Raw genomic sequence first — 144,179 nt, 5'->3', positions numbered from 1 at the left:
CACATCTCTGCCCTCTGCTCTCACATCCCTGCCCTCTGCTCCCCCCCCCACATCCCTGCCCTCTGCTCCCCCCCCCCACATCCCTGCCCTCTGCTCCCCCCCACATCCCTGCCCTCTGCTCTCACCCCCACATCTCTGCCCTCTGCTCTCACATCCCTGCCCTCTGCTCTCACATCCCTGCCCTCTGCTCTCACATCCCTGCCCTCTGCTCCCCCCCCACATCCCTGCCCTCTGCTCCCCCCCAAATCCCTGCCCTCTGCTCCCCCCCACATCCCTACCCTCTGCTCTCACCCCCACATCCCTGCCCTCTGCTCCCCCCCCACATCCCTGCCCTCTGCTCCCCCCCACATCCCTGCCCTCTGCTCTCACCCCCACATCCCTGCCCTCTGCCCCCACATCCCTGCCCTCTGCCCCCACATCCCTGCCCTCTGCTCCCAAATCCCTGCTCTCTACTCCCTGCCCCCACATCACTGCCCTTTTCTCCCTGACCCTGATAATCTTTTAACTCTTTTTCACTTTTGGCTTCAGCGTCCACCAATGGTGAGGCCCGAGCAACACTGTTGTTCTGTTGGTGAGGCCCGAACTGAAAAAGTTTGAGAAGCACTGCTCTATACTACACCACACAGGACACATCCTCTATACTACACCACACAGGACACATCCTCTATACTACACCACACAGGACACCTCCTCCTCTACACTACACCACACAGGACACATCCTCTATATACTACACCACACAGGACACATCCTCTATACTACACCACACAGGACACCTCCTCTATACTACACCACACAGGACACATCCTCTATACTACACCACACAGGACACCTCCTCCTCTACACTACACCACACAGGACACCTCCTCTATACTACACCACACAGGACACATCCTCCTCTATACTACACCACACAGGACACATCCTCTATACTACACCACACAGGACACATCCTCCTCTACACTACACCACACAGGACACATCCTCTATATACTACACCACACAGGACACAACCTCTATACTACACCACACAGGACACATCCTCTATACTACACCACACAGGACACCTCCTCTATATACTACACCACACAGGACACCTCCTCTATACTACACCACACAGGACACCTCCTCCTCTACACTACACCACACAGGAAACCTCCTCTATACTACACCACACAGGACACATCCTCCTCTATACTACACCACACAGGACACATCCTCTATATACTACACCACACAGGACACATCCTCTATATACTACACCACACAGGACACATCCTCTATATTCTACACCACACAGGACACCTCTATACTACACCCCAAAGGACAGCTGACAGATCCTTTATACTATACCACACCACACTGAATACTAATTTTAGTTACAATATATATAAGCAGTATGGGGGTAGGAACAGAGGTATTGGGGCAGGGGTTTTTGTAGGGTTAAAAAGAGAGGTTGCAGGGATGGAGTGATGCAGGATTATTCACTCTGTAGGGATAGGGTACTCCAAAACAGTAAAATTCCACCTGCATCTGACAATAGAACGGGTTATCATGAATCCTGGATCCCTTCAAGAATCCAGTTCTTGCTGAAGTAATGTATCAGAATACACTGAGCTATACTTGTGATGTGCCAGTCACCACCCGGGAAAGCACATAATAATCACACCATGTGCAAGGAAAGGGTTGGATATCTACAATATGTTCTATGTAGTTCGATATACTTTTTATAGAATGTGACACAGCTAACAATCTCAGCACATGGTTGTTTGTGCCTGTACGGGATGACCTTTGTCTTGCAGGTTATAGTGCCTTCAGAAGACATTACTACTACCTCTACTATACCTGATTCTTACACAAGGTATGTGCTTTGATGATTCGCTTATTCATAGCCGTAACAGCTGGTACGTAAATAACCTCCCATATAACTTATTCTAATACACTAACATAGACTAACACAGAGTAACTACTATTACTAATAGCAATCATACTACTATCATTATTACTGCTAATTACCATTACATTTCTAATGTTGCTACTAATACTCTGATCTGACTACGACTACATTACCTCCACCACACACAGTCACTATTCCTATGCTACCACTCCTGCACTACCTCTGCTAGTTCTTTACTTCCTGTGTTAGTACTGCTATTACTATATCATGTCACTATTGTTATCATCACTATCCTTTCTGTAATCTACTGCTAATTATTTTTTTTAGTTTTATGTCACTATCATTGCTATTTTGTCTCCCATGTTAGGGTCCAAACACACACACCGTATACGCAGCGTCTTAGCTGCTGCGATACGCAGCAGATACTCAGCAGATTAGATCTAAATAACTGAACACAGCATCAAATCTGCTGCAGATCTGCTGCGTATACGGTGTGTGTGTGTTTGTACCCTTAATATAACAATATAGCAGTATTTAATAGTGAGATGCATAGGTTTGTTATTTCGTGGTACTGTCCCTTTAATATGAGTCGATGCTGCGGACTGTGTGAGAGCTGTGGATTGGATCTGGTTTCTCCACTCCCTCTGTAGAACTCCCACTTCCTTACGTGAGCTCTAATAGTCCGTCCCTTTTCCTGTAACAACATTAGCTGGAGTGACATGCAGTTTCCCTGAGAAATGTAAGAGATCCATAAACAGATCCATAGATCCCGCAGGAATGTTTTATCCGGATTGAGAATACTCCAAGGTCAGACACAGATGTACATTTACAGATGTTTGTAGTATAGTATCTCAGAATATTTAGTATCCAGAGCTATGATCCTTTGAATTTCCTATAGGCATCAAAATGTCCAGGAGTGCGCAGATCCCCATATAACCACAACAGCAGCAGCACAGAGGATAGATCTACTCAGTCACAACCATAGTATTTTGTGTATTCAACTGTACATCATACAGAATTTCAGGAGATACTGTACACCCTCTTACCAATTGCTGCAGGGAGTTTCAATGCAACAATCGCTGAGCTCAAGGAAATCAGCAAAAAAATTAAAATAAAAAATCCAATGGAGTACTCAATCAAGAGTCTCTATTGATACATTGCCCCCAGAAAATTTTCAATACGCAAAAACTGGGTCCATGGAGCCTCAGTTACGAGTCTCAAAACACAGGAATAGCCAGATACCCCTCCTAGGAAAGAAAACCTGTTGCCAAGGGGTGCCTCTTACTGAGGAGATCACCAAACCACCCTGATACGAAGCCCCTTAAGTCCCACTCATTTACAAGTATTAGGACACAAATAGGGAAATACCAGGGTGTTTTGAGGTTGCTTTTGAAGGTCTTGATGGTGGACGAGAGTTGGATGTGTCTGGGTAGTGAGTTAGAGCATGGGGGAGGCTCAAAATCTTGGAGGCGGTTGTGTGAGGTACGGACAAGGGAAGAGGGCAAAAAATTATATGAGGATCGGACAGGTGAATGGCCTTGTATGTCATAGTCAACAGTTTCAAATTAATTTTTGGGGTGGAGTGAGGTGGGGGAAAGATGGCTAGTTCTGTTTTTTCCATGTTGAGTTTTAGAAAACGGGAGGAGAAGGAAGATATGGCCGATAGACACTCTGGGATCCTGGAAAACAGAGAGTTGACTTTCGGGCCAGAGTGGAAGATTTAAGTGTCATCGGCATAGAGATGGTACTTACAGCTGTAGGATTCTATTATGTGTCCCAGGCCAAGTATAGATGGAGAATAGAAGAGGTCCGATGACAGAGCCTTGGGCACCAACAGTGAGGGGATGAGGAGGGGGAGCGGGAGAGGCCAAAAGTACTATTGGAGAGGTAAGAAGAGATCCAGGAGAGGGCCAAGCTGGTGACTCCAAGGGATGAAAGAGTTTGTAGGAAGAGTATACATATATAAATATGTATACTAAAGCTATATCTATATCAGCATATCAAGAGAAGGACCTTGCCATGGCCTAAAGTATAGAAAGTGTACTAGTTTTTTGCCTTCCTCTGGATCAACACAGTAGGGCTATAGGTTGAAGTTGATGGATTCTTTTTTTAACCTTATTAACTATGTAACCAGTGTCGGACTGGGGTATCCTGGGGCCCCACCAATTAAGAACCAGTGAGAAACAACATGTCAGTCAGTGTTTAAGCAGGTTCTAAAGCTGGGAGACCACTGGAGAATCTCCGGTTCTCTGGTGGGCCAGTCCGACACTGTATGTAATTATAATAGTTGAGAAGGTAATACTCCTGTAAGGGACTGTTCTGTAGTACATGGTGCCACAAGGTTCTTGCCCATCATCAATACAGAACAGGATTCTAGAAGACTGTATAAGATGTTGGGTACATTGTGACAATGAATACATGTCTTGAGACATTTATTTTATTGGCATTAATCGAGTCTTCTTGGCTCTTGTCTCACATTTAGGACTCCTTGATCTTCAGATATGGTTGGTCTATCGGTTTATCCTGAAATCTCCTTGGTGGATGAACCAGTGAAGATCCAAGCTTGGGGCCTCCCCCCTGAGCAGGTCATCACTCTACGGGCATGGCTGAAGGATGAGAAGGGGCAGATATTTTACTCCAGAGCTTTCTACAAGGCAGATATGGATGGGAAGGTGGATCTGGAGAAATCTCCGGCCACTGGTGGGGACTTCCATGGAGTCTGTCCTATGGGCCTATTCTGGGCTCTGAAGCCAGCTGTTCCATTTCTAAGGCTGATGAAACGTGATGTAATGGGAAGTCCCTTCTCTGTACAACTGGAGGTATATCACTCATTGGTGTTAGATGCACTCCCTGAAGAGTCTCCTGCTGCCACCAAAGTCATTGAAAGATGGTATGTGGCTCCCGGAGTCCAGAGAATACTAATAAGAGATGGACGAGTGCGAGGAGCACTTTTCCTCCCGCCAGGTAAGCAACTAACTTCTCTATTGTCTGTCACATGTATATAGAAAGACTGTATGTAGATGAGCTGGGATAATTAAGGCCAGGACTAGCCTCACTTGATAGGTGATGTATTTGACAGTATCTGCTGGTATACTGCCATACAGTGTACAAAGTACCATACCATGTATTGCATAATTATAACGGCCATGCAGTATGGGGCCCAATGAATATTCCATATGGCTGGCTAAATAATGTAATTACTGCCACCACTTTATGCGCCAAAAAACCATTCACTATGCAATACCTATGTAAAGGTGTCATACACGGCCTATGCAAACACCTCAATAGACTGCTCAACTTAAAGGGAACTGATCCCCTCCCAAAGGGAGTGTGACTTGGCTATAGTACATTATAGCTGCCGGGCACAGCTCTCCGACGCACAGCAGCAATTTCAAAATATTGATTAGAAAGCAGCAGCTGAGAACTGGGGGAAAGAGAAGCTGGCGATATATAAATAAAAATTAATATTATTATTCCCAGCGCTCAGCTTGCCACTCAAGACTACATGCCGCAGCAGCTCCACCCTCATGCGTACTTACCAGGCACCAGGTGGATTAAAGATTGATATTCTGAAACCTCTGCCCCGCTGTAGTCTGCTGGGCACAACGTCAGAGAGCTGTGCCCAGTCGGTGTAAGGTACTGGGGCCATGTCACACTCCCTTAGTGTTTGTTCACAGTGAGTAAAAGCGGCGGAATCCCGCCTGCCTCAGTGTATCAATGGGATGCCACGTGCGTCTCCTCTATATGCTCAAAGAATTGACTTGTCAATTCTTTGAGAAGGGAGCTGCAGACAGCGGAGGTGCCCTATACCTTACATTGAGGCGCTGATGCAGGCGAAATTCTGAGCAGAGTCTGCGACAGGGATTCCGCTCAGAATTTCGGCACCAATTTCTCAGTGTGAACTGACCCTTAAAATAAAATTTAAAATGGCCTTAAGTATTATGTATATGAATCATTAGAATAAGGTTATGTAACAGTGGAACTCCCTTTTAAAGGGGTTATCCAGCGCTACAAAAACACTCGTCTTCAGTTCAGGTGTGGTTTGCAATTAATCTCCATTTACTTCAATGGAACTGAGTTTTAAACTCCACCCAATGTGGAGACAAGAGAGGAGAAAAGTGGCCATGTTTTTGTAGCCCTGGATAACCCCTTTAAGGCCATTGTCAGTTTTGTGGTTGTAGTCCATTTTTTTCATCCTGTGTTCTCTCTAGGTGAAGGACCCTTTCCAGGAGTGATTGACATGTTTGGCGGTGTCGGTGGTCTAATAGAATTTCGTAGTAGCCTCCTGGCCAGCCATGGTTTTGCCGCTCTTGCTTTGGCTTATTTTGCATATGATGATTTGCCTAGTTACCTCAGTGAAGTGGATTTAAAATATTTTGAAGAAGCCGCTCAATTTCTGTGTGGTCATCCAAAAGTAAGTTATAATTTTTTTTTAGAAACATGTCAAAATGCAGTGTTAAAGGGAATGTGTCACCTAAATTTTCATTTATAAATTAGAGTCAAATATTACAGTATGCCCCTATTCACATCAATGAGTTGTCTGTGCAGAGCATGACAGGACAGGTCTTCCAGAGTCACTTTCCACTCTAGCCAAGACATGAGGATCCTGTACAGAGTGTGACCCTTTACCAACTCAAGAGTTCCCTAATAGTGCTTATGGAAACCTCTATAAAATGTTCAGAAGTCTAGTGGTTTGACCCTTACCGACCAGCTTGTTACCCTGTGGATATGGGATATACTTTAGAGATGAGAATACTCCTTTAAAGGGGTTCTCTGGCCAGAAGTCCTTTAAGAGCTTTCTTCAGGAAGGGGGTGAGTGAAAAAATAACATTCGCTTACCTCCCTGCCTCCTGCACTGCTGCAACCTCTGCATTCAGGAAGTGACGTAGCAAGCCCACGTAATCATTCAGCGGGTGTGGCAGTATCTGAGGTTAAACATAATCATGCACATATGGATCCATGTCTCAATCCAATGTCTCAATATTCTACCTTTTAGGTGTCAAGTGATGGAGTTGGAGTGGTCGCCATAAGTAAAGGAGCCGAGATGGCTTTGGCCATGGCGTCTTACCTGCCTCAGGTTGCGGCTACAGTATGCATCAATGGAACCAATGCTGTCAATGGCAATAGCCTTATTTATGGGGATGTCCTTCTCAATGGCATGCCCTACCAAGCAGAAAAACTTCTGATCACAGAATATGGGTCTCTCTATTTTACCAATACAATGGATGACCCAAGAAAACCTGAACACCAGGGCTCTGTAATCCCCCTGGAGAAAGCAAGAGGTCCCATCCTCTTTTTGGTGGGAGATAAAGACCAGAATTACAACAGCCTGTTCTTTGCTCGGGAAGCAATGGCCAGGGCAGTAAAGTATGGGAAGAAGGATGTGTACCTGCAATGTTATCCAGGAGCGGGGCATCTTCTAGAGCCTCCAGGTTCACCTTTCTGTCCAGTTTCACAGTCACCGTTCTTCCCACTTCCATTGACTTGGGGTGGGGAGCTCATCCCTCACTGCAGAGCTCAGGACACGAGTTGGAAGGAGCTTCAGGAATTTCTCAGCAGACATATTAGATGCTCTCGACGGAATAAATTATGATCATTACAAGACACTTGGGGATCTCCAAACTTGCATCCTATGGACAGATGTTAAAAATGATGAATAGATTGACCCAAAGGTGAATGTTTGTATATTTGACATATAGTAATTATAAAATTACATGTTGTTATTTTTAAAGAGGGTTCTTAAAAGCGCCTCTATGAGCCAGAGTAGAGACTACTACCAAACAGCAACTCTCACTCTGGTGGACTCGGGCCATCTGACACAGATCAAATATTTGGCCATTCGGCAGCCAAGTACCAGAAAGCCCAGTGCAACATCCTTAACATGTCCCCCAGCTACCATGTGCAATTTATAATACTAATGTCCTCTGTGGCATTAAGTCATATTGGTGCTGGTAAGACTGCCTTTAAATAAGCACTGTTGTTTTAACCTACTCTGCTCAGTTTAATAAAATAAGCGCATATAAGAAACTTTGTAATAAACCTTATCAGACAAAAATGCTTTCTTCTCCTAATATTAAGCATGTTCCACTCCCCCAAACCCCTGCTAAACTGTCATCCACTCTTAGGGTCCTATTACTACGGCCTGATGATTTTAGTAAGCGAACGCCAATCTGCTAGATTGCGCTCATTTGCTGGACCTATTAGACGGCCCGATAATCGAGCAGTAAGGGCTGCATGGACATCGTTAGCGATGTAAATGCAGCCCTTGCCCAAACACCTGATACCTTACCTCTCCCTGCTCCCAGTCTTCTCTTCTGTGCTCCTGTGTCCTGGCATCTGCAGCGTCTGAGTGGCCTGTCAGCTGACTGGCCGTTCAGCCAATCACAGGACGGGACCGGGAAGCTGCGGAGCACAGGAAAGAAGAGCGGGAGTGGGGGGAAGTAGGGTATAAGGTGTTTGGGCAATCATTAGCCATTGGGTGCCCATTGCGATTACACATAGCGATACGCGGTCAGTGTCCAACAATTTAAAGTCCAATCCTAAACCATTGATCAGCTGATGATCAGTGTCTCTATTACACGGAGCGATGATCGGCCCGATTTGGGCGATTATCGCTCGGTGTAATAGGTCCCTAAAAAAGAGCAGATTACAAGTTATACCTGTAATAGCCGGTTCTCAAACAGCCTTCCAGAACTGATTGTTTTCAAGAACAGAAGTATTACTGTATTTTATCTAGATGCATTTAAAGGTGTGAACTCTAACCCCAAATAGAGGTTCTGGGACTCACTGTCCCTAGAAATCACCTGACTGATAAGTATGGCTTAAATATTAATCCAGTCCTGGCTTAGTCCTACAATATTTTGAAACATATTAACTGGATAAATCAGAGTAATAAGGCTATCATATCCTAGCACTTGGGTCTTTATGTATCAGGTATTTCCAGAAGGAAGACAGGTAAGTTTTAATTTATAAGTAGATATATAGTATCATCTAGGGCTGGGCGATCAACGGGCATTATATATATATACAGTATATATATATATATATAATTTTTTTTTAATTATTCTCGATATAAAACTGCATCAAAGGCTTTGCTGATGTTCAGACAGGCGATATCCACGGCACTACCTTCATCCAGTACTTTTGTGACATAACCACAGGACCTCTAGAGCTGCTATCACTGTTCTGCTGTTATATCATGTATTCATAGTCAGGAGCCAGAAACATCCACACAATCTGTGCTCACTATAGAAGATATATGGTAACTGAGCTCCAGGATGTGGGGGGCCTATATACAGTATATCCTCTCTATGATGATGACAGGCTGGTGTATACTGTATACTGTTATCCAGGGCTGGCTCCAGCTTTTTGTGGGCCCTCGGGCGACAGAGCCTCGGCGGGCCCCTTTGAGGAGCAAATCATGGAGAGACAGGCGAGGAAAGATTTGCAGCAGAAGAAACATGCGGCTGCTGCATATCTTTCTCCTCCTGTATCTCCTGATCTCTCCTGCATGCAGCTCCTGCTGTGTGTGTGTGTGTGTATGTGTATATATACAAGCGCACACACACAGAGCAGGAGCTGTATACAGGAGAACTAGCAGCACCAGCATGATATTATATATATATATATATATATATATATAAACATGGTGAGACCCCTAGTTCTCCTATATACAGGTCCTGCAGTGATATACAGTGTATATATATATATATATATATATATATATATATATATACACACACTGAACATCACTGCAGGACCTGAATATAGGAGAACTAGGGGTCTCACCATGTTTATATGATAGAGACAGAGAGACAGAGAGAGGTAGAAGATAGATAGATAGGAGATAGGAGATAGATAGATAGATAGGAGATAGATAGATAGGAGATAGATAGATAGATAGATAGAAGATAGATAGATAAGAGATAGATAGATAGGAGATAGATAGATAGATAGATAGGAGATAGATAGATAAGATAGATAGATACAGATATCTAGTTGTTTTGTGTATAGAGGTCCTGCTGTAACATATATATATCCTGCTATAATAGATATATATATATATTACAGCAGGACCTCTATACACAAAACAACTAGAAACCAGCACATACAGAACACTTAGGGCCACATGTATCATCCGGCGAATGGATGATTTTCGGCGGAAAGTGCCGATTTGCGTCTTTTTTTAAGCAAAAATGGCGGATTTGCGAATAAAATATTCGCAAATCGGCACTTTCCGCCGAGTACGCCAGGGGGCGGAAAAGGGGCGGAGAGTGGGCGCCATTTATCATCCGTTCCGCCAAAATGTACGCCGAAAACCTATTCCAGTCCTCAGCTGGCGTAGGTTTTCGGCGGTGCGCAACGGCGCACACGGGATTTATGTAGAGGCAGTCCGCCTCTACATAAATCTCCGTAGCGCCGGAGCTGCGGGGGCATTTTTACGTCCGGTGTAAAAAACGCCGGACTTAATAAATGCCTCCCTTAGTTTGCAGAGCCTACCGTGCTGCCCTCTATCAGGTCAGGTGTCCGATCACATGACCCTTGACATCATCAAAGGTCCTACACACTCAAAGGTCCTTTCCTACTCGGCTGTAGGGAAGATTTGTGAAGGAAGACAGGTGCCCGGGGGCCCCAGTATGTATCGGCGTGGCCCCTAACTGTCACATGCGGCCTCTAGGGGCCCAGTCCCCTTTGTTACTACACTTTTTTTTCTTTTTTACTAACAAAAAAATGTAGTAACAAACGGGAGTGGGCCCCTAGAGGAGCTGTGGGCCCCGGCATTTGCCCTAGTTAGCCGGGTGCTGACGCCGGCCCTGCACTGTTATGCTTTATATACTGTATACACCATCCTGTCGTCATCATCATATAGCAGATATACTGTATACTGCTATTTTATTTATACTGTATACTGCTATTTTATATATACAGTATATATAGGATAGAAGTATACCGTACATTCTCTATGTGATGCCAGGAAACAGGTATATAGGAAGATATTTATAGTTGAAACACCGTTTTTCCCTTTAAAGGGAACCTGTCACCCCCCCCGTGCTGGGGTGACAGGCTCCCGACCCCCGTTAGAGCCCCATATACTTACCTAATCCCGCCGGGTCCCGCTTCTGGAGGTGGTCGAGTGACGGAGATCTCAGCCGCTGCAGATGATGAGTCCAACACCCATAGAGAATGACAGGAGAGTCCAGCGCTCCGTCATTCTCTATGAGCGTTGGACTCATCTCTCAGCGCGCGCGCCGGGCTGCAGCGGCTGAGATCTTCATCACCCGACCACCTCCAGAAGCGGGACCCGGCGGGATTAGGTGAGTATATGGGGCTCTAACGGGGGTCGGGAGCCTGTCACCCCGACACGGGGGGGTGACAGGTTCCCTTTAAAGTGAATGTACCATCAGTAGCTTTGCTTCAAGTTTTTCACATGAATAGAACAGTGCTGGTTTCCACGCACGGCGCTGGTCTATTGCCGAGTACCGGCCTAGGCTGAAGCACTGGAGGAGGGCTGGCTTGCCCCCAGTGGGAGCAAACCCCTCGTCCCTCTATGATGCGGCTCTATTGATACCAACTAATCGGTAATAGAGCGGCACTTAACGCGGGAATCGGGCCGCAGTTAATAAAAATGGGACTGTTGCACCGGCTTCCCCACTCCAGTGTCATTCTATTCATGTGCAAGACTAAAAGTAAATGTACCTGATGGTACATCCACTTTAACTGAATAATTTCAAATGAAGAGCCCATGGAGACTCATCAAAGAGTCTCAAAACACAGCACTAGCTAGATATCCCTCCGGGAAGGACCCGGCCAAGGGGTGGCTCCTGTAAGGAAACCACCATAACCACCATATTAAGTCAATGTAATCACAAGGGAAAAACCAAGGCTAGGTATCCATCCAAAGACAGCTGTTTCAGGGTGTTGCCCCTCATCAGTGTGGAGCAGGATTCTGGCTAGGTGGGAGCAATGCCTAGTAGAGCCATAAGAGAAACAGATCGCTGATCTCAGGGAGACCAGCCAAACGATAACACTGCCGGCTGCTCCAGTTGTCTTTTGAGTGTATAGGTAACAATTAGAGATGAGCGAACCGGGTTCGGGTTTGAGTCGATCCGAACCCGAACGTTCGGCATTCGATTAGCAGTGGCTGCTGAACTTGGATAAAGCTCTAAGATTGTCTGGAAAACGTGGATACAGCCAATGACTATATTCATGTTTTCCACATAGCCTTAGGGCTTTATCCAAGTTCAGCAGCCACCGCTAATCAAATGCCGAAAGTTCGGGTTCGGATCGACTCGAGCATGCGCGAGGTTCGCTCATCTCTAGTAACAATCTTAATAAAAGGTATTTCTGATTGAAATCCAGTCTCACTTTATTTTCATTTGAACACTCTTCTGGCTATTTAGATATGATCAACCTAAAAGTTTCCCCAGAGATCTCTCTGGTAGATGAACCAGTGAAAATCCAAGTTTCCGGTCTTCAGCCATGTCAAAAAATTACCTTAAGAGCTTGGTTAAAAGATGAGAGAGGGAAGATTTTTCATTCCCAAGCCTTCTATGTCAGCGACATGGAGGGAAATGTTGATCTGGAGAATTCGCCTGCCACCGGTGGAGACTATGATGGCGTTTGTCCAATGGGACTCTTTTGGGCTTTAAAGCCATCAGTACCCTTCCTAAGACTCATAAAAAGAGATGTGATTGGAAGTCCTTTCCACATTCACCTGGAACTCTACAGTCACTTGGAATTTAATCCCTTTCCCAAGAATCCTCCTGCTACCACTGTATGTATCGAAAGATGGTACGCGTCTCCTGGGGTTCAGAGGCTGCCGATCAGACACGGCCGAATCCGAGGAGCTTTATTCATTCCTCCAGGTAAATGACACAGCTAATAAGATGATAATGGGTTTATATAGGATTCTATTAAACTACAGCAAAATGTCCAATGTCATGGTGTAGTCATCTCTTCACACAACCACATGCAGGTTTACACAGATTCTCTTATGTTATATATTTATTTTTATAAAATACTTTTTTTTTTCCAATTAATTATTAATAAAATGGCCCTATTGTGACGCTTATAACGGTTTTAGTTTTTCACCTACGGGGCTGTATGGGGTGTCAATTTTTGCGCCATGATCTCTAATTTTTATTAACACCATATTTGTGTAGCTCAAACATTTTGATCACTTTTCATAAATTTTTTTATATATACATTTTAACATTTTACATTTTAATAGATCGGACAATTACGCGTGCCACGGTATATATGTTCATTTATTTATAAAATGGGATAGGGGTTGATTTTAATTTTTATTGGGGGATGGGGCTTTGGGGTATTTTTTAAAAACATTTTACTTTTTTTTTTTTTTTTTTTTAACACATTTTAAGTCCACCTGGGGGACTTTTAGATGCAATCATTAGATTGCATAGGCATAGCATTGATCAGTGTAATAGGCGTTCTGCTAATTGAGCCTGCCTGTGGCAGACTCAATGAGCAGAGTGCTGATTGGACCACATGGAGACTTCCGGGGGTCCGTGAAAGCGATCGTGACCCCCGCAATCACACTCGGGGGTCCCGATCGGTAAGTGACATGAGCTGCTCCTGTTACTTACACTTACCAACGCTGCAGTCGCGCCGTTTAAGGGTTTAATGACACTCTGCTGCGTGATCGTGCAGCCTGTCATTAACGGTGAGGGCCAGGCTGCTCACTGCAGCCGTCCCCCTCCTTCTATGAAGCGCACTCCGGATCGGGCTTTATAGCACCTTAGAGACCCAGTACGTACAGTTACGTCCAAGGTCGTCTGCTGACAGGCAGCCAGGGCATAACTGTACGTCCAGGGTTGCCTAGGTGTTAAAAAGGCAAATGTGAGGCAAAAAACTATATCTGTTTTGATTATCACAATAATGTGTTCTCTTCTTCTATAGGTAAAGGCCCTTTCCCGGGTGTAATAGACCTATTTGGTGGTGTCGGAGGTCTTATAGAGTTCCGCAGCAGTCTCTTGGCCAGTCATGGATTTGCTTCTCTTGCTTTGGCATACTTTGGTTATGATGATCTCCCAAAAACTCTGGACCATGTTGATCTTAAATATTTCGAAGAAGCTGTTCACTTTCTTACTAACCATCCAAAGGTAAACGTTCCTTTATGCAGCCCATGAATGAACACTGGCCATATACATAGGACAGGTTAATCCACGTGTAATCTATACTCTTCACTTTTGAGTTTATTTTCTTTCAGGTGTCCGGAGCTGGAGTCGGAGTTATCGGGGTCAGTAAAGGGGCTGAGATTGCTCTGGCCATGGCATGTTTTGTGCCCCAAGTTATGGCTACTATCTGTATCAATGGGGCTATTTCGGTAACTGGCCAAAATCTGAGCTATGGTAACCTTAAAGTAAGAGGAATTCCTTATCAATCAGAAAAGGCCATTATAACCTACTCTGGGGCTTTTGAATGTGCCCGCATCTATGGAGATCCAACAGACCCAGAAAACCAGGAGTCTAGGCTTCCAATTGAAAAAGCTGGAAGTCCCATTATGTTTTTAGTGGGGGAAAATGACCAGATTTATGACAGTGTTTTATATGGTAAACTAGGTAAAGCCCGAGCAGAGAAGTATGGTAAGAAGGACGTGTACTTACGGTGTTACCCAGGAGCCGGACACCTTCTGGAACCTCCAGGTTCCCCTTTATGCCCTGTTTCACTAAATGTCCTATCTGGTATGCCTCTAATGTGGGGCGGGGAGCTGGTGGGGCATTGCAAAGCACAGGAAGTCAGCTGGAGGGAAACACTCAACTTTTTCCGCACCAACATACCATGTTCTCAACAGAATAAATTATAAACCCCTCTTCTTACACTGATAACATGGGGGTAATTCTGAATACCGAGTAAAATGTACAAGAAAAAATAAAAGCTGATATGTTGTTATAGACAACACGTTTCTCTTGACATTACTTTTCTTGAACGTGTCTCTTATGTAATCTCTGAAGAAAGATGCAGAAACCTGGGGCTCCCTGTTAAATAGTTGAAAACCTGTACATCATAAAAGTTGCAGAACACTATTAGGCTATGTTCACACAACATTTTTTTTGGAACCAGTTGATTTAAAAGAAAAACATTTTCGCCAGAGTACCCCTTAAGGGTGTGTTCACGCGTACAGGATCTGCAGCGGATCCGTAGCAGATCTGCTGCAGATCCTGTACGTGTGAACGGACCCTAAAAAATATTAATACCCACCACCTTTTTTAAAAAATATTTTGTACTAGGCTGGATTAACACTATGGGGGAGATTTATCAAACATGGTGTATAGTGAAACTGGCTCAGTTGCCTCTAGCAACCAATCAGATTCCACCTTTCATTTTCCAAAGAGTCTGTGAGGAATGAAAGGTGGAATCTGATTGGTTGCTAGGGGCAACTGAGCCAGTTTCGCTTTACACCATGTTTGATGAATCTCCCCCTATGTTTTTGCAAAAAATAGGTAGAAAAACGAATGCAATTGTGTGCAATCCGTTATGATTGACTTCCATTATAAAAACAAAAAAGAAGGATCAAAAGAGATGTGTTTTTTAGCGTACACAAAAACGTGGTCGACTACATTTGGTGTATGCTTAAAAAAATCATCTATTTTGATAATGGAAGCCAATGGAAAAAAAAAAACGGATCAAAACAGATTTCACACAATTGCATTCATTTTTGCAAAAAACGTGCGGGACACCCTTACTGGCTGAGCAGGCAATCACTGAGCCAGGTACATGACGTTGCAGCTGGGAGCCGGGTATGTGATGTACCCGGTTTTCAGCAGAAGCGGCCATCAACAGGACCCAAAAGTGGCGCAACAGAGGCACGAGGACAGGTAAGTTTACTCTGTATTAGTATTATCCCGCACCCCCTGCCTGACTTTTTTCATTTTTGTGGTTCTTTCTCTTCAACATGTCAGTTTCACATTAAGCACTGCAAACTTCACTCTAAAAATGGCGACTGGGCATATAAGACGACACATGACTTTCAAGAAGATTGTCAGGGGTTTGTCTTATACGTCGGAAAATGTTAACCCGGGCAGGGGTTAAGTGCAGTTAAAGGGAAAAAAAAAAAAAAAAATCACCTGTGACCTGTTCCCGGCAGCCACGTGTCTCCCATCCCGTTCCCGGGGACTTCCGGAGCCTCTGTCATTCTCCCAAAGCTCTCCCGACAGCCGAGCATCTCCAAACTTCTCTAAAGAGGTACTCAGCTGCCCGAGAGAGCTTTGGGGACCTCTAGCACAGGAGACGCGTGGCTTCCGGGAATGGGTCACATGTAAGTTAACGGCTAGTTTTTTATAGTGGTCGCAGCATATGGTGGGGATGCGGCCATTTGTGAGCTCCCCCACCGTATGTGGCGACCATATAAGACAACCCCGACTTTTGATAAGATTTTTCGGGGTTAAAAAGTTGTCTTATACGCTGGAAAATACAGTGTGTAGTGTATTTTTTCCCCTCCAATACAGTATATAGTAAATGAAGGGTGCCATTAAAACTTACATGTGGCACAAACATAGACCTCATACGCTCTGATGGTTCAAAGCTACAACGGTTATGGCTCTTAAAAGAAAAAAAAGCTAAAGCGTCATTGTCATAAACCTCTGCAGACATGAAGAGATATCAGTAGATGTGAGTAGGTAATATGGTGAATCTTGACATGTACTGAAGAAAATGTAAAGCCTAAGAGAAACTAAAAAAAAAAAAAAAAAGGCCACGCATTTTACGACATGCTGCAATATTGCTGCAGACGAAGACAACATGGACGCTATAATAAATTGATAAAGGCTAAATTCAGAGAACAGCTACCTCATGGTCTTCAACAATATGGCCGACGGCACTCAGTCCCGAGTAGTTACTGAAACATTTATAGGCGTGCTCTTTGAGCTCTAGTGTTTAAGCGCTGTTGATTGGATGATGGGTGTGACGTCACAGCGCACTGTGTGTTTGGCGGTTGTATTTGAACCGGCCCCGGGAGCGGCTGTCAGGTCAGTGACTGCTGGTTGTTTTGTGTGTGTGGGGAAGAGGGATACATAATCTACATGGCGTGCAGTATCGCAGCGGTTCTTTCTGGTTCGGCCGAAGCAAAGGCTGCTCTCCGACTGGGCTCCGTATCTGTGCTGTCTCCCCATCCCCCAGCCTACCTATGAGCCGCCACAACCGCCGTAATAACACGCAGTACTGGCACAGCTCCTGCCAGTACTGTCTCTGTTTTCTATTGGCCGGCAGCCCATGATGTCATAAGCATCCAGCCAATGGCAGACGAGCAGGAAGGTAATGGGGATAAGGTGCTAATTGTGTCAGATTTGAGGTGAAGAATCAAGCACGAGGCTGAAGTTGGTTTCTTATTCGGCAGTTTCTTATTCGGGGCTGAAGTTGGTTTCTTATTCAGAGGATTTTTCTTTTTCCTGTTTTAGCTATTATTCTTACAGAAAATGTATAATATTCATACCCTACCGTAAGTGAGGGGCCCTGAGAGGACTGGTGATAAAAATGGCAAAAAAGACCCCACGGTTGGCATAAAAATGGGCATGAAAGTAAAACCACAAAATTATTATTTAAGAATAAAATTGACTTTGGGCCACTGATCTCACACTGATAATACACAGATAGGGATGCCCCGCATCACATCCAACAGAGTCCAGCCTGGCCCAAAGTGGTTCTGGGTATAAAAACTGGCATCAAAGTGGGCACATAGCCATTTTTCATGATTTGAATAAGTAACAGGTGTTTTCAAAGGGTTAAATGAGTTTGGGCCACTGATCTCACACTACGTACACACAGATAGGCATGCCCCGCATCAGATCCAAGAGAGTCCAGCCTGGCCCAAAGTGGTTCTGGGTATAAAAACTGGCATCAAAGTGGGCACATAGCCATTTTTTTCCTAATTTGAATAAGTAACAGGTGTTTTCAAAGGGTTAAATGAGTTTGGGCCACTGATCTCACACTGATAATACACAGAGAGGGATGCCCCGCATCACATCCAAGAGAGTCCAGCCTGGCCCAAAGTGGTTCTGGGTATAAAAACTGGCATCAAAGTGGGCAGATTGGCATTTTTTTCCTAATTTGAATAAGTAACAGGTGTTTTCAAAGGGTTAAATGAGTTTGGGCCACTGATCTCACACTACGTACACACAGAGAGGGATCCCCCGCATCACATCCAACAGAGTCCAGCCTGGCCCAAAGTGGTTCTGGGTATAAAAACTGGCATCAAAGTGGGCACATAGGCATTTTTCATGATTTGAATAAGTAACAGCTGTTTTCAAAGGGTTAAATGAGTTTGGGCCACTGATCTCACACTACGTACACACAGATAGGCATGCCCTGCATTACATCCAAGAGAGTCCAGCCTGGCCCAAAGTGGTTCTGGGTATAAAAACTGGCATCAAAGTGGGCAGATGGGCATTTTTGTCCTATTTTGAATAAGTAACAGGTGTTTTCAAAGGGTTAAATGAGTTTGGGCCACTGATCTCACACTGATAATACACACAGAGGGATGCCCCGCATCACATCCAACAGAGTCCAGCCTGGCCCAAAGTGGTTCTGGCTATAAAAACTGGCATCAAAGTGGGCACATAGCCATTTTTCATAATTCGAATAAGTAACAGCTGTTTTCAAAGGGTTTAATGAGTTTGGGCCACTGATCTCACACTACATACACACAGATAGGCATGCCCCGCATCACATCCAAGAGAGTCCAGCCTGGCCCAAAGTGGTTCTGGGTATAAAAACTGGCATCAAAGTGGGCAGATGGGCATTTTTGTCCTATTTTGAATAAGTAACAGGTGTTTTCAAAGGGTTAAATGAGTTTGGGCCACTGATCTCACACTGATAATACACAGAGAGGGATGCCCCGCATCACACTGATAATACACAGAGAGCGATGCCCTGTGGGTCCTTACCAGACTTTGGAGCAAATGCCAAACTTTACTGAAACGGTAATGAGGATTAAGGTAAAACACACCTTTATCCATGGTGTTTTTGGTGCAATAGGGGGCTATCAGCAGTTTAGATTAATCTAACTGGCTGACAGTTCCCCTGTAATAATGGTCATTATTTGCCCTTATTTTTACTTTGTTTAAACATAGCCTAAAGGGGTATTCCTGGAAAAATTGAAAAAAAAAGAACCAAAATTAACCCTTAACTAAAGAACTTATATATTCCTTGTTGGCTTTACTCGGAGATTGCTGGTCCAGTCACATGATGCAACCTTTCTTACAGTGATGTCCCACTTCCTTTCATCTTCTTGGGTATGGTGACGTCAGCACTTGGGGGCAAAGCCATCTCTCGTACCCAGAATGGCCTTCCTACACGTGCGCAGTGCGATCATTAGTATTGCAGCATGCATCTGCTAATCCCACTGGGTACAGGGACATCAATGCTCCCGTAATCAGGTTCTGCTGGCTACAAGGGCGGTCTTACTGGCTACAAAGGGGTCCTATATGGCTATTAGGGGACCCTGACATTGCAGGCAACACATAGGACAAATATATTTCAATGGCCCTGTTCACACATCTGTACAAGTGTTCAGGTCCACGTCCCGCGCTACAAAAAAATAAAGGATAGATTATAGTGCGGACTTGCATTTGCGGCACGAATCATTGTCTTCTACATAGTGCTCCGTAAACTGCGTAGCACTGTTACTGCACATTCATAGTGCGGTCCACCATTACAGGTCCGTATTCACTGGCTGAACTATGGATGTGTGAATGAGGCCTAACATAGCCTAAAGCAGACCTGTCAGCAGAAAACATTGCTGCAGGTATTGTTATTATAGAAATGTATTCAGGGTTAGCCGAGAAATGTTTAATAAGAAGAGATGGGACAGCGAATTCTGGGATCCTGTTATGCTGACAAATGCCTCCTGAGTACTTTAGCCCTGTTTGCTTAAAGGGGTAGTGCGGCGCTAAACATTTATTCACAAAATACCCAGAACCACTTTGGGCCAGGCTGGACTCTCTTGGATGTGATGCGGGGCATGCCTCTCTGTGTATTATCAGTGTGAGATCAGTGGCCCAAACTCATTTAACCCTTTGAAAACAGCTGTTACTTATTCAAATCATGAAAAATGGCTATGTGCCCACTTTGATGCCAGTTTTTATACCTACAACCACTTTGGGCCAGGCTGGACTCTCTTGGTTGTGATGCGGGGGATCCCTCTCTGTGTATTATCAGTGTGAGATCAGTGGCCCGAACTCATTTAACCCTTTGAAAACACCTGTTACTTATTCAAAATAGGACAAAAATGCCCATCTGCCCACTTTGATGCCAGTTTTTATACCCAGAACCACTTTGGGCCAGGCTGGACTCTCTTGGATGTGATGCGGGGCATGCCTATCTGTGTGTATGTAGTGTGAGATCAGTGGCCCAAACTCATTTAACCCTTTGAAAACACCTGTTACTTATTCAAATTAGGAAAAAATGACAACCTGCCCACTTTGATGCCAGTTTTTATACCCAGAACCACTTTGGGCCAGGCTGGACTCTCTTGGATGTTATGCGGGGCATGCCTATCTGTGTATTATCAGTGTGAGATCAGTGGCCCAAACTCATTTAACCCTTTGAAAACACCTGTTACTTATTCAAATTAGGAAAAAATGCCAATCTGCCCACTTTGATGCCAGTTTTTATACCCAGAACCACTTTGGGCCAGGCTGGACTCTCTTGGATGTGATGCGGGGCATGCCTATCTGTGTGTATGTAGTGTGAGATCAGTGGCCCAAACTCATTTAACCCTTTGAAAACACCTGTTACTTATTCAAATTAGGAAAAAATGACAACCTGCCCACTTTGATGCCAGTTTTTATACCCAGAACCACTTTGGGCCAGGCTGGACTCTCTTGGATGTTATGCGGGGCATGCCTATCTGTGTATTATCAGTGTGAGATCAGTGGCCCAAACTCATTTAACCCTTTGAAAACACCTGTTACTTATTCAAATTAGGAAAAAATGCCAATCTGCCCACTTTGATGCCAGTTTTTATACCCAGAACCACTTTGGGCCAGGCTGGACTCTGTTGGATGTGATGCGGGGCATCCCTCTCTGTGTATTATCAGTGTGAGATCAGTGGCCCAAAGTCAATTTTATTCTTAAATAATAATTTTGTGGTTTTACTTTCATGCCCATTTTTATGCCAACCGTGGGGTCTTTTTTGCCATTTTTATCACCAGTCCTCTCAGGGCCCCTCACTTACGGTAGGGTATGAATATTATACATTTTCTGTAAGAATAATAGCTAAAACAGGAAAAAGAAAAATCCTCTGAATAAGAAACTGCCGAATAAGAAACCAACTTCAGCCTCGTGAATCAAGCAGCATGTACCACAATTCTTCCAGTTGGAATGGCGGACGGTATGATAGAATTATTAGGCACCTGTGTTCTGCCTCACCCTTGCATGTTTTAAAAATGCAGTAAAATACCACACGGTGTGCTGAAAACTCATCAGACCCCATCAACATCAATGGGTGCCACATCCCGCTACTTTTCTTTGCAGTGTCCAGCCTTCCATTGAAGTCAATAAGACTTATGCTATGTTTACACGGAGCGATAATTCACCCAATCGATCGTTTAACGATTTTGAAGCAACAATTTGGTTTTTATAATGATCAGCGTTTAGACGAATAAATCGTTAGAAAAATTGTTTGAAAATTTGTAAGAAAAATCGTTATAGCGATCGTTTTTAAGATCACTTAAGGGTGGTATTACACGGGCCGATGGGGGCCTGATAATACCTGTAAACCAGCAGCGATCTGCTAGATCGCCGCTCGTTTACTGGACCTATTACACGGCCCGATAATCGTTAAACAAGGGCTGCAGGGACATCGTTACCGATGTCCTTGCAGCCCTTGCTTAACTGTATACATTACCTATCCACTCCCCAGGGCCGCTGCTGCGGTCTTCTTCTCCCCGAATCCTGCACGCTCTGGCTTCAGAGTGGCCTGTCAGCTCACAGGCCGCTCAGCCAATCACAGGCCGGGACCGCCGCGGCCTGTCAACTGACAGGCCACTCTGAAGCCAGAGCGCGCAGGATCCGGGGAGAAGAAGACAGCAGCAGCCCTTGAACGTGGATAGGTAATGTTTATCGTCAGTCGCCGGCCACGCACCGCCATTACACGTAGCGGTGCGCGGTCGGCGCCCGATGAAAATAGGTCCAAACCTACATCAACGATCAGCCGATGATCGTTGTCATCGGCTAATCGTAGTATTAATTACATGGAGCAATAATCGTCCGAATCTGGCCGATTATCGTTCCGTGTAATGGTACCCTAAGCCCATCTTTTACATGAATCTTGAAAGACTGTTTGAATCTTTGAAAGACTGTTTACACAAAGCGATCTGCGAATTTTTAGCGAACGACTATTTAAGAACATGTTGAAAGATCAAAATAAACGACTTCTCGCTCGTCATTTCGTCATTTGCTGTGTTTACACGGTACGATTATCACTCAAATGCGATCGTTTATGCGAAAATTATAACTATAATCGTTCCGTATAAAACGCAGCATTAGGTTTCCAAAGGTTTTGTGTAATAAAGACCACGATCAGCCGATAACTATGTCCCTGCAGCCCTTGTTATAGTGTGTGCAGAGCTTGGTCCTGGTACTGTATATGTGTGCAGAGCTTGGTCCTTGTACTGTATATGTGTGCAGAGCTTGGTCCTTGTACTGTATATGTGTGCAGAGCTTGGTCCTTGTACTGTATATGTGCGCAGAGCTTGGTCCTGGTACTGTATATGTGCGCAGAGCTTGGTCCTGGTACTGTATATGTGTGCAGAGCTTGGTCCTGGTACTGTATATGTGTGCAGAGCTTGGTCCTGGTACTGTATATGTGTGCAGAGCTTGGTCCTGGTACTGTATATGTGTGCAGAGCTTGGTCCTGGTACTGTATATGTGTGCAGAGCTTGGTCCTGGTACTGTATATGTGTGCAGAGCTTGGTCCTGGTACTGTATATGTGTGCAGAGCTTGGTCCTGGTACTGTATATGTGTGCAGAGCTTGGTCCTGGTACTGTATATGTGTGCAGAGCTTGGTCCTGGTACTGTATATGTGTGCAGAGCTTGGTCCTGGTACTGTATATGTGTGCAGAGCTTGGTCCTGGTACTGTATATGTGTGCAGAGCTTGGTCCTGGTACTGTATATGTGTGCAGAGCTTGGTCCTGGTACTGTATATGTGTGCAGAGCTTGGTCCTGGTACTGTATATGTGTGCAGAGCTTGGTCCTGGTACTGTATATGTGTGCAGAGCTTGGTCCTGGTACTGTATATGTGTGCAGAGCTTGGTCCTGGTACTGTATATGTGTGCAGAGCTTGGTCCTGGTACTGTATATGTGTGCAGAGCTTGGTCCTGGTACTGTATATGTGTGCAGAGCTTGGTCCTGGTACTGTATATGTGTGCAGAGCTTGGTCCTGGTACTGTATATGTGTGCAGAGCTTGGTCCTGGTACTGTATATGTGTGCAGAGCTTGGTCCTGGTACTGTATATGTGTGCAGAGCTTGGTCCTGGTACTGTATATGTGTGCAGAGCTTGGTCCTGGTACTGTATATGTGTGCAGAGCTTGGTCCTGGTACTGTATATGTGTGCAGAGCTTGGTCCTGGTACTGTATATGTGTGCAGAGCTTGGTCCTGGTACTGTAAATGTGTGCAGAGCTTGGTCCTGGTACTGTAAATGTGTGCAGAGCTTGGTCCTGGTACTGTAAATGTGTGCAGAGCTTGGTCCTGGTACTGTAAATGTGTGCAGAGCTTGGTCCTGGTACTGTAAATGTGTGCAGAGCTTGGTCCTGGTACTGTAAATGTGTGCAGAGCTTGGTCCTGGTACTGTAAATGTGCGCAGAGCTTGGTCCTGGTACTGTATCTTTGTCCTTAACTTGGTCCTGGTACCTTTGTCTCCATGAATACATGCTCAGTCACCTTAATTCACTATTCCAAGTCTAAACCTGGACCTGTTGTGACAGCCACATTCTGGTCCTCCTTGAACCTGTTCACACCTTAACCCTCCCTTACTGTCATATTTTCTGCAGTGTTTAGGTAAGAGATGGACTCCCTGGAACTGGATGATTTGTGTTCTCACGTCAATTCCAAGATTTCTATCATCAAAAAGACTTTGCAGCTCCGGCACATTGGTAAGTATTCCCTGATGGGTGTTATGGGGTGGGGATGGGGGCTTATTGGGGAGTTCCCAGTAGAGAAGTCACAGCCGGACATAGGAAGCATAATATTACATGGTGGCAGAGTAGCTCTCGATTCTGAATCGTAGAGGATGAAGGGCATAGAAGATGCTGATTATAAAGCTTGTCCATGTCTCCGCCTATACACAGGTCAGGAGCCCTCCTTGAGGAACGTGCTCAGTAAGGTGGCGTATGAGCTGCATCTGCTGTGTGGACTCCTGAACAGAGCCGAGACCGAGGTTCAGAGGCAGGAAACCATCGCAAAGTCCTTGAAGGTAAAATGAAGAGAGATGCAGCTCCTGTAGCCGGTGCAGGAACGTTCTGCATGTGTCTCTATGGTAGAATAAGTGCTGAATCCGGAGCTGAGTGACATGTTATTTTATAATATATTCTATTCTATATTCCATTTTATAATACGGTAATGGAGGGAGGAGGTTAAATTTGAAAAATACAATATAAGACGTGCATTCAGAGGTCAGGTGATTCATTGTTATCCTTTCAAATCAACTTTAAAGTTATATAGATTTGTAAATTCTATTTAAAAAAATATCCAGTCTTCCAGTACTTATCAGCTGCTGCATGCCCTGCATGAAGTGGTGTATTCTTTCCAGTCTGACACAGTGCTCTCTGCTGCCACCTCTGTCCATGTCAGGAACTGTCCAGAGAAGTAGCAAATCCCCAGAGAAAACCTTTCCTGCTCTGGACAGTTCCTGACATGGACAGAGGTGGCAGCAGAGAGCACTGTGTCAGACTGGAAATAATACACCACTTCATGCAGGGCATGCAGCAGCTGATAAGTACTGGAAGACGTGAAAATTTCAAATGGTGCATGCCTTTACTGGTTGTGTTTGAGCATTGTATCATAACTAGGTGATAACTAGGTGATGTCTCTCCTGGCCAGATACACAATATAATATTCTTTGTTTTTCAGGAGCTGCAGATGACTCTGGAGAGGGATGCCAAGGAAGTGTCCCACATCAGCGACAATATTCCTCCTCATCTCCCCAAGAAATGTCCTAACAGGTATGTTCCTAAGGGAAATGCAGAGATATATAGAGATAAGTGAAGTCCTTGGTCTGTGAGGGCTGTTCTCTTACATGAAATCCAATGTATCATACTAGGTAAAAGACCATTTGGATCACACGTAGTAAAGAGAGCTGACTGCTTTTTCCCTTGCTCCTCGCTGCTAAATACAAGCTCCCTAAAGAGTCTTTGAGCCTGTCTTTAGGTTCCTTAAACACCTTATACTTTTGTCGGCCATGCTCGCTACTCGCAGTGGGTTCATCTGCCAGCAAATAGTGATAGGGGTTAGGCATGATGGAGAATCACTGCCCAGACCCCTTTGCTTTGGGAGAAATAAGCTGCAGTCAGAGCTCTCTGGCTGCGGCTTACCTCTCCCCATAGAGAACACTGCAACGCTTTGCCTTGTATGGGGAGGACGGAATAGATAACTGACGGCTGAGTGATTGTTTGTCTGTCCGTTATTGAACATGTATGGGGAGAGCAAGCATGCAAGGAGATGATGTGGACAATCAGCGCTTGTCTAAACACTCTGCTTGTTCTAGCAATAGGTGTCAGCACCCGGACCCCCACTGTTTAAAGTTGTAGTAAGTAGGTAATTTCTTAAGACTGACATCACAGCGATGGTGTGTAGCCCATAACACGTGGCCTCTGGGTGGTGATATAAACTCCGCTCTGCTGGCTGGGATTGGAATTACTCTAGTATTGGCCGTTTAAAGGGAATTTCTGGGACTTTTTAATGACCGCTTATACTGTAAGACATCAACACTCAGAACTTTTATGTTTGACAAAACCACAACACATTAGATGGGACCAGAAACAGGCAGCTCTGTACATTATATATTGGCCATGCTGGGTTACTGCAAGCATTGATATGAATAGGGGCTGAGCTGCCGTAACCCAGCATATAGCCGTTTATGCAGCTGAGAGGTCACATATTGGACCCCTACCAATCAGATATTGCTGACTATAGGCAATCAACATTCTGATTTCTTTACACAGGTGTAATGGGTAAATTCAGCAGTTTCCATACCATATTTTATATCATACGTCATGCTGCTTGTTCAAGTAAAAAGTGATCTTTTATCAACTGCAGATTCTGCTAAGTGGGCAGGGCTTCATGACAACAGCGTCACTTAGCCCCGCCCACATCACCACCGTTGGTGCAGCCCTCCATGACATCATAGGCCCCGCCCCTCGTCAACCATTGTAACAGGCTGTCCTAAAGGTCTAGGCCCCACCCCCTCTAGGTCTGCTCACACCAATGGGGGGTGGGGCCTATGTGGCGATGACGTCAACTGTGCACGGAGCAAAGTGGCACTATTGCCGTGAAGCCCCACCCACTTAGCGCAATCTGTAGTTGATAGAAGATCACTTTTTACTTGAACAATGAAAACTGCTTACCTTATACACCTGTGTAGAGAAGTCAGAATGCAAAAAAGGGGGTGACAGTGTCACTTTAAAGGGCAACTTCAGCAAATTTTTCTTCCAGATCAACTGATGTCAGAGATTTGTAATTTACTTCTATTAAAAAATCTCTGTACTTATCAAGTGCTGTATGTCCTATATGTTTTTGTCTGACATACAGCAGCTGACAAGTACATTACAAATCTCTGGCATTTTCTGATACTAGTTGTTTAGAAAGAAAGAAATGTTTGGTGGAGTTGCCCTTTATATGAGGGCAGTATAAACTAGTGACAGAATTGCTGAACAGATCGGTGTATTACTTCCATCATTCTGTTCAGACGTTCTCCTAATATGCAGGAGAATAGGATTATTGCCACACTCCTTCCCCCGCCCTCCAGCTGCTGATTGACAGGTTGCTGCCTATATACAGCATGGATAGATAATTACCAATCAGCAGCTGGTGGGCGGAGTTTTCTGGTTCTCATGAATATCTAGGACTACTGGGCTCATGCACATAATGGAGAGGACTACTTATTGTCCATGTTATTCAGGAGGAGATCTCTGGTTAAGCTGCACAGAACAGTGTAAGTGATACATCATTCTGTTCAGCTTCTCTGTCAGTACTTTACGCTACCCTGAGATAGGACACCATAATCCTGCTGACAGTCTCTTTAAGGGGTTAAAGCCTCATATTGGGGACATTAGATCAGTGCGGTCTGTACTCGTATAAACAGCAGTAGGGTTATATTTCTTGTATAGCACATTAGATATCCTAATGAATGGTCATCCATGTCCTCTGCTGTTCACACTGACCTTGCAGCCACCCCCCCCCCCCCAAGCCGCACTTGATCCTGATCCCGCCCATCTCTCTGTGTTAAACATGGGGTTTTGCATTATGTAGATTTAAAGCTTGGTGTTCATATGTGTGCGGCAGAATGAGTAATGTCCTGTTCGCAGCTGTCCCTCCTCCCCGGTGATTACACGCTTCATCCTCTGAATATTAATGCTTTGTGTCATTCGTTTCCTAGTAATACAGTCCCAGGTGAGGAGCCTCCGGTAGAAGTTAAGGTCATCGCTCCAGAGCCGGCTAAGAAGCCTGTCAAAGAGAAACACATCAAAGAAATGGAGCTGATCACCGTGCAAGAATTTGCCAACGTGCCAGCGTAAGTGATCGCTAAGTAGGATTGGGAAATAGCCGGTTGTCATACCACATTAGTTTTATTTTTTTTTTTGTTGTTTCTAGTTGTTGAATATAATAATTTTCAGTAATGTAAAACTTGGGCAGTAGCCAACCCAAGCGAGCAGTGCTGCAGTGGAAAGCAAGGGGAGGGACTGAGCCAGGCAAAGAGATAAAGCAGAGCAACTAACATAACTATTAAAGGGGTATTCCACTCAAACATATCTTGATATGTAACATGGGAGAAGGCAATCAAGGCACTCACCAGTATATGACTTCTTGAAGTGACTTTATTCATCTTGACATCACGGGGGGGGGGGGGGGGAGTTGATGGTGGAGGAGCAGGAGTAACTTTGGCGGACGAACGTTTTGTATCTACAGCATTTATATCTTTTGATATGTTGCTGCCCATGGTGAGACTAAGAATTCCTTCCATACTTATTAACTATTCAGTCTCCCTTTTCCAGTTTTCAGCTGCTGCTTTCTGCTGAAAATACAAAATCTGTGTGAGCTTTTCTCTCTGTCTCCCCCTCCCTCCCTTCCAAGACAGCTGAAGTAAATAAGTCCCTATCTGCAACTTTGTAGCTACTTTTTGATGCTGGGAGGGATAATCACAGTAAATTCATCAGTAGCTTAACTTCAGATTATTCCTCCCGGCATCACAAAGCAGCTACAAAGTTGCAGATAGGGACTTGTTTACATCAGCCGTCTCAGAAGGAAGAGGGGGAGACAGAGACACATATTTTTGTGTCTTCAGCAGAAAGCAGCAGCTCAGAACTGTGGAAAGGAGACTGAATAGATAGTAACAAGTATGGAAGGAATTGTTAGTCTCACCATGGGCAGCAGCATATCAAGTTATGTTTGAGCAGAATACCCTTTTAATGGGATTCGATGTGCACTTATATATACATTGTGATCAGCCACGTCGATTCATTTCCACAATATCAATAGAAATCCTATTGGCATCTAAAGATTGTAGAGTTTTCCATTGATTTGGTAATTAATATTTCAAGTAAACTAGGGCTATTGATCATAGTTGCATTGTTTTATAACAATGGGGTCTGAGTCTTAAGGGTCCATTTACACAGAAAGATTATCTGCCAAAGATTTGAAGTCAAAGCCAGAAATGGATTTGAAAAGAGGTGAAATCTCAGGCTTGCTTTTATGACCTGATCTCTGTTTATAGTCTGTTTCTGGCTTTGGCTTCAAGTCTTTGGCAGATAATCTGTCAGATAATCTTTCGGTGTAAATGGACCCTTACATCAGAACGGGGTGGTCTTTGTGCATGTGAATTATTTCCACCCTTTTGGGAGCTGCTAAAGATAGCAGGGTACAGAGATTGGGTATTTTTGGTGACTTCCCTAGAGAATGAATAGAGCAGCGGTATACAACGGCAGCTGCCACCTCGTTCTCAGGACATGCTTGGGTCCTTGTTCTCAAGATTGCAGGGATCCTGGTAGTTAGACAACCGCTTTAGTGCAGTAGATCCACAGTAGATTCCATACAATTTTTAGGTCCATCAGAATAACAAGAGTTCCCTGACCTCTCTCCATGGCAGAGCTAACTGGCGGCACATTGGGACTCCAAAAGCCTCCTCGCCTACTTAGAGGACCCCTGTTCCAATATATTTGAGTCCCAAAGGTTGATATTGTATACATTTCGACACTTGGAAAACCCATTTTACATTGTATTCACATTTAAACAGGGAAGTGTAGGCCTGCATCCCTCCAGCTGTTGCAAAACTACAATTGCCATTATGCCTTGACAGTGTGATGGCTGTCCAGACGTGATGGAGGGATGCAGGTAATAAAACACAGGTTCACAGGTGTTATATAGCAATTTGTGGCTAAGTTGCAATACCACACACAACCTGTGGGCAAGAATAGCGCTGTTTTGGGGAGAAAGCCACCATTGGTTTTGTAATCCTGGGCAACCTCATTCATTCAGGATTAAGAACAGGTAACCACAACTACCTCATAGGGGTAAATGAAGGTCATATATATCCTGCTACATGTAGGATCCTTTCACTGCTTTAGCTGGTTGCTGTGCTTCCCGCACCTGAGTTGAAGAAGATTCCCTAATGTTCCTTACACAGGTATATGAAGAACCGTCTGACCTATGAGCAGATCAACCACCTCATCGAAGATTTCAACAAGGCCGTGGTGGGGAAGTACAAGATTATGCATCAGCCTCTCAAAAGTCTGAACAACGTAGCCAGGAAGCAGCTGGGACGCTTCAAGGAGGAGGAGACCGCGGACACTAAAGGTACTTTCTACCTGCTGGATGACTTCTGTTGTCCCTGATATCGGCCATCACAAGAGAGTCAGGACAATCCCAAAGACGTAGGTTTGGTCAACACGTATCCAATGGGCATTAAAGAGGATGGTTGAAAGGACTTTCCTTTTGAGCTGAGCCATTAATCAAATTAATTTGATTAATTCACCCCTAATTTAAAAATAAATTTGTTGGTATTCTTTGATAAATTTGATGGAGCAGCAGAGCTCAGGGCCCGGGCGGTGCGGTTACCGGCGCCTTACAGCTAGAACATGGAGTTCGTCCAGAGCTGCGGCTCCTGCCCCGGGAAGTAGAGCTACCTCTGCTGGATCCAGCGCCTGCACACAGAAGGTCCTCCAACAGCAGCTGCAGCCAGGCCCTTGGGGGGGTCTCAATCACAGGGAGATCAATGGGAGGAGCAGGAGAGGGACCCAGACTGGCATCACCCCACCCTGTTACTACTACTCTTGCTACTCCCGCTATTACTACTACTACTCCAACTGCTGCTGCTACTTATATTCCCACTTCTGTTACTACTACTACTCCCACTAATGCTGCTACACCCCTCATCCACTACTACATCGCTCATCTACAATAGTTTTACTGCTGCTACAACTCCCACTGCTGCTTCTGCTACTATTACTCACACTACTGTTACTACTACTACTCCTCCTCCCACTACTCCCACTATTATTCCCACTATTGTTACTACTGCTGCCACTCCCCTCATCTACTACTGCACCGCTCACCTACAAAACTTCTACTGCTACTACTACACCCCTCTACTATACCTTTGCTAATACTACTATTACTACTACACCCCTCATCATTAGCAAAAAAATAAAATTGAGATTCAAATCAAGGATCGTCCCTAAGGTTTTTAAAAAAGAAAGATTTTATTTTTTCGCCGTATGGCCCAGCCCTACATTTCTCATATGTCAGGGAATTTTTTATGGTGTCGGTGCGTCTATAGAGAGAGACGTCTGAATATAAGGGGATATTTAGCATTACTAGTGAATGAAGTTCTGTGATTACAGCAGCCTCAGCACTGATTTAAGGACACTGTCTTTGTGCTTTGAAACCGAAGGTGACCATAGGAGGGGGAGGAATGACAAGGATATTAGAGTTTGAAGACTTGCAGCCCACTCACTGATTGCTGTATCTACAACATGGCAGACAGTGATAATGAACTAGGAAGAGGGAGAAGTCGGTCGCAGAAAGTTCATGGCTCCACTAAGGTCTCCTGACAACTTTTTTTTCTTTTCCCCTCAGGCCTGTTTTTTATTGTCGACCAAGATATCAAAGATTTTACGCAAGTCAAGGTGGATAAGAGATTCCACGGAATGTTGAGCATCCTGCGGCATTGTCACCGGATCCGGGAGCAGCGCGGGAAAGGAATCGTGCGCTATGTTGTTTGCTGATGATTCACATACTCTGTGTATTCCCTCACCCTGCTGTCCCATGACACTACCAGTAACATGCACTAGATGGCGATGAAGGACTCGTCCTTATTAATCGTCCACAGCAGTGATTCCCCAACCTGTAGCTCTCCAGCTGTTTCAGAACTAAAACTCCCAGCATGCCCAGACAGCCTGTGGCTGTCAGCGCATGCTGGGAGTTGTAGTTCTGCAACAACTGAAGAGCCTCATGCTGTTTAACTACATTTGTTTTCTCCTTTAAAGGGACATAGCCACATGAGGACAAGCGCACTCACCCTGCTGCCCATGGTGCACTAGAAAACGTGGCTATGCGATCGTGAGCAGGGCAAGGGCTGTAATATAATAGATGGATAAATAGGATAAGTTACATTAAAGAAGCACATTTAAACTTTAATAAATTTAAGTTCCATTGATACAGTGCAGTACATTGATAGTGCCATTATGATGATTGGTGTGTGCCGTAACAAACAAAAAAATTTGCTAAATTAAAAAAAATTCTAATCGAATTTAGGGTAGCTTCACACACCGTATCGCAGAGGATTTTCTGCTGCGGACCCGCAGCAGATCCACCACTAAATAAGTGAACACAGCATCAAATCTGCTTCAGATTGTGTATGTGTGTGTGTGTGTGCACCCTAACAGTATATGTAGAAAAAAAAAGTATAATAGTTATGTCAAACAAAAAATGACTATTGGAATGTAAGGAAAAGTATAAGAACTATGCTCCTCAAGGCTAAGTTTGCTTAGTACCTAAGCAGTTAAAGTGGTTGTCCAGGGTTAGAAAAACAATAGCAATAGCACCTCTCCTGTCCTCAGATTGGGTGGGGGGTTTTGCAGCTAAGAGCTATTGAAGAGAATGGAGATGAATTGTAATACCACACACAACCTGAGGACAGGGGTGTCGCTGTTTTTGCTAGAAAGTAGCTGTGATTTTTATAATCCTGGATTACCCCTTTAAGTATTGTAGAGTTTTTCTGAGCCCCAGATTCTATTAAAGGCGATAGACCTTCCCACTGAGGTGATGGGTAGCCTCATAGCCGAACACCAGCCTGCTCACTAATTCATCATCTTCCAATAGGCCTTGTAAATCAATGCAAAAATCATGGCTAGAGGTGAGCGTGCCTGAGTCTGATTTTTCTGTATTTGATTACAGGCGGCTGAAGAAGTTTGATGCAGCTTTAGAGAGTCCTGGAATACGTGGATACAACAATAGGCCATATCCATGTTTTCCCAGACTCCCTGGGGCTGCTTCCAACTTCCAACAACTTCAGGCACCGGTTATCAAATGCAGAACAGCGTGAGCTGCAAAAATGCTACAATGTCTACCTCTAGAGTCAAATTTGCAAAAGAACACTATAGAGACACCATCACATGACTTGATGTCAGTGAACTAGCCAGACCTTCCTCTGGGAAGGAACAACCAAGACAAGGAATGTCTCCAATCAAGGAAACCACCTCAGCAAGGTATCCATCCACAGACGGCTGTTTCGGGGTATTTGCCCCTCATCAGTGTGGAGTAGGATTCTGGCTAGTGGGAGCAATGCCTAGTAAGTGCATGCAAAAGGACACTGGTTGACCTCAGGGAGATAAACCAAAACACTGCAGAGACATCCCTGAAACAGCTGTCTTTGTATGGATACCTTGCTTGGGTGGTTTCCTTGATTGGAGACATTCCTTGGCTTGGTTGTTCCTTCCCAGAGGGAAGGTCTGGCTGGTTCACTGACGTTGAGACACGTGATGGTGTCTCTGCAGTGTTCTTTTGCATATTTGATTTTCCAGGGGGCAATGTTCTAGGATACACTGATGTCGAGACACGTGATGGTGTCTCTGCCGTGTTTTGGTTGGTCTCCCTGAGGTCAACCAGCATCCCTCTAGAGTCAAGGCTGCTTAGCCTGTCTAGTGCATTGTCTATACTGGATACAACAGTATGCACTTTTGTTCATACTGGTGGTACCATAAGGTATACAGCACAGGAAGAAAGTGAAGTGCTGCTATCTGATAGAGTGTATGTGCTGTTTATAGTGGTTTTTCTTATTAATAGCACACCATATGGCGACGGGGTATTGCAAGTCCAATTTAATATGCAAATTATATAATATAATGGAAAACCTAATTATGAACAATACAAAGTATTGAATCCCTTTAAGCAATGTTCCCCCAATCTGTGTTTTTGCAATGGCTGTAGGACCATAACTCCCGTCATTGAGGGAATTGCAGTTTTGCTATAGCTGGGGTACACCACTTTACACTATAAGGGTAGGTTCACACTATGTATATTTCAGGCTGTATTTGGTCCTCATGTCAGGTCCTCATAGCAACCAAAACCAGGAGTGGATTGAAAACCCAGAAAGGATCTGTTCACACAATGTTGAAATTGAGTGGATGGCCGCCATATAACGGTAAATAACTTCCATTATTTCAATATAACAGCCGTTGTTTTAAAATAACAGCAAATATTTGCCATTAAATGACGGCCATCCACTCAATTACAACATTATGTGAACAGAGCCTTTCTGTGTTTTCAATCCACTCCTTGTTTTGGTTGCTATACAGCCTCAAACATACAGCCTCAAATATACGTAGTGTGAACCCAGCCTAAGGGTAGGTTCACACTACTTAATCAGAGCGGAGAATTTCCGACAGATTCCATAGCTCGTACTCGTTTGCCTCTAAGCCCATGCCATAGACTCCATTCTATGCATGGGCGGATTCCGTATTCCGCCGAAAGAGTTGACATGTCAATTCTTTAGGCGGAATCGGGCCGCCCATAGAATGGTGTCTATGGAGCTGGCAGAAAGGCGCACGGCGGTGAACAGATACGAGCTATGGAATCCATCAGAAATTCTCCGCTCGGGTTTCGTAGTGTGGACCTACCCTCAATCTGTTTACAAATCTGGTCCTGACCACATGGCTTTTTTTTTTTTTTTTTTTTTTTGACTTGCAGCACCACTACTTATGTAAATTACTGGAGAAATGTCATTCAGATGTGGTCATATAGGTCCTTATGAAGGAATAATGCATCTCTTTCCAGCATACTTGTAAGTCTCCTTGATCATGCATCTTTTTTTATTTATTTTTTTTTAACTACTAAAATACCAAAACTCGCCACATGGTGTGCTGTTAAATGCAATCACATCTAATAGAAACTCATATACTCTTGCTCCTCCTAGTGGAGAAGGACTAACCCCACAATCCTTTTCAGGCCTATGACTCTTCCAAGGTAATTTTATTCCAGCATTGATTTTATCCCCAGCTTCCACTTACATAGATGGATGACTGAATATTTCCATGTCTGCATTTATCTCCTTGTCCATAGCTGTCGCTACCTCTGGAATAATTGCATATTGATGTGTTATACATGTTGCATTATTGAAGAAATGTATTGACTGAAGGCAGAGTATATGGCAAAGGGCAGAGCTTTATTGTTTTGTGTGGACCACACTGTGCACGCTTCGTCTCATCACATACATGGCAATGATTTGAGGTTCAATGCAACCTTTAGGACTTCCCACTGCAATACATATATAGCTATAGAAACTTTAAAGGTGTACTCCCCTCCCCTTTTTTCTATTAAATCAACTGGTTTCAGAAAGGTATAAAAAATTGTAATTTACTTCTATTTAAAAATCTCCAGTCTCCCAGTACTTATCAGCTGCTGTATGTCCTGCAGGAATGTCCTGTCCATGTCAGGAACTGTCCAGAGCAGGAGAGGTTTTCTATGGGGATTTGCTGCTGCTCTGGACAGTTCCTGACATGGACAGAGGTGGCAGCAGAGAGCACTGTGTCAGACTGGAAAGAATACACCACTTTCTGCAGGACATACAGCAGTTGATAAGTATTTAAATAAAAGTAAATTACAAATTTATATAACTTTCTGAAACCAGTTGATTTGAAAGAAAGATTTTTGCTGGAGTACCCCTTTAAGGTGAATGTTCACCCTTCAATGCTGGCCTATTGCTGATATCTTTTTTTTTTTTTTTTTTTTTTTTTTTTTTTAAGTTAAAAGCTACTGATTTGTTTGCCTGCGTCCACCAGTAGGGGGCGCTGGCAGTAAATGTAGTCCATGGTTGACTATTCTAGAGCTTCCTGCTTTTTTAAACTACTATTGTTACTTTCATTGTTTTTATAGAAAAGAAGTTTGCCCTTGGTCCACCGCTGGTACTTGAAGGGTATGGAAACTTTAAGGGGTTATCCAGGCCTAGAAAAACATGTTAACTTTCTTCCAGAAACAGCACCACTCTTATCCTAAGTTTTAGTGTGGATTATGCAGCTCTATTGTAAATGGAGCTGACTTGTAATTCCACACACAACCTAATTCTAATCCTGGATAACCCCTTTAACATTTGATCATCTAAATAAAAATTTTTTAAATAATTGCTATACCATAAATTTTTTTGCAAGAACTTTGCAATAGTGGAAGTATATAGAAGAAACTATGTAATATATCTTATCAGAGAAAAATGCTGTTTCTTCCCTTCTCTGGCTTCTTTCCATATAACGTCCCCTCCATTTGAAACCCATCATTAAGGCTGCATTCAAACGGTCCGATCAAACATGTAAACAGTTTCAAAACCATGGAGAACGTGTTGTGGATGGGATTCACGGACCTCCCGGCATGATGTATTATGCCGGGAGGTTCGTGAATCTCATCCGCAGCACATGTTCCGTGCATGGAGTGTGTTCACAAAACTTGTGAGTGTGGCCTTACTCTAAGAAACTGCTCAAAACTTTCTTAAGAGAGGAGATGGACTGTCAATTTTTGAGGAGGTAAGGAGGAGAAGGAGAGAGCTATGTGAGATACACATAGGCTGCTGAAAGTTTTATCCAGTGCTATATATCACCAGAATGCTGAGTCACAGCTTACACTAAGTAGTGCTGCTCTATAATGTCCTTTGTGCTGCTGTTTCTGAGGGTGTGCTATAAAGATATAGTTAAAGAGGAGCCCTTGGAGCCTCAAAAGGTCTCTAAACACAGGACTAGCTAGATATCCCTCTGGGAAGGACCCAGCCAAGGGGTGGTTCCTGTAAGGAAACCACCATGTTAAGTGGCCCTATTAGTCAATGTAATGACAAGGGAAAAATCAAGGCCAGGTATCCATCCACAGACAGCTGTTTCGGGTGTTGCCCCTCATCAGTGTGGAGCAGGATTCTGGCTAGGTGGAAGCAATGCCTAGTAGAGCCATAAGAGAAACAGATCACTGATCTCAGGGAGACCAACCAAACAACAACACTTCCCGCTGCTAATGAAAGCGCTCAATGCAGTGAAGTCCTAGGTGCATTGCCCCCTGGGAAACATGAATATGCAAAAGAGAAACCCGTGGAGCCTCATCAAAGAGTCTCAAAACAGAGGACTAGCCAGATATCCCTCCAGTAAGGACCCGGCCAAGGTGATAAGGCTCCACTGGCTCCTCTTTTGCATATTCATGTTTCCCAGGGGGCAATGCACCTAGGACTTCACTGCATTGAGCGCTTTCATTAGCGGCCGTCAGTGTTGTCGTTTGGTTGGTCTCCCTGAGATCAGCGATCTGTATAAAGATATAGTGGAGCAAGATCTACTTGTTTATGTGTTCGTAGTGTATGGGAGACGACATAGAGGATAATTAAAAACTTATTAGCTAAAATTAGGGATGAATCCTGCCCAGCAGGAATCTGGTGTAAAATGGCATATTCAAGCTATGTAATGGACAGAAGTATTGCTGCCCTCCATGTATACACAACAGCATATCCTGAAACTTTACCAAGGGGAACCAAGGATTCCCAGAGCGAGACATCACTAACATGGCAAACAATTGCCCAGAAGTGGACGCCTCAATATCCCTTTTATGTTCTTCATGCTGGTGATCTATGTGGATGTACTTCCTGCAGAAATAAATTATACTTGTCCCGCTACAGATAAGCCGCCTGCACCATCTTACAAAGCTGTGACAGTGAATGGGTTCCATTTCTCAGTTTTTAATTAAGTAGGAAAATAATATGGCGAGGGAGAGTCTCAGCGGAGCACACGGCATGGTGCACACTCAGGCCTGACCGCTGCGACGATTGATAATGTAATTAATATAAATGTGCTACATAGCCCTGAGGTGTGAGCAAACAATATAGAAAAATGCTGAAAATAATTCTTGTATATAGTAGGGGTCAGTATTATAGTAGTTATATTCTTGTATATAGGAGCAGTATTATAGTAGTTATATTCCTGTATATAGGAGCAGTATTATAGTAGTTATATTCTTGTATATAGGAGCAGTATTATAGTAGTTATATTCTTGTATACAGGGGCAGTATTATAGTAGTTATATTCCTGTATATAGGAGCAGTATTATAGTAGTTATATTCTTGTACATAGGGGGCAGTATTATAGTAGTTATATTCTTGTATATAGGAGCAGTATTATAGTAGTTATATTCTTGTATATAGGAGCAGTATTATAGTTGTTATATTCTTGTATATAGGAGCAGTATTATAGTAGTTATATTCTTGTACATAGGGGGCAGTATTATAGTAGTTATATTCTTGTATATAGGAGCAGTATTATAGTAGTTATATTGTATATAGGGAGCAGTATTATAGTTGTTATATTTTTATATAGAGGAGCAGTATTATAGTAGTTATATTCTTGTATATAGGAGCAGTATTATAGTAGTTATATTCTTGTATATAGGAGCATTATTATAGCAGATACATTCTTGTACATAGAACTATTATAGTTGTATTCTTGTATAAACAGTAGTTGGCAGTATTATAGTAATTATATTCTTGTATATAGGGAGCAGTATTATAGTAGTTATATTCTTGTATATAGAGAGCAGCATTATAGTAGTTATATTCTTGTACTGTACATAGGGAGCAGTATTATAGTAGAGACATTCTTGTATATATTATAGTTGTATTCTTGTATAAACAGTAGGTGGCAGTATTATAGTAATTATATTATTGCAGAATTCACAGCTTGGCCTCTTTGCTCTTATACATCTGGATGCTGGCCAACATTGTTAGTTTACATCCCCCTCAGACTAAACTGTGCAGATGAGTGACACAATATACAATAATGACATTAGAATATATAATACGGAGCTGTATGGAAATTTCCGATGACGCCATAAAGCTCTGTAGCTATTATTATTAGCTGAGTGCACTGTAACAGTGTTCTTTATTATCACAGTGAATGGAATGAGAGAACTATTTATAGCCATATGAATGGGTACAATACCTTGGCCACCCCTGTAGCTTTTAAGAATATCAACTAAGTCATAAGCATTTCTATATATATCCTATTTATACTGCTTTAATGTCAAAAATTTGTAAAAGAAAATGGGCCCAACTTTGTTGAGAAAGTTTTGGAGTTTTTTTCAGCATTCATCGATATAACACTATATTTTAATAGCTATATTTAAATATATTTTAAAGATTTTTTTTTACATAGTCCAATACAGTACACTGCAATATTTATTGCAGTGTACTGTCATTTAGATGATCTCCCTTTACACCCTACCTCCCACTAGCTATAACAACCAGTTTCAACTGTGTTTGTGTTCTTTGGGGGCTGGAAGAAAACCGCACATGGCATGGTGAAGCATATATGGATAGTCACCATGTTTGAACAATATATATACGGTTAATGGTCATATATGGACTGCTAGATCATTGGATCATCAGATCTCTAGGGAAGACTGTCAGTACAACTCTCCTCCTGAGCTGCCTCCAGAGTGGTAGTACTGCTGACAGCCACCCGACATACAGTGGACTAATCATTGTGTGTTGCCTATCTAGGCCAGGGCTGTCAAACTCAGGCCCTCCAGTTGTTGCAAAACTACAAATCCCATCATGCCTGGGCAGCCAAAGTTTTAGCTTTGGCTGTGCAGGCATGATGGGAATTATAGTTTTGTAACAGCTGGGGGCCTGAGTTTGACATGTCTGATCTAGGCCAATTCAAAGCATCACCATGAAAGTAGCAAGACAATCACAGAACGGGGTCATGCATTAAAAACAGAACATTTCATTATATTTGTTAAAATATATTAAATTCCTACAAACACTTGAAAAATAATAGGGGCCGTTGCATCCCAACAATGCTCCATATTAGTCACACCGCAACAGCTAAAAAAAAAAGAATACTATGACCCATGCGGCTCACTCCAGATCCTGTTGTGTTTCAGACAACCAGGGGTTAATCCATGATACAGCTGCTGACCTTGAGCAGTTGTATCAGGGATTAACCCCTGGTGGTCTGAAGCACAACAGGATCTAGAGTGAGCCAGGTGGGTGAGAGTTTACATTTTTTGGGTCACATTCTTCTTCTTTTTTTTTTTTCTTAGCTGTTGCGGTGTGACTACCTTGGAGCATTGTTGGCATGCGATGGCCCCTATTATTTTTTACGTGTTTGTGGGGATTAAACAAATTAGAAAAAATATCATTTTTAACTTTTGTGATTGTTTTGCTGTTTTCATATTTTTTACACCGTGCCATAAAATTCTTGAAGATTCCAATAATGGATTGTAAAACTATTCAATCAAGTACAGTTTGTCACAGAGGAAAGAAGTGCTGGTTGATTTGTGTTACTTACCTGCTTGTTGTGGATCCCCGGACTGTGTGCTACATCATGGGTGAGATACTGTACTACTTAGGGTCCTTTTATACAAAATGATATTTCGTTTCCACCGATTAACGATAAACGATTGCAAACGACCTTAAATCCTTCACTGTGATACACAGAACGATAGTCCTTAGATATGACTGTTCGTACACTCTAGTATACAAACGATCGTAATTCCAAATGAACAATGGGGGGGGGGGATTTATCAAACATGGTGTAAAGTGAAACTGGCTCAGTTGCCCCTAGCAACCAATCAGATTCCACTTTTCATTCCTCACAGGCTCTTTGGAAAATGGAAGGTGGAATCTGATTGGTTGCTAGGGGCAACTGAGCCAATTTCACTTTACACCATATTTGATAAATCTTCCCCGTGTGTACGATTAGCGATGATTAGGTTAGCTCAATAGATGTGATTAAAGCTGCGTTTACACGGAACGATTATCCTGCGAATTTGCACGATAACGATTGAATTCGAACGATAATCGTTCGTGTAAACGCAGCGAACGATCAAACGACGAGCGAGAAATCCTTCATCTTGACCTTTGAACATGTTCTTAAATCGTCGTTCGCTAAAAATTCGCAGATCATTCTGTGTAAACAGTCGTTCCCCGATTTTACTTATGTGCGAGATAGGCTTAAGCGATCTCAAAACGATTTTTCTGTTCGATATAGCGTTACGTTTAAATACTGATCGTTATATAAAAAAAAAAAAAACTTACTTCGAAAACGTTAATCGTACGATCGGGCGAATTATCGTTACATTACAATGTACAAACACCTTTTTCTTGCCTGCATACACAGAATGATTATCGCTTCAATTCAAACTATAAAATGATTATTCGCACAATCTTCTTTCCGTGTAATAGGGCCCTTACCTATGCTGCGTTTACACGGAATGATTATCGTGCAAATTCGCACGATAACGGTCGAATTCGAACGATATTCGTACGTGTAAACGCAGCAAAAAAATTGCAGATCGTTCCATGTCAACAGTCGTTTGCCGATGTAACCAATGTGTGAGATAGGCTTTAAGCGATCGCAAAACGAATTTCCGTACGATGTACCGTCTAAACGCTGATCGTTATGAAAAAAAAACGTTACTCCGAAATTGTTAATCGTGCGATCAGGCAAATTATCGTTCCGTGTAAACGTAGCATTAGTGAGTCACATAACACCCTCTCCTATCAGTAAATCATTGTATCTATTAGTCAGTGACTAGAAAGCAAAGTCCGGCCTTGAGCATAGGAAGCCCGTCGGCAGCTTTAGAGTTAATCTGTGTTGTGATTACTAATAACGCAATATGGCCGATCTAATAACACGTCTCCCGCAGTGTAATGACATGAATACAACCATCCGCACTCCCGCTCTAATAACACTAATAGTTTCCTGTAATGCTCGGCTGATCTCGTAATTACAATCGGCGCTACAAGTCCAACCGCGATATGGCATGAAGTTCAGCTGGCAGTAATGAATGGTCTCCGCTTTTTTCCCCCGGTACTTAAGTCTTGTCATAGAAATTGATATAGAAAATAGAAGCCTCGTCTTCTCAAGGCTTTTTTTAAATATATATTTATATTATTATACTGGCTAATTACCTGTCACTGGACGTCACTATGGGGGTATATATATAGGATATTTTTAGAGCCGCATACCAGGAGAAGGAAACAAGTTTGCCAATTGAATGTATTTACAAAAATATTTAACTTTTATGAGACCTACAATATTATCTATGTTAGTTTAGATGGGAATACCCCTTTAAGGGATGCATTTACTGTTCCATGTAGTAATACATCCCATGGGAAGGCACCCTAACTGAGCATACTGCAGTCTGTTAAAGGGTTAACTCAAACTTTGTACATTGCAATGTGAATAGATTGTTTCGCTCTGGTTTTTGCACCTGTGATTATAAGAATTTTTTCTTATCGCTGAGTAACCTTGGGATGAGACCTCCTGTGCATTCTTCTGTCTGTCCTAGTTTTTAAACAGGAGGCCTGTGTGATTTACTATACTACAATGCTAACAGAAACAATGGGGTCCCAGGGGGCTGTCACTAGTTTTGCCAATGACTACCTCAAAAGCAACCCATTTTATGCAAAAGTCAGGACTGTCGGTATATATGTAGCTTTAATATCTTTGTGAAAAATAAAAGTTCAGGTAAGGCTGGGTTCACACTACATTTTTGCAATCTGTTTTTTTTTTCATCTGTTTTTTGCAAAAAACTGATGGAAAAAAACAGATGCATGTGTGTGCATCCATTTTTCCATTGAATTCCATTATTTAAAAAAAAGGATGTTAACGGATCCGTTTTTGTTTACGTACACAAAAACATAGTCGACCTAATTTTTTAAACTGATCCATTTCAATCCGTTTTTTATGATAGAATTCAATGGAAAAATGTATCAAAACGGATGCACACACGTGCAACTGTTTTTTCCATCCGTTTTTTTTTTTTTTTTTGCAAAAAAAGGATGAAAAACAACGGATTGCAAAAACGTAGTGTGAACCCAGCCTAAAATATTCAAATGGCACACATGCCCGCATTTCTGTGAAACATACTTTCCTCTAGATCAATAGTGATTTTTCTCGTTCCTTGGATGCGCCACCCCTGTCCTCAGGTTGTGTGTGGTATTAAACCTCAGATCCATTCACTTCAATGGAACTGGGCTGAAATACCGCACCCAAACTGAGGACTAGAGTGCGCTCTTTCAAAATCAAAATAGCTATGTTTTTCTAATCTTGATGCATATGTCTTTTCTTCGACCATAAACCTTTTCAGAACATTTATCTATTAGCCAAAGAAGAGCACAGCTTTGGGGAATGAGCACATCAATGCTTTACATACACAACCTATTGATTTTACTAAGAATTTAGCAATTTCTAATTTCCCCTGTGGTGGCCACCATGTCTTCTACACATTTCAACAAATTGCTACAGGTCCCAGTAGAAGACCTTCTTATTGGGGAATCCTTGTAATATACCAGCTTTGTCCAAAGCAGACAAAACCCCTTAAAGTAGTAGTTCACAAAAAAAAAAATATTTCAAATCAACAGCTTACTTGTCAGTTTTGCTGTATAGACTTGGGCAGCCAGAGCAGAGACATCTCATCATTAGCCTCCTACTAATAATATGCTCAGCAGTTGACTTGTTGGCTTTACCATTTAGACTGGGGCAGTCTGAGCAGAGTCATCTCATCATGAGCTTCCCATTTTATAAATCTATGAAATTTCTTGGTCAATTGACTCCCATTCATAAACGATAGTACAGCAGGTTGTCTGTGTACTAAGGAAGTATATATCTCTAATATGGCCAACCAAAGGATATATATCTATATCTACTGTATATAAAGCTATATAAAAGCTATAGAGAAAAGGAATTTCCAATAATGCAGTGTACAATCCGCTCTCCCCCTGCACAGAACCTGAGACTATTTCGGCTACAAGATTACTCCCAGATAATATACATAATCCTTGCTGTGTGGCTATTTTTGTTAGAGGATCTTGCGGTATACCGGAGCTCACAATGAAGGAGATAGAGAGGTCGGAGCTGAAATCATTACACCGACCTGAGGAGCGAGCCAAAATTCTTATTAAACCAGTTAGTAACACAACCAGGATTATAGGGGAAGAGAACAGGGCAATTGTACTTGAGCTTCACACACACACACACACACACACACACACACACACACACACTATTATATATATAAAATCCGCAATGGAGTGCACTCTGTATAGGTGAATCAGGGTGCCAGCGGCTGAAGACTGGATCCACATTAGAAAATGTACCCGGCGCTGCCCGGGTATAAAGTGTCAGTGTGTTAATTAGATTTGTTCTAAGGTGCCCAGGAGGCCAATCTAAAGGTATTGTTTCATCAGTGGAATTAGTGTATACCTGTAGTGCATAGTTGGAGGGGTTCTGTATACCTACAGTGTATAGCTTTTAGGGGTCCCACATATCTGTAGTGCATAGTTGGGGGTGGTGGTGGGGGCTGTATACCTATAGTGTATAGTTGGGGGGGTCCTGTATACCTGTAGTGTGTAGTGGGGGGGCTGTATACCAGTAGTGTATAGTTTGAGGGTCCTGGATAGCTGTAGTGTATAGTTGGTGGAGGTCTTGTAAACCTGTAGTATATAGTTCGGGGGTCCTGTATACCTGTAGTGTATAGTTTGAGGGTCCTGTATACCTGTAGTATATAATTGGTGGAGGTCCTGTATACCTGTAGTGTTAAGTTTGGGGGTCCGGTACACCTGTAGTATAGAGTTGGTAAAGGTGCTGTATACCTGTAGTGTATAGTTTGGGGTCCTGTATACCTGTAGTATAGAGTTGGTGGGGGTGCTGTATACCTGTATTATAGAGTTGTTGGAGGTCCTGTATACCTGTAGTGTAAAGTTTGGGGGTCCTGTATACCTGTAGTATAGAGTTGGTGGAGGTCCTGTATACCTGTAGTGTATAGTTTGGGGTCCTATATATCTGAAGTATATAGTTGGTGGAGTTCCTGTATACCTGAAGTGTATAGTTTTGGGGTCCTGTTTACCTGTAGTGTATAGTTTGGGGTCCTGTATACCTGTAGTAAAGAGTTGGTGGGGGTGCTGTATACCTGTAGTATAGAGTTGGTGGAGGTCCTGTATACCTGTAGTGTATAGTTTGGGGTCCTGTATACCTGTAGTATATAGTTGGTGGAGGTCCTGTATACTTGTAGTGTATAGTTTGGGTCCTGTATACCTGTAGTATATAGTTGGTCGAGGTCCTGCATACCTGAAGTATATAGTTGTTGGAGGTCCTGTATACCTGTAGTGTATAGTTTTGGGGTCCTGTATACCTGTAGTGTAAAGTTTGCGGTCCTGTATACCTGTAGTATATAGTTGGTGGAGGTCCTGTGCACCTGTAGTGTATAGTTTTGTGGTCCTGTATACCTGTAGTGTCCTGTATACCTGCAGGGTCGTATTTACCATTAGGCACCCATGGTCTGGTGCGTAGGGTAGTACCTTGCAGAGGGGCAGTACCCTCCCGTTCAGACTTGCCAGAAAATCTGGTGTCTTTTCGAGGGGGGGGGGTATGGCGGTATTGGTCAGGTCTGGTATACCGGTGTTATCCAGTCACAGTATGGCAGTATTGGTCAGATCTGGTATGGCAGTGTTATTCAGTCACAGTTGTTGTGATCTAATGTGCACGTGGAATCTCCTTTACCACTGCCAGGTAAAAATCCAGTCCAACCTCGGTTCTTTTCCAGAGATGAAGCCTTTATTTAGATTCCGTCCCTGAGTGATGACCAGTAGGTATAGCTCTGATGTTATAGAGTTATGAATAAATGTACTACATACCCACACAGACAAGATGGAGGAATAAGGAAGAACATAGAGACGGTATGAATGAATGGAGGTAAAGATTCTGGGTATGTAGTACATTCATTCATAACTCTATAACATCAGAGCTATACCTACTGGTCGTCACTCTGGGACGGAATCTAAATAAAGGCTTCATCTCTGGAAAAGAACCGAGGTTGGACTGGATTTTTACCTGGCAGTGGTAAAGGAGATTCCACGTACACATTAGATCACAACAACAGTGTGTCAGTATTGGTAAGGTCTGGTATGACAGTGTTACCCAGTCACAGTATGGCGGTATTGGTCAGGTCTGGTATGGCAGTGTTTTCCAGTCACAGTATGGCGGTATTGGTCAGGTCAGGTCTGGTATGGTGGTGTTATCCAGTCACAGTATGGCGGTATTGGTCAGGTCTGGTATGGCGGTGTTATCCAGTCGCAGTATGGCGGTATTGGTCAGGTCTGGTATGACGGTGTTATCCAGTCACAGTGTGGCGGTATTGGTCAGGTCTGGTATGGCAGTGTTATCCAGTCACAGTGTGGCGGTATTGGTCAGGTCTGGTATGGCAGTGTTATCCAGTCACAGTGTGGCGGTATTGGTCAGGTCTGGTATGGCAGTGTTATCCAGTGACAGTGTGGCAGTATTGGTCAGGTCTGGTATGGCAGTGTTATCCAGTCACAGTGTGGCGGTATTGGTCAGGTCTGATATGGTGGTGTTAAATGTGACGTCTGGAGCTATTATCTACCAATCTATCGTGATGCTAATTGGTGAGTGAAGATGGGGCATCCTCAGGTTTAGTGCTTAGGGCAGCAGCAGCTGGTAATATTGCCCTGTATACATGTACTGTATAGATGGAGTAGGGGGTCTACCAGTTATTACTGTGGATGTTGTGAGGCAGCTTCCCTAGCAACCATAGATCCCTGTGAAAATGAAAGTAGTAATCCTATTGGTTGCTAAGGCTTCCAACTGCCGTTTCTCCTGGGCAGAGCTGCAGCTAATTATATCACCTGTGTGTGCAGTGTGGAGATTTTCCCATTCATCTCTATGGGGCGCTCTTCCCCTCCCCCTCCCCTCCTGTACATCTGGCAAGGACGGGACCTTCGCTCTAACCTTTCCAGGCACCCAATGTATCTGTGTGCCAAATTTGGGGTCATACGGTTCAGGCATTTGGATGTCTATATGGGACAGACAAATTGACAGACATTCATTTTTATGATATAGATATAGGTACTGTATCTAACATATATATGTGGGTACTGTATCTAACATTTTGTGATGGATTGACATGGCCCAGGGCTGATTGGGAGAGGATGAATTGTGCACAGGGTGGAGTTCAGCCCACCATTGGGAAGGTCAATCCACCACACCATTGGGAAGGTCAATCACCACAATGGTAGAATTTGGGGTGCAGAAAAACCATATTACCTTATGGAGCACATGAGAGACTCAGCTGAAGTGTTCTGTGCAGTGAGCAGTGGCAACGTCTATGGTCCCTGGAGGATACAGTCCCTGGTCGCTCCTACCTGGTCATGTCACAGGAACCTGAATTAAACTCTTGGATCGGCCGCAATAATGTTGCGCTGGCCTCCAACTACCAGATCTAAGACCTAGGGGGGAATTATTAAGACCGGCGTACAAGTACGTCGGTCTTATATAAGGCCCCACCCCCTTTTCCCTGGCAGGATTCACTAAGAGGTGCATGCACAGTTTTCAGTAGGTGTATATTTGGATCATGATTTATGCCCTGCTAGCAGATGTGAATTCTGATAAATGAGGCGCGAGAGGAGGCCCCACCTCGTCACGCCCCCCCCCAAAGCTCCCCCAGCCCGCCCATCAGGCGAGCGGGGCGTATGGAAGGGAGAAGGGGCGAATCTGCACCTTCTCCCTGGCGTACACCTTGGGCTGACGCTTCGTAAATGTCCCCCTATGTGATCTAATGTCAAGCACACTCACCGAACTGTTTGGTTTTGCCAATGTTCTCCAAATCTGAGCAGTCAGTATTTGACTTACGGAATCTGGAGAAGTTGGATGCCACCCTAGGGAGTCCTGAAAAATATGTATACAGCTATATGATGTATATAAGCCATGTTTTCTTGGCAGCCCTAGGGGGGCATCCAACTTCTCCAGATGCCGGAAGTCAAATGCTAAGTGTTCGGGTTTGGAGAATGTTGGTAAAACCAAACAGTTCGGCGAGTCTGCTCAATATTACTTGTGACATCAAGGACGATGCGGCAGTACCACGATGTAGTGCCCCAATACAGTAATAAGCACAGATACAGACATATATAATGATACATAGACTGTATGTATTGAGGCACACCTTACATTCGCTCGGCAGGGTGTGAGGGACTCCTGTGATAGAGACTACTCGGATGGTAATGATCTGGGAATCCCCCCACATATTTTTCAATGAAAACAGCAGCCATTCTTTTCAGTCTGGGCAGCATTACATTGAGATCAATGCAATGTTGCCCGTTCCATGCACATGCCGCATAAACAACGGCCGTTGATCGGTGCAGCCGTGCAAAAGAATGTTGTTATACTGTGTGTGAACATAGCCTTAAAAGGGAGTGGATGCAGTTTGCAATCTAAGGGTACAAACCCACTTGACGTATTTGCTGCGTGAATCAGTCTTAAAAATAAGCAGGCAAAACGCAGGTTGGCTTTATACAATTGTTCTGCGTTAAAATACTCAATTGCGTATTTTTGAAGCGTGAAGCTACATGTGTTTTTCCCACAGGTTGTTAACAACTGATGCTTTGCTAACAACAAGCTTCACGCTTCAAAAATACGCAATTGCGTATTTTAACGCAGAACAATTGTATAAAGCCAACCTGCGTTTTGCCTGCTTATTTTTAAGACTGATTCACGCAGCAAATACGTCAAGTGGGTACCCTAAAAGTCAAGATGGTGACATGACCCGGATGCAGTAATGAACTGCATGGATAGATGCAGCAGAGCTGGGATGAAACAGATGGCACAGCAGCATAAGTGGTAGTAAGTGTGCACTGTATGGGCAGGAGTGCTTTTTTTAATAGGTAAAAACCAGAGGCACCCCAGATAATCCAGAGGGCTCACTTCTTCTACATCCAGTCTAGAGCCATGGACAGGAGATACAAGTGTATTATCAGGATTCACCCTATCTGCTTCGGACCACCGCTGTTCATACTGCAGTTATTGGAGGGGAATTGCTCTTTATCATATTTGATGGTATTCATTTATTTCAGTCACATCCATAGAAGCCCAGAGACTGATCTGTTACTATTTAAGTCCACGGCGGCAGAAGAATGCGACTGTGACCCGGACCACCTGCGCAATTTGCAGCGAGACAGTGAAAGAATAGAGGACTTAAAAAAAATCCGTCCTGGTAAAAAGACCTGTAGATGTGACATTTAGAAATGGTAATTTGTCTATGGGAAGGATTTTATACACACGGCTCTAAATACCAGGGTTTCCTGCCATGCTTTATAATGCAGGAATTAATTTGGCTCTATTGACCTTTACGATTGAGGCTTTGTGGATGTTTTCTCTATAGATGCCTGAGCACCGGCAGGAGATGGAAAAGGATCTCATAGTAATAAACTGACCATGAGAAATGTCACCTGTCACTACGTACCTTTTGCTTTATGTTGAAGAAAGGTCCATAAAGTGATGAGACCCCCCCCTTCCAATAAAGGAGTAGTTCACCAAAAAATTTCTTTCAAATCAACTGGTGCTAGAGATTTGTAATTCACTTCTATTAAAATTTTTCCAGTCAGCTGTTGTATGTCCTGTAGGAAGTGGTATATTCTTTTTAGTGTGACACAGTGCTCTCTGCTGCCACCTCTGTCCATATCAGGAACTGTTCAGAGCAGTAGCAAATCCCTATAGAAAACCTCTCCTGCTCTGGACAGTTCCTGACATGGACAGAGGAGGCAGCAGAGAGCACTGTGTCAGACTGGAGAGAATATACCACTTCCTGCAGGACATTTAAATCTGCTATAGGGTTCTTTCAGGTATCATCAAGTGTCACTTATAGTACAATAGAAAAGCCAATGGACTCACTCAGGCACCAGGGTCGGGTGTCACTGGGAACTTTGTTGCCTTTATAAAAATTACATAGAAGACATATATAAGGTACAGCGATGGGGATCATGCACGCCCCATTGTCTTTTAGAATTTGTCAAATAAATCCTTGTACTAAGCATCGGGCTGGGCCCTTTTGAGTTTTACACAGCCCGATATTTAGAAGCAAGCGAGTGCCGGCCTGTCAGGCCAGCGTTTACAGTCTCTGCTATTACATGCACACACATCGAGTGCGCGAGGGGTGTCTGTCCCGATAATCTTTAGATTGTTCGGGTGACCTAAAGTAGATAGCTCTAGATAGAACAGTAGCTACCGGCACTGCCGAACCTAGGCCACCACACTGATGGGTCCCACGGACGGACTGAGACGGATCACTGATCACTGGTTGGTGCTCACTACGAATAAAGACATCTCTTATTCAGCAATACCGTGAGAAGAAAGATGAGGGCACTCACCGCTTATGTGATCTTCTTATTTATTTCATCTCTTTACGTGCAAAACTTACAGGGCAAACTGGGCTTAGCGTGGACGCCAGACACCCACCGAGTGCCCTCATCTTTCTTCTCACGGTATTGCTAAAGTAGATAGCGGTATTCTGCTGCCGCCGCTCCTGTTGCTTGAATCAACGGCCAGCAGACCTTCGTTATTGTCGTTTTTTAAAAACATACTTTAAGACAATGATCAGCCAAGATCGCGCATCTCAGCTGATCGTTGCCTTTTAGCATGACCTATTACGCTAAATGATTATCGGCCGAAACAGTCCGTAATCACTTCTGACAACATAACCCTATATGAATTTTCTGCACGACTGCTGATTGGTTACTTCGTTCTGCCCTACCATAAGTCCTGGGGGCATCTGAGAAGTGCAAGCCATTGTTAGGACCCAGGAAAGGCGACTGAGTTTCAGAAAAGTCTATGTATGTGATATTACTGTTATGCTTTTATTTATGAGCACCGATGAATATGTATAGTGGCTCACCTCTACACAGTCCTTCCTCTCTGCCAGGCAGCCATGCCAAGAAGCCTCAGGTGGCACACTGCCACTTTTCCTAGAGAGTAAATGTTTCAGCCAAGTTAGGCTTTAACATTAGCCTATATGGTTCTCTTCTGATGAGCGCCAGCTCCTAGAAACCACAAATGATGGACGTCCACTGATCAATTGCAGGAGGTTTTATTATGTTTCCTTGCAGTCCATATTCTGCAATAGCCCCTGCAACAACAGCAAGGGTCATGTAAACCCATCACCATTTAAAGGGATATTCTACTCAAATAAAACTATTGATATGTTGCTGCTCATGGTGCAACTAAAAATTCCTTCCATACTTGTTATTATCTAGTCAGTCTCCTTCCCACAGTTCTCAGCTGCTGCTTTCTGCTGAAAACACAAAAAATCTGTATGTGATATTATCTCACTGTCTCTCCCTCCTTCCCCCTCCCTTCTGAGACGGCTGATGTAAATAAGTCCTTGGCAGACTTTTTCTGCAACATTGAGGGTATATTCACACGGGCGGGCTCGCTGCGAGCCCGGCAGGTCCTGGCAGTTCCCATACACTACATACTTGCTGCGGTCTAAACGACCGCAGCGAGTATGTAATTCTGCCGCCCTTAACCCCTTCTGCTCCCGCCCGGCTCCCCCGCTGTAAGCATACATTACCTGGCCTTGCTGCACGGGTTCGGCATCCTGCTCTCCTGTCCGGGCAATTAGTGTGTTGCCCAGCCGCAGCCACTGATTGGCCGGGCGGGAGAGCAGGACGCCGGACACGTGCAGCAAGGACAGGTAAAGTATGCTTACAGCGGGGGAGCAGAAGGGGTTAAGGGCGGTATAATTACATACTCGCTGCGGTCGTTTAGACCGCAGCAAGTATGTAGTGTATGGGAACTGCCAGGACCTGCTGGGCTCGCCAGTGTGAATATACCCTGAAGCTTCTTTGTAACGCTGGGAGGGTTATTCGAGGTCAAGTTGCTGATGAACTCACTGCGATAAAGCCTTCCAGCATTACAAAGAAGCTACAATGTTGCAGATAAAGCCAGTCAGGGATTTGTTTACATCAGCCGTCTCAGAAAGGAGGGGGGGGGGAGACAGAGAGAAAGGCTCACACACAGATTTTTGTCTCTTCAGCAGAAAGCAGCAGCTGAGAACTGAGGAAAGGAGACTGAGTAGATAATAACAAGTATGGAAGGAATTATAAGTCTCTCCATGGGCAGCAACATATCAAAAGTTATGTTTGAGTGGAATACTATTCCTGGTGATAGAGTTTCTTTATGCTTGCTAGATCCATTGGAATAATTTGAAACTTTTGGTAGAAAAGGGGTTAAATACTGCGTATTAATAGAAGGATGAGATCCAGCCGTACCCGGTGCCAGCTCTGGAGAGGAAGACTGCAGCGTCAGAAATAAAAGCATCCAGTAACCACTTAATAACGTAATGAACTCTGACGATGCCCTGAAAAAGCTGGGTAAGGTGATAGTATACGGGGAGCCCTGTATTACACTGACTGTATATACAGAGCTGGGTAAGGTGATAGTATACGGGGAGCCCTGTATTACACTGACTGTATATACAGAGCTGGGTAAGGTGATAGTATACGGGGAGCCCTGTATAACACTGACTGTATATACAGAGCTGGGTAAGGTGATAGTATACGGGGAGCCCTGTATTACACTGACTGTATATACAGAGCTGGGTAAGGTGATAGTAACGGGGAGCCCTGTATAACACTGACTGTATATACAGAGCTGGGTAAGGTGATAGTATACGGGGAACCCTGTATAACACTGACTATATATACAGAGCTGGGTAAGGTGATAGTATACGGGGAGCCCTGTATAACACTGACTGTATATACAGAGCTGGGTAAGGTGATAGTATACGGGGAGCCCTGTATAACACTGACTGTATATACAGAGCTGGGTAAGGTGATAGTATACGGGGAGCCCTGTATAACACTGACTGTATATACAGAGCTGGGTAAGGTGATAGTATACGGGGAGCCCTGTATAACACTGACTGTATATACAGAGCTGGGTAAGGTGATAGTATACGGGGGAACCCTATATAACACTGACTATATATACAGAGCTGGGTAAGGTGATAGTATACGGGGAGCCCTGTATAACACTGACTATATATACAGAGCTGGGTAAGGTGATAGTATACGGGGGAACCCTATATAACACTGACTATATATACAGAGCTGGGTAAGGTGATAGTATACAGCAAACCCCGGTATAACACCACATAGACTATATACAGAACTGGGTAAGGTGATAGTATACGGGGAACCCTGTATAACACCACAAAGACTATATATACAGAGCTGGGTAAGGTGATAGTATACATTGAGCCCTGTATAACACTGACTATATATACAAAGCTGGGTATGGTGAAAGTATACAGTGAGCCCTGTATAACACCACATAGACTATGGGGGAAATTTATCAAACATGGTGTAAAGTGAAACTGGCCCAGTTGCCCCTAGCAACCAATCAGATTCCACCTTTCATTCCTCACAGACTCTTTGGAAAATGAAAGGTGGAATCTGATTGGTTACTAGGGGCAACTGAGCCAGTTTCACTTTACACCATATTTGATAAATCTCTCTCTCTCTCTAGCTGAGATAGAGAATGAATACAGTTCCTGCAGTCTGTTCCTGGCTTTGGCCTCAAAAATCTTTCAGATAAATCTCTCTGTGTAAACGCAGCCTAAGTGTACTGAGAACTGATGCCGTTCTATAGGGACGGTCACAACAATATGGATGTCATTTACATTTCTCTTCTGTTCATTTTGTTAAATGATAAAAATAAACTATTAGAAAATGTGCAGAATTTTTTCATCAGGCAACGATCGAAAAAAATCGTTTGTGTGTCGTTGATTGTCGATTTAGATCCGAACCTAAAATTATCGTTAATCGTTCCTATGTCGCTGATCGTTGATTTAGATCTGAACCTAAAATTATCGTTAATCGTTTGTATGTCACTGATTGTTGATTTAGATCTGAACCTAAAATTATCGTTAAACGATCGTGGTAACGTTCGCAATAACGATCGTAGCTGACGATTTTCGTTCTGTGTAATATGGTGAACGATTTCAGGTTAACGATAGTTTATCGTTAATCGTTAAAAATCACTCCATGTACTGTAATAGGACCCTTTCTCTCCTATTATCTATCTATCTCCTATCTATTAATACCACACGACCTGAGGACAGGGGTGGCGCTGTGTTTGGGAGAAAGCTGATGTGTTTTTCTAATCATGGATAATCTTGTGCACTTATTATTATTATTATTATTACTACTACTATATAAATGCAGTAACAATAATAAAATTATTGAATATAGAAATAATAGTAGTAATACTAGTCATCATCATCATATAATATAACCACTGCTCTTGTCATTACTGATCCAGTCCCACCATAGATACAATGTATCACACCACCTCCATACAGTGACTACATCTAAGCATCCCCCTGCCCTCTCCTCTGTCCTTGCTCTGGGCACCCAGGTGACTGGCACCTTCCCAGCAGGTGGCACAGAGCAGGTACCCGCCCAGTGATTGACAGCCCGCTGTGACGTCACAGCGCAGGAGCTCCCCTAGTGGCCGTCCCAGGAATGATCCAGGCAGGGAGGCTGACACCAGTGTGTGTCCTGGGAGAGCAATGAGCAGCTGATCAGATGCACACACAGGAGCTGGCTGCCGGATCAGAGCTGGGAGAAGGCAGCTAGGATGCATTGTGCAGCTACTGCTACTGCCTGAAGAACAAAGCATGGAAGAAGAGGAGGGAGCAGCCTGGAGCTGGCACTGTCAGCACAATGGTAAGTGCTTTGTGAGGATGCTCTGCAGCCATTCACTCCCCTCCAGTGCAATCATCTGCAGATACACAAAGAAGATTAGACATTCTCTGCACATCATCTGCAATGAATGCTGGGTCTATGGGGAGACTCAGGTGCCTCTCAGTATAATAGGATTATACACCTGCATAGTAACCCTTTCCTAGAGAGGAACACAGACACCTGCCCCATGGAATACACTGACTGTATACAGTATACATATGCTGTATAATAGTGTCAGTGGAAGTTCACACAGTGCAGTATTGTCTATGCTTGGTCATAGGGAACTACAAGTCACAGCAGAGATCTATAGTCATACAGGAGCTGGTGGAACAATGCTGTCCCCATCCCCGCCTCCTATGTCTGATAATAGTCTCCCTGTTCATTCAGAAATTTCTCCCCTTTTTCTATCCAGATATGAGTTGTGGTATATTGTGTGTCGCCATAAGGATCCAGCCTCCCTCTTATTATTGGATGGTGATTACTAGCTGACAATTCATTCATAAGCACATGGGAATATGAAGCTTCAGTGTGGGCACCAGGGCTCTCCAGCTTGTGGCGGAACTCTAAGTCCTTTGAAGCACTGGGAGTTGTAGTCCACAAGCTGTGAGACCTGTATGCAGATACAGATATATATATGCAGTATATATGTTAAGGGGGGGGGGGGGGGGCAGGAGACCTCTTTACTTCCTGATTAAAAGGGATGGATTGTGAAATTCCTTTAAGACGGTAATCCAGAGAGTTTGACAATCCAGCACTTGGTTTACTGGTTTACAGAACTGTAAGGTAATAAGGGACTTTAGGAGGTGGAAAGCAGAACAAAGAGGAACAATCAAGAAATTCTTCTGAGAGAGAGATAGGAGTGGATATTGTTACTTTTTTATTTGGGGATTTCTGCCAAAAAGTTCAGTAACCTGCAGTTTACTTAAGTGTTTTTTTATTATTATTATCTGTGATTAATGATCTAGAATATTTGTAAACTTGGATATAGAGTCAGTCTATTTATCCCTTTATAATATCTATCTATCTATCTCCTATCTATCTATCTATCTATCTATCTATCTATCTATCTATCTATCTCCTATCTATCTATCTATCTATCTATCTATCTATCTATCTCCTATCTATCTATCTCCTATCTATCTATCTATCTATCTATCTATCTATCTCCTATCTATCTATCTATCTATCTATCTATCTATCTATCTATCTATCTATCCCTCTATAATATCAATCTATCTATTATCTATCTATCTATCTATCTATCTATCTATCTATCTATCTATCTATCTATCTATCTATCTCCTATCTATCTCCTTTCTATCTATCTCCTATCTATCTATCTATCTATCTATCTATCTATCTATCTATCTCCTATCTATCTCCTATCTATCTATCTATCTATCTATCTATCTATCTATCTATCTATCTCCTATCTATCTATCTATTTATCTATCTATCTATCTATCTATCTCCTATCTATCTATCTCCTATCTATCTATTATCTATCTATCTATCTATCTATCTATCTATCTATCCCTCTATAATATCTATCTATCTCCTATCTATCTATCTATCTATCTATCTATCTATCTATCTATCTATCTCCTATCTATCTATCTATCTATCTATCTATCTATCTATCTCCTATCTATCTATCTATCTATCTATCTATCTCCTATCTATCTATCTATCTATCTGTCTGTCTGTCTGTCTATCTATCTATCTCTCTATCTCCTATCTATCTCCTATCTATCTATCTCCTATCTATCTATCTATCTATCTATCTATCTATCTATCTATCTATCTATCTCCTATCTATCTATCTATCTATCTATCTATCTATCTATCTATCTCCTATCTATCTATCTCCTATCTATCTATCTATCTATCTATCTCCTATCTATCTATCTATCTATCTATCTCCTATCTATCTATCTATCTATCTATCTATCTATCTATCTATTTATCTATCTCCTATCTATCTATCTATCTATCTATCTATCTATCTATCTCCTATCTATCTATCTATCTATCTATCTATCTATCTATCTCCTATCTCTCTATCTATCTATCTATCTATCTATCTATCTATCTATCTATCTATCATCTATCTATCTCCTATCTATCTATCTATCTATCTATCTATCTATCTATCTATCTATAATATATGAAAATAGCGGCAGTTAGCCGCTGAAACGTCGCGTTTGTATGCTGCACAAGTCTTTTGAATAAACCGCACTTTTTGAAGTCTACTAAGGAGTGCTGTGGATTTTCCTCTATTATATACATCGGTCTCTTGGTCCTGACCAGGATCCGCTGGCACCTGCCGCTTGGGATTGAAGTGCTGCTCCAATTTCCTACTTTTATCCATCTATCTATCTATCTATCTATCTATCTATCTATCTATCTATCTACTACCTAGAAGCCTGATCCATCTAAGCTGCCCTTTTAGTATTTCCTTTTTTATTATCTTAGGATAGATATATGTGTATCCCTGGCAGGTTTATATTCTTTTATTGTTGATTTACCTACCACTTCTCCTGGAAGTTTGTTCCAAGCTTCTACTACTCTTTCAGTAAAGTATTTTAAAAAAAAATTACTTTAAAGGAGATCAGTGTGAAAAGACAACTTATTTTGTCCAATATACATAAATATTTCTGCCTGTTTTCTAATAGAACGGGCTGTGGGACCACCAGGCTTTCTTTCTCCCCCCATTTTTTATAATGTTCCATGAGTGATTGGTCATTTCTGCTCTTTGTAGGTCAGTATATATCCTAGCCCCGCCCATGCGGAGCAGATTTGTTCTTGTAGGAAGCCCATGTACACTAGCAGTGTCTCTATCACACTGATCATCCAGTATGTTGGTAATATGGGACTCCAGATACACTGGGCTCTCCCACCACACTTGATATAATTCATAAGAACGCTATAAACTCTGCTACATCATGAGCGCATGTACTGTATATAAATAGCATGAATGATGTCTCTGACATGCACATTTGTTTTTCACACATCGACTGGGATTTCGTTCAAGTAAATGAATAGAAAAACACTTGTTAATGGATGAAACATGCGGCACGCTGTGCTGGAAAAAGGCCAGTGAGGCTCAGCATGGAGGCTGCCATCAGAGAGGGTTTCATATAATGGGGGATGCAAGGGCCAATGACAAAGGTGACTAAGATTATGGTTCCAGTTTGTAACATGGTTTCAGAGAACCGCACACAGGTACAGAAGAGGTGAAATTGTCCTATGGCTCAGTTCATTGTGATATTGAAAGTGTCCGATAGCAGGAAAATCTATGTATCTCTGAGCAAGTTAGGTGTCAAATACTGTACCAGTAATTGTCTATGAGAGTTCTGAAGATAGCAGAGTACAGTGCTTCTGGCCAGGGTGGAGAGCAGGTTACAAAGAGGGTCTTTTTCTCTGGAGGACCTGTCCAGTCTGGCATTACATTGATTTGAATGGGTTCTGTGTTATACTCAATTCTCCCTGTGGTGGCGCTGTGAGAAATTTGCAAACTTTCAGGTTTTTCAACAGAAGTGATCTTTAAAGTGTCACTGTCGTCTTTATTTATTTTTTTTTTTTGCAGAAATCAATAGTGCAGGTGATTTTAAGAAACTTTGTAATTGGGTTTATTAGGCAAATATGCCATTATCTGCATTCAAAAAGACTTTCCCTAGGTCCCCCCCCCCCCTCCTCTCTCTCGTCCACTGCTCATTATCAGGAAATCTCGACTCTTTTACATCAGTCGGGCCCAGTGTAATCAATGGAGAGGGGAGGGGGGAGGAGGGAGATTAGTCGGCAGCAGAGAGCAGAGAACAAAGGATTACACAGTGGGAGCTGTATGAAAGCTGGTATTCAGAGGTCAGAGAGGTCAGTGCTGACTTCAGAGGAGATAGCCTGGTGATGTAGCTGTAAATTAACTCTTTGTTCTGTTTGGTGCCTCATCTCCCTCAACCCTTCCCCTCTCCATAGATAACCATGAAGACAGGGGGGAGAGATTCAAACTGCTTTTTCATGATAAAAATGCATTTTTCGGCTAATAAACCCAATTACAAAGTTTCCTAAAATCGCCTGTAAATTTAAACGACAGTGACACTTTAAGGTTCCAGCTGGAGCACACTTACTGATCTGCTTATTGTCAAGGAACCATTCTAACTAGTAGAGATTTTCAAAGCTGATAAGCTTCAAGTTCAATTGTTTGAATGCCGTATTACTGTCGTAAGCCGGGGTAGCTATGTGGTGTTGTGGCTGCTGCGTGGGTGTAGGGTCACTTGGGCACTTGTCAGGTTGGCCAGGAGTGGTGTGGGAACCCTCCCCCAGACAAACGGGCACTGACCAGAGTCTAGTGACTTAAGCAGGAGAACTTGTTTTACTAGTAAGAACTTCAGTGCAATACAGGATAAATACACTGCAGGTGCAGGCAGGAGGTAGTAAGTGTTGTGATAACAAGGTAGAGTAGAGGAAAGTCTTGAGGGCCTTGTCCAATGTAGTAGTGTACTCTGCTGGGATAGCGTAGTGGAGAAGAGAAGTGACAAAAGAAGAAGAAGATACTCATACTCAGGTGTATATTTGGTAATCTGACCGCCTTTTGCCCTATAGTGTCGGGATACCTGTCTTGCTAGGGTAGTGCGAGGTCCCAGGTCCCTGTGCTGGGTTGAGCAGACTTTCTAAGATGTTCCAGAATAGCAGTTCGTTACAGTAGGATACGTAGGCTTACACGCTGCTTTGTCCTACTGGGGTCAGTATCCCTGGCATGGACAAGGTTTTCCTCATAGGACGTCACTCCCTCCTGAGATCTCTAGCACTGCCTGCTAGCAGTAGTTACTTGCATAAAAGAAAGAATAATAGTCTCTTGGTCCCTGACAAGGATCCTGGCCTGAGCCAGGCCCTGGCTTTACTGCAGAAGGAACTGCTCTTTGTGTCTGTCTCACTCCACATCTACTGACTAAAGAAGAAGACCCTCCCACCAGGAACTAGCTCCTTTTTATAGGGTTACCTTAGTTAGCCTGTGATTGGTGGGTCTGTGTGTATGCAAGAGAGGATAGACAAGATAAGAGGAAAAGTGAAGGAAACAAGCCTGCACCTGCGATAGGATAAAACATAACTGGTGACACAAAACAGTTAACCCATGAGACCTTCTACTGTGCATAGTACATATAATAAATACAACAGTGACACCTAGTGGGGAAAAATACACAATACAGACTCCTTCATCTCCTTTTGTGAGAATCTGAGTTAGTTACTTCTCCCAGGTGCATAAAGACTTAATGGCACACCTGTGCTGGGACACTACATTAAATTTGGGTATACTATCCTACTATGCTGATGAGTAGGGTACTGACTTCTAGGACCTCTGCTGATCCTGAGAAAATTGGCCCCCGGAATGAATGGAGTGCAATAAACACACGCGGCCAATGATCCAGTTATTCTCAACGAGGCTTCAAGGCATTGTCAACCTCAGAACTTGGCAATATTCCGAAGCCCCATAAACAATAAATGAAGCAATGGCCGCACATGTGTGTGTTGCACTCTTTTCATTTTGTGTATAATTTTCTCTCCGTTTTCAATATCAATTGCAGGGGTCCCACTGGTCGCACCGCAGCAGATCTGCAAATTATTCCCTATTTGCTTGCTCAAATGAGAATACAGACCCACGCACCCTTAAAGGGGTATTCCCTTAAAGGTTTTTTTTTTCAAATCAACTGGTGTCAAAAAGTTATATAGATTTGTAATTTGCTTCTATTTAGAAATCTTCAGTCTTCCAGTACTAATGAGCTGCTGTATGTCCTGCAGGAAGTGGTGTATTCTTTCCACTCCGACACAGTGCTCTTTGCTGCCACCTCTGTCCATGTCAGGAACTGACCAGAGCAGGAGGATTTTCTATGGCCATTTGCTTACTGCTCTGGACAGTTCCTGACATGGACAGAGGTGGCAGCAGAGAGCAGTGTGTCAGACTGGAAAGAATACACCACTTCCTGCAGGACATATAGCAGCTGATAAGTATAGAAAGACTTGAGATTTTTAAATAGAAGCAAATTACAAATCCATATAACTTTCTGACACCAGTCAATCTGAAAGAAAAAACAATTTTGACAGAGTACTCCTTTAAGAAAGAAAAAGTTGAGGCAATTTCCCACTGTCTTTAGAACGCATTGTGCTCTAGCGTCATACATGTCTGGTTTCCTGATATTAAATGATATTTTTGGCTTCTTCATTATTAGATTGTTTTTGCTATACGGTTACTTTTCTCCTCACCTGTGAAAAATCTATCTGTGACCGTCATCCATTCCCGGGCTGCTGCTAATAGAAATGTCAGTCTGTGATATAGCTGTGAACACAGCAATTGATTGTGTGTGTGACCCAGCCAGGCGAGCGCAGCCGCTACACGACCATTATCTCTCCGCTATTCTAGGAAAACGGATGCGACTGGAGGTTAAAAAAGGAAAGAGTGTGGACCCGGAGGACCTCTCCTCTCTAATGGAGGACCGAAAATAGGCTTTACCCTTGGTACCGAGGATCGATATGGTCACCAGTTCACTGAGATGTGTTTTTTATGTTAGTATTAGCAAGGAGGTAGCTGGATGTTTTGTAGTTTTAGAAGGAACCCAAGCAATGGATGTGCCCTCCTCCCAGTTCTATACTTGTTCTTATTCCTATTTGTGTCAATAGGGGGCAGAATTTTACTATTAAAGGGATAGTTCACCAAATGTTTTTTTCTTTCAAATCAACTGGTCCCAGCAAGTACCAGAGATTTCTAATTTACTTCTATTAAAAAAATCTCAAGTCTTCCAGCACTTATCAGCTGCTGTATGTCCTACATGAAGTGGTGTTTTCTTTTCAGTCTGACACATTGCTCTCTGCTGCCACCTCTGTTCATGTCAGGAAACTACTGCCCAGAGCAGGAGAGGTTTTCTATGGGGATTTGCTGCTGCTCTGGACAGTTCCTGACATGGACAGAGGTGGCAGCAGAGAGCACTGTGTCAGACTTGAAAGAATACATCACTTCCTACAGGACATACAGCAGCTGATGAGTACTGGTAGACTGGGAATTTTTTAATAGAAGTAAATTACAAGTCTCTAGGACACTTGCTGGGACCAGTTGATTTAAAAGAATTTTTTTTTCTAAACTATCTCTTTAATTACTAGATTCTGGAACACCAGGGGTGCTACAATTAACATTTCTTCTACCTGAGACCACTAAGGATTGTACCACTAACCTTTCTATTGCCCCTTACCACCAGGGACCATTTATCTGCAGTCCTAGACCACCTGGATATTTAAAATTGATGCTTTCATTGTCCCAGACCACCAGGAACCATTAACACTATGCCTGTTTAGGAACTATATGGTGGTGATATCTGGGCATTGTATTGAAGTATTATTATTTGGCCAGTACGCTTATTTTCCATAAATATAGCCCTGCGGTCGTAGATTTATACATACGCTTACAGAGTGAGATACATTTACTGGGTACAAATATGTATGTGTTAGCCGACTGCATGACTTCCCTCTGCCTCCCAGTACTTATATGCTGGACAAGTGTGCTGGAACAGCCTATGAGTTGTGTAAATAAACCATCACTGCCCTGGACCACCAGGGCCTCTACTATTAACCTGTCTACTGCCCTAGATCACCAGGGGCACTACCATTAACCTATCTACTGCCCTAGATCACCAGGAACTCTATCAATCTCTCTACTGCCCTAGATCACCGGGGCACTACCATTAACCAGTCTTCTGCCCTAGATCACGTGGGACTCTACTATTAACCTCTCTACTGCCCTAGATCACCAGGGGCACTACTATTATCACCAGGGACTCTATTAACCTCACTCTTGCCTTAGATCACCAAGTACAGTACTTTGCCATTAACTTGTCTACCATCCTAGATCACCAGGGACTCTACCAATAACTAGTTTACTGCACTAGATCACAAGGGACTCTACCAATAACTAGTATGCCACCCTAGATCACCAGGGACTCTACCAATAACTAGTATACCACCCTAGATCACCAGGGACTCTACCAATAACTGGTATACTGCCCTAGATCACCAGGGACTCTACCATTAACTAGTATGCCACCCTAGATCACCAGGGACTCTACCAATAACTAGTATACCACCCTAGATCACCAGGGACTCTACCATTAACTAGTATACTACCCTAGATTACCAGGGACTCTACCATTACCTCTCTACTGCCCTAGATTACCAGGGACTCTCTCATTAATCTGTCTTCTTCCCTAGGTCACCAGGGACTCTACCATTGACCTATCTACTGTCCTAGATTACCAAGGCCTTTACTATTAACCTATCTTCTGCCCTAGACTATCGGAGCCTCTACAATAAACCACTTCACTCACCTACCTAACCAGGAACTTTACCCTTACCCCTGTCATTATTTAGGAACATGTATACCGCCACGTATGGCGGTATTATTTGGGCATTGCCCTGTATACCCCTGTTCTATACCCTCAGCCTTGTAGTCATACACTCACCAGCCAGAGGTAAATACACTGTACAAATAGACGCATTAGCCGTCTGTCTGACTTGCCGGGGTCTCCCAGGTATTTGTCTTCATCTAGCCGCTGGATCTGCTGCAGGAATGGCACATCTGTTTTTTGCACTTGACGCACGACTAATTGACAGCGAATCTGACCTTTTTTGTGGAGCGGGAATCAAAGGCTCTTCAGTGTCCCTGCAGTGGTTATCAGAGGACACCGTGTGATTTCCGTGCAGCCTCAACACCATTTAATGAACAGTTTTGAAGACCTAGGAAGATGAGATTTGTTGCTAAGAGATTTAATTACTGTGTGCAAGGATATACAAGGTTGTGGACTCGCCTTCATGTTGATTTATCCAAGTTGTTTACTAGACACGTTTCCATTTCGGCAGTAATAAGGTCGGGCCAGGAGACGTTTCTTCTTCCTATCGAAGGATTTTTATCCTATAAACCTAGAAAACCTCTGCTTGATGCACAAAGCCTGGGGTAGCGCATGATCACAACCTAAAGGGGGCCATATATTGTTAATGACTGGCGGCCGATGACTATACGGCCAGCAGTTATCTCTCCCAGCTTTCCTATAGACATGAGTACGGCAAACATTTATGTGATCTCTATGGTATAGGGTGGGGTGGCTCCGGCACTGGCTTATCACTCCCAAAACAATAGGGTTGGGCATTGAAGATCCATGACACCCAATCCTTCTTGCACATCATCTGTATATAATGAGTGGGGAGGCTGGCAACCGAGGCTCCACGGACTCTTGTTTTGCATATTTAAATTTTTAAGGGCATCAGTGGAGACTCTTGATTGAGTACTTCATTGGAATTTTTTCACTGATCTCCTTGAGTTCAGTGATTACTGTGTTTTGGAGGCTGGCATACCCCTTATAATGTTGGCTTTGGCCAACTTTAGTATCAGCTCTATGGGCGCCTTAAAGGGGTACTCCAGCAATTTTCATTTATTTATTTATTTTCAGATCAACTCTTGACAGAAACTGACCAAGGTGTAAATAATTTGTATTAAAAAAAACAAAAAACCTCAAGTCTTTCAGTATTTATCAGCTGCTGTATGTCCTGCAGGAAGTGGTGTATGCTTTCCAGTATTAGACAGGGCTCTCTGCTGCCACTTCTGTCCATGTCAGTAACTGTCCAGAGCAGTAGCAAATGCCCATAGAAAACCTCTCCTGCTCAGCAGCAGAGAGCACTGTGTCAGACTGGAAAAAATACACTACTTCCTGCAGGACATACAGCAAGTGATAAGTACTGGAAGACTGGAGATCTTTAAAAGTACGATACGAATCTGTGCCACTTTCTGAAAACAGTTCATTTTAAAGAAAAATAAATAGCTGGAGTACCCCTTTAGATTTATACCCTGAAAAGTGTTGAGCGGAGTTGCTGAACTGTTTGGATTTGGCAACATTCTCCAAACTCAGTTTGACAACTCCGCTCAAGACTAACCCTGAAGTATTTTTACTAAAATTCCATTGCTCCCAATTGAGTTTGCTGTGATATAGTCCCAAAGTGATTCTGTGCTAATGATGGCTGATTGGCCATAGACTTAGGGCCCTATTACACCGGACGATTATCGTTCAGATTATCGTTAAATCGTTCGAATGTAAACAATAATCGTTCGGGTGAAATGCAGTTAACGGTTAACGACCAAACGAGAAATCGTTGATCGCTTTATAAGACCTGGACCTATTTTAATCGTTGCTCGTTCCCAAAACAATCGCAAATTGTTTGCATTGAATAAAACATCGTTCGCAGTAGATACGAACGCAGTAGCGAAGAAAAAAACGATCGCAAATACGATCAAAAGTAACGATTATCGTTCCATGGAAATGAGTGAACGTTTTCAGGTCTTTCGCAATAGCGGTCGTTTGAGATCGTTAATCGTTAACAATTATGCTAACAATTATCGTCCGGTGGAATAGGGCCCTTAAAATGTTTAAAGGGGTTCTCTGTGTTGGACAATCCCTACTTGTGAGAAACATCCCTTGACAATATACTGATGACAAAGTGTCCCCCTCTTCAGGGACCTCCAGCGATCAGCTCTGATATGTGGGAAAACATGTCAGTAAGGGTTTCGTTTCCCTGCAGCTCCCCAACAGGAGAAAAGAAGTATTGCAGTGAGAAAACACACATCAATGGGCTGTCTATGTACTATAGGATGGAACAGGTCCTCTTTATATCCCCCTATGGTGGCTCCTCATCTCTTGACTATTGAGGCCCCTAAATAGAGGGCTCCTATCTAACAGGGTTTATAAGATTTTATATATATATATATATATATATATATATATATATATATATATACACTGGAAACCCCTGTAATGCATGGTAAGGGCATGCTTAGTATTGTAGTTTTGCTGGAGAGTGAGAATCCGGAGACCACTGGATCCTCTATGGGAGATATCCCCGAGACATATTCCTCCCTACCGTCATATACAGAATAGGCAGAAGTCATTTGCAATGCAGAACACAAAGTATGGGACTTCTCTGCCGCAGAGACTCACGTAAGCCGCTGCTGTAAGTGACACCTTCCTGGAGACAATAATTAACACTTATAGCATTGCCTGACTCTCTGTTTTTAGAGCTATTTTCCTATTCTAACAATCTGCACAGACTCTGCTGCCAAACGTGTGATGCCTCGCTGGGTTTATGTGATGGTAATAAATCATACAGGAGATGAATTTTATGATGAGATGCCACATGCAAGAGAATTGTTTTTTCTGTATCACCCCTCACATACCATCATAAAACCTGCCAGAGTCCCCCCATACAAGAGTGCCTCCATACAGTGCCAGAAGGGGACCTCCATACAGTGCCAGAAGGGTGCCTCCGTATAATGCTAGTGGGGGGCCTCTATACAACTTCAGCAGGGGGCCTCTATATAATGCTAACAGGGGACCTCCGTACAGTGTCTACAGGGAGCCTTCTTAAAATATCAGCAGGGCGCCTCCATATAATGCCAGCAGAGTGGCTCCATATAATACCTGTAGAGTGCCTCCATATAAAACCAGCAGGAAGTTCCATATAAAACCAGGAGAGTGCCTCCATATAAAACCAGCAGGGGAGTTCCATATAAAACCAGGAGAGTGCCTCCATATAATACCAGCAGGGGGGCTACATACAATGCCAGCAGGGTGCCCCCATATAATACCAGGAGAGTGCCTCCATATAGAACCAGCAGGGGGGCTCCATATAATACCAGGAGAGTGCCTCGATATAATACCAGCTGGGGGGGCTACATACAATGCCAGCAGGGCGCCTCCATATAATGCCAGCAGAGTTTCTCCATACAATGCCAGCAGGGTGCCTTTATATAATACCAGGAGAGTGCATCCATATAATACTAACGCGGGGGATACATACAATGCCAGAAAGGTGCCTCCACATAATACCAGCAAGGTTCCTCCATATAGTACCAGCAGGGTTCTCCATATAATACCAGAAGGGTGCCTCCATACTATGCCAGCAGAGTGTCTCCATATAATACCAGGAGAGTGCCTCCATATAATACCAGGAGAGTGCCTCCACATAATACCAGCAGGGTTCTCTATATAATACCAGCAGGGCTCTCCATATAATACCAGAACACCCTTCTACTATGCCAGCAGAGTGTTTCCATATAATGCCAGCAGGGGCCCTCACATAAACAATACTGTCAGCACAGAAACCCCATACTGTATAAGCAAGCATTGCAGCATAGCCTGTAAACTGTGAACAGAGAAACAGCTCGGGAGCAGCTGCAGCATGTCATTCCCCGTTCCTATATGCATTATTAATCAGATTTTTCTAAATATAAACTTATGGCAGGAATAAGGTGTCAAATTTTCCTTCGTATCCCACTATATAAATGACAGTGACTATATAAAAGCGCAGGAAATACTCAAACTGTCTCCCTGCCTTTCTATATAAGCAGACATATCATTGGTGATATATACCAGGGTGATGTATTATATTCATGGGAGTTGATCTGATTCAGACCAACTTGAAAGTTCCTCGATCGCCCTTAGGAGTAGTATATGACACACTTGGGTCTCCTAGAGCTGTCTGCTTAATGGGCACTGTTGTTTCAACTTCCCTCCATGTAATTTTTCACACATTTTTAAATATGGCGCTGTGCTAGTCTTGGCCACTAGGTGTCTCCCCTTCCTGCCATCTGCTGTCAACTGCCTGTTGTTATAGAAAATTTGTCTCTGGTAACAGCTAAATCAGTACAGAACACAGGGTGAGTAAATGCTTGGGCTAGGTAGGTACCAACTATCAGAACCAGTGTGCCTGTTGAACATGATCCACACTGAGCCTCAAAGGTAATTCAAGACTTCCCTCTCATAACCCATAAAGCTCAGGGCAGCTGTACTTTGACTAAATATCAGTGTACCTACTACTGTGTATATCCACAGTGCTGCAGCCTACCTTTACCTTGTCATCATCAGTCTGGTGCTTAGTGTATCCCCTTCCTTGCTGTGCTGCTCCTGTTTGTTTCATTTCTGCCCACATAACACCTTGCAAAGCCAGTTCCTCAGTAACCCATCTATAATACTGTTCTGTATAGATCATCAGCCCAACACAGTGCCAGCTTGCTCAGTGTAATTTCCCCAGCACCATGTCATGGTATTGCAGAGATGAGTATGTACTATGCTCTGTATGGCCAGAGAAGTAATGGAAAGCAAGCCCTGGGTGAGTACTACTGGCAAACAACTCAGCCCTGATCCCAACCCAATGTAATGGAGAGAATGAGAAATAGCTGTGCTCCATGGAGTTGGCTCAATAGCAGCAGGCTGAAGAATTTGTTAAAATCTGATTCTTTTGGGAAATTCGGAATTAATTCAATTTGTTCTGGATCGATTCCCTATTTCTATTAATAATATCGTTGACTTTCTATACGGCACAGGGACCTTTCTGTGCAGCCTCATGTTGGTGACACATATGGGACTATATGGTAATATATTGTACATCGCTTCTCTCCCGCGGTCTTTGCCGTATAGTGATCAGCAGTTCTGCCTAGCAATAGCCGTCTTCTTTTTACGCTGCTCTACTGGCTTGACTGTGATTGGCTAATGGCTATTGATTTATTGTCTCCAGCTGAGCCGGTCTTGGCGTCTTTTTTTATCCTCCCTCTTTCCAATAATTATTGCTTTTCCCTCAATTCTCTGGTTAGATGCCCCCCCCCCTGTATTCCATCTGTACCCCGCATGCCCCCCCCCCCCCCCGTTCACGTATTCTTATGTCACTGCCAGCAGCTGTCATGTTGTGAAGCTGGCCCCTGAGCAGATGCAGTGACTTCTGTGCACACTCCTGGAACGTGAGAGGACATATCATTAATATTAGCAGTAATCTCGTTATATTTGCATCACTGAGAGATGTAGCAGAGCTGACTTTGTCACTTAACTCTTTGGACATTGAATCATGACTGATGGGAAAGCTGACCTTTCTTCCTATGTAAAACCACAAAGAAGATATCCTTTTTCCTATATGACTCAGCACTGCTACATCAGCTCAGCCTTCATACATTAAACAAACTCAGGCTTGTGACCAACACAGCTCGACGATTTTTGAGAAAGTCAGGTATGCTTTATCTATCAGTCTCAGCTCCTTTAATTTTAAAAAAACTAAGATTTCCTATATGTGACCCACATCTCGTCTACATATGACAAACTCAAGTCTGCTATGTATCACACATTCAGGGCGTGCTACCTGTAAACTTACCATATCTTTACTTACTTTAATTTACTTACCATATAACTTAATTTTAGTGTCACCCATATAAACATACAGATGCAGCAGAGCCGAATGTGTAATTTATCTTTTAGAGGCACCATGGTTTGGTAGCTTTCTGATTTAAAGGGATTAGGCTTGGTTCACTCTACATTTTTTTCATCCATTTTTGCAAAAAAACTATGCATTTGTGTGAGTCCATGTTTTTGTGTACGTCATATGGCGTTCCCAAGCTTCTGAGGTGTAACTTTTCCTCGCCCCGCCCCCCCTTCCATCCCTGTATTTGCTTGATTGACAGTGTCAGCTGGAGGCAAGGGAGGGATGGGAGGGGAGCGAGGAGACATTACAGTCTTTAGGAGCTCTTTTCATAGGAGAATAAAAGTATTTTTCTATGTTATAGAAGCACAGACAGATATGTGAAAGGTATCATGTGTCTCAGTTTTGAACCTGAATTCCAGCTGACTGTTTCACTTTAACATTTGCTTCTTATGGCTATGTTCACACGGCGTAAAACACCGGCCGTTCTGTGACCCAGCCGGGTGACAGAACGGACAGTGTTTGTGAAGGTCATTCCCGTTGGTACGGCAGTACCAACTGGATGATCTTTCTTTGTGCTGAATTGGGATGCGGGCGCATGTCAGTTTTTTGTGCGGCCACTAGGGATCCCGGCCGGAGTGTATACTATGTGGGAGATTTATCAAACATGGTGTAAAGTGAAACTGGCTCAGTTGCCCCTAGCAACCAATCAGATTCCACCTTTCATTCCTCACAGACTCTTTGGAAAATGAAAGGTGGAATCTGATTGGTTGCTAGGGGCAACTGAGCCAGTTTCACTTTACACATTGTTTGATAAATCTTCCCCCTATGTGTATACACACCAGCCGGGATTCCCTCAGCCTGCAGTGCACGTAAATTTTTAATTAGTCACGGCCGTTGTTGGGAATCAGCAACAACGGCCATGATTAATTCAAAACTTCCGTTGTGTGAACATGGCCTATATATGTTAAATCACAACTGAGATACCATGGTTCCTGGTATATTATCAGCTTAGCTCTGCTACTTCTGAGAAGCCAATAAACTCACCTCTGCAACATATTACATTTGCACTGTGTCGCACAGCTCTAGATATTCGTCTTCTTTGACTGTAATGTCATTGTAGATGCGGTAATGACATTAGTGCTGACTAATGCGTGGTCTGATCCATCACAAGATGCAGCCCCCTCCCCCATATAATGTTATTTACAGATCAGCTGTATGTTAATGTGTGGGGTTTTTAGCCCCATGGTATTTAATGTCGGAGTCTAGAGCTGTGATGCAGTCCTGTAAGGACAGCTCGGGCTGATAATCCTTTTAGCTGAAAGCGCTCCATTGCTCTTTCCTGTTGGAAAAAGGTGAATTACAAGAATAAAAGAACTTGTGCTCAGTGCAGATGCTAGCTACCACAGTTTTGTGTATACAGCTCTTATGCACACCCATGGGTCTCCATTAGGGATGGTCCAAACCGAGTTCGGTTCGGGTTCGTAAGAACCCGAACCCTCGGTAATGATTCCCGCTGTCTGCCCGCTCCGTGGAGCGGGCGGATCCAGCGGGAGGACCGCCTGGAAAACTGGGATACAGCCATAGCCATAGGCTGTATCCCAGTTTTCCAGGCGTTCCTCCCGCTGTATCCGCCCGCTCCACGGAGCGGGCAGAGAGCGGGAATCTGCTGCCGAGCGTTGGGGTTCATACGAACAAGAACCTCGGCAGGTTCGGACCATCCCTAGTCTCCATTGTTACAGGCTAGTTCTGCATAGTCTGACCCTCCACCTGCACTCATGTGTTAATGTACACACGTATTAGTAATTTCAATGAATTTCAATAGGCATCATCATATCCAACAACTTCCCTCCGGTTTACACTTTATATAAGAAATCCAGCGCTGCAAACCACTGAGCCACCATGGCTCTCTATAGTAAGAGGGTTAATCTGTGCTTAGAGGAGGTTACATAATGCAACGTACAGAACCATGTGATTATAGTCTTCATTGCCCATGGATTACTGGCAAAGGGTTTTATATTTGTTTATTTATTTATTTTTGTCAGTTTTGTTCTGATCTTTTATTATTATTATTATTATTATTATTATTATTATTCTCCAAGAAAATATGGGAAGATCCTAGGAACCTAAATCAGGCATGAGTATTTTATTGCTTCGGATGGGTGTCACAAGGTAGGATATTTGGGTTAGCTTCCGTCTGTCCTATGCCTGTACACTATAGTGGGTATATATTCATTAGTAATATGGGATGGGCATGGGATGGGATTTACAAACCTCTTACCTCTTACTTTCTGACAACAGTTGATTTACATTTTTTTTCCCTGAGTCATCATACTACCAAGGGAGATGCCTACCATGGGGGACTCTATGTACTGGGGGAGGTAGGATACTAGGGGAGATGCCTATTTAGGGGGACACTATCTACTGGTGGGGCACTAGGGTAGATTCCTACCATGGGGGGCACTATCTACTGGGGAGGATAGCAGGGGAGATGCATTTACTATCTACTGGGTAGAGGGCTAACAAACAGGCGAATTATCTACAGTGGGATGGGATGAGAAGGGAGGGCCCAATCATGAGTTTCCCGGCCATTTCTAGTTGCACCCCTGGCATGTGCTTTTCATTCTTGATACCACCATCATAGGACTCAGGCAGATACACACCTGATACGCATCTGAGAGATGGGGCCCAACTTACGTAAAGCCGCGCCTAGTCGACACTCTTAAAGGGAACCTGTCGCCCCCCCCGTGCAGGGGCGAAGGCCGCCCAACCCCCCGCTAGAGCCCCGGATACTTACCCCATCCTGCCAACTCCCGCTCCTGGAGCCGGTCCCAGGACAGAGATATTCTTGTGGGAAGCCCGGCACACGCGCTGCATTGGTTAGTCCGATGCCCATAGAGAATTAATGGATATGTATGTGTGAATGGGCGTCGGACTCATCTATGCAGCGCGCACCGGCTCCAGGAGCGGGACTTGAAGAGATGGGGTAAGTATCCGGGGCTCTAGCGGGGGGTCAGGCGGCCTTCACCCTGGCACGGGGGGTGACAGCTTCCCTTTAACTGATGAAATGAAGCAAGAGTAAGGGGGGTGACAGTATCACTTTAAACAGATCACTGTTTTATGCATAGTGCCTGAGGAGGCGGGGCCTGACACATGGATTCTGTTTTTGATGCTCTTTTTTTGTGTCATGCCCCACCCACTTCGCCCTCAATTATATATCACGACCCATATCTTGGCTCCCTGGAAGCATGTGGGTATGACTTGGGGAGAAAAACTGGAGGCATACATTACCAACTATTACATTTTTCTCACACTGTCCAAAACTTACTAAAAAAGTAGTAACTAACCAGCTGGCAAATTGTTAAAGTCGTCAGCCGGTGTAAATATTACAATGTATTGTATGGTGTCATTCTGTTGGTATTGTGAATGGTGTTTTGATATGAACATATGGAGGAGCGGATGATTCATGACGAATAATTGTAAACAGCGACTGCAGAATTTTAGCGGATACAGAGACTGGAGACTAAAACCTCCTCCATCCAGATACACATCGGCTTCTTAATAACAGGAATAGGCTGGCTTCCCCGGCAGCAGATGGCTTATGGTGAACCGGGACACTGTACCTCTATTATAATAGCTTTTATATACGACAGAAGAAAATGACTTAGGGGGAGATTTATCAAACTGGTGTAAAGTAGAATTGTCTTAGTTGCCCCTAGCAACCAATCAGATTCCACCTTTCATTTTTCAAAGAATCTGTAAGGAATGAAAGGTGAAATCTGTTTGGTTGCTAGGGGGAACTAAGACAATTCTACTTTACACCAGTTTACACCATAAATCTCCCCCTTAGTGTTTTTAATATGACATGGTGAGAAGAGGAAGAGCTTGGTGTGAAGACGCGTAATCTGAGGCATATTGGTTGCTATGGATACACTGCCTAACAACTAAGACTTGTAGAGGATGTTGCTAGGCAGAGAGTCCATAGCAACCAGTCTGACTTAGATTACTCATGCTCATCTACACGGCTTTGTTCACACTTCTATTGCTTCCTTTCTATGAGGATAAGGTAAAATGTGTAGATATTGTATCCGGTAAGAAAATCAGAGATACCTGACAGACCCAATATAAGTTGGGGGTGGGGTGGGGGATGGATAAACACTATTGTGTATCTGTCCAGCAGCTCCCATAGACAGTGAATGGAGCAGCTATGTGCATACGTGATTGCAGCTCCATTCTAAAAGGAGACTCTGGTCCCTCTCTCTAGATTGTAGGGGGTCCCAGCAGGTGTCCCCCCCAATTATACATTCATTCTGTATCATGTGCATGGGAGGTCATAACCATAGGACAACCCGTTTAAGTATGGGGCCGTTATATGAGTAACATCTCAATCTATGGGTCCCCACTCTTCTATGTACACCACTGTCTCTAGGTTAGACTAGAGTCTCAAGAAGCACCACATGGCAGAAAATGGAGTCCCTACAGGCCCATAATACAGACCCATAGGGACCCTATGATCTCTTACACCAGTTCCTAATCAACAATGGGGGAAGGTCGGGTCTTTATACAGGGATTAAGCATTGGAAAATCTCCTCTGAATTAATATACCAGAATACAAGGTATACAGGTATTACAGCATAAGGCCAGGTTCACACGCTGTAAGACACAGGCAATTATGTGACCTGGCCACGTCACAGAACGGCCGGTGTCTGTGAAGATCATCCCGTCCGGATGAACTTTATTTATGTTGAGGCTATGTTCACACTACGTAAAACTACGTCCGTAGTTCTCGCCGCAGAACTACGGCCGTAGTTTTACGTAGTGTGAACATAGCCTTATGTGCAATGGGATCCCGGCCGGAGCGTACACGCATCGTATGCACTCCGGCCGGGAGCCCATGCGGCGCCGGAAAAAACTGACATGTCAGTTTTCTGCAGCCGGAATTCAGTGAATTCTGGCCGCAGAAAGCCCTGTCAGTGCACACAGTGAAGTGAGCGGCTCCGGCCGCTTGCTTCCCTGTGGGCTATGGGAAGCTCTGATGCGGGCGCACGCTGATGCCGCGATGATCCGGGCACAGACCGGTCGTTCCGTGACCCGGCCGGGGTCACAGAACGGCGGGTCTGTTACGTAGTGTGAACATAGCCTGAATTGGAATGCGGGCGCACCCGCATCCCAATTCAACATTGCACACAATGGAAAGTGCTGACAGTTCTGTGGGGCATCTATTCAATGAATAGCGGCCGCTAGGGATCCCGGTCGGAGTGTATAGTATGTGTATACACTTCGGTCGGGATTCCATTGTTTTCAGCACAATGCATATTATGAATTCATCGCGGCCGTTGTTGCAAATCGCAACAACGTCCGTGACTAATTCAAAACATACATTATGTAAACTAGGCCTAAAAGTATAAAATGTATAAATGTTCCTTCAAAGGGTTAATATCTCTCCAGATTTAATATATTTCTGTCCTGTTTGGTGACATAAGCAGCGGGTGCTGTCACCTAACCCCTGTCCCCGTGTCAGCAGCTTCTTGGTACACGCTGTAAATGAGATTGCAGCTAACAAGGAGCGCTGTCACAGGAAGCGATGAAAACGTGATATGCAAACTGTGAACGGGTATAGGCGGCCTGCTGCTGTCTGGGTGATGTATTTGTTCTGATGATTGTCAGGTGGTTAGCAAACATAAAGTGTATCTCACAGCAGGGGCATGGACGTCTCTACTTAAAGGAAAAATCCATTCTAAATGATCATAGAGTGTCCTGCTGGGATCTACAGCCATCAGCTGTAATCTGTGAGGTTTGGCAGCAAGTGTTTGGTTTTCCTCAGTAGTCCTCTGGGGCGTTCCCTGCATGTGTATGTCTGTTGTTGGATGGTGCTTGGGGCGCCCCTGATGGTAGTGTGCAGTAAGTGCCAGAGACATGGAGTAGCTTTGAATAGTGGTAACTACCAGTTCCCTTTGCATGATAAAAATAGGTAACACAAATCTTAATGCTGGTTTAGGTAGGCTTTGCCTAGGCAGGAGCAGGGTTTTCCAAAAGCTTTCTGGAATTGTTTCTTCCTGCAAATTAAAGGGGTATTCCACTCAAACATAAATTTTGATATGTTGCTGCCCATGGTAAGATTAACAATTCCTTCCATTATCTATTTAGTCTCCTTCCCCCAGTTCTCATCTGTGTGTGGGCTTCTCTCTCCGCCCCCCCCACCCTTCTTTCTGAGACAGCTGATGTAAACAAGTTCCTGGCAGACTTTGTCTGCAACATTGTAGCTTCTCTGTAATACTGTGAGGGTTATTCTGAGGTCAAGTTGTTAATGAACTCATTGTGATTAATCCTCCCAATATTACAAAGAAGCTACAATGTTGCAAATAAAACCAGCCAGGGACTTGTTTAAACCAGCTGTCTCAGAAAGGGGGGGGGGGGCTGAGAGAAAAGCTCACACCGATTTTTGTGTTTTTAGCAGAAAGCAGCAGCTCAGAACTGGGGGAAGGATACTGAATAGATAATAACAAGTATGGAATAAATTGTTAGTTAGCAACATAACAAAAGTTATGTTTGAGTGGAACACCTCTTTAAGCTTTTGTGGTAGTAGTCAGGTTTTTCTTTCCTTAGTGCAGGTCTTTCTTGCTTGTCTTTGTACTTTTAGTGCTGTAGTTCCAAACTAATGGGTGCAGACCTATCTATATAATAAAAATGAAAGTCTGTCTGTCTGTCCGTCTGTCCCATATAGACTTCCAAACGCCTGAACCGTTTGACCCCAAATTTGGCACACAGATACATTGGGTGCAAAAAAAAAAAAAAAGATACATTGGGTGCCCGGGAAGGTTTTAGCGAAGTTCCCGTCCCTGCCAGATGTACAGGAGAGGAGGGGGAGGGGAAAGAGCGGCGCCCCATAGAGATGAATGGGAAAATCTCCTCACTGCACACACATAATTAGCTGCAGCTGCCCAGAGAAAACGGCAGTTGAGAGCCTTAGCAACCAATAGGATTACTGCTCTCATTTTCACAGGCATCTATGGTTGCTAGGGAAGCTGCCTCACAATAGATCCACAGAAATAAGTGGTAGACCCCCTACTCCATCTATACAGTACATGTATATACAGGGCACTACAGGTATACAGGACCCCCTACTCCATCTATACAGTACATGTATACAGGACCCCCTACTCCACACTGCCATACCAGACCTGACCAATACCACCATACTGTAACTGGATAACACTGCCATACCAGACCCGACCAATACCACCATACTGTGACTGGATAACACCGTCATACCATACCAAATAACACCGCCACACCAGACCTGACCAATACCACCACACTGTGAATGGATAACACTGCCATACCAGACCTGACCAATACGGCCACACTGAGACTGGATAACACTGCTATACCAGACCTGACCAATACCGCCATACTGTGACTGAATAACACCACCACACCAGAACTGACCAATACCGCCATACTGTGACTGGATAACACTGCCATACCAGACCTGACAAATACGGCCACACTGTGACTGGATAACACTGCCATACCAGACCTGACCAATACGGCCACACTGTGACTGGATAACACCGCCATACCAGACCTGACCAATACCGACACACTGTGACTGGATAACACCGCCATACCAGACCTGATCAATACCGCCATACTGTGACTAGATAACACCGCTATACCAGACCTGATCAATACCGCCATACTGTGACTGGATAACACAGCTATACCAGACCTTACCAATACCGCCATACTGTGACTGGATGAATCTGCCATACCAGACCTGACCAATACCACCATACTGTGACTGGATAACACTGCCACACCAGACCTGACCAATACCGCCATACTGTGACTGGATAACACCTCCATACCAGACCTGACCAATACCGCCACACTGTGACTGGATAACACTGCCATACCAGACCTGACCAATACCGCCATACTGTGACTGGATAACACTGCCATACCAGACCTGACCAATACCACCATACTGTGACTGGATAACACTGCCACAGCACCTCCACCAACTCTATACTACAGGTATACAGAACCCCAAACTATACACTACAGGTATACAGGACCCCCGAACTATATACTTCAGGTATACAAGACCTCCACCAACTCTATACTACAGGTATACAGCACCTCCACCAACTCTATACTACAGGTATACAGGACCCCCTATACACACTGACACTTTATACCTGGGCAGCGCCGGGTACATTTTCTAGTGTTTGATAAATCTCCCCCATTAATGTGACTACACCAGAACATCCTAACCAGCATCTGAATCCTACATCATGGGATATCTATGAGCTAGTAATATCTATAAAGTAATTCTGAGTCATAGGGTGAGATTTATCAAACATAGTCTAAAGTAAAACTGGCTCAGTTGCCCCTAGCAACCAATCAGATTCCACCTTTCATTTTCCAAAGAGTCTGTGAGGAATGAAAGGTGGAATCTGATTGGTTGCGACTGAGCCAGTTTCTCTTTACACCATGTTTGATAAATCCCCCCCCCCCCCCCCCCCCCCCATAATCTGTATAGGGCATCCATCTTCTCCAGCCACCATTTTGCAAAAACAGAACTTACTGTAGTATCATTCATCCTTAACTGCAAACTTTATAGCAGGCTGGCTGGCTTTTGTTTGCAAAAACGTATTTTTCTGGCCCATTTGACGTCCATGTGCCCCAAAGGGCTCAGGACCAGCTGTTTAGGTACAGTTTAATCAAAATCAAGACTGGCAGAAATTAGGACATTACATTTAGTTTTGACAAAAATCATTATAACTTGGTCATTGTGTTGCCGCATGAGGTCAGCAGAACATATCCATCATCCAGAACATCACGACTTCCTTTGTCATTTGATAAAATCAATTATAGAGAAGCGAAGAAGGGAAATTAATTTTGTCATGTTAATAATAGTCAATGCCAGGGGCATGTCCTGAAAGCCCCCAGAAAAAGTATTAGTCCGTGAGTCATCTAAGTGTTCCCGAAGTGTTTATCTCCCTAGTTATATAGTAAAAGAGGGAATAATGGATGTATCACTGCATAACTAGCTAACTCTCTTATCCTGGATTGTATTCTTGTATATAGGAGCAGTATTATAGTAGTTATATTCCTGTATATGGGAGCAGTATTATAGTAGTTATATTCGTGTATATAGGGGGCAGTATTATAGTAGTTATATTCTTGTATATAGGAGCAGTATTATAGTAGTTATATTCTTGTATATAGGAGCAGTATTATAGTAGTTATATTCCTGTATATGGGAGCAGTATTATAGCAGTTATATTCCTGTATATAGGGGGCAGTATTATAGTAGTTATATTCTTGTATATAGGGAGCAGTATTATAGTAGTTATATTCTTGTATATAGGAGCAGTATTATAGTAGTTATATTCCTGTATATAGTAGCAGTATTAGGCTGGGTTCACACACAGTATATTTTAGTCAGTATTTGGTCAGTATTTTGCAACCTCAACCAGGAGTGGATTGAAAACACAGAAAGGATCTGTTCACACAATGGTGAAATTGAGTGGATGGCCGCCATATAACGGTAAATAACTGCCATTATTTCCATACAAAAGCCGTTGTTTTAAAATAACAGCAAATATTTGCCATTAAATGACGGCCATCCACTCAGTTTCAACATTGTGTGAACAGAGCCTTTCTGTGTTTTCAATCCACTCCTGGTTTTTGTTGAAATATGAGGACCAAAATACTGACTGAAATATACTGTGTGTGAACCTAGCCTTATAGTAGTTATATTCTTGTATATAGGAGCAGTATTATGGTAGTTATATTCTTGTATATAGGGGGCAGTATTATAGTAGTTATATTCTTGTATATAGGGGTAGTATTATAGTAGTTATATTCTTGTATATAGGAGCAGTATTATAGTAGTTATATTCCTGTATATAGGAGCAGTATTATAGTAGTTATATTCCTGTATATAGGAGCAGTATTATAGTAGTTATATTCTTGTATATAGGAGCAGTATTATAGTAGTTATATTCTTGTATATAGGAGCAGTATTATAGTAGTTATATTCCTGTATATAGGAGGCAGTATTATAGTAGTTATATTCCTGTATATAGTAGCAGTTTTACAGTAGTTATATTCTTGTATATAGGAGCAGTATTATAGTAGTTATATTCTTGTATATAGGGGCAGTATTATAGTAGTTATATTCTTGTACATAGGGGCAGTATTATAGTAGTTATATTCTTGTATATAGGAGCAGTATTATAGTAGTTATATTCTTGTATATAGGAGCAGTATTATAGTAGTTATATTCCTGTATATAAAGACATTGTTATAGTAGTTATATTCTTGTACATAGGGGCAGTATTATAGTAGTTATATTCTTGTATATAGGAGCAGTATTATAGTAGTTATATTCTTGTATATAGGAGCAGTATTATAGTAGTTATATTCTTGTACATAGGGGCAGTATTATAGTAGCTATAGTCTTGTATATAATGGGCTGTTTTAGCTGTAATTGCTATCTGGTCTGTGTTTCTCACACATAGAGCGGCTGAGTTCATGCAGTAAACAAGCCTTCAGGACTGAGGCGCTTTGTTACATTGACAACATGTGCTTTACCAATCTCACAGCACAGGACGCAAGGCTGCAGCACAGGGTACACTGCCTGGAGGGGAAGGAAAGGAACATTCATAACGTTTGCTTTTTTATTGTTATTCTACATGAAACTTTCATTAAACTGAACCCGTGAGTTAGAGAACATTGCCCTGGAAAAAAACATAATTGGAAATTTAAGTCCTTGAATCTCTTCAGTCATGTTTAATGTCTGGGGTCACCAAACTCTCTTTAAACAGTGCCACATTGGTCAACAGGATGTGTCTGGTATTGCAGCTTAGCTACAATACACTTAATAAACAGGTGTGGTCCTTTTTTGAGGAGAAAGTAGCCATATTTTACCAACCCTGTACTATGGCTTCAAAGCTTCCCAGAAGTAGATATACCTTAGATACAGATGAATATCAGTTTTACCAGTTTGGCACTAGTCAACTTATAAGAGTTATATTTAATACCTAGATTTCTTTTGTTCTAGTTAGATCTAGATGTTTTCTATAATTTTTTGTAAATTATTATGGGAGCTGCCATCTTGCCTGAAATGTTTTTTTTCTAGAGAATTTAAAGTTATGCTTTAAGGGTGGGTTCACACTGAGGAATTCTTGCAGATAAATTCCGCCGAATTCCGTCGCTAGAACGCGATCATGGCCATGCGCCTTTCCACTGGCTCCATAGACACCATACTATGGGCCGGCCGATTCTGCTATCCGCCGAAAGAATTGAAGTGTCAATTCTTTTGGCGGAATGCGGAATCCGTAGTCTGAATCCGTCCTAAGATAGCAAACCCCCATTGACATAGAGAACATTGGACAGGACCTGTCCCATTGACATGAAAGCCTGAGGAAGACTCCTATGTAATAAGGAGCTGGAACACGTTGCAATAAAGTTTTCTACTTCATAGGGTTGATCCACTGCCGTGGTGTTATAGCCCTAGTTCACACTGAGCATGCGTGCTAAGTTTTTGCTTCGGCATCTGACACCTGCGCTCCACTCCACTCCAAGGTATCTGTCCTAGATGGTCCATACTAGGACCATGACTGGGCGTACTCTGTGAGGTCTTTCCACAGGAAGGGGGAGGCTGAGCTGTGAGCTTCCTCTATTGTTTTCTCTATCTACTGGTGTCACCTGTTGCTGTAATGCTGTACAGATCATTTTACAACATCTTGCTCCTTATCATCACAGACAGAACTTGAGGTTTTAGTTTAGTTTATTTCTAAAGGGGAGAATGAAAAGTGGAAGACTTTTTGGATTATTATATTATATAGATTGTAAATAGATAATTAGAAAAAAAAATCACTAAAAATTATTTTTTAAAAAAATTGCCATTTAGAAGAGTTTTTTGACACTTAAAGGGGCTATCCCAAGTCTGAATGTTACCCCCTATTCCAAGGATATCATTGGGGGGGACTGAGAGCATTGCATCCCCTATGTAGTACTACATTTCCCCTGTAGGGGTCGCTTTACTATAACATTGCCCAGAAATCTCAAAAATACCACTAAAAATACCCATATTACATAGAGTCTCCTTGATCAATGCATTGTGTCTTTGACCTTGCAGTAAATTACCCACTTAGACTATCCGGAGGAGACGATCTCCTAATCCTCTCACTTTCTCCTCCCGTAGATTAAAAATAAAAATCTATTTCCAGATTGCCCGGCTCATTCTGTAAATAGCCATCTCTGCCACCTAATCTCATCTCCTATGTGCATTAGGCCTGGTAAGGAAATAGGCGTTTTCACATGTAATGTATTTCACTGGAGTCAGGGGGATAGAAGTGTGACATTTATATTATCGGACTGAGCTTGCAGTCTAGAGGACGTTGCCGCTACATATATAGAAGGACATACACAATGACTAATCCCTCCAGACAGTAACATGCCATACAGGGGAGGATACAGTGTTCTTCATAATAGTCTATACACCCGTCCTGATAGTTGCTGTTTATCGATGTACCCGCTGGGGATTATGGGATTATGGTGGATATTGTATATTCATGAGCAAAGCCATGGGATTTCTCTGTGGGATTTACAATGGGAGCAGTACAGTTTATACAGCACAGTCCTGCTGGGTCAGCCATACAGCAGAGATCACTGCTGTGCTCCTCTGCCAGGGTTACTGAGGTCAGCTACTGATATCAGGGAACAGTCATGGGCTCGGGACCCAACAGTGACTGCAATATAATGTGTGAGCGATGAGGAAGCTTCCTTCCTTTCTCCTTCTCCTTCTCCCTTCCCTTTTTCCACCCTTTATCCATCCATCCATTCCTTCAGTCCGTCCTACCTTTTTTCCTCCTTCCCCTTTTCCCTCCCTCCATCCTTTTTCTCCTTGCCTCCTCCTTCCATTTTTCCTTCCTTCCATCCATCCATCCATCCTTCCTCCTTCTTTTTGTTTATTTTCTTTCCTCTTTCCTTACCTTTTTCTTTCCTTCTTCTCCTGTTTTCTTCCTTCTTCCTCCCCTTTTTCTTCCTTCCCTCTGTCCTTTCCTACTTCTTCCCTTTTTCTTGCTTTCCTTCCTCCTGTTATTTCTTCCTCCTTCCCCTTTTCCTTCCTTCCTCCTTCCCTCCCATTCTTCCTCCCCTTCTCCTTCCCTCCTTTTTTCCACCTTTTATCCATCCCTTCCTTCTGTCCTTCCTCCCTGCTTCCCCTTTTTCTCCTCTTCTCCTTCCTTCCTTCTTTCCTTTTTCCTTCATTTCACCTTCCCTTTTTGTTCATTTCTTTTGTCCTTCCTCCTCTTTTTCTTTCCTTCCTTCCCTCTGCCCTTTCCTACTCCTTCTCTTTTCCTCTCCTTTATTCCCATTCTCTTTTTTTTCCTTCCTTCTCTTTTTCCTTCTTCCCTTTTTCCTTCCTTCTCCTCCTCCTCCCTCCCCTTTCTTTTTCTTCCTCCTCCCCCTCCCATTTCCTCCACTCCTCCTTCCTTCCTTCCTTCCTTCCTTCTCCTCCTCCATTCCTCCCTCCCCTTTCTTCTTTCTCCCTCCCCCTCTTATTTCTTCCTTTCCTCCTCCATCCCTCCCCTCTCTTCTTCCTCCTTCCTCCATCCCATTTCCAGTAGCGGATTATAATATGTCTGTTTCGGGTGGTAGCCCGAGGACCTGAGACATACTTTCAGTGGTGTACTGTCTCCTGGCTGCAGTTCTGCCATGATTTGCAAAAAAAAATCGCTGCTTTTTTATCACAATTTTTACCACAAATCAAGGCATCATGATATTATCTATTCTGTACTATAAACACCACGCTAGTGCTGCCATAGTTACAGTGGGGTGGGGGTCCTAGGCCTGGTAAACAGCCCGGGGCCTATGGTAAAGTTAATCCGCCCCTGCCCATTTCCTCCACTCCTCCCCCCTTTCTTCCTTCCTTCCTTCTTTCCTCCATGTAATGACATTGTGTCCATCACTAATGGTGAATTGCCAGGGTAAAATGCAGTAGTTGTTTTTTTTGGCCACCAAAAGGGAAGTATGGTGGCTATTCATAGAAACATAGAAGATTGTCGGCAGAAAAAGACCACTGGGTCCATCTAGTCGGCCCTTTTAGTATTTTCTTTCTTATTATCTTAGGATAGATATATGTCTATCCTAGGCGTGTTTAAATTCTGTTATTGTAGATTTACCAACTACCTCTGCTGGAAGTTTGTTCCAGGTATCTACTACTCTTTCAGTAAAATAATATTTTCTCACACTGCTTCTGATCTTTCCCCCAACTAACCTCTCACTGTGTCCTCTTGTTCTTGAGCTCAGTTTTTTACTAAAAACACTTCCCTCCTGAACCTTATTTAGTCCTTTAACATACTTAAAGGTTTCAATCATGTCCCCCCTTTAAGTCTTTAAGTCTTTCCTGATATGGTTTATGCCTCAGACCCTCCACCATTTTTGTAGCCCGTCTTTGGACCCGTTCTATTTTATCAATGTCCTTTTTTAGATGAGGTCTCCAGAACTGGACACAGTATTCCAGATGTGGCCTCACCAGAGCTCTATACAGCGGGATCACAATCTCCGCTTCCTACTGGTTATACCTCTAGCTATACACCCCAGCATACAATTTGCTTTCCCCACCGCCTGGTTGCAGTGATGACTCATTTTAAGGCTGTCAGAAATCACTACCCCTAAATCCTTCTCTTCTGAAGTCTTTTCCAACACAGAACTGCCGATGTGATACTCGGATAGAGGATTTCTCCTCCCCAAGTGCATTATTTTACATTTGGAAACGTTGAACTTCAATTTCCACTGTTTGGACCACGTATCTAGCAAAGCTAAATCGTTTTCCATATTACTGACACCTCCAGGAATATCAACCCTATTGCACACTTCTGTGTCGTCAGCAAACAGACAAACTTTACCTACCAACCCTTCTCCTATGTCACTTACAAACATATTAAAAAGAATAGGACCCAGAACAGACCCTTGTGGCACACCACTTGTAACTAGTCTCTGCTCGGAATATACACCACAACCCTCTGATATCTATCCTTCAGCCAACCACAAATCCACTGAACTATCCAGGGATTAAGTCCAATTTTCTCCAACTTCTCTATCAGCTCTTTATGGGGAACTGTATCAAAAGCTGAAGTCCAGATAGGCGATATCCACAGCACCACCTTCATCCAGCACTTTTGTGGCATAATCAAAGAAATCAATCAGATTAGTCTGACATAATCAGCCCTTAGTAAAGCCATGCTGGTTTGGATCCATCAAATTGTTGATTCTTAGATGATCCATTATCTTCTTTTTTAGAAGAGTTTCCATCATTTTCACTACTACAGATGTCAGGCTCACTGACCTGTAGTTACTGGGCTCTTCTCTATTCCCCTTCTTGTGGATTGGTATAACATTGGCTGTTCTCCAATCATCGGGGACATCTCCTGTTAGCAGGGATTGGTTATACAGATCTGTCAGGGGGGCAACAATCACAGATCTGAGTTCTTTAAGAACCCTGGGATGGACGCCATCTGGACCCATCGCCTTATTCAGCTTTAAACGGGCAAGTTCCTCTGCAACTTCAGCCTCTGAAAATACTGGAGCTGAACCCATATAGCTGGAGGCAATGCTGTGTCCAACCATCCTGTGATTGTGAAGGCCCCCTTCTGAAAACAGTGAGCAGAAGTAACTATTCAAATAGTCAGCGACCGCCTTATCTCCATCAGATGAATGACTGTCACTGTAATCAATGGAGAGTACAGGGAGATATATGGCGCTGTCTTATAGTAGAGAGCTCAGGGAGATATATGGCGCTGTCTTATAGTAGAGAGCTCAGGGAGATATATGGCGCTGTCTTATAGTAAGATTCTCTTTGTTGCCCATAGCAACCAACCACAGCTCAGCTTTCATTTTACCAGAGCACTGAGAAGTAAAAGCTGAGCTGTGATTGGTTGCTATGGGCAACATTGAGAATCTTCCTATACGACAGCGCCATAAATCTCCCCATTCGCTATGCAGCGCGGGTTTGTCTGAGGTAACAACTACTTAGTGAATAGGAAGAAAGAACTTGTACAAGTTTAGAATAAAAGAAAAGACCTAAATAAGTCAAGTCAAGTAGAGAAAGGTATAAGACTATATTATCCAGCTATAATTGTCAGGTGTGCTTTAGGATTAAAAGGGATTTCTAGGTATCAACAGGAGCATCATAAATCGCTGATCGTCGGGGTGCTGATCAGCTGCTCAATTCCCGTATTACACAGAGAATGAGGTAATCAGCGGTTTGTCTCCAGTCACTGTGTAGTGGTCGCACCTGGTTACTGCAGCTCACATCCTGTTCACTTGAAGGGAGCTAAGCTGCAGTTACAGGTCATCACCACTACACAGTGACTGGAGACAACTGCTTCCTGTCACATCCACCACGTAGTGCAGGTACCAAACAGCTAATTGTGGGGGTGTCAGGTGTCAGCACCCGGCTAGTCAGTGACTAATGTCCTACCTTTCGATAGCTCTAGTAATAGTTACTAGAGATGAGTGAATCTCGAGCACCCTAGCGTGCGGCATTTGATTACTGTTGGCTGAAAAAGTTGGATGCAGCCCTAAGGCTGCCTGGAAAACAGATATAGACTGTATGGACTCTCTAGGGCTGCATCCAACCCATATTAAAATGCCAATTGATCGTATTTAAGCATGCTAGAGTTGCGCTCATCCCTAGTCATATGCTTTACAGAAAACATCATGGAAATAGACACAGTGAGCATCTCCATACCCAATACTTTGTATGGGACACATTTGTAAGCTTGTGTTCTCTGGATCTGTGCTGGGAGATACTTAGAAGTGCTGATATAATAGAGGTAGATATAGCAGTGCTGGTGTAGTTTAGAGTTGAGCAGTGAAGAGGAGAGGAGTTTGTCAGGGGAGTTCCAACCCAAGGTAGTTATGTGCTCTGCCGGAACTTTAGAAAAAATACTTGTGAGATACTTGTGCCCGTATTTCGATTATGCTGTCGCTGACCACCTTTTGCCCTACAGTGTTGGGATACCCATCCTACTAGGGTGACACAAGCCCAGGTAGTGGTTACCTGGGTGTAGCTAAGTGTCCGAAATTATCCGGTGTCACCCGCGCTCAGAGAGAGCACGTAGACCTTTGTTGCGGTAGCTTTGCTCTATCTGGGTCAGTTCCTCTGTAGCTAGGGCACTGCCCTGCACTTTTTAGAGAGGTTCTCGGCGTGGGCAGGGTTATTCCCCGACTTGTCCTCCTTGGAGTATCTAGCACTGCATGGTAAGAGTAGTAGATAGACTGAAGAAGTGGAGTGTCTCTGGTTGCTCCATACACATGTGTCTTGGCTCACTAACAGAGCTGGACTGTCCCAGACAGGGGTCCTTGCAGAGCCAGGCCCTGGCTAACTTCAGCAGGGATGCCTACTCTGTGTGTGTCCTCCTCCCACGAGAATCAGAGGGAAACTACTGCTACCCTTCCTCCCACAGAGTGACTACTTCCTACAAGGGTATGTAAAAGTGCCACCCCTGTCCTCAGGTGGTGTGTGGTATTGCAGTTCAGCTTCATTCACTTCAATGGAAATAAGCTGCAAAACCCCACACCCAAACACAGGAGAGGTGCTGTTTCTAAAGGAGAGTGGACATATTTTTCAGAGCCTGGAAAACCCCTTTACGTTCTCCTGAGATGCTCTTTTTAGATCCCTTTAACCCCTTTAAATTTCTCTAGGGTGAGTGACGGTGCATTAAATCCTGTTAGACTATTTTATCGCTCTCGGTTTCCCAGAAATAACATTAAATTCCCGATGTTTTAGTGATATATGCAAATAGCCTCCCCGCACTGCTCAGTGGCAGAGATGTAATGTATCTTAGAGAAAGCATTAGAGCTTTTAGAGATGTGTCACTCTCTTAAATATAGATCGCTTTTTAGTTCTATGTGATGTCTTAAAAACAAATGTCTCATCTGAACTTGAATTGAGTTCAAAAGATTAAAAAAAAAAAAAAAAAAATCCATTATCCAACACATTAATATCCAACCTATACTTTAACTTTATTTCAATCATTTACATGTATAATATACTTTATTTATATATATATATATATATATATATATATAGATTTATATTTATTCATTTATATTTATATATATAATTTATAATGTATTTCTTTATTTTATTTCATATAATTATTTATATAATGTATATAATTATTAGTTGTTTATTTATTTAATATAATTATTTTTGTATTGTATATAATTATTATTTATTTAATATGATTGTTATTTATATTTTTATTTAATATAATTAATTATTTATTTAATTATTATTTATTTAATGTATCTAATTATTTATTCCGTAAAATATTTATTTATTTAATGTATCTAATTATTTATTTGATATAAGTATTAAATCACAAAGCATGTATACTTTGTGTTATAGTTATTTAATATAATTATTTATTCATGTATCTAACTATTAATTATTTATTTATTATAATTGTTTATTTATTTATTTAATGCATCTATTTATCATTATTATTTTTATTTTATTTTTTATCTGATAAATGTTAAATTTTTTCTCATTCCTGTTGGTCGTTATTGGAACCAGTTATCATTCTATTGAGAGAACACCTGGGCTCCTATAATACAGGAGGACGCTATACGTAGAGACAGCAGCATAGACTATATGTAGGTGTCATGACAGAATTTCTTACCGATCTCTAAAGAGCCCCTTTATAACTCAGCAAGGTCTGCTGGCCGCTATTAGGATCAGTTATACAATGAATCTGGCCCAACATTGTGGCTTCCAGAGCTGCAATCATAATTCAGCCGGATTTGCAGCTGAAAATAACTTTTTTATGTTCATAGAGTTGTTATCTTGACACCAACCTTAAGCTCTTAATCTCATGTAGGAACAACAAAGCTTAGTTAAGCAGTTAGGGGGGGTCTTTTGTTGACAAACTTGCTGACTGTTTCCAATAATAATCTGCAGAACTGTGCACAAAGCCCTAGAGTATAATACAGGATGTAACTCAGGATCAGTACAGGATCAGTAATGTAATGTATGTACACAGTGACCCCACCAGCAGAATAGTGAGTGCAGCTCTGGAGTATAATACAGGATGTAACTTAGGATTAGTACAGGATCAGTAATGTAATGTATGTACACAGTGACCTCACTAGCAGAATAGTGAGTGCAGCTCTGGAGTATAATACAGGATGTAACTCAGGACCAGTACAGGATAAGTAATGTATGTACACAGTGACCCTACCAGCAGAATAGTGAGTGCAGATCTGGAGTATAATACAGGATGTAACTCAGGATCAGTACAGGATAAGTAATGAAATGTATGTACACAGTGACCCCACCAGCAGGTTAGTGAGTGCAGCTCTGGAGTATAATACAGGATGTAATTTAGGATTAGTACAGGATAAGTAATGTAATGTATGTACACAGTGACCCTACCAGCAGAATAGTGAGTGCAGCTCTGGGGTATAATACAGGATGTAACTCAGGATCAGTACAGGATCAGTAATGTAATGTATGTACACAGTGACCTCACCAGCAGAATAGTGAGTGCAGCTCTGGAGTATAATACAGGATGTAACTCAGGACCAGTACAGGATAAGTAATGTATGTACACAGTGACCCTACCAGCAGAATAGTGAGTGCAGATCTGGAGTATAATACAGGATGTAACTCAGGATCAGTACAGAATAAGTAATGTAATGTATGTACACAGTGACCCCACCAGCAGAATAGTGAGTGCAGCTCTGGAGTATATGTTGCAGAATGGTAATAAAATAAATACAAAGTAAATTAGCTGCATAATATTTAATTATAGGGATAATCTTTATTTCTATAAGACTGGAAACCTCTTTTACTGTGTGAATGAACATCCTGGCTTAAAAGAGTCAAGTGAGTTTTCCAATGATGTGTGGTCCTCCTTCTCCCACCCCCTGCGATCTCCTGTTCTCCTGTGATCGTCTCTTGGCCTGCACTTGTGATGTGTTTTGTACATGTGCCAGGCACGTCTCAGCCTCATTTCGCAGGCTGGTTCCAATCCAGCGGGCGTCTTTACAGGCTTTCACTTCTGTGCTGCCAGCCTCCCTGCTCAGGGTTCTCATTTCTCCTGTCTATTGCCTGGAGAACATTTCTACACTGAACCTCAGAGGGAGATAAAGTGTCAGAACAGGCTGCGGGTATAGGGATATAGGTGACAGAGGTCTCTGCAGTGACATCTCAGGCTGCCAGTGATAACTCCATATAACATCAGCCAGACTGATAGAGATAGCAGAAAAATTATTATATTCCCCACAGTGTAGGTTCCCATACAGCTTCATGGTAAGTTTATATATGCATATAATCTACGTAAATGATGAACATACTCCAGAGCTGTACTTACTGTTTTGCAGGTCACTGTGTACATACATTATATTACTGATCCTGCACTGATCCTTAGTTATATCCTGCATTATACCCCAGAGCTGCACTCACTATTCTGCTGGTGGGGTTACTGTGTACACACATTACTTATCCCGTACTGATCTTAAAGGGGTACTCGGGCGCTCATAAAAAACCAATCATAGTTTTCCCACTTACCATCCTTCCGGAGTCTGTCTGTAGCTCCAGTTGGCTTCATTTTTTCTTTACTTCCTGGTTTGAGCTTTCCCATGATGCACTTTGTCTCCTGTGAAGTCTAATAGAACTGATCAACTTGAGTCATCTGACAAAGGGAGGCTGGCTTAACAGGGTTTAGACCCGCCTCCCTCTTGATGATGTCATTGTCCCAAAATGGCTGCCACAGAGCAGCCTGGGGTCAACAGTCATTAGATAAGAATGAGTTTACTTCACTTCTTGGTGGGGGATTGAGGGGAGAAAGATAGGGAAGGGAGGCAGATAGTTAATTGAAGCATATTACATAGTTATATAACTTTGTAATGTGTTTTAAATACTGGGGAAAAAGCTTTTCGCTGGAGTACCCCTTTAAGTTACATCCTACATTACTGATCATGTACTGATCCTGAGTTACATCCTGCATTATACTCCAGAGCTGCACTCACTATTCTGCTGGTGGGGTCACTGTGTACATACATTACATTAGGCTCCAGAAAGGTGCAAAAGATGTAACTTTCCTCTATATTACATGACATAGTTTTACCTATTCACATACTGATGCAACAACAAATAGTTATAAACAGAAGTACAAACTTTTATATAAATGTTTTTTTTACAATGATATTCTGACCTTCAGCAATTTATTGTATTACCCTTCACCATATACTCTTCTTTTAACCTTTAACACATCCCCACATAACATGTTAGTTTCCAGCTCTGGAGATAAGTATGCTGAGAGTCGGGCCTGTCATCCATAAAACAATTCATCCTCTGAAGGGAGAGAGCAAGTATGAGGAAACCTGGGCTGTAATCTCCCAAAAAAAAGGGATAATCTGTGGGATATATGGCCTTCTCCGCTCTATTAAGCAAACAGGCGACGTGATGACAATGACGATGATGATGATGATGATATATGACTGTATGGAAAAGAGACTTAGAGGCTGATTGTTCAAGAAATCCTTGGAATTAGACGTCAACAAAAGAATCCGGGTTCTTAGGCCTTAGAAGACGCTGAAATACGACCTTTCCTGACTAACATGAGATATCCAGGCCAACACTTATCATATTTCCAAGCAGGAGCTTCCTTGATTGGCTGAACTAACACGAGGCTTCTGATGACATCATCAGAGGGGTTACCCATATCTGTAAGCCACTCCCCCTTACTGTTTATTGCAGATTTGCCCACTTTGAGCATTGGAATATAGGAAAATCTGGAGATTAGTCATGGGAAGTATCATCGCCTTAAGCGGCCTATTTAGATGATAGAATGGAAAGAGTGCAATGCTAAGATGGGGCGACATTAAGTACATACAAAAGTAAAGTGTTGCAACATAAGGCATGATGGGGAAATATTCAATTAAAAAAATGTCATTTAAAGGGATTATCCCAAGATTTTTTTTTTTTAAAAATTAGGTGATTGGTGGGGGTGTAACCATTTGGACACCAACCACACCAACCAATCTTGAGGATGTAGGTCACTGGTCCCACAACTGAATAGAAGAGTAGTGCAAATGCTCAGCCAGCTCATCATTCACTATGTCTATGGGACATCTCATCTTGGCAATGTTCAGAGGTCCCATAGAGAATGAATATCGTTGTCATCGGCTAATGGCATCGGCTGTCATCGGTTTGGACCTATAATTGTTGGCCACCGACTATGCATCGCTACGTGTAATAGCGGTGTGCGGCCGGCGGCTGACGATATGCAAACAGAATACTTTACCTATCCATGCTCCAGGGCTCCTCCTGTGCTCTGCTTCTCCTGGGTCCCGCACGCTCCAGCTTCAGAGCAACCTTTCTCAGCTGACAGGCCACTCAGCCAATCACAGGCCGGGTCTTTCAGCTCTACAAAGGAGGTTCAAGGGGTCTAATTTCTTTTTTCAAATACACAATATTTTAAATGGTCTGCAATTCTTCAATAGACTTTGTATAGATCAATAGTATGGGTCAGTTCACACTGAGGAATCAGCGCCGAAATTTTGAGCAGAATACCCATTGCGGACCCTGCTCAGAATCGCCTCAATGTAAGGTGCCTCAGCTCTCTGCGACTCTCTGCTCAAATGATTGACATGTCAATTCTTTGAGCGGAGAGTCTCGGAGAGCGGAGACGCCCTATATCTTACATTGAGGAGCTGAGGCAGGCGGAATTCCGAGTCCGCAACGGTTGCTCGGCATGGAACTTTGGTGCTGATTCCTAACCCTAAATCTAAATAGTCCTCATCTACAAAAAGATTGAGAAATCAAAACAGGTCGAAGGACGCGCTACAAATATAGTGGATGGTGTCAGGCATAAAACTTATTAGAATTTTGTAGAACAATGGTGGATCACACGTAGATGCCAAAACCCTTTTTGAAAGCCAGGTTCAGATCTCCCGATTCAGAAGAAGATGCTGTCAGGCTCTTTGCAGATTAGTATTCTTCTTTATTCTATAGATGTGACATGTTTCAGGGGTCCACCACCCCCTTTATCAGACAACTAGATGTCCCGAAACGCGTCTCTTTTGTGTCTTTTACCTACCAGGGACAGGCAGTGCTACTTGGGTGCCCCTAGCTATGGCAAGGCATGGCTACTAGACATGGATTGTATGGTGGTTATAGTTCATACGATATATAGACGACATCTCTAAATGGCGATACTGCCAGTGAACCTTTTGACTTTATGTACTTGCTGTACTTTTCCTATTGTAAGCTTTTACAACTTATAGGATTGTTCTGCTAGAAAAAAAAAATATGCAGTAGTGTAGGTGAAGCAGGGCTAATGAGTTACCAAAGGTCAGTCTCCGACACTGAACTAGATTTCATGTCAACCTTCACACAGTAAGAATTAACATAAGCAACCACCATTTATTGTCCTATCAATTCAATCAATCTTGTTCTTGCTTTCAGAGAAAGTGATAAAGAGACGGAACTCAAGGCTGGCTGCAGATCACAATGCAGGTCTTTCGGAGAACTCGACTCCTATAGCCCCATCAAGGATCATTTGCTAGAACAGTGCGATGACAGTAGGAACGGAGCAGTGTATGGCTGTGGTGCTGTGACGGGAGGCTTGCTTTGGTCGCTTGCTGCTGACTTTGTGTTTACTGCTGGACGGATTGCATCACCGAGAAGGAGATTAAGACAAGGAGAATAAGCTCATTCAGTAATTATCACCGGGCTGTGACAAGCATGGGAATAACGGGAAGGCCTTCTTTCGAGGGGTGATGCTACATGTCTGGAGACAATCAGAGGAAACTTGGAAACTAAGAGGCTTGAAAGGCTGCACCACTCAATAGTACGTCACAACTTAGGCTGTCATTGAGATGAGTATAAAACCAGCAACACTGTACACAGCAGGCAATCTCCGGGGTAACACCAATAAGTTGGCATGGGAAGAGTCTGCATCGGAGATTCAAAAACTTTTCAAACCCAATTTTTGTATCCAATGAATTTTTCATCATTTGGAATTTTTGTAAATTTTTTTATGACCTCTCTTTCAGGTCAAGTGGTTTGAAGCAACTTTTTAAAATCTGCCCAGCCTATATTTTGCAAAAACCCTGTAAACATTGGCATTGCCATGGCTGAAAAGTGTGAATTTATTGCTAACATGTACGGCTATGATTTGGGTGGTCACTTTGTCGATTTTAAGCCATTGGGTTTTGGGGCCAACGGTCTTGTTCTCTCTGCCACTGACTGCAAAAATTCTCGAAAAGTGGCAGTAAAAAAGATCACCATTAGTGACTGTCGGAGTATGAAGCACGCCTTGCGGGAGATTAAGATCATCCGACGTCTCAACCATGACAACATTGTGAAAGTTCACGCAGTGTTGGGACCCAGAGGGGCCGATCTTCAAGGAGACATTTTCCGATATAATGTGGTCTACATTGTTCAGGAACACATGGAGACGGATCTCTCCCGACTGTTGGAACAAGGACCCCTCAGTGAGGACCACGCCAAGCTTTTTATTTACCAGCTCTTACGTGGTTTGAAATACATCCACTCGGCCAACGTGCTCCACAGGGATCTGAAGCCAGGCAATGTCCTCATCAGTACAGAGGACCTGGTACTCAAGATCGGAGACTTTGGCTTGGCTCGAATCGTGGACCAGCATTACTCACATAAGGTAACTTTTTATTTCATTCACTGGATATAAATAACAGTTGGTTACTAGGTTGGTAGACCTACCATGTAGGTTGGTAGACAATGCAAAGTGAGTTGCAAAACTTTTTTTTGCTTGCTAAAAAATTATATAGATATACATTTATAAGATATCAGGAATTATATTCCAATAGAAGGACCCTTTAAAAAGTATAAGAGCCTGGAGCAGTTGGGGTTTAGAAGCTTGGAGACCTAACAAAATCTGGAACAAGTGAATTCTAGAGTATGTCTTTCCATCGGAGAGTACTCATAGATTTCCTTTGCTCTTTTAAATGCATTTGTTTTATTACTGTATTGTACTTACTATGGTGCAAACACATTTATCCTGTAGGTCTTTATCAAAAGTTTTCACAGACTACTCTGTCTCTTTCAGAGTGAATTCCATCAGAAGAGCATGATCTCTGGTTCCTCCGCTCTTGGCTCTCCTAAACTATCTTGTATGCTGATTTATGACCAGACCAAGTCAACTTTATATCATAAATCAGCTTAGAAGATCGTACATGAGAGGAGAGATTGAGGCTGAAGACCAAGCTGTCGGCAACAGCAAAAGTTTTAATAAATGCCTATGGGTAAAAGACTTATTAAACTTAAAGCGACTCTGTACCCACAATGTGTCCCCCCCAAACCGCTTGTACCTTCAGATAGCTGCTTTTAATCCAAGATCTGTCCTGGGGTCCGTTCGGCAGGTGATGCAGTTATTGTCATAAAAACAACTTTTAATCCTTCAGCGCTGTGTCTTAACAGCCGGGGCTTACATTTGTATATGCATTAGGCTGGCACACCCTCTCCGTCCTTCCTCCCCACCCTCCTCATCATTAGGAATGATCCAGGAACAATTACTGCTGTTTGAGCGTTGCACAGGTGTATTAACGATTCAGCCCATGTTCATTATACACACAGGTGGGAAATAGGAAGCAATCTGCCTGGAGCATTCCTAATGAGGAGGGTAGGGAGGAAGGACAGAAAGGGTGTGCCAGCCTAATGCATATACAAATGTAAGCCCTGGCTATTAGACACAGCGCTGCAGGATTAAAAGTTGTTTTTATGACAATAACTGCATCCCCTGCCGAACGGACCACAGGACAGATCTTGGATTAAAAGCAGCTATTCAGATTGCGGGTACAGAGTCGCTTTAAAGGGGTACTCTGGCAAAAATAGTTTTCTTTCAGATCAACTGGTTTCAGCAAGTTATATAGATTTGCAATTTACTTCTATTTAAAAATTTCCAGTCTTTCAGTACTGCTGTCTTGCAGGAAGTGATGTATTCTCTCCAGTCTGACACAGTGCTCTCTGCTGCCATCTCTGTCCATGTCAGGAACTGTCCAGAGCAGGAGAGGTTTTCTATAGGGATTTGCTTCTGCTCTGGACAGTTCCTGACATGGACAGAGGTGGCAACAGAGAGCACCGTGTCAGACTGGAAAGAATACACCACTTCCTACAGGACATACAGCAGCTGATAAGTACTTAAAGACTTGAGATTTTTTTTAAATAGCAGTAAATAACAAATCAATATAACTTTCTAAAACCTTTTGATTTGAATTTTTTTTCCCCTTTAACCCTTCTCTGAAAGTGGTTTTTGGGCACCTTCATGCAATTTTGCATGAAAACATAACATTTTGTAGAAAGTGAATAACCTTACATCTATACCTTATCCCTTTGTGCACATATCTTCACAAATTCTTCCAAACTGATTAGATCAAACCTGTCTGTAATCAGGTGCTGGTATTGATCAGGTGCAGGAGGTGACGTAATAGTATATTAATAGATCATCTTTTCCCTTTATCATATGTACATGCCGTGATTAGAAAGTATATACTGTTTCCCCAAAAATAAGACCATGCCTTATGTTAATTTTTGCTCAAAAACAGGCACTATGGGGGAGATTTTTCAAACTGATGTAGAGTAGAAGTGTCTTATTGCCCCTAGCAACCAATCAGATTCCACCTTTCAGTTCTCACAGATTCTTTGGAAAATGAAAGGTGGAATCTGATTGGTTTCTAGGGGCAACTAAGACAATTCTACTTTACACCAGTTTGATAAATCTCCACCTATATGTTTTTTAAGGGTTTGTCTTTTTTCTGTCCCCTCCCGGACCTCCCCGGAATACTCACATCCTTGCAGGAGCGCATGAGCGGGGGACGTGCTGGTGGGAAGGGCGGCGGCATGCGGCGCTGTGTGTCGGGACGTGTGGCGATGTGCAATGGGACATGCGTCGGCCCGTGTGGAGGATGTGGGGGCCATGGACTAGGCTTCCTGCGTGGCAGGCTGTGAAGGTCCATGAGGGGAATAGATAAGTCTTTGGTGGCAACGGGCGGCCTTACTTTTGGTGGGCGCCTTACTTATTTTCAGGGGGATGTGTGGTGCGCCTATGCACTCGACCGGTCACTTGCTAGGTGGTTCTGTCGGCGTACAGCTCAGCTGGTTGTTATACTGTCGTGACGCCAGTGCCAGTTGGGCACACTTCCTTTTATTTTAAGGTTGCTGGCTATACCCTTTCCCCTGTGGTTGGTGACCTGCTGGACTGTGAGGAGTCCCCTGGGTACTTATCACAGTAGTCTGGAGTGGAGTTGTGACCCATTTGGACTATCGGTACTTCCACCCACAGAGAGGGGAGATGACACAAGGATGGTGTAACGAATGTGTAGGTGCCGGAACAATAATCACCCGCCCCGTTACCCTAAATAAAATCTTCTTTACTGCAGAAATACTTAATACACCAGTTGACAATAGGCTTCTGACTTCTGTGCTGACTTGGTTGGGTGCTAAGAAGTAGAGTGAGTTCAGAGTAGCAGAGAGGAGTTTGTCTTGAGAGTTCAGAATAGCAGAGAGGAGATTGTCCCGAGAATGCCAACCCAGGGTAGAAGTGTGCTCTGCCGGAACTTTAAAAGAAGAAGAAGAAGAAGTATAATTCTTAAGAATACTTGAAAGTAGAAGACTACTTGTGTCCGTGTTTCGACCTCTGTCGTGATACCACCTGTTGCCCTACAGTGTCATGTTACCTGTCCTCCTAGGGGGATCCAAGCACCAGACCTTGTTACCTTAGTTGAGCCGGGTGGCCAAAATTACCTGGTTACATCCGCGCTGCGAGATAGAGTACGTAGGCTTGTAGCAACTTTTCTCTATTCGGATCAGTTGCTCTTGTTTCAGGATATTGTGCAGCACTTTTAGAGATGTTCACGGCGTGGGTTAGGTTGATCTCTAGCTTGTTCTCTCTCTCGAGTAGTGTAACACTGCATAACTAGAATAAGAGTTGCTTTTAGGAACAAAGTCTCTGCGTCTCCCATGTGTGTCTGTTCACTACCGCACTCCAGACTAGACTACACTGGACTGTCCAAATATGTGTGTGTGCTTCCTCTCCCCATGTGACGACTTCCTACAGGGTGTGTACTAACTCCTGTAAGTGGTGGAAAAGAAAGCATAGAGAAAAGAAAGGAGAATAGAGATAGGTGGAGAAAAGAAAAAAGCTCTTATTGGTGCACAGATTACAAACAATCATAAACCCCTTGTTCACTACAGCTGTGCAACATACAAGTGCATAGACTAATAATAGCGACAACTAGTGTCAAAACTTAGGCATAACTACATTACCACTGCATTTGTGGTCTCCCATCACGAGTGTTGCTAGTTTGTACACCCCTTCGCAAAAGTCTTTACTTCAACTACAAGTACCTAGACAAATAATAACGACATCTAGTGGCAAAACTTAGGCATAACTTTATTACCACTGCAAGTGGTAATGAAGTAATGAAGTTATGCCTAAGTTTTGCTACTAGATGTCGCTATTATATGTCTATGCACTTGTACTTGAAGTACAGACTTTGCAAGGGGTGTACAGACTAGCAACACTCGTGATGAGACACCACAAATGCAGTGGTAATGAAGTTATGCCTAAGTTTTGCCACTAGATGTAGCTATTATATGCCTATGCACTTGTACTTGAAGTACAGACTTTTGCAAGGGGTGTACAGACTAGCCACACTCGTGGTGGGACACCACAAATGCATTACTTAAGGCTAGTTGGTAGTGTAGTTAGGGTGTCTTATTTTAGGAATGTGTCTTATTTTCGGGGAAACATGGTATCCCCTGTTATTGGTAATAAATCGGATGCACATAAATGCAATTTCTTTTGCATAAAATGGATGAAAAAAAGGGAGTGCAAAAATGCAGTGTGAACCCAGCCTAAAAGGGGTGATAACATGAAGAAAAGTTCCTGTATCTCCCCCTTTCCTGGACTCACTGGACACAATACCGGGGGCAGTGGTGGTCACACACTGTGGACTCCCACTCATGATATCTTAGTAGCCTGTCACTTTAAGGTGGACCTCCTCCATGCGCTGCAGATGATATTGCACATCCCTGACAAGATTTCACCTGTATGATGGCTGTTATTGGAGAATGTAATTTACTCCGGTCTTAGCCGGTTCCAGCTGATGTATTCTATAAGACTCAGCTGATGAACACTTCATGCTAGCGAGCTCAACGTGTCATGTTCCGTGGAATGTGCCGCTCGGAACCCGTATTACCTTATTTTGCATTGTGACCTTTTAAAGGGACAGTAAACACTTTATATCATTATATTGTTTCCAAAAACAGACCTAAGACTTTTACGATCCATGGAGGGATTGTAACCATGAATTCTTTGCGTGCTCCAGGTCTGACTCATCCGGTACAGGTTTATGGAGATACAACCATGGAGCATGTGATACACATTTAGGGTGAGGGGTTTTTGGACAGGAGCCTTTAGCCATAATACAGTTCAGAATAGGGAACAATATAAAACCTATAAATTGTACTCTCACTGGAGAAAAGACATTGTTACACAATTTTTCACAAGACTGTTCACACTAGATTTGCAAATTTCTTTAAAAAAAAAGAAAAACGCAGTGATGCCCCCTATTATAGTGATATGTGCCGATTCTCCATAATAATGATACCCATGGTAAGGCCTCCTGTTATAGTCATATCCACAGTTCCCCCATAACAATGTCCCTCATAGTGATGCCCCCCTCTTATGGCCATAACTACATTCTTCCGTAACAGTGATACCCATATTGATGCCCCCTATATTATTCATAGCTACAGTGCCCCCATAACAATGATACCATTCATTATATCTAGTTTTCCTGTAACAATGATACCCACAGTGATTATCCTATTAATGTGACATCCAGAGTTTCTCCATAACATCAGACACTTGATAAAGAGGCCGGATCGGTCGCGAAGCGTGTTGTTTGGTGGCATAATTCTTTTAATAAACTTTATGATATTTTATATCACTATTTCCTCTTGGACCTGCGCCTGTTTTACCCGTCTTGGAGTGGAGGAGCATACTGCCTCTCTATAACAATGATAGCCACAGTGATGCCCCTATTATAGTCATATCCACAGTTCCTCCATAACAATGATACCTACAGTCATATCTCCTCCTATACTCATATCCACAGACCCCCCATAACAATAATACCCACAGTGATGCCCCTATTATAGTCATATCCACAGTTCCTCCATAACAATGATACCTACAGTCATATAGTCATATCCACAGACCCCCCCTCCCCCCGCTCCCCTTCCCCATAGCAATGACACCCATACCATAGTGATGTTTCTAGTATGGCGATAGTTACGTGTCCCATAACTTAGATACCCTTAGCAATGACACCCATACCATAGTGATGTCTCTAGTATAGCGATAGTTACATGAGCCCCATAACTTGGATACCCATAGCAATGACCCTTAAAATATTGCTTCGACTATAAAGCCAGCTGTGTTTACCTGATGTGAATAATGTGTGTGTATATATATATATATATATATATATATATATATATATACATATATATGCTATATTTTGACAGAAGCAAAATCCTATTGACAGCAATAATCACTATGTATATCAGCGCCCGTCTCCATATGATGTGTGATCGCCTTTCGCTATAGGTGAGATAGGATGCCGCAGTGTTCATCCTGGTATTTCCTTGGGGTATGGTGCTCTATGTAAGGCTGAGAGGCTGCGGGCCCAGTGCGGTGCCTCTGTTCTTTCTCTCCAGGGCTGCATCCACAGTAAAGTGTGCTGAATATTTCATAAGGTTGTAATGCAGGCCTGACTTGCCACAGTAATCGGGTCGGCTCTGGGTGATAAGAGGCTGTTATGTAATAAACACGTGTTATGATTAACCTGCTTTATAATCTTCCTGCCTTTTGTAGAGTCAGCCATTATCCCTGTTTCTTGGGGCGGAAAAACGGAAGAAACAACCACACAAATGTTCCATGGTCCATAGGACGTTGCACCTCCGCTCCTCTTTGAATAGAGGTCACCTGTGCCTATTGATCAAAAACCTCTAGAAGTTACATCCGATCCGCTGATCTCGTCAATATTACCGTCACTGCAGGGATCTGAAAATAGATGAAATACTGTAACTCTTCCATGGGGAGAAGTGACCCTCCTCTAAGAGCCCACAATGGTGGATGAGTGAGTCACATGGTTGGCCACCTATCTGAATAGATGTCATATTACATTTTCACTATGGAGACCCTCTGGTTAAATGTGGCTTCACCCAGTTGGAGTGTGAAGCAGTTAGTAAGTGAAATCGTAACCGATCCTTGAACCATGGAGAAGCAATGCCTGACCGGGATGCAATGTACCATGTGTAGTGCTTCCCCCTACCCTTCCAGTGGTTATACCACCAGTATACAGTTTGGGTCTATTATAAAGTAGACACTTTCTAGAGCAACAAAGAAAATTTATTAATATTAATCTCATTTTTAGGTCAAAAAGAGGGACATGTAAGGGGTAAAGAGGGACAGAGGGACATGGGTCAAAAGTAGGGACTGTCCCTTCAAAAGATGGACACTTGGGGGGTATGCCTTTAAGGCAGATAGGCCCTCTTCTTCTCTCCTTTGCCAATTCCTGTGATCCATTGGGGCCTTTCTGTTACTATAGATATGTGGTATCCCACCACGGGTGTTGCTAGTAGATACACCCTTCGCAAAAACCTGTACTCCAAGTGTAAGTGGTGATGCAGTCGTGCCTAAGTTTTGCCACTAGATGTCACTAGTATGTATATTGTATACTTAAAGAGGTGTTCCAAGATTTTTATGTTTTAAAAAAAAAATCATTCAACATTATTGCCTAAGTCAAGAAAAACCTCTCCATATCAATTTTTCTTTTCCATCAGCTTCTCCAGTGATGAAAAAGCTCTTTTTATATCTTGTATTGTTTGTTTACAAGCTGCTGTGTCTGTTTACTTACACAGCACACCCAGTGGCCAGAGTTGGAACTGCAGTGTATAAGGAGCTAATCAAATGCCACATGTGCTGCAGCCTCAGGTTTTTTTTACCTAACCAAAATAAAATCATATTGAATTCTAACATTATAATGATCTGACTAAAATATATATATCTTTTCTATTTCAATTTTTTTTTATTTATTAAGAATTAGATCTATTTTGGTCCGGAGATGACAGGAAGCCAGGAGATCAGGAGCAGGCAAGTCACATGACCAGCCCAGTGATCTCCCAGAGCTGACATCTAATGATAGATAAGTATATTAGAAAAGGGTTAACCTTGGTTAACCCTTTCCTAATACAAAAGATCATTTTTCCCTGGAAAACCCCTTTAAGAGTGGGCACAAGATGTAGTAGCATAGTCCAAGGTCAGGGCAGGCGGGTTTCAATCATCGCAGGCGACAAGTACAGTACAAGATCAGATCCTTTTTTAGTGTATATGTTGTTTTTTTCATTGTGAGGATTTACACAGATCAGCCTCTTACTTTTATGTTTCTTTACCCACCAATAAATAGAAATCCTGTATGAAAAAAGATTAAAACAGAAATCTGGAATTATATAAGGATTATGTCATGGCCTATATGCCCAGATGCGTCTTCCAGCCTAATTGAGCTCTATTGATACAAAGAAGAGGAGTTTCTGTGAAGATTCCAGGTTTCTTTTTCATGTTTAGTGTAGCAGAAGATGGAGAAGAAAATGTCTTTATCCAGTCCGATGAACCCTTCTATCATCCCATTGTTCTGTGCGGTGCATACGAGGTTGGGCTGTGCTTCACACAAGTGCTTGAAACTTTATCTCAGCCTTGAACCTTTCATTGCTTCGCTGTACGGAGATAAGCCGAGTGATTTTTATCTTGTTTACATTGAGGTGAGTGTATGGAAATGACGGAAGTCTATGGAAAATTTTCAGGATAGTCCCTGCAGATATTATGTACAATCGGGCAGATGGAATTCTCGAATTCTGTTTTATTATAAATAAATGAAAGGCATAAAAGGGGGAAGACCCTGTCCGTGAGGACTTAACCCCTTAGTGATCACTGATACGGCTTTCCGGTAGCGGAGGGGTTGGGGCAGAATGTGGGGTCCGTCCTATCCCTGAACCAGCTATCACTGTTGTTACTGTTATAACAGCAACTGGCATAGCAGGCATTACCGGCGCCACTGCATGCTTTCATCTCCCCTTAGGCTTTGTTCACACGGAGTAAAACTTGTGGAATTCTCTGCCAAGGAATCCCACCAGCCTCTGTGTCATACTGGGAGTCTATGGGAGGCTTGCGCGCCTCCTCTCTCCACGCTGAAGAATGGACATGTCCATTGACCCTTAGAAAGTTTTCCTTCATGTCACCCTTTCCCTTCTTCCTCCTATAACATATATAAAGGTTTCCATCATGTCCTCCCTTTCCCTTCTTCCTCCTATAACATATATAAAGGTTTCATGCCCCCTTTCCCTTCTTTCTCCTGTAACATATATAAAGGTTTCATGCCCCCTTTCCCTTCTTCCTCCTGTAACATATATAAAGGTTTCCATCATGTTCTCCCTTTCCCTTCTTCCTCCTATAACATATATAAAGGTTTCATGCCCCCTTTACCTTCTTCCTCCTGTAACATATATAAAGGTTTCCATCATGTCCTCCCTTTCCCTTCTTCCTCATATAACATATATAAAGGTTTCATGACCCCTTTCCCTTCTTCCTCCTGTAACATATATAAAGGTTTCCATCATGTTCCCCCCTTTCCCTTCTTTCCTCCAAACTATACAGATTTAGATATATAAGTTTTTCCTGATAGGTTTTAGGACTCACACCCTCCACCATTTTTGTACTTTTTTTCCTTTGCTTCATGTACATTTTTCCATCCTTCTTTCCTGCAGTCATCCATCTTGAAGATGACACAATTTATAGGATAATGTGCAAAGTAAAGAACATAATTCACAGAAAAAGCATAGAATCAGCAGAGCGTAGCTAAACCGTGATTTATTTCATAGTATAAGAAATCTGTCTATACAGCTGATCATTTTGTGGAAAAACTAGTTTTTGTTTTTTTTTACAAAAACAGTCCTGTCCTCGGGTTGGGTGCAAGTTTCGCAGCTTAGTTCCATTGAAGTAAATGGAGCTGAATTGCAATACCACACACAACCTGAGGACAGGGGTGGCACTGTTATTGCAAGAAAGTAGCTGTGATTTTCTTCTAATAATTTCCTGGATAACCCCTTTAAATACGGCAGCAGATTTGCTGTCCCATGCTCTTGGCTGCCGGTTCACAACATCTAGTGCCAGCATGGCTGGACAATGACTGCGGAACAAACACGAGCGAATCAGCATTCATGGAGTATTGTGGTTGCTCGGCTGGTCACTACTGACACTCTGTGTCCCACAATCAGCTTTTATTACTGTTTGCACTTGATTGATGAGGTCAGCCTTGGACTCGGTGGCCCCAACAAACACAGGCCGATTCAGCCCAGGCTTTAGAAATCCTGGATGTTCCGTGCAGCGCTGTCCATGTGAAACCTCTCTAGAATTTGCATTGATTTAGCTCAGATCCGGTTCTTTGTAACTCAAGATTAGCATTGTGTCAAAGTTATTGGAGGGACGTGGAGGTGTGCACCCTCCCCTCCCTCCCGCCCATAGTAGTATCAGTAACAAGATGGTTTACTAGAACTATAGTACCGTATAATGAAATCTCCTATATCACACCTAATATACTGCAATCTTATTAGTCCGAGCAATTACGTCACTGCTAGATATGGAAACCATGGCTCTAGAGATGACACAGAAAGCTACCAGATTATATTGTGTTCGGGTAAAAGAAACCTTTTAATTAAGAAAGTCTGGAGTCCAGGCTGTAGAGCTCACAGAGCATTGTCTAGACTGGATACAATTGTATCACTTCTCAGCTGAGAGCAGGACTAGCTATGTACAGTGACAGTGTATCAGTCTGGGGTCCAGGCTGTAGAGCTCACAGAGCATTGTCTAGACTGGATACAATTGTATCACTTCTCAGCTGAGAGCAGGACTAGCTATGTACAGTCTATCAGTCTGGAGTCCAGGCTGTAGAGCTCACAGAGCATTGTCTAGCCTGGATACACTTGTATCACTTCTCAGCTGAGAGCAGGACTAGCTATGTACAATATATCAGTCTGGGGTCCAGGCTGTAGAGCTCACAGAGCATTGTCTAGACTGGATACAATTGTATCACTTCTCAGCTGAGAGCAGGACTAGCTATGTACAATGTATCAGTCTGGGGTCCAGGCTGTAGAGCTCACAGAGCATTGTCTAGACTGGATACAATTGTATCACTTTTTAGCTGAGAGCAGGACTAGCTATGTACAATGTATCAGTCTGGGGTCCAGGCTGTAGAGCTCACAGAGCATTGTCTAGACTGGATACAATTGTATCACTTCTCAGCTGAGAGCAGGACTAGCTATGTACAATGTATCAGTCTGGAATCCAGGCTGTAGAGCTCACAGAGCATTGTCTAGACTGGATACAACTGTATCACTTCTCAGTTGAGAGCAGGACTAGCTATGTACAATTAATTAGTGTGGGGTCCAGACTGTAGAGCTCACAGAGCATTGTCTAGACTGGATACAACTATCACTTCTCAGCTGAGAGCAGGACTAGCTATGTACAATGTATCAGTCTGGAGTCCAGACTGTAGAGCTCACAGAGCATTGGCTAGACTGGATACAACTGTATCCACTTATCAGCACGACTAGTCATGTACGATATATCCATATCTCTTTGCATTCTACAGTAATGAAGAAGACGCTCATAATATGTGCACAGTTTTTTCCTTCATATAGGAATTACGCTTTAGTGACGATAAACCTTTTTAACCCCTTTAATCTTACACAGTTAAAGCCAAACAACCCCTAAACAGTTCATAAGGGCACTATACAGCCTGACCATAGTGTATAATGCCTACACCAGTCACCTTTGCCTGAATTTAGTCCAAAGAACAAAGCAAAAGTAGAATTAAAAAAAAAAAAAAATCTAAAAATTTCATCCGACGCGTTTGTTTTCATTCATTTTCTGCCAGCAAATGAAATCCGCACTAGAGGACACCGAAAACATTAGACTAATTTGATAACACTCTGCTGCTCTTGTGCAACGTCTGATTCAGCAGTGCTAATGATAACAGGGAGCCCGCCGCTTGGATCTCTTCCCAGATAATGCGTTCCAGTTGCGCGGCGTGTCGGAGAGACGGAGATTAGAACAATTGAAATATCTAATCTATTAGGGATGCTGTCACTACTACAGGAATGTTAACACTCTCTATTATGGACCGACCACATTGGTCATTTTTGAGCAGAATTTATCAAAAATTTGAAGTAATTGGTAAAGTGGTTGTCCTGTAAAGACAACCTAATTCTGTATGGTATGTAAGAACTTATGTATGTTGTAGAGGAGGTATCACCCTGACTACTCTCACATTGGTGGCCAACTATAGAACCGACTTAAAGGGGTTGTCTGTTGATGCCCCTAGAGAACAGGGTCCCAAATCTCCTACTTGATTAAATAAACATCCCCTATGCAGACTGCTGCTTCATTTATTGTCTAAGCAAGCTGACTGAGATATCCGGGTACAATCCATGGCTCTCCAGTAACTTCCATAGTGAATGGAGCAGTAGTGTGTGTGTATGACCATTGGGGTTCTAGCAGTCAGATTCCTGAGATCATACACTTATCTAGGGATGGTCCAAATCTGCCGAGGTTGGGGTTCGTATGAACCCGAACGCTCGGCAGCAGATTCCCGCTGTCTGCCCGCTCTGTGGAGTGGGCGGATCCAGCGGGAGGAACGCCTGGAAAACTGGGATACAGCCTATGGCTATGGCTGTATCCCAGTTTTCCAGACGGTCCTCCCGCTGGATCCGCCCGCTCCACGGAGCGGGCAGACAGCGGGAGTCATTACCGAGGGTTCGGACCATCCCTACACTTATCCCTTATTTCTGTGGATGTGGGAGATGTCTTAATGGTAGAATAACCTCCTCAAAGGGGCATTCCCATCTCACAAAGTTATCCTCTATCGACGATCTTTAAAACGGGTATCCAGAATCCTGTTAGAATAGAGAAGTTGGCCACCAATCCATTAATTCTCTTTGGGAGCTGCAGAAGGGGAGTAGTGTTTGTTTCTGGCAGCTCACATACAGAATGAGTGGAGCAGGGCCCCAATGTTCGACCATAGGGGATAACTTCGTCAGATGAGAATACTCCTTCAAGGTATCCATACATATGGGATAGCTGTAGGCTTACCCTTTGTACTCCAATCTCCTTATACAGATGAGATAGCTGTACTCTGAACCTTTATATTCCAATGCCCTCATACACATGGGATACCTGTAGGCTGAACCTTTGTACTCCGATCCCTACATACACATGGAATAGGTGAAGACTGAACCATTGTACTCTGATTTCTCCATGCACATGGAATAGCTGTACGCTGAACCTTTGTACTTCGAAACCTCCATACACATGGAGTAGCTGTAGGTTGAACTATTGTACTCTGATCCCACCATACTGTACACATGGGGTAGCTGTAGACTGAACCGTTGTACTCCGATGCCTCTATACATGTGGTATAGGTGTAGATTGAACCATTGTACTCTTATTCCTCCATATACATGGGATAGCTGTAGACTGAACCATTGAACTCTGATTCCTCCATATACAGTGGTCCCTCAACATACAACATTAATTGGTCCCAGGACGACCATTATATGTTGAAACCATTGTATCTTGAGACCAAAACTCTATGGAAAACTGGCCCAGGTAGAGCAGCACAGGACATATAGTATCACACTATACTCAGAGAATCACTACTAGACAACCAACCAGTGCATGCACTTCACTAATACTGGGGTTTTACCAGTAAAATGTCCAGTTTCATTGGTTGATCATCTAGTTATTTACATGTGCCAAAGATCCTGACTGTCTGTAGCATTGTATACTGTATGTTGAGTCTGGTCTCAAGTTACGATGGTCCAGAAAGGACCATTGTATGTTGAAAATATTGTATCTTGAGGCCATTGTAAGTTGAGGGATCACTGTACATAGGATAGCTGTAGACTGAACCATTGTACTCCAGTCTCATCATACACATGGAATAGGTGTAGACTGAAACTTTGTACTCTGCTCCCACCATACACATGGAACAGCTATAGGCCAAACCTTTCCACTTATTTCCAAGAAGCTATTAATCCAGTCCATTTTGGAAACCAGCAATGGAACAGGTTTTCGTATTCCAACCAATTTTATCTACTTACATTCCCATTATTAAGTTTTAGTCAGATGTTGAGTATAATTGGGTGGTAAGACACCAGGTTGGATCACTTCATCGGTTCACCTTTTGGGCCTCTCCGGTGATGGTGAACGACCATCTGGGAAAATGACCTCATGCCAGTTGTAACAAGATGTTACGTATCTGGTGGGCTGACTCCTGGGAGTGATGGCTGTACATAAGTCCTGCACAACTTTTATTATCTCTTTAATGATGAAATCCCAGAGGAGACGAAGGTCCCAGATAGCATGTGAGTCACAAGATCTCCTCATGTACTTTGCTTTGTTTTAAAACGTCTTTGATTTACAGTTATTAGATCATTCTCCTCGTACTGAGACATTACATAATCCTTTTATAGACCAAGCCATGAAGCTAATCAGTAATATCTACGATGAGTTACATCCTGTATTATACTTCAGAGCTGCACTCACTATTCTGTTCATAGCCAGGCACATTCCTAACAGTGTAGCTAAACTCTTATCGTAACCCAGGGCAGCCCGGTGGTGTCAGCTATGGTAGGTGGTAGCGTACCTTCTCAGCTCTTGTCATGGGGCCTGAGTGGAAGCCCCCCCCCCGGTACTAGACACGCTCTGTTCAAAGTTTGGCGCAGTGCAGGTGTTTGTGCAGATGCACAGTACAGGTTATGATAGTCTCTTGGATAAGGTGCATTAATACAGGAGATAACTTTGGTGACTGTGATCCCTTGAAGTGAGCTGAGTACTTGGAATACTTTTAAACTTTACAGCTGCCCGCTGGAATACTGAATAAGTCAATCACTGCTTTCCTAGTAGGTATACTGGAAAATACTGGGATGTTTAAGAAAGTCTCTTGTTACTAGAAATAGACTTGACTTTTGGTTGTGACAGTGGATTGCCTGCAGCAGAGAAAGAGATAGAGTAACCTATCCAGACTCTTAGGGCCACATGTATCATCCGGCGAACGGATGATTTTCGGCGGAAAGTGCCGATTTGCGTATTTTTTTATACGCAAATGGCCGATCTGCGAATAAAATATTTGCAAATCGGCACTTTCTGCCGAGTACGCCAGGGGGGGCGGAAAGGGGGCGTGTAGTGGGCGGAACGGAGGGCGCGGACTCAGAGTCCGCGCGATTTACCATCCGTTCCGCCCAAATGTACGCCGAAAACCTACTCCAGTCCTCAGCTGGCGTAGGTTTTCGGCGGTGCGCACCAGCGCGCACGGGATTTATGTAGAGGCAGTCCGCCTCTACATAAATCCCCGTAGCGCCGGAGCTGCGGGGGCATTTATAAGTCCGGCGTAAAAAACGCCGGACTTAATAAATGCCCCCCATAGATACTAAGCTGTGGGGGCTTAAGAGATTAAGTAGCTACATCCACAAGTATAAACATCAGCCTAATGCTGTCAATGGGCACTGGGTGACATGGATCCAGTAACACAGGCCCCACCTAGTGGATAAAGCTACATTGGGAAGATCCCTAAGGAAACCTAAGCACACTGCAGCAGAGTTCCCGGTTTTAACTGCTCTTACCTAACTGTAACTGCTGACTTGAATCCTGTCAACTTATCAGGATGAGAAAAGTATTGTCCCCCAGCGTGGATAGCATTCCCGTTTTCCCCGTCTACAGCAGCCTCACAGCGAGGTTCAATAGCCAGACACGGCTTGGTTAGAAAGATACTTGGAAAAAAAAGACTGAACATAAGGTCCCCACAGATGGGTCCTGGCCTCAAGGCCAGGCTCTGTAAAATACTGCAGCACAACAAACCCTTGGGTATTTCTCTGTGGAAAACCCTTATTAAACAAACCTTAACTAGCTCTACCTCAGAATATATACCCTTCAGTGAGCTCTTTGATTGGGTAAGAAGACATCAGGAAACTAACACTCTAGCTTACAATAGGCTAGTGGAATAGAGGAGGGACAACTGTGAGTTACCCTAGAAAGGGATTGGATCAGCTTAAAAGACAGTGGCATACAGAGGAAAGTACATGAGTTAACCTTCTAGTAAACCCCCTTCAGCTGTGGTACATAGTGTATAGAAATCTACCTTCATCCCAGAGCATACAGATACATATCTATATCAACCTACACCTGCTAATTACAGCAGTGACAGACCCGCTCTGGGACACTGCACTCTTATAATGTGGGGGAACCATTTATATCTATATATAATGACAGGGCAAGCATTGAGCGAGCAGGCAGTGCTGTGAGATCTGAGCCCAAAAGGGTAGAAACAATCAGGTAAGTAATGTATTCAGAATGTAATGGAAAGGAGAAGCCTAGACAGTCAAGTTGCTGGTGCCGGTCATGGCTGAATTGAAGTGGGAGGGGCAACAATAACACTTCCTATTTAAGGTGAATAACCCAACAGTTTTCTTTTTTTTTTAAATCACAATAAATGTAAATCATGGAAGGGATCAGATGATTTGTTAGCTGCCCAAGATTTCTACAGGAACATAGAACTAAACCCAAGGGAACCAAACAAGTCAATAGGTGAATACTGGAGTTCCTCTTTAACATTTTTATCTTGTCTTCCATTGTCTTTCAGGGTTATCTCTCGGAAGGGCTGGTGACTAAGTGGTATCGATCTCCTCGCCTTCTCCTCTCACCTAATAACTATACCAAAGCCATTGATATGTGGGCGGCCGGGTGCATATTAGCAGAAATGTTAACAGGGAGGATGCTGTTTGCAGGTGAGTACATGTCTATATATGTTTGTTAGCTAACCCTTTGCTCACTTTAAAGGGAATGTTTCATGTATAGAATTATAGATTCTTTATGACATTTATTAGATATCATTATAAGGAAAAATCTATCTATCTATCTATCTATCTATCTATCTATCTATCTATCTATCTATCTATCGTGGCAGCCATATTTGACACCCTTCCATCCTGTTTTGACTGGACAGTATGACAGGGTTTGTACTTTTTGGCAATTACAATGCATATAGAGCCTTATCTATGTGTATAGTGTATGATTGTTCTGCTCTGCCTTATCTCAGCTTCCACCTGTACAATAGATCTGTAAACTCACCATCCCTATAATGATAATAGGATCGATAGTCGAATTTGTGACACTCCTGCTTTGGTTTAGCTTTTTTTTCAGGTTTCACATGAAGATGATGTCAGTCCTAGCGGCCTGTTTAAAGGGGTTATCCAGGATTAGAAAAAAGTGGCCCCTTTCCTTCAGAGACAGCGCCACTCTTGTCTGCAATTTAGGTGGGGTTTTGCAACTTAGTTCCATTGAAGTGAATGGAACTTAATTGCAAACCACACCTGACCTGGAGACAAGGGTCGTTTTGTCTCTGGAAGAAAGTGGCCATGTCTTTCCAACACTGGATAACCCCTTTAAAAGGGCATCATTCTGCCCTCTATTGCCTATTGATTGCATCTCACTCCTGTTCCCTGGGTTATTGTTACTGGTTTGACTCCCTGATTGACGTCCCCTGGTTTCATGTTCAGAGAGAGAGACGCGCAAGCCACCCATAGACTGTCATTATGACAAGGAGGCTGGCGGCATTCCGCCACTTTTCCTCTGTGTGCACATAGCCTTAGGGCACTATTACACAGAGCGATTTTTAACAATTAACGACTAATGATACACAATCGAAAACGAGATTGTTTATCGTTAACCTGAAATCGTTCACCATATTACACAGAACGATAATCGTTTTTGCGATAGTTAATTTCTTCTGATCCGAGCAAAACAATGAACAATGCGCAATTACACTGAACGATTAGTGAACAAATGCGGAACTTGAGCAAACAAATGTGGAATTACAGCGAACGATTAGCAAACGATAAACAATAATTTTAGGTTCAGATCTAAATCAACAACATACGAACAATTTTTCAATCGTTGCCTGCAATTACACAGAATAATTATTGTTTAAATTCGAACTATTTTTCGCACGATAATCGTCCCGTGTAAGGGCCCTAATTCTCCACATTTGAGTCTAGCCAGCATCAAAAAAATGACTTCTCTGCTACATGCCTAGAGCAGAGATGACTCTTCCCATTCTGTCCTAGTCTATACGGAAAAGCTGGCAAGTGAACTGTAGGTAATAGGAAATGTCAGCCTATGGTGACATCTCTAGCCGCCAGTCTGAATAGTCAGTATATATGTAAAACAAAATTTCTATGGTACATATATACTGTATTTATTTATTTTGATTTTCCAAGAAAAGAAGTGGCTAAAGTTAGAGGGTTATTTGGGAAAAGTTTTTGAATGTTCCTTAGGGAAAGGTTTTTTTATGGTGGAGTTCCCCTTTAATAAACACGTTTTAGACAGCCGGATGTGGACGTGATTCCAGCTTTGATGTGAATCTGCCGTCTCTGCAGATTTAACCACCCATTGCAGCGGATTGTTAAATAAGCCTAGTGTAGCTTACTTTCCTAATTGCCGTGCCACACATCGATTGCCACAGCAGGATAATGAAGTCCCACGTGACTCATTACGGGCCGAGAAATAGGAAAGCAGCAACATGCATGTGAAGTTTTTACTACTGCGCTCAAACCAGACATCTTCCTATACTTAACCCTCAAGTGTCACACAATGATTTGACTTCCGTCCACTAAAAAAATGACTGCTTTTGAGCATCTTTGCGTTGATTCCCAGTTGCCTCCTCGTCTCGTCTCTCTGCTTGATGGGATTGTGTTGGAGGACATGACAGACAATCCATCCCCTTTCACATTGTGCTGGGAGATGAAGCTGTCCATCTCCACCAGGAGAATAATTTTCTATATTCCCTCCAGATGGTACAGTACGCCTGCCAGACTCCATTATAGATCCCACTCATTCAGAGTCTTGTTGGAGGTGCGGCTAGAGCGTAGTACAATGGATCACATATGTTGGGGTTGTGCTGTAGCCAGGAGGCTTTGGGAAGATAAATGGCCCTATTCAATGTATTGTATGAATGTTTCCTGATCGCAAAAAAAAGTTTTATGGCCTCCCTTAACTCATCAAAAATTTTGCTCTCAGATTTTTTTCTAACAGCATGTATCTGGTGCGGGTATGGCACGATATATGTGAGCAAGCCAGTGTGCCAACGTAGATTACGAACATAGGGGGGATTTATCAAACATGGTGTAAAGTGAAACTGGCTCAGTTGCCCCTAGCAACCAATCAGATTCCACCTTTTATTTTCCAAAGAGTCTGTGAGGAATGAAAGGTGGAATCTGATTGGTTGCTAGGGGCAACTGAGCCAGTTTAACTTTACACCATGTTTGATAAATCTGTATACTGTATACTGCCCATTGGCGATATGACTCTTAGGATGATGTCATATGGGATCTTTATGACCATGTGACGCCCATAGAAGTTCATCTTTCTACTATGCCTTGTTGGAAGTAGGCCTCCACCCCATTGGTGGTTCCTCAATGTATTACCCAGACAACTAAATTAAAGAACATCTTCAGGATGTCAAGATTGATCAACATGTTCTGAGGGGGATAAAGGCAACCAACAAAACACAGTAATCACTGAACTCAAGGAGAACAGTGAAAAAACTCAAATGAAGTACTCACTCAAGAGTCTCCACTGATGCCCCCCAAAATTTAAATATGCAAAACAGAGTCCATGGAGCCTCGGTTTCGAGTCTCAAAACACGGGATAGCCTCCATGATGGGGAGAGCACCACACCACCCTGATAGATAGCCCCTTAAGTCCCACTCGATTGCGAGTATTGGAACATAAATAGGGAAACAACAGGGTGGCCCCTTTTTGTCAACGTCTAACTCAAGGTGCGAGTATTGTGATCATGACAAGGGCTTGCCAAGGCAGGCATCCATCCACAGACAGCTGTTTCGGGGTATTTGCCCCTCGTCAGTGTGAAGCAAGATTCTGGCTAGTTGGGACAATGACAAATCAACCAACAAAACACAGTAATCACTGAACTCAAGGAGATCAGTAAAAAAATTCCAATGAAGTACTCAATCAAGAGTCTTCACTGATGCCCCCAAAAATTTAACAATGCTAAACAAGAGTCCGTGGAGCCAAGGTTAGTTGTCTCAAAACATGGTATAGCCAGATATCTCTAGGCACTGACTTACCAATACAACCCATATTAAATCTAAAATGGGCAAGCAATCAGCTGTTCTCCATTACTTTTTCCCCTGAGGAAGCAAGCCCTTCTTCTACAATATGCGCAGGGCAAGGTAAATTTGTTTAGCTCTGTTTTGATTAGCTTCTTTTGGTGCAGACGTTTTGTGGGAAAACGCATACATAACAAGAAGAAGTGTCAGCTCACTGTATGACAAATCCAGTAATCCCCTGGTAATAGGAGCAGGTGAAGAGTACACAGCCCGGGATACAGGATACAGGATAAAAAAAAAGCCATACCGCCGCGTTTCAGGATCTCGCCACATAGTCATGGCAAAACTATGCCATGACTATGGTGCAAGACCCTGAAACGTGTCGGAGTGCTTTTTAAAAAAAAAATCTTGTATTCACATATTTAAAATGTTTGGATTTTTTATGGAAGAATTTTTGGAGCTGTGGACTTTCTACTCATTTGGCACTTGTTTTGTACACACCCATGATTCATATATTTGAGTGTGTTTATGCGTATTTTATAGTGTTTGTTTGTTTTTTTGTGTGTGTGTGGGGGGGATACTTGATTCAGTATATTGTTGGTGAGAAAATGTCGGCTGTATATACACCATGGGCGAGATTTATCAAACTTGTGTAAAGTAGAATTGTCTTAGTTGCCCCTAGCAACCAATCAGATTCCACCTTTCATTTTTCAAAGAATCTGTGAGGAATGAAAGGCAGTATCTGATTGGTTGCTAGGGGCAACTACTTTACACCAGTTTGATAAATCTTCCCCAGATGTCTACCAGAGATTCTCTTTGAAATACACTGTGACTTCTTATTGGTAGATGACTTTGGTTCATCTCTCATTCACGTAAATAACAAGATGGGCCTCAGAAGTGTGCTACAGTGTGGCTTCACACTGATGTCCATGGTGTATGGGCATGCCAACAGTGGCCTGGTACTATACGTTGCAGTATTAATTATCTAGCCGTGTTGACTTTATATAGCACCGTTATTAGTTTACTTTTCATTATATTTAATAACTGCAGACTGCAGTATAGTTTTGTATTATTTCAGCATGGTAGCCATGATTAAGGATGCATAACGCACCAGAAACATGTTGGCATTATGAGGGAATAAAGTATATGCAGGGTACAGCACAATGCATTATACAAGGTACAGTCATCCCTGACACTAGAGACTGGGGACCTCTATAATCTTTAAGAGAGCTACTATGGAATGATACTTAGGACTACTATTGATGGATAACCAGATATATTCTATGGTTGTAGGAAATCATGAACTGGAGCAGATGCAACTGATTTTGGACACAATCCCCGTCGTTCACAAGGAAGACAAGGAAGAACTGCTGAAAGTCATGCCATCATTTGTCAACTCCAACTGGGAGGTCAAGAGGCCCCTGAGGAAACTTCTACCTGAAATGAACTTGGAAGGTGGGTGCCATTGGTTAGCAGATTTTCATTTGATAGTTAAGATATAACACTGCTGTAAACATCCAATTCATGATAAAAACAGCTTTGTATTATTTCTAATAATAATTTTAATTATTTTAGCCATTGATTTTTTGGAAAAGATTTTGACCTTTAACCCAATGGACCGGTTGACAGCTGAAGCTGCTCTACAGCACCCATATATGTCTCCATATTCCTGTCCCGAGGATGAGCCAATATCCCTGCACCCATTCCGTATTGAGGATGAAATTGATGATATTTTACTAATGGAAGCCAGCCAGAGCCAGTTATCCAACTGGGACAGGTGGGAAATGGTCCTTCTCTTATAGGTTGCAAATTATATCTGCAAAAATATTTTGAGTCATTGTCCTATTTCATTAATGGGGGCTCCTGTTTCTACCCTGGTGGATTAGTTTGCCCCTTTCTGGAAGTAATATCTACTAAGGGGGTTGTCAAGCTAGTAGAATGTTTTTTAGATGGTCACCATGTCCCCACTGATTTTCACTTTTGGCCAATCACTGGCTGCGTTATTTCGCTGCTCTGGGGCGTGATTGGCTGAACAGGCTTTCTCTTTGTTGAGGACCAGGAAATGAGGATCAGTGAGGATGTTGTGAATATTAAAACAACATTATTAAAGGGGTTATCCAGGATCAGAAAATCATGGCCGCTTTCCTCCAGAAACAGGGCCACTCTTGTTTCCAGTTTGGGTGCAATTTTGCTCCTTTAGGGCCCTTGCACACTAAGGAAAATCATGACGTGTCACTTATTTGGCCAGACGGGGAATCCTCCCGATCATAGAATAAAGTCTATGGGACAGGCAGATAGTCGAGCGAAAGCGCACACGGAATCCGCGCCATATTATCCGCTTGATTTCCTCAGTGTGCAAGTGCCCTAAAGCTCCATTCACTTCAGTAGAACTGAGCTGCAGAACCACATCCAGACTGGAGACAAGGGTTGTGCTGTTTGGGGAAAAAAGCTGCCATGTTTTTCTAGGCCTGGATAACCCCTTTAAGGGATTGGGGAGGTGGGTAAAATATATTTCCAGTAATACCTTGGTCTCCAAACACCTCTGTGTTCTGACATTTCGGTATTTGGAAAACATTTCCCCCTGAAGTTTTGTTCGGTAGCCGAGCAAAATCAAGGGAGATCATTGAGAACACCCAGGTTACAGGAGCGGGGATTCCCTTCATAATGGGTTTTCCCCACAGCAGAGACAGAGAGGCAGGAGGGGGTTGCCATTTGAGCTTGCCGCTCCGCCCTTGCTTCTTCCCGCTGCGGGGAACAACTCCTCCAGTCTGCACCAGCTGTCAGCACCCATCTCCAGGCCGCTATTGCTGAAGCAAGGGAGCTGGCAGCCTGGAAATGGGTGCCAGCAGCTGGAGCTGGCTGGACGAGCAAGGGCGGTGCGGCAAGTTCAAACAGCAATCCACCCCTGCCTTTCTCTCTGCCTCCGATGCGGGGAACACACTGTAAAGGAGCGGGGATTCCCATCATAATGGCGGGAATCCCTGCTCTAAAAAGGTGTTCCCTGAACCCGTTTACAGCAGGGATTCTCGTCATTATGACAGGAATCCCCGCTCCTTTACAGCAAGTAGTGGTACAAGATGCACCGCTACTTACTGAAAGTCTTTACACTCTGCAATGAGCTTTACATTTGTTCCCTATGGGAACACAGAGCTCGGTTCTTGAACTGCTTGGTTCTGGAACAGCCTTCCACAACCGATTAAAAACAGAGGTATTACTGTATTTATTTTTACTGTAAGTCATCCACACAGGAGAGACTACTTCAAATGTAATTTACTGAGTTGGGATCACATGACCCATCTCCAATAATGAAAGGGCTCTAAATGTATGAATGCAGCTGAGCTGGGATGAAATAAATGGCACTGCAGCAAATTTGCTGGTAGGTCAGCATTCTATGTCTAAAAAATAGCCCTCTTTATACAAACAAAAGGGGAGATTTATCAAAGGGTGTAAAATATATAAAGGGGTAAACTGCCCCAGCAACCAATCAGAGCTCTGCTCTCAGCTTTGCTAAAATGAAAGCTGAGCTGTGATTGGTTGCTGTGGGCAGTTTAAACCAGTGTATATTTTACACCCTTTGATAAATCTCTCCGAGAATGTATACAGACATAACTAGACATAATTTAATACTATATTTTCTTGTAGGTATCAAGTGAGTTTATCGTCAGACATGGACTGGAGACAAGATCAGAGCCTTGGTATGAGCGACGTTCAGCGAGATCCCCGTGCGGGGTCAGGATCCCAAGCAGAAGAAGCTCAGGTCGACCCTCGAAAATACTCTCAAAGTAGCTCGGAAAGGTTCCTGGAACAGTCCCACTCCTCAATGGACCGGGTTTTTGAGGGAGATTGTGGAAGGTCGTGCGAGTATAAAGTCGGCTCTCCATCCTATCTGGATAAATTATTATGGAGAGACAACAAACCGCACCACTATTCAGAACCTAAACTCATTTTAGATCTGTCCTCCTGGAAACAAACCGCCATCCCCCCCACGGGAGACCTTGCGCGGGAAGAAGAGCCATCCAACCTCTTTTTGGAAATCGCTCAATGGGTCAAGAGCACCCAGGCAGGTCTTGAATGTCCCGCGAGCCCCATTACTGAGACCCAGAAGGACCATGAACAATGTCAACCATGTCCTCCTCATCACACCCCCAGCGATCTCTCCAAGGATGCCGAATCTTCTTTCGACCTGGATGTTTTTATTACCAGGGCGCTAAAATTATGTTCTAGCCAGGAAGAGATGCCAGACAACAAACTCAAGGATATCAATGGGGCTTGTATTCCCGAACATCCGAATGATATAGCTCAGAAGGAGGTGTTTCATAAGGACAGGTGGTAGGACGTGTGGTTGGACCATTCTATGGGATTATGTCCATAAAGTATTTATGACCATTTGCGGTCAGTATGATTGAAGATTCTACTGAGCAAATTTTTTTTTTTTTAACGTCACGATATTTCAGCTTGTATCAATAACATGGTGCAACCTACTTTACACGCCTCAAACATCTCAGATAACATTCGAGATTAAAGGGCAGTCAGATTTATTTCTGTATCCGTAACCGGCTGATGTAACCTCATTACATAGCAAAAAAAAAATAATAATAATGTTAATGCCTTTTATATAAAGGCTCGCAAAAAATCACTGCTCAATATTTGATGCCTTACAGTAATACTTGATGAAAGGAGAAGATTGCATTTATTGATTTTTCTCTGGTGCAAATAGAAGTGATCAAAGATTTCCATATACGACATTGACTTCATATTGCCCTTAGGCTCTTGCATATCATTTATTATAATTTTGCTCATTAAAATGTAAATTAAAGGGGTAAAAAAAAAAAAAATTCAACTGGTGTCAGAAAGTTATATAGATTTGTAAAGTACTTTCAGTACTTATCAGCTGCTGTATGTCTTGCAGGAAGTGGTGTATGTTTTTCAGTCTGACACAGTGCTCTCTGCTGCCACCTCTGTCCGAGGCAGGAACTGTCTAATGCAAGGATGGGGAACCTTTGGCCCTCCAGCTGTTGCAAGACTACAATTCTCATCATGCCTGAAAAGCCTGTCCAGGCATGATAGGAATTGTAGTTTTACAACAGCTGGAGGGTCGAAGGTTCCCCATGCCTTGTCTAATGCAAAATAAATTTTCTACAGGGATTTGCTGCTCTGGACAGTTCCTGACAGAGGTGGCAGCAGAGAGCACTGTGTCACACTGGAAAGAATACATCACTTTCTACAGGACATACAGCAGCTGATAAGTACTGGAAGACTTTTTTTTTTTTTCCAAAATCTGTATAACTCTCTGACACCAGTTGATCCGAAATGTCTTTTCTATGGAGAACCCTTTTAAATAATTATGAAAAATATTATAAAGTATCTAAAAAAGTAAAATTGTTAGAAATTGTTCACAATTTAAAGCAAATTTTAAAATAATATTAACCACTTTTATTGATTGGTTATTACACCAAAATTTAGTAAATTTACAAAATAGGAAAAAAAATCAGATTTTAAATTCAAATTCACACTCAACTAACGAATAAAGTAAAACTAAAAAAAAAAAAAAATTCTATCTATAATTAAGATCTAATATAATAATTTAATGTGGATTGTATATTTGCAGCATGGAAAAAATATTCTACTAAATATGGAAAATTCACCAACAACATTGATAACTACATAATATATTGCAGATTAGTTCTTTCCAGGGTCTAAAGCAGGGATGGGGAAGCTTGGGCCCTCCAGCTGTGGCAAAACTACAATTCCCATCATGCCTGGACAGCCAAAGCTAAAGCTTTGGCTGTCCAGGCATGATGGGAATTGTAGTTTTGTAACAGCTGGAGGGCCCAATGTTCCCCATCCCTGATCTAAAGAATAATATATTATATTTAATAAATTATGTGTATGTATATGAGTGTTAACAGGGTACAGATTTTTTTCCTTTTGGTTATCCTTTCTTTTTTCAGTGTATACCAGGTGTTACTATATAGCTGTAGAATATATAAAGTGTTACTATCATTTCATAAATGGTATAGAAACACATCTAACGTCTTGATGGCTGCATGAGACGGGCTCCATAGGCTTGCTATAGAATCTGTCTCCAGCAGCTAGACGTGGGGAGAAGAGTTCAGCTGAGTGCTTCCCCCGACTTCACCTACATCTGGACAAATCAACATTTTTGATATTTCTCTATGACACATCGAAAGTTTTCTAACACTTAAAAGGGGTATTCTGGCTTCGACAAGTAAACAGTATTCATTGTATAATTAAAAGTTTTAGAAGTTTTGAAATTTACTTAAAGGGGTACTTCAAGGATTTTTTTTTTTTTTTTTAAATCAGCTAGTACCAAAAAGTTATACAGATTTGAATATGACTTCTATTTAAAAATCCCTAGTCTTCGAGTACTTATCAGCTGCTGTATGTCCTGCAGGAAGTGGTGTATTCCTTCCAGTCTGACACAGTGCTCTCTGCTGCCACCTCTGTCCATGTCAGGAACTGTCCAGAGCAGTAGGAAATCCTCATAGAAAACCTCTCCTGCTCAGGACAGTTCCTGACAGGGACAGAGGTGGCAGCAGAGAGCACTGTGTCAGACTGGAAAAGATACACCCCTTCCTTCAGGACATGCAGCAGCTGATAAGTACTAGAAGACTGGAGATGTTTATATAGAAGTAAATTACAATTCTGTTTAACTTTCTGGTACCAGTTAACTTTAATTTTTCCCCCGCTGGAGTACCCCTTTAATGCATCAACTTTGGTTTTCAAGATCTTTGCTATCTGGAAACCTTCATTGTTAACGCCATCTTGGTCATGTGACACACGTTACAGTACAGTTATCCAAGACCTCTCTTGTGATCACATGACCAGGACAGATGTATCAGTAGTAACTGAAGGACAGCAAGCACAGATCTTAATTAAAAAAAAAAAAAAAATTATAAAGTATATTGGAGAATTTTTTTTAAGCGGAAACAGGAATACCCCTTAAAGTCATAAAATATTTTGGTTGAATTCTAAGCAAGTTCCCCAAAGGCTGGTTTCACATGGTTGTAACAGGCGTCTCTTTTGCACCACTCTTGTCCTCAGTTTGGTTGTGGGTTTTGCAGCACAGTTCCATTGAAGTGAATGGAGCTAAATTGTAACACCACACACAACCTGAGGACAGGGGTGGCGCTGTTATTGCAAGAAAGTAGCTAAAAGAGAAGTCCTGTAATAACTAAATCAATATCCATCTAAGTTGAGTGTAAGGCTATGTTCACACAACGCCAGAGACCGGGCGTTCCGTGACCTGGCTGGTCTTTGCACAGATCATCCGACCGGATGATCTTTTGGCCGCAGGGTTCTGATGCAGGCACATCAGCGCACGCCCGCATCAGAACCTCCCACAGCACACAATGAAGCGAGCGGTCAAAGCCGCTCGCTTCATTGTGTGAACTGAAAGGTCTTTCTGCGGCCACAATTCACTGAATTGCGGCAGCAGAAAACTGACATCTCCGTTATTTGCGGCCTCGTACAGGATCCCGGCCGGACCGTATACGATGTGTATATACGCTCCGGCGGGGATCCCATAGAAGATAGGCTATGTTACACACCGCACAAAGTACGGCCATTGAACATAGCCTAAAGTACGGCCGTAGTGTGAACATAGCCTAAAGTACGGCCGTAGTGTGAACATAGCCTAATACAGTATGTGTGAGATTTCATTGTACAGACCGTGCACCGACGGCCCCATGTTACAACCATGTGAGGCTGGCCTGCATCCTGTCTTCTTATTCCCGCCTCCCCCGATAACACGGCGCAGTTACATCCGTTTCATTTGCTCATTGATTCACTCACACAACAGATGAACAAAACCCGAAACTGATGGATTTTCTGCTTTCTGTACATATTCTGCTGCTTTTTACTGATTTCATTGAAGTTTTGCTGATTTTGGAAATAAAGGTTTTAGATAATCGTAAAGAATCTGAAACAAACGGCTCAGAGTTACTGATATTACCGCAGAAACCTTATTTTTACCAAGACGACACGTGGAGAAGGAAGAAGATTTTCTAGAATGTATTTCTAATCTTTGCTGAAAAACTCCAGACGGATACATTGTACATAGCTAGTCCTGCTCTCAGCTGAGAAGTGATACAATTGTACCCAGTCTAGACAATGCTCTGTAAGCTCTACAGCTTGGACTCCAGACTGATACATTGTACATAGCTAGTCCTGCTCTCAGCTGAGGAGTGATACTATTGTATCCAATGTAGACAATGCTCTGTGAGCTCTACAGCCTGGACTCCAGACTGATACATTGTACATAGCTAGTCCTGCTCTCAGATGAGGATACAATTGTATCCAGTCTAGACAATGCTCTTTGAGCTCTACAGCCTGGACTCCAGACTGATACATTGTACATAACTAGTCCTGCTCTCAGCTGAGAAGTGATACAATTGTATCCAGTCTAGACAATGCTCTGTGAGCTCTACAACCTGGACTCCAGACTGATACATTGTACATAACTAGTCCTGCTCTCAGCTGAGAAGTGATACAATTGTATCCAGTCTAGACAATGCTCTGTGAGCTCTACAGCCTGGACTCCAGACTGATACATTGTACATAGCTAGTCCTGCTCTCAGCTGAGGAGTGATACAATTGTATCCAGTCTAGACAATGCTCTGTGAGCTTTAACAAAAACAGGATCTGCAAAAAGCTCTAAGCAAATTTGCTACAACATATCAGTATGCAAATCAGGCTGTTTAGCTCATAGAGCATTTTCTGGACTGTCTACAAAATCCGCGTTCTCTGGGCAGGACTAGGTATCTACTGTATTTCTGCCTCAGAACAGAAATAACGATACCAGGAGTCTTACTAGAAAGCAGTTATAGAAATCAAGAGCAATAACAAAATCCAAGCTCACAGAGCATTGTCTTGTCTGGATACATTGTAATGGACTTGCAGTTGTGTTACTCCTGGATTCTGGATGTAGACAAGAAAGCTCCCATTGACCGACAGCAAAATCAGAGATGGAGAAAGTTATGAGAATGTAAAATATAAAATATATTATTATATAATAAATAAACTTACACAGACACACACACAGACAAAAGGACGCTGGTTGACCTCAGGGAGATTAACCAAAAACACCACAGAGACACCATCACGTGTCTCCACGTCAGTGTATTCTAGGACATTGCCCCAAGGGAAATAAAATATGCAAAAGAACACTGCAGAGACACCATCACATGTCTCAATGTAGTGAGCTAGCCAGACCTTCCTCCGGGAAGGAACAACCAAGCCAAGGAATGTCTCTAGTCAAGGAAACCACCCAAGCAAGGTATCCATCCACAGAGAGCTGTTTCGGGGTATTTGCCCCTCATCAGTGTGGAATAGGATTCTGGCTAGTGGGAGATTCAGGCTAGCTCACTAAGTTGAGACTCTGATGGTGTCTCTGGAGTGTTCTTTTGTATATTTGATTTCCCCAGGGGGCAATGTCCTAGAATACACTAACATTGAGACACGTGTGGTGTTTTTGGTTGATCTTCCAGAAGTCAACCACTATCCCTTTGCATGCTTTTACTAGGCTCCTACTCCACACTGATGAGGGGCAAATAGCCCGAAACAGCTGTCTGCGGATGGATACCTTGCTTGGGTGGTTTCCTTAACTGGAGACCAACCCTGGCTTGGTTGTTCCTTACCGGAGGAAGTCTGGCGAGCTCACTACGTTGAGACTCTGATGGTGTCTCTGGAGTGTTCTTTTGCCCATACACAGACATACACACGCACATCATTCTTCTCCAAATGTATGGACTGTAGCTCTATGGTGCTCCTGTCTATAGGGTTATATATGGGGCTTCAGTGCAAGATGAAGTATTCTTCCCTGTAGTAATCCATGAGCTCTATCTGTATAACAGGTTATCCATCATGGCAGCGTCTCTCAGACACCACGATGAGACCAGGCGGCTGGCCGATGCTGCCTTGTATGGATGGGACCATGTTCTGCGAATGTATACAATGTCCTTGCGGTGCAGGAAATCTATGCCACTTCTTATATGTCCTATATAACTGGGAAACTCACTAACAGTGCTACAAAAACATGGCCACTTTTCCCCCTACTGTTGTCTCCAGATTGGGTGGGGTTTCAAACTCAGTTCCATTTAAGTAAACGGAGCTTAATTGTGAACCACACCTGAACTGGAGACAAGAGAGGGGGAAAGTGGCCATGTTTTTGTAGTGCTAGATAACCCCTTTAAAGAGACATCTGCAGTGCAAACCCGGGGTCCTCCTTATTTATGATGGAATCACATAACCAGCATAAGGTCTGGAGACACAGACCGCTGCTGGAATTCTGCCTGCCTCACTTTTCCGCCTCTTTTCCTTAGTGTGAACGCATCCTAAGGCTAAGTTCACACAAGGTATCTTTTCTATTAATCACGGCCGTTGTTACAAACTGCAACAACGGTCGTGATTAATAGAAAAGATACATTGCGTTGAAGTCTGTATACACATAGGGGGAGATTTATCAAACATGGTGTAAAGTGACACTGGCCCAGTTGCCCCTAGCAACCAATCAGATTCCACCTTTCATTTTCCAAAGAGTCTGTGAGGAATGAAAGGTGGAATCTGATTGGTTGCTAGGGGCAACTGAGCCAGTTTCACTTTACACCATGTTTGATAAATCTCCCCCATAGTATACACTCCAGCCGGATTGCAAGCGGCCGCACGGAAAAATGACATATCAGTTTTGTGCGGCCGTTATTTATTGAATAGCAGCCGCACAGAACTGTCAGTTCACAAAATGGAAAGTGCGGCTCCGGCCTAATTTCCCATTGTGTGCTATGGTGAATTGAGATGCGGGTGCACACCAGTAATAGCCGGGATGATCTTCACTGACACCCTGCCGGGTCACAGAACGGCCGTTGTCATACAGCACGTGAACCCAGCCTTAATCTGGAAGTACTGGTCTCCATAGCTATGAACACGCCATGAGACTGTAATGCACACAACCCCATTGGACCCAAACTTCTGGACTAAGATAAATAAAACTCAGCTGATCCGACAGCGGGCCACCAGGGCAGTTGCACTTTAAGATGCCATACTTACAATTTTAGGATCGGCACTATGATGTGAACTATAATAGTGGACATAATGGATTTCAACAAAAATAAAAATGTTGCCTGTCCCTATACAGATAATTTTTTTTTTTAATTGAAAACATTGATGACATTACAGAGGATCACGTACCTGACGCCCCATGTGCATTACCTGCTACGTTCGTGGACCTGAAGGTGTGTGCACTGTATGCCAGGTACAGTTCATTATTGATATATTGTCACTTCATATTCACAATGTGCGTCACCTTTTTGTTTGCTCGACCAACACTGATATCAGAGCTGTCGGCTTGTCTCATCTGTTAGCTCTGTGATTGAAGACTCAGATAAAGTTGTGTGCGCACACAAAATCCGACCCAGAACCTAATGACCTCTTTAAAAAAAAAAATGGTATGGACAAGTATATTTAAAGTGGAGATTTCAAATAGAATTATCATGTAACTGTTATAGGGTCTGTGCTTAAAAGGGTTATCCAGCGCTACAAAAACATGGCCACTTTCTTCCAGAGACAGCACCGCTCTTGTCTCCAGTTTGGGTGCAGGTTTTGCAATTTATGGTGGTTTTACATGGAACGATTTAACGAATGGAACGAATTCGAGCGATAATCGTACGTGTAAACGCAGCGAACGATCAAGCGACGAGCGAGAAATCGTTCATTTTGATCTTTCAACATGTTCTCAAATCGTCGTTGATCGTTCGCAAAAAATTCGCAGATCGTTACGTGTAAACGATTTCATCTATTGGTGCATTTACACAGGCAGATTTATCTGACCAATTTTGGAAGCCAAAGTTAGGAATGGACTTGAAAAGACAGGGAATCTCAGTCTTTCTTTTATGACCTGCACCCTGTTTATAGTCTGTTCCTGGCTTTGGCTTCAAAAATCTGTCAGATAAATCTCTCTGTGTAAACGCAGATCGGGCGAATTATCTCTCCGTGTAAAACCACCATTAGTTCCTCATTGAAATGAATGGAGCTTAATTGCTCCTGAGCTGGAGACAAGAGTGGTGCTGTTTTTGAAAGAATGTGACCATGTTTTTGTAGGGTTGGATAACCCCTTTAAAAGTGACGGTTGTGTCTGCTTCTTTGCGCCAAATTGATTATTGTGGTGCATGCCCTATGTAAATCTGGAAGGTGGGACTGGTTTTTAGAATAGAAAACCAGTCAAAAACTGACTATTTGCTTAGTAAATCTGTTTGTTGTAACAGCTTTTAAAGGACACACCCACTTGGCGGGTTTTTGGACACAAATGACGGGTTTGTCTGGTTTGTGGTCAAATTGCGTCGCACACCTTTAGTAAATGTGTCGGTCCACTAAAAATGGACAAAAAAAACAACAATTTGCTGCCAGGAACACCTTAGTAAATCAGCCCCATAGTTTTTGCATTCGACCACCACAAGGGGGTGCTCACTATATTCAGATTTTTGAAGATCCTATTAAAGGCGAACTCTGGATAGGGAAAATGATTTTCCATTAAAAATACATTGAAAATTATATCGATGTCTCTATATAATGTATATACAGTCACACCTCTGTTCTCAAACTTAATCTGTTCTAGAAGGCTGTTCCAGAACCAAGCAATTTGAGAACCGAGCAGAATTTTTCCATAGAAACTCATGGAAACACATTTAATTGGCTTTTTTTTTTACCCTTTATGGGTAATGTGTAGAGAGCCTCACTGCTTACCTCCTTTGCTCATACAGTAGTAGTAGTGCATTGCACACTGCTCCTTACTGCAGCTCCAGCTAGAAAACGTGTCCCAGTCTAGAGCAGAAAACTTTTGCTATGGAGGGAACACTGTCTGTACTGCTGCTGAGCCAGCTCAGTTTGCCAGCCAAGCTGGGGTTAAGTTGTGATGCTGAGCACAACATCCATCATTTTAGTGTCCTGCTCCTCCTAGGGGGTTAAGAGGTTATTCCGTGCTCAGCATCACAACTTAACCCCTGCCTGGCTGACAAACTGAGCCGGCTCAGCAGCAATACAGACAGGTCTCCCTTCTTGGCAGATTTTTTCCCCTTACAAATCAATCAGTGTCAGAAACTTATAATTTATTTCCATTAAAAAATCTCTTCCTGAGCTTATCAGCTGCTGTATGTCCTGCAGGAAGTGGTGTATTCTTTCCAGTGTGATACACAGTGTTCTCTGCTGCCACCTCTGTCCATGTCAGGAACTGTCTAGAGCAGGAGAGGTTTTCTATGGGGCTTTGCTATTGCTCTGGATATTTTCTGACCTGGACAGAGATGTATGGAACAGGCTTTTGATGCGTTTACACGGAACGCTTATTGTTCGAATTTTTGCAATAACTATCGCATTTGAGTGATAATCGTTCCATGTAAACACAGCAAACAATCAAGCGACGAGCGAGAAATCGTTCATTTTGATCTTTTTCTCAAATCGTCGTTGGTCGCTTGCTAAAAATTCGCAGATCGCTTCGTGTAAGCAGCCTTTCAAAGATTCACCCTATGTTAAAGATGGGCTTAAGCGATAAAGATTTTTCATACGAATTTTCTAACGATTTATTTGCCTAAACGCTAATCATTATAAGAACCAAATTGTTGCTTCAAAATCGTTAAACAATCGATCGGGCGAATTATCGCTCCGTGTAAACGCAGCATTATGAGCTGAGTTTGCTATATATGTTGCAGCTGATGGCTATATACAATCACTTTAAGGGTACAAACACACTGGGCGTATTCGCAGCGTGACCCGCTGCGCATCCCTGCCCTGTGCACACAATGGCAGACAAACTCACAGCAGGATGGAAATCCCGCTGCGAGTTTGTCAGCAGCCCGCCCCGTTAACCCCCCGGCCGCCAGAGCGTATACATCACCTGGTCCCCGCTCCGGCTTGCTTCGGGGGGGTTCCCAGCAGGTCCTGCTCAGCCAATCAGTGCGCTGCCCCGCCGCAGCACACTAATTGGCTGAGTGGAACATGAAGACGCCCGGAGCCCCGAAGCAAGCCGGAGCAGGGACCAGGTGATGGATAAGCTCCAGCAGCCGGGGGGTTAACGGGGTGGGCTGCTGACAAACTTGTAGCGGGTCTCGCTGCAAATTCGCCCAGTGTGTTTGTACCCTTAGGGTAGCTTCACATGTACCGTATCGCTGCGTTTTTATCGCTGCGTTTTTGGTGCGATTTTTACATGCATGTAAAAATCAAAATGCGCATGTAAAAAACGCACCATAAACGCAGCGATAAAAACGCGATAAAAATGCAGCGTTAAAAACGTTAAATATGGTACGTGTGAAGGCACCCTTAGGGTCCAAACACACAGGACGTATATGCAGCGAGTTTCTCACTGCGTAGCGTATACACAGTGAAACTCGCTGTGTATCCCGTCCCTGTGTAGTCAATGGCAGGCAAAATCGCAGCAGGGAGTTTGTCTGCAGCCCGCCCTTTTAACCCCCCGGCCGCTGGAGCCTATACTTTACCTGATCCTGACTCCGGCGGTTCCCGGTGTCTTCAGCAAGCCGGAGCGGGGACCGGGTAAAGTATATGCTCCAGCCAGCCGCCGCCCGCAGCCTCCTTAACACATCCTGCAGCCCCTGCAGCCCCGATCATCCCCTCGCCCCCCCAGCAGCCCCGATCGCCCCCCCCCCCCCCCCCCCCCCCCCCCCCCCCCCGGCAGCCACGATCGTCCCCACGGGCGCCCGATCGCCTCCCTAAGGCTTTGTACCCTAAAGCCTAAATGACACGTGCCACACCTGTCAGTGTTCCGATCATCTCCCTTGCAACCCAACTGCAGGGTGGTGGTCAGTTACCATGGCAGCCGGAGGCCTTCTAAAGGCCTCCAGGGCTGTCAAGTAGACTCTGCTAATAAAGGCTTCCTCGGGCAGACCGTACTTGCAGAGTGCCGACATAACAGATCAATACAGGAAAGCAATCAAATGACTGCTTATGGAGGACCAATTTTCTTGGTCACTAAGGGGTTAAGCTGTTTTGCAGTACATGATATGGTACATTGAAGAGGAGTAAAAGTAAAACATGAAAATAAAATCACTATAAATCATTGTAGTGGGAAGGGGTTAAATGTGATGTGCAGGTGTCACAGGTGGAGAAAGCTGGAAGTGTGTACAGCCGGCTGGCTGGTGAATGTGTAATCAGTGACAAGCCGTAACCAATACCGATAACCAATGAATTCAATGACCCCGTGTAATGCCTCAGCTCCTCCGGAGTGTATCTGCAGGAGAATGTGTTATCTGCCAACCAAAAGCAACAGAGCGTCGCCAAAAATGGACAATCCCTTTAAAAGTGACAAGGTGAGAGATATGCAGTAATAGGGGTTATGTGGGAGGGGGTGCACACTGCAGTATAACACAGGTAGGGGTCAGCAGGTACAGCCCCCCTGTGTTATGGATGATCCCAGAGTCTGAACACGCTCTTCCTTCTGTCTCCAGTAATCTGCACATTACATCCCCGCAGCTCGTTGCCTGAATACATTATTGATGATCTTGTTATTGCAACATGGAACAGAAATTTCTTGAAGGCAAAAAAGCTGCAATAAAGCAACTTGTACAGAACTGTAATAATAAGACCTCAGCTGGGGAAATACACATCCCTGGGTGGGGGGCAGTATAAAGCGGGGGCTGCTGGAGGAGGCAGAGGAAATGGTGTGTAAATTCATTCCATTGATCTGTCTGTCTATCTATCTCAAATATACCCTAGCCTCATACACCGCCAACCTCACACATACCCTAGCTTCATACACCCCCAGCCTCATACATACCCTAGCCTCATACACCGCCAACCTCACACATACCCTAGCTTCATACACCCCCAGCCTCATACATACCCTAGCTTCATACACCCCCAGCCTCATACATACCCTAGCTTCATACACCCCCAGCCTCATACATACCCTAGCTTCATACACCGCCAACCTCACACATACCCTAGCTTCATACACCCCCAGCCTCATACATACCCTAGCTTCATACACCGCCAACCTCACACATACCCTAGCTTCATACACCCCCAGCTTCATACACCCCCAGCCTCATACATACCCTAGCTTCATACACCCCCAGCCTCATACATACCCTAGCTTCATACACCCCCAGCCTCATACATACCCTAGCCTCATACACCGCAGCCTCATACATACCCTAGCTACATACACCCCCAGCCTCATACATACCCTAGCCTCATACACCCCCAGCCTCATACATACCCTAGCTTCATACACCCCCAGCCTCATACATACCCTAGCTTCATACACCCCAGCCTCATACATACCCTAGCTACATACACCCCCAGCCTCATACATACCCTAGCCTCATACACCCCCAGCCTCATACATACCCTAGCTTCATACACCCCCAGACTCATACATACCCTAGCCTCATACACCCCAGCCTCACATATACCCTAGCTTCATACACCCCCAGCCTCATACATACCCTAGCTTCATACACCCCCAGCCTCATACATACCCTAGCCTCATACATACCCTAGGCTCATACACCCCCAGCCCTATACATACCCTATCCACATACACCCCCAGCCTTATACATACCCTAGCCACATACACCCCAGCGTCACATATACCCTACCTTCATACACCCCAGCCTCACATATACCCTAGCCTCATACACCCCAGCCTTATACATACCCTAGCTTCATACACTCCAGCTTCATAATATCCTAGCCTCATACTCCACCAGCTTCACATATAACCCAGCCTCATACACTCCCAGCCATAGGCCATGTTCACATGGTATATGAGACCGGCCGTTCCGTGACCCGTGGCCTGTCTCTGCAAAGATCATCCCGGATGATCTTTCCGGTCGCAGTGTTCTAATGCGGGCGCAGCAGTGCGCGCTCACATCAGAACTCCTCACAGCAAACAATGAAGCAATCGTCCGGAGCCGCTCGCTTCATTGTGCGAACTAACAGAGCTTTCTGCGGCTGCAATTCACTGAATTGCCGATGGCAACAACGGGCCTACTTTTACGCTGTGTGAACAGAGCTTTATACATACCCTAGCCTCATACCCTCCCAGCCTTATACATACCCTAGCCTCATACACCACCAGCCCCATATATACCCTAGCTTCATAAACCCTCCACTCCATATATCTCCAGCACCTTACAGGATGGAAAAACATGTGGAAGTAAATATAATATGTAATGCATGCACTGCCCTCTAGTGGTTATGGTTTGCTATGCAATTCAGATTAAAAATTTACTCTGTTCAGTGGCAGAAAGGTAACAATTATTTTGTGAGAGATAATAATAATAATAATAATAATAATAATAATTATTATTATTATTATTATCAGATTATATATTGAATTAAATTTATTAAAGGTGTGTTCTCAGTCTTTACATTAAACCACCAAACACAGAGAAACAACAACACATGGGTGGGAAAAATATGGACTGCACCTCACAAAAATATTTTGAAAAAGTTATCAAACCAGGTTTATTAACATAAATGCAACGGACACACAGTTAACATCAGCTAAAATATATATCCTATCACTGGTTCAAATACAACACAGTGAGACCTGACCGATCCCAGCCAATGAGTTCAGTGACAACCAAATAAATATTCACAAATATCTGTTGTGCAAATGCTGCAATAAATATTCCAAATTCAGTAATTTAGTTGAAAAATAAGTTTATACGGAGCCATTGTTCATCTAATATACATGCGGTTCTGGCAGTACGGCTCTTAAGATAGCTGCTGGCAGTGCATCAAGCTCAAACCCCAGAATTGGCAGATTATCGCTAGGTGTAATAGGGCCCTGAGTGCCAACCTACTTGATCAGAGCTCGTATCAGGCAGTCTGACCTGCAATACCCCCCTTAGGCCTTATTCACACGTCCCGTGAAGTTGTCCGGAATTGCAGATCTGTAATTACGGTTTAACTTGGAATGCAATGATTTATATTAAGCTATTCACAAAATCCGTTTAAAAGTGTCACTGTTGTTTACATTTTTTTTGCAGAAATCAATAGTCCAGGCGATTTTACTAAACTTTGTAATTGGGTTTATTAGCCGAAAAATGCATTTTTATCATGAAAAAGCAGTCTGAAGCTCTCCCCCCTGTCTTCATTGTTTTCTATGTAGAGGGGAGGGGTGGAGGGAGATGAGGCACCAAAACAGGACAACAAAGAGTTAATTTACAGCTACATCACCAGGCTATCTCCTCTGAAGTCAGCACTGACCTCTCTGACCTCTGAATACTGGCTTTCACACAGGTCTGCTGTGTAAATCTTTGTTCTGTGCTCTCTGCTGGTGACTAATCTCCCTCCTCCCCTCTCCATAGGTTACACAGGGCAGGACTGATGTAAAAGAGTCAAGATTTCCTGATAATGAGCAGTGAATGAGAGAGAGAGAGGAGGGGGACCTGGGGAAAAGCTTTTTGAATGCAGATAATGGCATATTTGCCTAATAAACCCAATTACAACGTTTCTTAAAATCACCTGGACTATTGATTTCTGCAAAAAACAAACAAAAAAACAACAGTGACACTTTAATTTTCATCCATTGTTTGTTCCGGTTAAAAAAAAAGGCATGCTCTAGTGCGGATTGTGATTGCAGTACAGATTACCAATAGAAGTCTATGGGATCCATATTTTTTATGGATTTCACATCCGTGACAGCAGTAAAAACCACAATTCAAATCTAGGCAAACTATTTTTTTTTTTTTAAAACAATATTTTATTAGTGGCTTATGTAATATTTGAACATACATATTGAAAATTCATTACATATTCAAAAAGAAAGTCGCTCACAGGCAACAAAGGATTGTATGTTTACAATATCATACAGATACAATGAGCCTTTGTAAGGCTAGGTTCACACTGCGTTTTCAGCATCCGTTTAGCGGATCCGTTTTTTTTAACGTCCAGAAAAATAGGGTCAGCAACGTTTTTTGGTCCGCCAAAAAAAAAACGGATCCGTTTTTTTAATAATGGAAGTCAATGGAAAAACGGATGCACACAAATGAATCCATTTTTTGCAATCCGTTTTTCATGCGTTTTTTGCAAAAAACGGATGCGTTAAACGGATGCTGAAAACGCAGTGTGAACCTAGCCTAATAAGCAAACTATTACTATTCACATTTTACGGAAATAGGTGCAATTACGGATGATATTCCACGGATCACTGAGAAAAAATAGCAAAGGTTTTGCCGGCCAGAAAAATCACTAAACATGTGAAAGAGGCCTCAGGGTAGAGCATCAGCTTAGATGTTCTGGAAGGGGTTATCCAGGCCTATAAAAACCATGGCTGCTTTCTTCCAGAAACAGCACCTCTCCGGTCCTCAGTTTGGGTGGCGGGGTTTTGCAGCTCAGTTCCATTGAAGTGAATAGATCTGAATAACACAACACACAATCTTAGGACAGGGGTCGCACTGTTTTGGCAAGAAAGTAGCTGTGTGTTTTCTTCTCCTGGATAATCCCTTTAATTACCTGTCACTCTGTAATGTCTGATCCTGTCTGTACATGTTCAGTGGAATTGTTGCAGCCGTAAGTAACAGAACATGGAAGTTTCTTTTAGAAAGATACAAAATATGTGTAAAGTGCTAGTTATACAGCAAATTTTATATATATATATATATATATATATATATATATATATATTCTAGTTAAACAAAGTCTATGGATTTGTGGACAGAGGAGCGCAGACTCTACCACAGCGTATGACAGCAGCAACATGACAGTCAGCCGCTCCAGCCGCACAAACCAATTTCAGGCTGCGTTATCTGGGAAATGGGAGTTTACTTGGTCACAGCCGCCAGGATCCGGGATTCCTTACACGCCTATTAAAGTGAAGATTAGGCCTGTAGTAAAGAAGCTGCCGTATTGTGTCCTAAAAAACCCTGAACTGAATGTCACAGAGGCCGCGTGGAGTTGTGTTCCCCCACAGTAGTCACAGCTTCTATGGTAGTTAGAGCTATCACCATAATTGTGGGTGAAAATTACCAGTATGCATATAGACATGATGTTTGTACCCTCCTATTGAAGTCTATGGGGGTAAAACACCAATGGTTTTTGTAATTTAAAGGGTAACTTTTTTAAACTATATACTGTATATATATATTTATATTGATTTGTAATTTACTTCTATTTAAAGATCTCCAGTCTTCAAGTACTTATCAGCTGATGTATGTCCTGCAGGAAGTGGTGTATTCTTTCCAGTCTGACAAAGTGCTCTCTGCTGCCACCTCTGTGCATGTCAGGAACTGTCCTGAGCAGGAGCAAATCCTCATAGAAAACCTCTCCCGGCTCTCTACACTGGAAACAATACACCACTTACTGCAGGACATACAACAGCTGATAAGTACTGGAAGACTTGAGACTTTTTAATAGAAGTAAATTATAAATCTCTGGCACCAGTTGATATGAAATAATAATAAAATAAAAACCCTTTAATGGAGGACTGAAGCCGGTCTGACAGGATTTTGGTGACATTATTTGCTGCACAACAAACGCTGCTGCAGGTGTGAACACGTCCTTGGGGTACACAGGCGGTTATTTGTCCTGAATTCATTTGCAATATCCGAGGCAGTACGAAATTACACATAATGACCCCAGGAATGATCCCATGAAGCTCCATAATTTGCAAGATAAGCTCAGACCCCCAGGGCAGTATGTGGTGGTGGGTGACAGCTTGGAGGAAGCCGATAGTAGCGAGGAGTCAGCGCGTCAGGGAAGCCCAGCAGCGCCACATAGCGGCTACGTGTGGAACTGCAGCCGGCCCACGTTTAACGGGGTTTCCTCTGGTCCCAATCAGCAGCGCGCCCGGAGCCCCGCCCCTTTCCTTCTGCCACTGTTGCTCCATCCTGCGCTCCCCGGGCCGGTGCTGCCTGCAGCCTCCTGTCCTCCTCGGCGTCCGCTCCGCTCCCGGACCTGCAGGTGAGAGCTGTGCGGGGGCACCGTGTGTATCACCGGAGCCCAACCTGTGTCTGTGATATGTCATACTGTGTGCTGAGCCAGGATATCTAAGCCTAGAATGTGTGATACTGTATACTGAGCCAGGGTATCTGAGCCTGCAAGGTGTGATACTGTGTGCTGAGCCAGGGTATCTGAGCCTATCCTGTGTGCTGAGCCAGGGTATCTAAGCCTAGAATGTGTGATACTGTATACTGAGCCAGGGTATCTAAGCCTAGAATGTGTAATACTGTATACTGAGCCAGGGTATCTGAGCCTGCTAGAATGTGTGATACTGTATACTGAGCCAGGGTATCTGAGCTACAATGTGTGATATTGTATACTGAGCCAGGGTATCTGAGCCTACAATGTGTGATACTGCGTGCTGAGCCAGGGTATCTGAGCCTACAATGTGTGATACTGTATACTGAGCCAGGGTATCTGAGTCTACAATGTGTGATACTGTATGCTGAGCCAGGGTATCTGAGCCTACAATGTGTGATACTGTATACTGAGCCAGGGTATCTGAGTCTACAATGTGTGATACTGTGTGCTGAGCCAGGGTATCTGAGCCTGCAAGGTGTGATACTGTGTGCTGAGCCAGGGTATCTGAGCCTAGAATGTGTAATACTGTATACTGAGCCAGGGTATCTGAGCCTAGAATGTGTGATACTGTATACTGAGCCAGGGTATCTAAGCCTAGAATGTGTAATACTGTATACTGAGCCAGGGTATCTGAGCCTAGAATGTGTGATACTGTATACTGAGCCAGGGTATCTGAGCCTACAATGTGTGATACTGCGTGCTGAGCCAGGGTATCTGAGCCTACAATGTGTGATATTGTATACTGAGCCAGGGTATCTGAGCCTACAATGTGTGATACTGCGTGCTGAGCCAGGGTATCTGAGCCTACAATGTGTGATACTGCGTGCTGAGCCAGGGTACCTGAGCCTACAATGTGTGATACTGTGTGCTGAGCCAGGGTATCTAAGTCTACAATGTGTGATACTGTATGCTGAGCCAGGGTACCTGAGCCTACAATGTGTGATACTGTATACAGAGCCAGGGTATCTGAGTCTACAATGTGTGATACTGTGTGCTGAGCCAGGGTACCTGAGCCTACAATGTGTGATACTGTATACAGAGCCAGGGTATCTAAGCCTAGAATGTGTGATACTGTGTGCTGAGCCAGGGTATCTGAGCCTATCCTGTGTGATACTGTGTGCTGAGCCAGGGTATCTGAGCCTATCCTGTGTGATACTGTATACTGAGCCAGGGTATCTGAGCCTATCCTGTGTGATACTGTATGCTGAGCCAGGGTATCTGAGCCTGCAATAAGTGATACTGTATGCGGAGACAGAGTATCTGAGCCTAGAAGGTGCGATACTGTATGCTGAGCCAGGGTATCTGAGCCTGCAATGAGTGATACTGTATACTGAGCCAGGGTATCTGAGCCTATCCTGTGTGATACTGTATGCGGAGACAGAGTATCTGAGCCTGCAATGAGTGATACTGTATGCTGAGCCAGGGTATCTGAGCCTATCCTGTGTGATACTGTGTGCTGAGCCAGGGTATCTGAGCCTATCCTGTGTGATACTGTATGCTGAGCCAGGGTATCTGAGCCTGCAAGGTGTGATACTTTGTGCTGAGCCAGGGTATCTGAGCCTGCAATGAGTGATACTGTATACTGAGCCAGGGTATCTGAGTCTATCCTGTGTGATACTGTATACTGAGCCAGGGTATCTGAGCCTATCCTGTGTGATACTGGATGCTGAGCCAGGGTATCTAAGCCTGCAATAAGTGATACTGTATACTGAGCCAGGGTATCTGAGCCTATCCTGTGTGATACTGTATACTGTGCCAGGGTATCTGAGCCTATCCTGTGTGATACTGGATGCTGAGCCAGGGTATCTAAGCCTGCAATAAGTGATACTGTATGCGGAGACAGAGTATCTGAGCCTAGAAGGTGCGATACTGTATGCTGAGCCAGGGTATCTGAGCCTATCCTGTGTGATACTGTATGCTGAGCCAGGGTATCTGAGCCTGCAATGAGTGATACTGTATGCTGAGCCAGGGTATCTGAGCCTATCCTGTGTGATACTGTATGCTGAGCCAGGGTATCTGAGCCTGCAATGAGTGATACTGTATGCTGAGCCAGGGTATCTGAGCCTATCCTGTGTGATACTGTATGCTGAGCCAGGGTATCTGAGCCTAGGATGTTTGATACTGTATGTTGAACCAAAGTATCTCAGCCTATCCTGTGTTATATGGTTTCCTAAACCATTGTATCTGAGCTCATCATGTGTGATACTGTAATTCTGAATCAGGGTATCTGAGCCTAGGATGTGTGATACTACTGAGCATGTGTATCTGAGCTCATCATGTGTGATACTGCTGAGCATGTGTATCTAAGCACATCATGTGTGATACTGTTGGGGGGGGGGGCAGCGTCCTGTGCCGCCATCTGCTTGTGTTTATGCCGGACACATCTGCCTTGTTATATAGATTGTTGTGCAACCTGATGAGGACGGAGAGAATATGGCCGGCCCCTCCCCCCCCCCCCCCCCCCCCCCCCCTCAGTCACCTCTGACCCCCTGTGCCCTCACCTGTTCTTTACCTGGTCTGACCTCAAGCTTCTGTGTGTAGCGGGCAGGTGCCATATATACCAGTATTTCCCAAACTATATCTCTCCAGCCGTGGCAAAACTACAACTCCCATCATGCCCTGACAGCCCGAGGCGAGTTGTAGTTTTGCCACAGCTGGCGAGCCTAAGTGACAGTTCCCCCTATAACACCATATAGATCCATCCTATTCTCTAACCTAGTTATGCAGTTCTCCATACTTCCTCCAGCTGTGACATCTGTTTTGCAAGAGGTCACATGACCGACGCTAAAACGGGGAACCGAAAGAGGTGAGCACTGCTGTAGCTGATGGGGGGGGAAGGGGGGGGGGGGGCACAAGATGAAAAATTGGTGCATTTTATTCAAAATAAGGGAGATCAGCGCCACCCTGCCTGGTATTGCAGCGTTTACTTGAATGGGACTGAGCTGCAGTACCAAACATGACCTGTGTTCATAGGTGGTGCTGTTTCTAAAAGGAAGCAGCCATGTTTTTCTAATTGTATATAATATAATGCTTAATAGTCTGTATCTGTTTCTGAGAAAGCTGGGTGACTCTTTGGTTCTTGTGGTTGTCACCCGGCTTTCCTAGTTTCCTGATTGACTGACCTGTAAACACTCTCTAAAGTCCATTAATACATCACCGGGTCACATGACTGCGGACGTTACCAGATAACACAGTATTAATAAGTAGCTCGTGCAATAACCAAGAGACCTGGTGCAGGGACATTTGCCAAAAAGGGGAGGAGCTACCATCAGCAACCAATCAGAGTCCTCAGATTGAGTGCAACTATTTGTAATGTTTTATGTGTAGGTGTGTGCTAATATGTGATAATCCTCTATCCTACACCACACAGGACACCTCCTCCTCTATACTACACCACACAGGACACCTCCTCCTCTATACTACACCACACAGGACACCTCCTCTATACTACACCACACAGGACACCTCCTCTATACTACACCACACAGGACACCTCCTCTATATACTACACCACACAGGACACCTCCTCCTCTATACTACACCACACAGGACACCTCCTCTATACTACACCACACAGGACACCTCCTCTATACTACACCACACAGGACACCTCCTCTATACTACACCACACAGGACACCTCCTCTATACTACACCACACAGGACACATCCTCTATATACTACACCACACAGGATACATCCTCTATACTACACCACACAGGACACATCCTCTATACTACACCACACAGGACACCTCCTCCTCCTCCTCTGTATACTACACCGCACAGGACACCTCCTCCTCCTCCTCTGTATACTACACCGCACAGGACACCTCCTCCTCCTCCTCCTCTGTATACTACACCGCACAGGACACCACCTCCTCCTCCTCTGTATACTACACCGCACAGGACACCTCCTCCGTATACTACACCACACAGGACACCTCCTCCTCCTCTGTATACTATACCGCACAGAACAGCTGACAAATCCTTTTCTCTTTCATGTATTTGTAGGATAATCTTTTCTTCCCCATCTTATTGCCATCTGCTGCTCCTCAGCCTGGTTTTCTAACATCGGGTGTGGTGGGCGGCAGATGTCTTGGGTTACCTTTTGTGTTTCGTTTTATTTCAATGCTCCTTTGTCATATATATATATATATATATATATATATATATATATATATCATCTGCCTGTCCGGTCCGCATTACATGTATAGGATAAGGACGGCCATGTTTCTTCCCACCCTATCATTATCCGTGTATATTTTCTTCTTCCAGTATTGATCCCATGCGGCTTTTGGACGCATTATCTCTCTCGTTATCACCTCCCATTTGCTGCATAAATAATTGAGTATTGTTGTTTATCCAGGTTAAGAATGAAAACAAGACTTGCAGCACATGCAGCAGAGCTGAGTTTGTCATGCAGTAAAACGCGAATTTCCGGGAAGTCCAAGAATTTTTTTTCTTTATTCCTTTCATGCAGCTGCTGTGGAGTTTCTTATCCAGGTCAGCCTGTCAGTGTAGATGAGGACTTCCTGCTATGCCGTCTGATAATCTGCAGGGACGGCATCTTCAGTGTGTCATCCTGATTACCTGCGATCTGTGAATTAGAGCCTGCGCACGGGAGCTTACACTCCATTAGACACCTCACATGTTTTTGTCATTTCTTGGTTTCTGTACCACTTTATAGTTATCTAAGCTCAATGACATCACAGCTATGACATCACTATGGTCTTCTTAGTGATTGGCTGCAGGGGTCATGTGATGATGTACATGGAGGAGATTTATCAAACCTTGTGCAGAGAATTGGTGGTGGAACAGTTACCCATAGCAACCAATCAGACTCCAGCTTTCATATAACCTGAATTCTGATTGGTTGCTATGGGCAACAGCTCCTCTGCACTAGGATTGATAAATCTCCCCTATAGGCCTCATTTATAGAAATATAGGGGGAGATTTATCAAACATGGTGTAAAGTGAAACTGGCTCAGTTGCCCCTAGCAACCAATCAGATTCCACCTTTCATTCCTCACAGACTCTTTGGAAAATAAAAGGTGGAATCTGATTGGTTGCTAGGGGCAACTGAGCCAGTTTCACTTTACACCATGTTTGATAAATCTCCCCCATATACTCTGTTGCCCATGGCAACCAGTGCAGCTTAAGTCAAAGCTGTTCTGTGATTGGTAGCTATATAAAAGTGATGGCCTTCTTTCAGGATTGGCGAGGAATATTAGATCGGTGGTTCCAAGTCCATGCAGCGGTGTAAGGTGTTGCATCAATGCCCACTCATGAGCAGAACGCCACTTAAAGGAGAAGTCCAGCGAAAATTGTTATTAAAGTATTGTATAGCCCCCCCAGAAGTTACACAAATCACCAATATACACTTATTACGGGAAATGCACATAAAGTGCTTTTTTTTCCCTGCACTTACTACTGCATCAAGGCTTCACTTCCTGGATAACATGGGTGATGTCACTTTCTGGATAACATGGGTGATGTCACTTCCTGGATAACATGGGTGATGTCACAACCCGACTCCCAGAGCTGTGCGGGCTGTAGCTGCTGGAAAGGATGATGACAGGGGGACACTGAGGGACACAGGGCACTGGAGGGGACACTAAGCATCCCTCTCCAGCAGCCACAGCCCGCACAGCTCTCGGAGTCGGGTCGTGACATCACCAGGAAGTGACATCACCATGTTATCCAGGAAGTGACATCACCATGTTATCCAGGAAGTGAAACCTTGATCCAGTTGTAAGTGCAGGAAGAAAAGCACTTTATAAGCATTTCCAATAATCAGTGTTTATTGGTGATTTGTATAACTTTTGGGGGGGGGGGGGGTGGCGATACAATACTTTAATAACAATTTTTTTGCCAGACTTCTCCTTTAAGGACCTTCTACCACCACTGTAATAGTATGGCGATGCAAAGATGAGCAGAAGTGAACATTGACAAGGCCGCTGCAGCCCCTTCAAGCATCCGATCACTGGAGATGCCATAGAGTTGAATGGGGTCATGTTGGGACTTGTGGGTTGTAACCCTATTCCATTCATTTACCTTAGCCCCCATGCAGGACAATCTGTGTAGTCCTAACCTATACAACCCCTCTAAGGATGTATCATTGATATCATGCCCTATCCATCTAACCCTATATGTTTCTGCCTTGTAAATGTTGGGCAGATGTCTGATCTTTGTTGTCCGCCTGCTCTGGCTGTGTAGGACTGTGTGAATCAGGAAGCTCCAAAGGTTTTTATGGATCTGCAGTCTATGGCGGCTTTCTGCAAGGCCTCATTGATCAGGAAGCTCCGTCCATGTGACTGCTGTCTATTAGAGACCTCACCGCCCGCATTTGGCTCTGTCAGCAGAGTCTCATTTCCAGGCCACGTCTGCTGATGGTGTGGTGTCCTGACATTGCTGGTTTCTGTTCCCGGTTGGTTGTGTAAAGTAATATCCTGCCCGTGCCCTGCTGAACCCGCCTGTCACCACCCGGCACTGGAGCGAGGAGCTGTTCTTTTTTTAGGTGTCTGACTCTTGGCAGTCATTTGTGTTTGTCATGTTATACTGCAGCCACGTCTTTTTTATTGTCTTTGACTCCTGTAGATGTTAATGGATCTTAAAGATATGTTGGGTTGTGAGATCAGTAATGTGGGGGTGTCTGGCAGCCGCCCGCCCATCCTGCCCCCTGTGTGTTCTATTAGGATTTCCATAGAGAATTGCTGGAAGGGGTGGCCATGTATTACGTGCCTGTCTGCTGACTTCAATGGGGTCATCTGCTCCCTGTTGACTTGTATGGTGAGATGATAGGGAGGTCATGTGTGGCTGACATGACAGGTGTCTGCAGCTCCTCATCACTGTCCATCTGTTCCTTTTGTTCTCTGGACATTAGTGCAACCTCTTTACCCCTCCCCATCCTGTGCCGGGGAGGTCCCTGCCGGCAGCCCGGCTCTGACCACTCTGCAGGTCACTGCACTAAATACCCCAACTACGCTTAACAAAACTGCCTCGGGTTTTTTATTGTCAGTTATAGAGGGCATAATATGATGTGTATCTAAGCCTGTTATGTTGTGATACTGTCTGCTGAGCCAGTGTATCTGAGTCATATGTGATCCTGTGTACTTAAAGGGGCTGTCCAGCGAAAATCTTTTTCTTTCAAATCAACTGGGGTCAGAAAGTTATATAGATTTGTAATTTACTTCTATTAAAAAATCTCAAGTCTTCCCATACATATTAGCTGCTGTACGTCCTGCAGGAAGTGCTGTTTTATTTTCAGTCTGACACAGTGCTCTCTGCTGACATCTCTGGCCGAGACAGGAATTGTCCAGAGCAGGAGAGGTTTTCTATGGGGATTCATACGAAACCGAGACAACAGTTCCTGTCTCGGCCAGAGATGTCAGCAGAGAGCACTGTGTCAGACTGAAAGTAAAACAACATTTTCTGCATGACATACAGCAGCTGATAAGTATGGGAATACTTGAGATTTTTTTTTATAGAAGTAAATTACAAATCTATATAACTTTCTGAAACCAGTCGATTTGAAAGAAAAAGATTTTCGCTGGACAACCCCTTTAAACCAGTTTATCTAAGCTAAGCTTTTCATGAATATTTTCGTAAGTGAATGTATCTAAACCTCTAGTTTGTGATGATGCTAAGCCTAACGTGTGGTAGTGTGTACCCAACCGGTGTATCTAAGCCTGTCATGCATGATTTTGCCTTGCCTGATTAATCTAATCTAAAGTGTTGCACTGTGTTGAGCGTTTGTATCTAAGCTTATGTAGGATACTGTTTGCTGAGCTAGTGTATCTAAGCCCGTTATGTTATACTGTCTATTAATCCACTTTATCTAAGATTATGATGTGTGATACTGTCTGCTCAGCATATGTATCTTTGCCTGTCATGTGGGATACTTTCTGCTGAGCTGCTGTATCCAAGCCTATTGTGTCATACTGTCTGCTGAGCATGTCTATTGAAATCGTATTGTGTGATATAGTCTACTGGACAAGCTGTATCTAAGATTATGATGTGTGATACTGACTGCCGAGCACATATGTCTTATATAGGCGAGCTGTGTATCTAAGCCTGGATCTATCCGTTTATTTTGTGTACAAGTCTTTTATGTGTGACACCACCTGTGTATCTAAGCCTTTCTTGCATGATACTGTCTTCTGTATCTAAGCCCTACCACATGTTGAATTTCTGTATGTAGCCTCTGATTTCATATTGTCAGTGTATCTAAGCCCGAGATAACCAGAGAGAACCACACAGTACTACATTCGCCTCATTAGAGAATCCTTTCTGACAGGAAGAGTTGGCTGAGGACCCTATGGTCATGTCATCATGGCTTCTGTTATCACAGTGAGAAATGAGTGGAAGATATGGAAACCTGCGAGATGCCCCACTAATCTGGTGTCCATCTCTGCCATTTATATGTATGTCCCCTTTAAGGCGGCGTCTTTGGTAGGTGATGATTAGTCAGTAGCTGTGAGTCAGTGGGTGTGTTACACTATGGCGGATCTGCCATCCTTCAGAGCGCTGTTTACCTGCTGGCAGCTTTCCCAGATGACAGAGATCGATGGTCGGGCAGCACATTTATTATGGGATCCTTGAGTTGTCATTGGGGATGACTGAGCACACAGCGGGCAGTGCCAGTGGGGTACACGGGAGAGTGGCACTGACTGTTTTTTTGTGCCAGATACTATATCATTACTATGATATTCAGCAACAAATGGGCCTGACCCAATGCTAAGGGCAGGGCAGGGTGTGATGCCACGTGTGCCAACCCAGTATTACCTTGTGCATATCCTGATAGAAACCCATCACAGCGCACAGTTATAGTACCCAACCAGACTGTATTATCTATCCTATCTATCTATCACATAGTACTACATTACTGCGGGCACTGCCACCCTACATACCCTCAGCCTGTGCGGAACATCTTTGAGAAGGAAATGTGATTGACAGGAAGCTGACAATGCTCTTTGGGAAGAGGTTCCTCAGCAGCTGGGGTAAAGAACAGTTATGCAGACCCCGCTCTCTTTTCTGGGTAGTGAGATTCTGCACCAAATTGGTATACTACACAGTACAGTGCCTCAGCTGCTGCAGAACCTCACCTCTTGAATCATATTGACTATTAATAGAATGTTTACCGAGTACAGAATAAAATAACCGGAGGACAAATTTCTGTGACATCTTATGAAACCCCGGCAGTAATTACAGTCATAATTATAAAGTAACCTCTTGGGGATTCTGTCTTTTGCACAGATGTAGCAGAGCTGAGGGTGTCTGATGTAGCAGTGCTGGGTTTGCCAATCAACCTATCACATGGTTGTATTGCAGGATCTCTGCATAGTACTTCAGCTTAACTCACTGGGGAATTTATCAATGCTTTTTGTGTATGTTTTTGCAGCTTTTTTCCTTGTTTTGCTCAGAAATTTGACTTTTTACATCAGTTTTCTGGTAAAACCATTGATAAATTCCTCGCACTGTGCACACATGTCAAACCAGCTCTGCTACACCTGTATGAGTCCTCCACAGTAACTTATTGGCCATTGCATCTGTTACATTGTACAGAACCAAACATTCTATATTTTTGTCTTTCTAGGTTAATCTTCCATAATGTTGTCCAGACTGAGAGTGGTGGCGAGGTCCTGCGCCCTGGCCCACCGCGCCGTTCACACCAAAGAAAAGGGAAAAGCTCTACTGCTCAGTCCACGGACAAACAAGGTGAGAAGCGGCCGTGATGCTACGGTTGTCAGCAGGGGGTGCCAGACTAGTACCCAGAGGGGCCTTGATAAAACATATTGCATCACAACCACCTAACCACCTGCACGTGGATATGATATAGAATCTGTTTTTGTTTCCTCTTGACTGCTCCCCCCCCCAATACTGTCCCGGACGCATCAAAGCTATGAGCCCATCTTACATGTAGTTGTGGATTTACTATGTTTACTCCCTATCGCCTTTCAGGGAATGGCCTTCACCTTACAAGAGAGACAAATCCTCGGCCTACAAGGCCTCCTGCCTTCCAAGATTGAGACCCAGGACATTCAAGCTGCCAGATTTCACAAGAACCTCAGAAAAATGGAAGATCCACTGGAAAAGTAGGACTTTTTATTCAAAGGGGACTAAGCACTTGAGCTGCCATCCCATATTATATGGTTTTCTCCTGACAACAGATATGGAGTCAAAAAAGGATCAAGCGTTTTGGATTATAATTACACAGTCATATTTGTTCTTGGGGAGATAAGCCGTGGCCAGAGAAGTCTGTTAGCAGCTTTTACAGATGACTATGTTCAGCCAGGCCAAGTCTTAAAGGGGTTGTTCACAAAAAATGTTTTTCTTTCAAATCAACTGGTGCCACAAAGTG

General features: G+C 43.3%; 5 protein-coding genes across 13 annotated transcripts in view; all 5 read left to right on the top strand.

The window, feature by feature from the left end:
• Nucleotides 1-1,767: 1,767 nt before the first annotated feature.
• LOC138786298 (acyl-coenzyme A amino acid N-acyltransferase 1-like) lies at nucleotides 1,768-7,942 on the top strand. Of its 4 annotated transcripts, none has more exons than XM_069963194.1 (4): nucleotides 1,768-1,861; nucleotides 4,380-4,861; nucleotides 6,109-6,311; nucleotides 6,894-7,942. In XM_069963194.1, the coding sequence occupies exons 2-4, from the start codon at nucleotides 4,399-4,401 to the stop codon at nucleotides 7,488-7,490; spliced, it is 1,263 nt and encodes a 420-aa protein (XP_069819295.1). In that variant the 5' UTR covers nucleotides 1,768-1,861; nucleotides 4,380-4,398; the 3' UTR covers nucleotides 7,491-7,942. The 4 variants fall into 4 exon arrangements, with proteins under 4 accessions (XP_069819295.1, XP_069819296.1, XP_069819294.1 ...); XM_069963195.1 differs by having other exon boundaries at nucleotides 1,848-1,904; XM_069963193.1 differs by lacking the exon at nucleotides 1,768-1,861 and adding an exon at nucleotides 2,586-2,636.
• Nucleotides 7,943-8,775: 833 nt separating this feature from the next.
• LOC138787498 (acyl-coenzyme A amino acid N-acyltransferase 1-like) lies at nucleotides 8,776-14,816 on the top strand. Its single transcript, XM_069964821.1, has 4 exons — nucleotides 8,776-8,851; nucleotides 12,298-12,762; nucleotides 13,817-14,019; nucleotides 14,127-14,816. Exons 2-4 carry the CDS (start codon nucleotides 12,300-12,302, stop codon nucleotides 14,721-14,723), a joined length of 1,263 nt encoding a protein of 420 aa, XP_069820922.1. The 5' UTR covers nucleotides 8,776-8,851; nucleotides 12,298-12,299; the 3' UTR covers nucleotides 14,724-14,816.
• Nucleotides 14,817-15,344: 528 nt separating this feature from the next.
• SKA1 (spindle and kinetochore associated complex subunit 1) lies at nucleotides 15,345-31,789 on the top strand. 2 transcript variants are annotated; one of them, XM_069963190.1, is made up of 7 exons: nucleotides 15,345-16,884; nucleotides 23,909-24,010; nucleotides 24,206-24,330; nucleotides 24,987-25,078; nucleotides 27,511-27,645; nucleotides 29,755-29,924; nucleotides 31,206-31,789. In XM_069963190.1, exons 2-7 carry the CDS (start codon nucleotides 23,923-23,925, stop codon nucleotides 31,352-31,354), a joined length of 759 nt encoding a protein of 252 aa, XP_069819291.1. In that variant the 5' UTR covers nucleotides 15,345-16,884; nucleotides 23,909-23,922; the 3' UTR covers nucleotides 31,355-31,789. The 2 variants fall into 2 exon arrangements, with proteins under 2 accessions (XP_069819291.1, XP_069819292.1); XM_069963191.1 differs by lacking the exon at nucleotides 15,345-16,884 and adding an exon at nucleotides 16,905-17,170.
• Nucleotides 31,790-54,084: 22,295 nt separating this feature from the next.
• Nucleotides 54,085-118,089, top strand: MAPK4 (mitogen-activated protein kinase 4). Of its 4 annotated transcripts, none has more exons than XM_069964817.1 (6): nucleotides 54,085-54,162; nucleotides 91,952-93,164; nucleotides 109,282-109,426; nucleotides 114,062-114,223; nucleotides 114,344-114,545; nucleotides 116,411-118,089. In XM_069964817.1, the coding sequence occupies exons 2-6, from the start codon at nucleotides 92,619-92,621 to the stop codon at nucleotides 117,099-117,101; spliced, it is 1,746 nt and encodes a 581-aa protein (XP_069820918.1). In that variant the 5' UTR covers nucleotides 54,085-54,162; nucleotides 91,952-92,618; the 3' UTR covers nucleotides 117,102-118,089. The 4 variants fall into 4 exon arrangements, with proteins under 4 accessions (XP_069820918.1, XP_069820921.1, XP_069820919.1 ...); XM_069964818.1 differs by lacking the exon at nucleotides 54,085-54,162 and adding an exon at nucleotides 72,461-72,514; XM_069964819.1 differs by lacking the exon at nucleotides 54,085-54,162 and adding an exon at nucleotides 89,806-89,853.
• Nucleotides 118,090-133,586: 15,497 nt separating this feature from the next.
• ME2 (malic enzyme 2) overlaps nucleotides 133,587-144,179 on the top strand; it is a 38,082-nt gene continuing 27,489 nt past the window's right edge. Inside the window, exons 1-4 of one of the 2 annotated variants that reach the window (XM_069964815.1) lie at nucleotides 133,587-133,699; nucleotides 138,186-138,322; nucleotides 143,415-143,536; nucleotides 143,780-143,913. In XM_069964815.1, the coding sequence (XP_069820916.1) occupies nucleotides 143,429-143,536; nucleotides 143,780-143,913 (242 nt within the window). In that variant the 5' untranslated portion in view covers nucleotides 133,587-133,699; nucleotides 138,186-138,322; nucleotides 143,415-143,428. The remainder of the gene's footprint in view (nucleotides 133,700-138,185; nucleotides 138,323-143,414; nucleotides 143,537-143,779; nucleotides 143,914-144,179) is intronic. The other variant, XM_069964816.1, reaches the window with a different exon arrangement.

The sequence above is a fragment of the Dendropsophus ebraccatus genome, chromosome 3, assembly GCF_027789765.1.
Source record: "Dendropsophus ebraccatus isolate aDenEbr1 chromosome 3, aDenEbr1.pat, whole genome shotgun sequence".
Taxonomy (NCBI): domain Eukaryota; kingdom Metazoa; phylum Chordata; class Amphibia; order Anura; family Hylidae; genus Dendropsophus; species Dendropsophus ebraccatus.
This window is presented reverse-complemented; position numbering and strand designations above follow the sequence as displayed.

Excerpts from the sequence above, each read along its gene's own strand:
- LOC138786298 (XM_069963194.1), top strand. The coding sequence starts at position 4,399 with ATGGTTGGTCTATCGGTTTATCCTGAAATCTCCTTGGTGGATGAACCA. Across the intron at positions 4,862-6,108 it reads AGCACTTTTCCTCCCGCCAG|GTGAAGGACCCTTTCCAGGA; the intron begins GTAAGCAACTAA and ends TGTTCTCTCTAG. Across the intron at positions 6,312-6,893 it reads TTCTGTGTGGTCATCCAAAA|GTGTCAAGTGATGGAGTTGG; the intron begins GTAAGTTATAAT and ends TCTACCTTTTAG.
- LOC138787498 (XM_069964821.1), top strand. The coding sequence starts at position 12,300 with ATGATCAACCTAAAAGTTTCCCCAGAGATCTCTCTGGTAGATGAACCA. Across the intron at positions 12,763-13,816 it reads AGCTTTATTCATTCCTCCAG|GTAAAGGCCCTTTCCCGGGT; the intron begins GTAAATGACACA and ends CTTCTTCTATAG. Across the intron at positions 14,020-14,126 it reads TTCTTACTAACCATCCAAAG|GTGTCCGGAGCTGGAGTCGG; the intron begins GTAAACGTTCCT and ends ATTTTCTTTCAG.
- SKA1 (XM_069963190.1), top strand. The coding sequence starts at position 23,923 with ATGGACTCCCTGGAACTGGATGATTTGTGTTCTCACGTCAATTCCAAG. Across the intron at positions 27,646-29,754 it reads GAATTTGCCAACGTGCCAGC|GTATATGAAGAACCGTCTGA; the intron begins GTAAGTGATCGC and ends TTCCTTACACAG. Across the intron at positions 29,925-31,205 it reads GGAGACCGCGGACACTAAAG|GCCTGTTTTTTATTGTCGAC; the intron begins GTACTTTCTACC and ends TTTTCCCCTCAG.
- MAPK4 (XM_069964817.1), top strand. The coding sequence starts at position 92,619 with ATGGCTGAAAAGTGTGAATTTATTGCTAACATGTACGGCTATGATTTG. Across the intron at positions 93,165-109,281 it reads ACCAGCATTACTCACATAAG|GGTTATCTCTCGGAAGGGCT; the intron begins GTAACTTTTTAT and ends ATTGTCTTTCAG. Across the intron at positions 109,427-114,061 it reads AGGGAGGATGCTGTTTGCAG|GAAATCATGAACTGGAGCAG; the intron begins GTGAGTACATGT and ends CTATGGTTGTAG.